This window comes from Mytilus trossulus, chromosome 11, assembly GCF_036588685.1.
Source record: "Mytilus trossulus isolate FHL-02 chromosome 11, PNRI_Mtr1.1.1.hap1, whole genome shotgun sequence".
Classification (NCBI taxonomy): domain Eukaryota; kingdom Metazoa; phylum Mollusca; class Bivalvia; order Mytilida; family Mytilidae; genus Mytilus; species Mytilus trossulus.
This window is the reverse complement of record NC_086383.1, coordinates 65,228,536-65,372,714: the sequence shown is the minus strand read 5'-3', so window position 1 is coordinate 65,372,714 and position 144,179 is coordinate 65,228,536. Positions and strand designations below refer to the sequence as shown.

General features: G+C 32.6%; 6 protein-coding genes and 1 pseudogene across 8 annotated transcripts; 4 read left to right on the top strand and 3 right to left on the bottom strand.

Moving 5' to 3' along the window:
- Positions 1–55,685: 55,685 nt before the first annotated feature.
- Positions 55,686–60,070, top strand: LOC134690553 (biogenesis of lysosome-related organelles complex 1 subunit 5-like). The gene is made up of 5 exons (XM_063550511.1): positions 55,686–55,755; positions 56,788–56,870; positions 57,747–57,876; positions 59,063–59,115; positions 59,855–60,070. The coding sequence occupies exons 1-5, from the start codon at positions 55,731–55,733 to the stop codon at positions 60,032–60,034; spliced, it is 471 nt and encodes a 156-aa protein (XP_063406581.1). The 5' UTR covers positions 55,686–55,730; the 3' UTR covers positions 60,035–60,070.
- Positions 60,071–64,481: 4,411 nt separating this feature from the next.
- Positions 64,482–77,508, bottom strand: LOC134690552 (uncharacterized). 2 transcript variants are annotated; one of them, XM_063550509.1, is made up of 5 exons: positions 77,319–77,508; positions 68,284–68,344; positions 66,714–66,857; positions 65,548–65,778; positions 64,482–64,846 (listed from the first exon to the last, which is right to left on the bottom strand). In XM_063550509.1, the coding sequence occupies exons 2-5, from the start codon at positions 68,309–68,311 to the stop codon at positions 64,812–64,814; spliced, it is 438 nt and encodes a 145-aa protein (XP_063406579.1). In that variant the 5' UTR covers positions 68,312–68,344; positions 77,319–77,508; the 3' UTR covers positions 64,482–64,811. The 2 variants fall into 2 exon arrangements, with proteins under 2 accessions (XP_063406579.1, XP_063406580.1); XM_063550510.1 differs by lacking the exon at positions 77,319–77,508 and adding an exon at positions 74,506–74,526.
- Positions 77,509–80,157: 2,649 nt separating this feature from the next.
- LOC134690550 (uncharacterized) lies at positions 80,158–83,694 on the bottom strand. The gene is made up of 5 exons (XM_063550508.1): positions 83,524–83,694; positions 83,068–83,114; positions 82,388–82,531; positions 80,904–81,134; positions 80,158–80,453 (listed from the first exon to the last, which is right to left on the bottom strand). The coding sequence occupies exons 2-5, from the start codon at positions 83,096–83,098 to the stop codon at positions 80,419–80,421; spliced, it is 441 nt and encodes a 146-aa protein (XP_063406578.1). The 5' UTR covers positions 83,099–83,114; positions 83,524–83,694; the 3' UTR covers positions 80,158–80,418.
- A 3,785-nt stretch (positions 83,695–87,479) lies between these two features.
- LOC134690549 (growth hormone secretagogue receptor type 1-like) lies at positions 87,480–89,330 on the top strand. Its single transcript, XM_063550507.1, has 2 exons — positions 87,480–87,600; positions 88,182–89,330. The coding sequence occupies exon 2, from the start codon at positions 88,200–88,202 to the stop codon at positions 89,223–89,225; it is 1,026 nt and encodes a 341-aa protein (XP_063406577.1). The 5' UTR covers positions 87,480–87,600; positions 88,182–88,199; the 3' UTR covers positions 89,226–89,330.
- A 4,458-nt stretch (positions 89,331–93,788) lies between these two features.
- On the top strand, positions 93,789–105,040 carry LOC134690548 (uncharacterized). Of its 2 annotated transcripts, none has more exons than XM_063550505.1 (2): positions 93,789–93,843; positions 103,830–105,040. In XM_063550505.1, the coding sequence occupies exons 1-2, from the start codon at positions 93,814–93,816 to the stop codon at positions 104,670–104,672; spliced, it is 873 nt and encodes a 290-aa protein (XP_063406575.1). In that variant the 5' UTR covers positions 93,789–93,813; the 3' UTR covers positions 104,673–105,040. The 2 variants fall into 2 exon arrangements, with proteins under 2 accessions (XP_063406575.1, XP_063406576.1); XM_063550506.1 differs by lacking the exon at positions 93,789–93,843 and adding an exon at positions 95,850–95,969.
- Positions 105,041–122,514: 17,474 nt separating this feature from the next.
- LOC134691525 (solute carrier organic anion transporter family member 1B1-like) lies at positions 122,515–125,508 on the bottom strand. The gene is made up of 4 exons (XM_063552087.1): positions 124,869–125,508; positions 123,981–124,067; positions 123,476–123,679; positions 122,515–122,702 (listed from the first exon to the last, which is right to left on the bottom strand). Exons 1-4 carry the CDS (start codon positions 125,506–125,508, stop codon positions 122,515–122,517), a joined length of 1,119 nt encoding a protein of 372 aa, XP_063408157.1.
- A 7,469-nt stretch (positions 125,509–132,977) lies between these two features.
- LOC134690547 (uncharacterized) lies at positions 132,978–137,630 on the top strand (annotated as a pseudogene).
- The last annotated feature ends 6,549 nt before the right edge of the window (positions 137,631–144,179 follow it).

Genomic DNA, 144,179 nt, shown 5'->3' with positions numbered 1-144,179 from the left:
ATACGATTGAATTTTCGAAATGGTGTCAGCTTTCTGACCATCAAATACTTCGATAAACGATTGAATTGTCAAAACGACTTTGTGTTAATGTGCTGTCAGCTTTTCTGATTTCAATATATCTATGTCACCTATCAACTATTACCACAAGCATATATTTGTTGAATTGTAAGCTAAACAATATGCCATTGACACTTATCCCTTAAAATAAAAAAATCACAACAACTGACAAGTGTCTGACAGACAGTTGTATGTCTTATATTTCTACAGTTACTCTTGAAAACTTGGACGCCCAATTAAAGTCAGTAAAGGAAAACACACTACTACAAGTTACCAAAAAGATATAAGAATAATACATACGAAGTAAATCCAGCCAGAAGCCTTTAGTTCAAGGGGTTGTCGTTGGTTCTTGTCTGTAATATTTGTTTATTTGCAGATGTTTTGTTTTTTATAGATTAGGCCGTTCGTTTTCTCAATTTAAGTATATCATATTTTTCATGTCTCGGCGTTTCATAGATAACTGTACGGTATGAGTTTTTTCATTATATAAAGCCGTATTTTATACATTTGTGCTAGTTCCCAATTCACATATAATCCTGCTGGCCACGTTATTACCGGTGACCTTAACATTGTTAATAACACTTCTCTACGAAATGTGTTATCGAAAGGTCCGAAATTTCATGAGCCTAAATCCATCAATTGGAAATACAACTTTATAAAATTTTGATGGATTCAGTCCAGGATTATGCCAGTCAATGGGCTAAGCGCGAGAAGGAAGACAGAGACACTCTTTCCGAATGGATTAAGGCAGTGAGGTCGTTGATACAAATCAGAATTAAGAAACTGAATGGGTCCATTAATGCCCATGCTACTTCAATCTTTAAAGACCATAATGTTGCAAAAGACCTATCCGACCTCCATGACAAATATGTTGTTGTCCCCGCTGATAACGCCCCAAATAACATCGTTTTGTGTGTAAAATTCATTACATCAACTGCTTGATAAACGACTTAGGTATTGACAATTCACTTGGAAACTCAACATATACCCTCACGACACTTACCAAAGAGGAAATCCTGGATAATCATAGGTCTGTTCTATGTTCCTTTGGAATTTCAACCAAAGATGAAGAACTGAATCTTCCATCACTGTATTGGATACCTAAACTTCATAAGTGTCCTTACAGACAACGGTATATTGCTGGGTCTTCCAAGTGCTCCATGAAACCTCTTTCTAAATTATTAACATCTATTTCATCAGCAATCAAAGACGGGCTTCAAAGTTATTGTGAAACTGCCTATTCTGGAGGTGGCGTGAATCAGATGTGGATACTTAAAAATTCCAAAAATCTTTTAGAGTACATACAATTTAACTCTCTTTCATCTTGTAACAGTATTAAAACATTTGACTTTTCCACTCTTTACACAAGTATTCCACATTCCAAACTAAAAGACAAATTGAAAGAGTTGGTATTACTTTGCTTCATAATAAAGAATGACCAACGTAGATACAAGTATCTTGTCTTAGGGAGGGATAAATCCTACTTTGTAAAGAATCACTCTTATTCAAACAAAAAATTCTCTGAAACTGATATCATTAACATGCTTGATTTCTTGTTTGTTACGTTCGGAGAACGTGTTTTTCAACAGACTGTCGGCATTCCAATGGGAACAAACTGAGCCCCTCTACTTGCCGACTTGTTTCTTTACTATTATGAGACTGACTTCATGCAGGAACTTCTTTCTAAGAGAATGATAGGAAGTTAGCAAAATCTTTTAACTCTACTTTCCGCTATATAGATGATGTTCTTTCACTGAACAATTCAAAATTTGGTGACTATGTGGAATGCATCTATCCCATCGAACTAGAGATAAAGGATACTACAGATACAGTTATGTCGGCTTCCTATCTTGACTTACATCTAGAAATGGACAATGAGGGTCGGTTGAAAACAAAACTTTACGACAAAAGAGATGATTTCAGCTTTCCAATTGTGAACTTTCCATTTCTAAGTAGCAACATTCCAGCAGCACCTGCATACGGGGTATATATCTCCCAATTGATACGATATTCCCGTGCTTTCATTTCCTATTATTATTTTCTTGATAGAGGGTTGCTGCTTACAAAGAAGCTATTAAACCAAGAGTTCAAAATGGTGAAGTTGAAATCATCCCTTCGTAAATTTTACGGACGCCATCACGAGTTGGTTGACCGTTTTGGAATAACCGTTTCACAAATGATATCGGATAGTTTCCTTACGTCGTAACTACAATCCCCTTTCCTTTCATGAATGTGACCTACCGAATTAGACTATTTACCGGATTTGTAATCTCATAAGCAACTAGACGGGTGCCACATGTCGAGCAGGATCTGCTTATCCTTCCGGAGCACCTGAGATCACCCCTAGTTTTTGGAGGGGTTCGTGTTGTTTATTCTTTAGTTTTCTATGTTGTGTCATGTGTACTATTGTTTTTCTGTTTGTCTTTTTCATTTTTAGCCATGGCGTTGTCAGTTTGTTTTAGATGTATGAGTTTGACTGTCCCTTTGGTATCTTTCATCCCTCTTGTATTGTAGGTTACTGGACGCAGTCTACGAACGTAACTTGTTGAAGGTTACATGAGGCTGTCTACAAACATAATTTGTTGTAGGTTACTGGAGGCAGTCTACACACATAATTTGTTGTAGGTTACTGGAGACAGTCCACAAACTTAATTTGTTGTCGGTTACTGGAGGCAGTCTATAAACTTAATTTGTTGAAGGTTACTGGAGGCAGTCTATAAACTTAATTTGTTGTAGGTTTCTGGAGTCAGTCTACACACGTAATTCGTTGAAGGTTATTGGAGGCATTCCACAAACTTAATTTGTTGAAGGTTATTGAAGGCATGTTACAAACATAATTTGTTGTTGGTTACTGGAGGTAGTCTACACACATAATTTGTTGTAGGTTACTAGAGGCAGTCTTCAAACTTAATTTGTTGGAGGTTACTAGAGGCAGTCTACAAACATAATTTTGTCTATTGCTTGCATTCAAATGTTCACACAACTTTTAAGCAGACACTCGTCAGTTACTGTTGTATTTTAATTATTTCATTGGTCATGACAACATAAGTTGAACCATGGTTAATAATTTAAGCGAAGAATGATAACTGCATAATAACTGAAGGAAACAAACTATTTGGCAAAACATTTAGGAATTTTGGAAACTCAATGCTCTTCAACTTATCTGCCCTTTTTAATATTTTTTTATTCGAGCATCACTGATGAATCTTTTTTAGACGAAACGTGCGTCTGGCGTAAATATAAAATTTTAATCCTGGTATCTATGATGAGTTTATTTACACAATGTTTTACCTTCAAGGTCATAACGCATTCCTATGTTTGATTGCATAGCTCAAAATTATAATTTAAAGTTGTATATGAGTGTAGCTATGATGATGCTCTTAGGAGGCATGCACGTTTTTGAAATTATAAGATAACACAAAATATGGTTGTGGTAATTGTTGATCATGTTTATGGGTGACATAGATTGATGTGAACAGAAAAGCTGACACCATTTTTGAACAAAGTCGTTTTCAAATTCAATCGTTCATCGAAAACAAATATGATGGATGCAATAAAATGAAATATTTGATAATTAGAAAAAATGACACAATTTTTTTTTACAAAATCGTTTAATAAAAGCAGATTTGATGGATGTATTCGATGACTGATGTTATAAAACATCTGACGGTCAGAAAATCTGGACCAAAACTAAAATATAATTAATAAAACATCAAAAACAAAATATGATAAACTATGGTAATTAAAACTATTTCGACGTAACGTATTCGTTGCATGTGTTAATGTGTAAGTATAAATAAGAGTAATGGAACAAAACAAAACATTTACAGATCCTATTTTATCATATATCGCCTTCATAGTATCTAAAAGATATCGACAATATGTTTGGATGCCAGTTTATTTTCTCTTGTTTGTTTTTGATTGCCTTTCATGTCAGCGTGTCTTTTGGGGACGAGTTGTCACAAAAACAAAAAGATCAAATTGTTTCTATGCACAATAAGATACGTAGCGACGCAAACCAAGATATGCCAAAATTGGTAAGTAGTTTTACATTTTATTTTGTTATCTACGAAAAGACAAAATAATGTTTAACAAAGATAGTTGGCCTCTAGCTGATTTTTGCTTTTTGGTCGGGTTGTTGTCTCTTTGACACACTTCCAATTGTCATTTTAAATTTTATGATATTTTTATTTGTATTTCCATAGACATTGTCCTGTTTCATCTGCAAGAGAATGCTCGAATAAACTAAGTTGATAAGACCAAATAAATCATTTCCGTTTCCTAATGCAATCCTCATTGATCATGTTGATACATTTGACTTTTAAAAAAATAAGCAGTTTTAAAACTTATGGCATACGACGGGACTTTCGTTATTTACTTTCATTAGAAAAAAACAAATCCTTACCAGACATTACAAAATATCTGTTATTTTAAAGAACGTACGATATGATAACATCGCAAAGTATATTAACGAGAAGTATAAAAAATATCCTCACATATTTAAGATGTTCATATTATGATATCTTATCAAACCTGGTATACTTTTATGGATTTTGTGTGAATCAGAATAGACGTTTAATTATTACGATTATTGCCACGAATGTGACCTACCGAATTAGACAATTTACCGGGTTATTAATAACATGAGCAGCACATGACAGGTGGAGCAGGATATGCTGACCCTTCCGGAGCACCTGAGATTATCCCCACTCAAATATCGAAAATAAACGCCATGACTTAAAAAGAAAAGGACAAGCAGACAAATAATAGTCCCCAAGACACATCATAAAAACTAAATAATAAGCAACACCAAAAACCGGTGATGATTTCATGTGCTCCGGAAGGGTATGCTGTTCGTGCTCAACCTGTGCCGTCCATCGTGTTCCTCGTGTGTTATTATGAATGTACTTATATGTGTGACAATTATCGAAAGATTATGAGGAGGGAAAATAAAAGCTTGAAAAACTAAATTGGAAATAAAAAAACCAATTGACTAATTTATTGACCTTCTTTCAAATGTTTTGCCAAATTCTTTTAATAATAATTATATTCTATTGACATGCTAAAAGAACCGAATGACTTTAACTCTAAATATTCATACCATATGACTAGTAACTATTAACTAATAACGTGTAAGAATGTAAAAGTGAGGGTCCAAAAAGACAAAAGGATTTGAGAAGGGAATATGTAGGATTGAATAACTAGTTAGAAAATGTATTGACCTAATTTCTTTTTTTACCAAATCCTTTGACAAGAGAAATTTTATACGTTCTTACATATAAAGGAATACATTTATATATCAATATAAAGAGGATGACAAGGCGATAATAAAACTTATCAGTCGAAACAAACTAACAAAATCATTAAAAAACGAATAACCGCCCACAATAGTTATCAAAGGTACCATGATTATAATTTAGTACGCCAGACGCGCGTTTCGTTTACAAAAAACTCCTCAGTGACGCTCATATCAAAATAGTTATAAAGCCAAACAAGCAAAAAGTTGAAGAGGATTGAGGATCCAAAATTCCAAAACGTTGCGTCAAATACGGCTAAGGTAATCTCTGCCTGGGATAAGAAAATCCTTAGTTTTTGAAAAGTTTTGTAAACAGGAAATTTATAAAAATGACTACATAATTGAAATTCATGTCAACACCGAAGTGCTGACAACTAGGCTGGTGATACCTTGAGGGACGAAACGTCCATCAACAGTGACATCTACCCAGTGGTGTAAATAGTTATCAAAGGTACCCGGAATATAATTTAGTACGCCAGACGCACTTTTCGTCTACATAAGACATACAATAGCCTTTAAAACTCTATATAGATCAACGAGGACTGCACTAAATTTACAATTTTTTTTTATGAAGGAATGGAATGACGAATTAGCCAGTAAGGCGGAGCAGTGGGCACAAAATTGTGACTGGTCTCACAATCCTGACAGATCAAGCACTTTCGGTACACTTGGTGAAAACAGTGCAATAAATAAAGGTAAATATGTATATCTCAAAGATAGTATTTAGTATAATTAGGCACAGCTTTTTGGACTTTTGGGTCCACAGTACTTTTCAACTTTCTGACTATTTTGGTCTGAGCGTCTCTAATCTCGAGCTATGAAGCATAATTCCATCATACAGCATCAATACAGCTTTAAAAGACATGTTCAAGTTTATTATGTTGTTATTCAAGTACAAAAATTATACTAACAATACAGGTAAACACATGATACTTACAATACAAGTACACACATGATACTAACAATAGACGTACACACATGATACTAACAATACAAGTATACACATTATACTTACAATACACGTACAAACATTATACTAACAATACAAGTACAAACATTATACTAACAATACAAGTACAAACATTATACTACAATACAAGTACAAACATTATACTAACAATACAAGAACAAACATTATACTAACATTACAAGTACAAACATTATACTAACAATACAAGAACAAACATTAAACTAACAATACAAGTACAAACATTATACTACAATACAAGTACAAACATTATACTAACAATACAAGTACAAACATTATACTAACAATACAAGTACAAACATTATACTTACAATACAAGTACAAACATTATACTAACAATACAAGTACAAACATTATACTAACAATACAAGTACAAACATTAAACTAACAATACAAGTACAAACATTATACTACAATACAAGTACAAACATTATACTAACAATACAAGTACAAACATTATACTAACAATACAAGTACAAACATTATACTTACAATACAAGTACAAACATTATACTAACAATACAAGTACAAACATTATACTAACAATACAGGTACAAACATTATACTAACAATACAAGTACAAACATTATACTACAATACAAGTACAAACATTATACTAACAATACAAGTACAAACATTATACTAACAATACAAGTACAAACATTATACTAACACTACAAGTACAAACATTATACTAACACTACAAGTACAAACATTATACTAACAATACAGGTACAAACATTATACTAACAATACAAGTACAAACATTATACTGACAATACAAGTACAAACATTATACTAACAATACAAGTACAAACATTATACTAACACTACAAGTACAAACATTATACTAACAATACAAGTACAAACATTATACTAACAATACAGGTACAAACATTATACTAACAATACAAGTACAAACATTATACTGACAATACAAGTACAAACATTATACTAACAATACAAGTACAAACATTATACTAACAATACAAGTACAAACATTATACTGACAATACAAGTACAAACATTATACTGACAAAACAAGTACAATCATTATACTAACAATACAAGTACAAACATTATACTAACAATACAAGTACAAACATTATACTAACAATACAGGTACAAACATTATACTAACAATACAAGTACAAACATTATACTGACAATACAAGTACAAACATTATACTAACAATACAGGTACAAACATTATACTAACAATACAAGTACAAACATTATACTGACAATACAAGTACAAACATTATACTAACAATACACGTACACACATGATACTAACAATACAAGTGCAAACATTATACTAACATGACCTGCCAAAAGACACTGAACATAAATCTTGTTCCATTTAAAATGCAATTTTTACATGTTTTATAAATACGTCAATACTGCACATTTATTACTTTCGTTATTTTGATGACAGGAAAGTATAGCATGTGTTTATGTCGAAAGTGTCTAATAGTCTGTGAAACACATATTATATTTCATTTGTACAGACCCAATAGTCGCGAGCATTAACGATTGGGAAAAAGAGGGAAGTGACTGGACATATGGCAATTCTGATAAAGGATGTACGGCAGGGAAATCATGTGGCCATTATACACAGGTATTTTATGTAACTGTGGATAAAATTGAGAATGGAAATGGAGAATGTGTCAAAGAGACAACAAACCGACCAAAGAAAAAACAACAGCAGCATGTCACCAACAGGTCTTCAATGTAGCGAGAAAATCATGCATTATTATTCGTGGGATACCAATTGTCGTTGATTTTGTGGTAACAGGTAAATCACGAGTTCTAATGTCCAACGAAGTACAAATTGGATATAGGCTTATATGCAGACCCTAGAAAAACCACGAACTCAAATGTCCACCAGAATACAAAGTTTCCTCAATCTACGAAAATCAATTAATCCACAGTATATGATACTGACTAATTTATCTAATTCTCATTCATTTTTTGTATGTTGAGAATAACAACATTAAAAGCAGTAATAAACAAAAAGTCAATAAAATGTTTTTCAGTAGAGATTCAAACTTTTATAGCAATATTTCATTACATGTTTCCTCATTTACTGTTAATAATCTGTTCAAAAGCACCTAATATCAATTCTCGTCCGATTTAGTTTATGATCATATTACCAATAAATCATTTTATTGATGACTATATAAATGGATGTCTTTGAAATGTCTGTGGAAGACAGAATTTTTCAGTATTGTCTTATAATGGCCGACAGTGGATTCTAAAAATCGTTTTATATATTGTATATCTACAAAGATGGTAACTGCAGCTACAACTAAAATAGGATGCGGCGTTGCTACATGTAGCACATTTACATCGAGCGAAGGCGATGACATGACAGGGTTTGATTGGTACAGTCACTTCGTCTGTGATTATTATAAAGCGTAAGTTTCTTTTATTTAATTTATATATCTTCAATTATGACGACGGATATGTTTCAATTGCTGTTACCATAATCCAGTTCTATTTTCCTGGGATATGATCTACAAAATTGGTTTGTACTTACATGAACAACCCAACGGGTGCAATTTGTGAAGCAGGATATCCGGTATACTCCGGATATTTGGTATAGTTATGTCGAACGGTCTTTAGTTTTATATGATGTCTTTTGTGAACTGCGGTGTTTGGTTTTGCAATGACATTATTAGTTTGTTTTCGACTTAAGCGTTTGATTATCCATTTGGAATATTTTACTTCTCTTATACATTTGTTCATCAAGGATTGTTCCTGGTTCAAATTGTCATAGGAGACTGGCATCGTGGGTTCGGCAACAAGTTGGTACTAAGGGGGTCCAGTTCGGTTTATTAGCAATTCTTTGTTTCAAAGAAGTTTTGAATTTTTGTATTGTACCTCAGAAGGATAAAACAAGTCAAGGTTTGATGGGTACAATCACTTCGTTTGTAATTATAATTCAGCGTAAGTTTCTTGATTTATACATTTTTAATTGTGCATTTTAATATGACGATGGATACATTGTAATTGCCGTAACCGCATTGTCGTCCTCTTTTCATGGAATGTCATCAACATATATTTTCTAATGACCGGTTTTGTACTAACATAAACAACACGAAGTGTGCCCTTTGTGAAGCAAGATCCGCTTGCTATTTCAAAGTAATATGTGTTATACACCCCGGATTTTATATTTGTATCTTGTAGTCTTTAGTTTTATAAGAGTTTTTTCGCGCACTTTTGTTTGTCTTAAGTCCTTTTTGAATTTGATTTTCTTTTTGTTTTCGCCATGACATTATCACCGACTCCTGCAGTTCTTTTCGTATTTTGTGCCTCTCTAGTATATTAAGGAAATTCAATGTTATTGTTTCTAAACATTTCTGCTTCAAATATTCATATGTATTTATTGTCGAAATAGTTCACAAAACGTTAAGTTCTGCTAATGTTATTATCGGTTAACCAGTTCGAGTTTGTGACCGTTATACATAGCTTTTAAGTAGTGCGTATAGTTGATTATATGCATTTAATATTGTTAAATATAAAAGTATATCTGATCAAACGTTGTGCTGATATTTAGAATATTTATTGTATCACCTTCACTGGTGATCCAATGGTTGGATCCGTCGTAGTCTAGAGTTGTTACTTGTTTAGTCGTATACATGTATTAGACAATATCAAACATGTTATAACATACTACTAAACAACGGCTACAAAAATATATATGTCAGGAAATTACAGGACTTTGTTATCAAAATTATTTGTAGAATATCTAATGTTCGTCCTGAACATGCACGAAATATTTGCCACTGGACGTTGCGCAACCAACAATCATCTAATCAATCTAATGTTGATTCTGAAATATAATCCTACAAAACAGTAATAAAAAATTTATCACAAAAATATCAAACCCAAAGGAAAATTCAAAGCGAAAAGTGCCTCATAAAAAAAGCTCAAACATATCACACGAATGGAAAACAAATGTAATATTCCTGACTAGGTACATGTATTATCTTATGCAGAAAATTGTGATTAAATATTGTTTTAAAGCTAGCTTAACCTCATATATGGATGTCGGTCGTATAAAACAAAAGTCCATTATATTGACAACAATGTGTGCAAAAATCAACAAAGCCAACCAATCATACTTTGCTCAGGTGTCTGATATTAAATCAAGAGCTAAATTTTATATCTAAATCGAACGTTAGTACACACTCTGCATAACTGCTCAACATTTTGTGTAACTCATACCTTTTTTCTCGTTATAAAATAACCATCAAATACCACATGTCCTGCTAATTTATAAAATTCTAATATTTATTTTATTGAAAGTCGCTAATAATAAATCAATACATCTTGCACTCTAGCCAAGTATATTATCGTGACACTGTCGAACCGATTTCATTACAGTTTATAAACTAGGTATTTACGTGTTTTTTCTATGCTTTTCTAGCGGTAACATGCCTGGTGAACCACCTTATTAAATCAGTAGGATTAACTGAATTGGTATGTTTGAATAGATGTAATTTATGTATTTTTATTTGGATTTTAGTGGTCAATATGAATGAGTATATCGTGTTCAGTTATCACTAACCTATTGACACCAAGGTGTATGATATAACATTAAGTGAACATCAGCCAACTGTATATCAAGCAATAAACACAAACGTAATTTTATGACTGCAGTCACTGTATAACTAATAATTTCTTATCGTAAAACACAGTACGCAGTTGTGAACAAATCATTTAGCTTTAATAAGTCTAGCACAAAAATATTATGAGTCCTTTGGAAAAATATGAATTTGTAATCAAATTACAAGACTAAAATGTGTGTTGAATTACAATACCGGAAATATGGTGTAAGAAAACAGATCTGCATGTATACAACCTCAATGGATTTTTACCTATCATTGTAGGTAGTTGGCAAAGAAAACAAATTGAATTATAATTTTGGTACCCATTTCAAGTTTCCTTCTCTTCCATTGATTTATTGCATATGTATGTAGGCTTCAATTGTTTTGTACCTTATGTAACAATACACAATAATTTTAATTTTACTCTATTTCAGGAAAGTTTCTACTGAATAAATTGTTAAAATTTACTTTGATAATCATGCAGAATAAATCTACAAATTATTGTTGCATACTACTGCTGTTGTTACGTTATCCTTAAACCTTGTACCCCAAACATGTAAACCTAGTTTCATAAGGCATCGGTTTTAGCCGTCTTTCGAAGAAGAAAAATGCTGATGTATATATAGACAAGAAAAGGAATTATTCCTTCCTTGCCTGAATCAGACCTTTGTTAATGATATAAGAAGATGAGGTATGGGTGCCAATGAGACAACTCCCCTTTCAAGTCACAATTTGTAAAAATAAACAATAAAAGACAACAGTACGGGAGTTTAGATTGGCGATATTTGTTAGGTCTATTAATAAAGGCAACAGTAGTATACCGCTGTTCGAAATTCGATTTAGAGAAAAAACATATTATGGTTACAAACTAAAACTGAGGGAAGCGCATCAAATATAAGAGGAGAACTACGTCACAATATATAAATTGTTATTTGGATGGAGAGTTGTCTCATTGGCACTCACACCACATCTGCCTACATCTATATTATATAACAATGGCCATTTATTGACTTGGTATAGGATATTTTAAGACTAAAATGGTGAGTTGAATCTAGTTTTGTGACATGCCAAACCTTCCGCTTAAATGGCAATAATATTTAAAAAAAAACGTTTGAACTAAAGTCTTTCATTAAACAATCTGGTACAAAATACAAATCCTGTGTGTAAAAATGGATAAATTTTCTGTTACAAAACTTTAAAAAAAATAATAAGTATTATCACATGAATAGATTACCTTAGCCGTATTTGGCACAATTGTTTGGAATTTTGGGCTCCAACTGCTCTTCAACTTTGTACTTGATGATAAAAAACTAAGGACACTCTTATTCCAGGATAAGATTACCTTGGCCGTAATTGGCACAACTTTTGGAATGTTGGTATTTTATTTGACCTTTTTAATTGTTTAGGATTCGAGCGTCACCGATGAGTCTTTTGTAGACGAAACGCGCGTCTGGCGTATATACTAAGTTGAGTCTTGGTATCTATGATGAGTTTATTTACAACCACTGGGTCGATGCCACTGCTGGTGGAGATTTATTTCTCCGAGGGTATCACAAGCCCAGTAGTCAGCACTTGTTGTGCTGACATGAATTGTCATTGATACGGTTATATTTATAAATTTACTGTCTACAAATTTTGGAAATTTTGGAAAAAGTAAGGCTTTTCTACCTCAGGCATAGATTACCTTAGCTGTATTTGGCAAAACTTTAAGGAATTTTGATCCTCAATGCTCTTCAACTTCGTACTTTATTTGGCCTTTTTAACTTTTTTTGGATTCGAGCGTCACTGTGAGTCTTTGTAGACGAAACGCGCGTCTGGCGTATATACTAAATTGAGTCCTGGTATTTATGATGAGTTTATTTACAACCACTCGGTCGATGCCACTGCTGGTGGAGATTTCTTTCCCCGAGGGTATCACAAGCCCAGTAGTCAGCACTTGTTGTGCTGACATGAATTGTCATTGATATGGTTATATTAATAAATTTAGTGTTTACAAATTTTGGAAATTTTGGGAAAACTAAGGCTTTTCTACCTCAGGCATAGATTACCTTAGCTTTATTTGGCAAAACTTTTAGGAATTTTGATCCTCAATGCTCTTCAACTTCGTACTTTATTTGATCTTTTTAACTGGGACAACATCTCTAACGCGCCTTGAAATGAGGAACTCAAAAGTCACGTGTAAAGAAAAAATCTCTGTGTAGTGATATTGGACATGTTTCTATTTTTAGCAAATGACTGAACTTAATTATTTGTGGTGATTAGGAAAGTAGAGGAACATAGAATAAATGTGTAAAAACTATGGAGCTATTGAATGTGTTCAAAGTATTAAATTTTCAAAGAACTTATTGTGTTAAAAAGGGGATATTTTACCACAAGGAGCCGCATCACAACAGGATGTTCGGGGTTTGCTTATTTACGGGAAAAGTAATCTCACTTCGTACCCCGAAAATTTAACCACATATGTGAAAATGTCACAGCTTCGAAACAAGCTATCATACATATCCAAGTTAACGATATGGACTGAGCTACCGGAAAAAACGTTACCATTACCGCCTATGTAAAAACAATTAAAGATTTTGACCCAACTATTTTGGATTCGAACGTCACCGATGAGTAGACGAAACTTTGAACTTGTGTGACTTACATTGTCGTTTTGGTTTTTGTTGCATTTCAGTGTTTCGTTTGTTTCGTTGTTTCGATGTTTCGCTGTTTTCCTCTTATACTTGATGTGTTGACCTCAGTTTAAGTTCGTAACGGATTTGTTTTCTCTCAATCAATTTATGACTTTCGAACAGCGGTGTATTACTGTTGCCTTTATATAGGTATCCATTGTTTAAGAGACACATAGAAAAAGAACAGATTACCCATCTCTCAACATATGTTGGTGTACATGTATAAACTATCGTAACTCTTTACGTAATTGATAAGTTAAATCATTTTTTAATTTAAAAAAGGCTAGGTCCATATCTTAAGTCTTTCTATATCTCATGTTCTAAAAATTATACCACTTTTACCCGTATAGACAACTTAAATTAAAACTTATGTTTGTCGACTAGCTTACTGCTTGTATATTCTCGTAGCTGCCGGGGTTTATCCACTACAAATATACAATGATGTTACATCAAGTACACCAAAATACATTAAACTGTTACAATCATAATGACCATTAATATCTTCTTCATTTATATCTAACTGTTTCGTGACCGACCAGAAAAAATGTTTTGTCTCTTTTTTGTCAAAAGACAACCACAGTGTTGGACCTCAATTGATATAAGATAGTTAAAAAATGCATTGAAGAAAACAATTACGCAAAAGATGTCGCTATGAGTGGCTATATAAAAATAATTTGAAGACAGGAATGAATTTGAATTAAAAAAAAAACAAAAAAAACAAAAATCAGATTACGTTTCAAAGCGTACAACCTAATTTTAAGAACACACTTATCATGCTTACATAAAAAAGTAGAACATTCATAGATGTACTCGTTAAACATTAAAAAACAATTAGTGTAAGTTCAAATAAAGCAGTGCTTGGAATAACTATCTATAAACTTATCAACGAACACAATATTCTTTCCCGCTCAAAAAATGCATATGCATTCGAAATATATTTTAGAAGGCAGTTTATTCCCGTTACACTATGTTATGAAGTGGTCTCTAATCCCAATGTTCTTAACATAACACCACTTTTATCACAAGGACAACTAAAACACAAACGAGTGTTTTGTTCACTCGCTTGCTGTTTGCATATTTACAAAACAGCAAAAATAACGAGTGCATGAAATTATACTGAATACCCCAAAAAATGTATCTATAAAGATAACTTACACCAAACTTGCATTTATTCAATAAATCATAAACCTAATTGCTCAAACACTTATAATTGGTTTTCATTATAATCTACCACATAGAAATCTTTGATAGAATCGCGTTTTCATCTACCATGATGCTTCCAATATTTTGTAAGAATCAGTCGCTGTTGTGACAGTACCACACCTTGACATGCTCAAACTGGACAAACCAAGATTCAACCCTGGTGCAACTAATTTCAATAGTTGATGCATGCATTCTCTAGCTGTAATATAACTGCTCGATTTGTCAATCTGAACATAAACATAACTATTTTTAAATTTGCACAATACATACTTATCTGGAAAAAAAGATCTGAATACGCCATACTAATATCTGTTAATAACATGTCAAATGGTCAAACCATTGCTTGTTGGATGTGATCTCAGACCAGTCTTAGATGCGGGAGTTTTTTAGTAACTGTAATTACCACATCTTCTTTGTGTTCCATAATAACGATTCACTTGAAGTCAATATATTACCTTACAAGTGCAATTTAATTGAAAATGTCTGCGTGTCCTGTCACAACAGGTCTCAAAATATTATGCTAAAGAAAATTTTATACTTGTTGGAGTATTACTTAAAGTTCTAATATCGACGAATGGTTCATGATAACCGTAATGTATAAATTTCTTATATCAACTAAGGGTTTATCTTTATTCAATGATGTAAAGTTTGACTTGTGATTATTTTTTAACAAATAGAGTAATCAGACTCCTTTCAAATTAGTTATTTGGGATCTTTGATGAGTTTTGCATTGGTGATACGTATCACTCTAAAAAGTAAGTTTCTATAATATAGTGACAAATAGATAAACTTTATTTCCGTAAGAGGTATCATCAAGGGTAAAAGTGCATTTACATATATGATAAATGTAAACTTCCAATTCAAAGAGAACAGCAAACTGGAAATACTAAAATATTAAAGTCTTAGACATGATAGATATTGCATACAGTGGCACATTGTTGCATAGTAAATGTTTTCTTTAGGAAGGTGTTTTATATAGAAAAATTGTCAAGTTGTTAAAAATATATATATACTCACAGTTTTATAACCAAATGAATTTTTAAATCATATTTCAGGAGTGAACATTATGCATTCTTTTAATATTAGATTAAATAACAGTTTTCTATCGATAGATTATGCAGGACATTGTTATACGAAAATGAATTTCTTCTTCGACCAGATTAAAATTGCATTTACTACAACAGTACAACTACCTCTCTCAAACAGGTTAATTAAAGATAAAAAGCACTCGTTGCTATAAGCAATGGAAATCTTGCATATATGTATTTTTGTTGTTAATAGTTTCTGTTTATATAATACATGTATCCTTCATATTAATAGGCAATACTACATGAGTTATTCAATGATTCGTGTAATATACTAATAGTGTTTATATGCATACCCTAGTAATTAGAATTGGACATTTTGAAATTTTCTCACTGTCATATGTGTCTACTTAGTCATAAATATGATTAAACCACCTGTATTTTACCCCTATCTTATTTTATCTTTAAGGACCATGTCCATCAAGCACTTTTAAGGGTTGTCACTCTTCTGATTTAACTACCTGCATTCCACCCAAATTTTATTGTTATCTTTAAGGATCATATCTTTTAATCAATTAAACGTTTTGGATAATTAAGGGTCTGTCAGTATTCTCATTATACACTCGTGTGAATTATCTAATTCATTAGTAGTTTTTGGCGGAGATTTATCCGACTTTTTTTTACGACAATAAACAACAAAATATAATTGAGAATGTTTTCTGGGAATGTGTCAAATAGACATCAAAAGCCGAAGTCCACCAATTGGTCTTCGATTCAGGGAGAAACCCCCAAGCAGAAGTCGCGCTTTAGCTGGCCACTTAACAACAATATGTACACGTTCAGCTAAATGAACGAATGAACTTCATATTTAACTCCAAAACATATAAATGAAGTAAAATTTAAATTTATACATACGCAATTTTTTTCTCATTCAGTTAAGTTGCATTTACTCATAAAACATCTCCCTACTCTCAATATTATAGCTTCCGTATTAGGACAATTGCACACTGTGTAACGAATTTATCCTGATTTTGTTATATTACAAATTTATATATTCAAATTCAATAATTAGGACAATATCAACCATTCAACCAAATATAAGTATACAAAAACTTTCTAAAACTGTGAAAAATGAAAAATATTAAGACTATCAACCTATTTTTTTTTTATTACACCACCGTTATAACGGAGATAATTCCAATTGAAATTACTCTAAATCAGGATAAGGCTGATTATTTATCAAGGTGTAGGTAGTATTAAGATAACTGTTTTACTATATCATTTTTCAATATATATTAAATGCATAGGTATTGTAAAAACTTCTCCCAAATGAAAGAGAAAGTATAATAAGGTCACAGTCTTTACCACTAAATTTCGAAAATTCAAAATACATCCTAAGCCTGTCAAGTAGCATCTTAAAGATGGTCATAGTACAGATGTTTTTTGAGCATCAGTAATGATATATCTAAATATAGCTTTGAAATCAGTATTTTGGATTTGAAGATCTAACATTACGTGTAAACAAAACAACCTACTCTGCTCACTCTTCATGAGAACCTGAGATCACCCCTAGTTTTTGGTGGGGTTCATATTGCTTATTCTCTATTTTTCGATGTTGTTTGGACTATTATTATTATTTTTTTGTATGCCCCACCGACGATAGTAGAGGGTCATGATGTTTTCTGCTCTGTGCCTCAGTTTGTCCGTCCGTGCATCCGTTTACCCCACTTCAGGTTAAAGTTTTAGATGAAGTTATTAAACCAAGAGTTCCAAATGGTGAAGTTGAAATCATCCCTTCGTTAATTTTACGGACACCATCACGAGTTGGTTGACCGTTATGGAATAACCGTTTCACAAATGATATCGGATATGTTCCTTACGTCGTAACTACAATCCCCTTCCCTTTCATGAATGTGACCTACCGAATTAGACTATTTACCGGATTTGTAATCACATAAGCAACACGGCGGGTGCCACATGTGGAGCAGGATCTGCTTACCCTGAGAGCACCATAGTTTTTGGCGGGGTTCGTGTTGTTTATTCTTGAGTTTTCTATGTTGTGTCATATGTACTATTGTTTTTCTGTTTGTGTTTTTCATTTTTAGCCATGGCGTTGTCAGTTTGTTTTAGATTTATGAGTTTGACTGTCCCTTTGGTATCTTTCGTCCCTCTTTTAAAGTCCTTGAACTTGAAACTTAGTACACTTGTTGCTTATAATATGATCTTTCTAATTTTAAAGCCAAATTAGACTTTTGACCCCAATTTCACGGTCCACCGAACATAAAAGACCAAACAACTTGAAACTTAGTACACATGTTCCCTATATGGTATGATCTTTCTAATTTAATGCCAAATAAGTTTTTTTACCCAATTTCACGGTCCATTGAACATGGAAAATGATAGTGGGAGTGGGGCATCCGTGTACTAAGGACACATTCTTGTTTTTTTTTAGCCATGATGTTGTCAGTTTATTTTCAATTATGAGTTTGACTGTCCCTCTGGTAATTTTCGTCCCTTTTCAACAGATGAATTTAAACATCAATCCTTAAATTTATTAATAAATAACGCGTTTATCTGTGATTTTTGTGTATTTCTACCATATCAATTGGAAATTGAAACTTAACAAGAAATAAAGGATAGCGAGTTAAAATATACCTATGAATGTTCACGTTGTTAGGATTTATTCAAAGCAAACTATCTGTTGATGCATACTGTTTTAACTCCAGAATTGATTTTAACTCAGGCCATCAATTGTCATGAAAAGTTAAAAAAAAAAAGAAGGAAAATGACGATTAAACACCATAACTAAACTTTCATTTGCATAATTTTCTGTGTAACAATGAAGTATATATTAAACGTTAAAAATGAGACTTGATTTCTGAAAAAAAACATTAACTAGTGTGAATAAAGAAAAAAAAACTAAGTTTTCAGTCCTTAGTAAATCCGCTATTAAACTGTTTGTACAAATTAGTTTCATCAGTTTAATTTTACTTTCAATGTTTTGATCCAAAATAACAGTTGCAGCATGAAAACATGAACAAGAAATAAGATTCAGATCATATGTGAAATTTTAATCTCTAATAGAAGATGGACTAAAAAAGAAAAAGACAAACAGACAAATACTAGTATAGAGAACTCAACATAGAAAACTAAAAACTAAGCAACAAGAACTCCACCAAAAACTGAGGTGATCGCAGGTGATCCGGAAAGTATAGTAGATCCTGTTCTACATGAGGTACCCGTTGTAAACATATTTAACATGATAGTGAAATGATAATGAATACCTATTTATATTAAGCATTTTTTATTCAATGCATGTTAATTAATTATCCGAAAAACATACTTAATAAACATCAGAGTGTTCAATCCTACATTTACTTTTTATATTACATTTTTGTAAATACAAAAATAAGGATGCAAGTTACCTAAACACTCTATTTTACCACGCCAGTCTATTTCTATGTTGTTTCTTGTATTCCAAATTTTTCTTGATGTATCGGAAGAAGAGGAATATTGCATGTCCTTTTATCATATGGTTCTGTAGATTGGAAGTTGTACGAAATTCCAATTGGTTCAAATTGAACCTCAGCTGTACAATACCGTCGACCATTATTGTACCGCATATATGTGTGTTGATTAACTTGCAAAGGTGCTTTGAATTGGTTTACCGAGATATATTCCATGCAATGGAGGTCCCTGTAAGGTAATCCAGAAGGTACTAATTCACTGCCTGGTAAATAAGTAGTCTCTTGTGCAAATAACTTATTGTTTTCTGGAAAACAAAATTTGTTTTAGGTACAAAATACCGTATACAAAATTTTTAAATCGTTATCAATAGTATTTTATAGCAATGCACTTATAAGTACATGTACAACACCCTTCACCAAGTGACAATTCCGCGAAAGAGATATGTCTATAAATTACATTTAGTTCTTTTTACTCATATTGGTAATATTAGTCTATTGAAATTGAAGACTGAAACCAGTGCTCCACGCTAATACACTTTTGAATGTGTTTTTAATCATGCATTAATCATAGTAACACTAGTACGCACTGCTCATGGAATGATTAAACAGAGTTAAACAAACAAGGCTGAACAATTATAATTATTAGATACTTGATCTATCAGGAATACTTCTTATCGCTATTCCTGGCTGACTCGGCTGCTTGAACTTTTGACGTCATACCACAATCACTTTTTCCATTGTGGCGTCAGATAAATTGTTTTATGACGTCAACACTTTACGGGAACCTGAGTGATATCCAGTAATGGCGGACAAATAGCGATAAGTTGTGTACCTAACTATTCTTGTGTTACATTGTGAGTTAGCGAAATAAATATGACTCTGTGAAATGTCTAACATTAAGCGAGGTTTGTAGCCGTTTTTTTATAAATAATCATAACTGAATTGTTGAGAGTGGAGAAATATCGTTATACACGATTTGTACTTGTCAGATATTTTCCACTTATAATTTTTATGCTTTTAAAGAGTTGCAGACAGTTCCTTTTTTACATATGAGTTCATCATTACGTCACAATAGGAACTATAGAAGAAACAAAGCTTTAAACATCTAAATTATTTTTCCAACAATCATTTGCAGTGAACAGATATATCACTAATAAGGATAACTATTTCTCTCATATCGATCAAGAAATTTGAAAAAAGCACAAATAATTGTACCTATTTTGACTTACGTTTATTTCTTATACAGAAAAAAAGTTTCCGTTGTGTGTTTAAATTGAAGATTTATCATAACGTATTATATTGTTCCTCTATTTTAATTGATTCAATATTGAATCATCGATAAATGGTTTTGAACTGACACCTGATTTGGTAATGTAGGATCACTACATTTTCACCTATGCTTAAATTCACATTCATGATATTAGTCCCTGCTTACTTCTTATTTTTATGAAATGAACGCCTGTAACATATTTGATTAATATTGTTTAGTGGATACAATTAAGTCTTATGGTGACGTTTCCGTAGATTGTACTCTTTGAAGTATACACTATACCTACTGAAATATAATGTGGACTTTGGGTATATTTCAAATAATAAGCTTATGTTGAAAGAGGTGCATAATGTCAAATCACGAAAATACAAATTGGTCAATAAAAAAGAAAGCTTGTAAGATTTCCGCTACAATTTCTACTATATTGGTGTAATTTAGAAACTATGAAGTTATACCTCTATGAGCCTGAGAATGTCATGGCGAGTCTAATAAAAACGTGATAAAGTGATAGCCATTTTTTGTAATTGTGTTAGCTATAAACACATGCTATTTATACGTATAACGCACTCTTGTGATAACATATATTCTGGTAGATATCTTTGGCAATTGAAATAATTTGAAATCTTTGAATTACGCAATTATTATTTTGTTCTGTATTCTATTTAAAAAAAAACTACATTTATCGTGAGAGAAGAAATGACAAATACAAATGAAAAATCGAATAACCCTTTACAAAGTAAAAAATGTACATGTTGCACACTTCATGACGGGTGCCAAATGTGGAACCGGATCAGCTTACCATTCCGGAGCACCTGCGATCATTATAGTTTCTGGTGGGGTTCGTGTTACTTATTCTTTAGTTTTCTATGTTGTATCATGTGTACTATTGTTTGTCTGTTTGTCTTTTTCATTTTAAGTCATGACGTTGTCGGTTTGTTTTCGATTTATGAGTTTGACTGTCCCTCTTATATCTTTTGTCCCTCTTTTATGAATTTCAAATTTGTCTCAATATTAGAACAGATACTATAATCCTGGTTCCATTGTAAAGTTATTAGGAGAAGTTCGACGCGAGTCGTGTTTGAAGGATATAAACATTTAAATTGCAATGTTGTGTCTTAATCAAAACGACTGTTTCCCGGCAGACTATGATACTTGGTGTGTAAAATTATGCCAATGCTTTTCCTAAATTATAAAAACGATTTCAACAAGCTAGTGAAATATCATCATGTTGTTTTTTTTTATTGTTAATGTTTTTGTCTTTTAAATTTTCTTTTCCTTAATGTACTATTAAATGGAAGAAAGATGTCACATTTTAAGAAATGAAAGGTTTCTAACTGATAAACATGTTGGGCATTTCAAAGTAGAGTACAAGCTACATGCACGGATCCATGATTAAAAACAACTATATCATCAAACATGTGTGCCACCTTGTGTGTGTTGCAAACCATAATAAATGCACTAAAAAATATCCAATATAAGCAAGCATGTTGAAAGTAATTTTTGATTTCTTCAAATTTTGTTCCTCAAAATATTGAATAATGATTTGTTACAACTTTCGGTATTTCAAAAATAAAGCTTACAACCACTTTTCTCCTTGCGACACGAAAACCGTTTTGATTTTCGTGTCGCAAATTGAAAGTAAGCTGAACTAATTTGTAACAAGATTCTATTTTGTCTTCTGATAATGTCAACGTGATTTCATCTACATGGGTATTCATTGATTACAATACATTTATCTTAAAAAAAATAATCTCGCGACTTGAAGAGTGACCAGTATTATCTGATGTTCAAAGCGCAAGCAGTCTGTGTCAAATAAAGTTTAAGTAAAAAAAACCTTTATTTAATAAATTAAGATTGTCTATATCATATATCATTTTTTTCTGTGAATAAACTCATCATAGATACCAGGATCACATATTCAAAGTTGTTCTTGATTATATTGATGCAATAAAGCATGTGAGGCCTTGTCTTTGGACAAATACCTGTTTCCCAACCTTGACCAAATAGACTGTAATAAGTCAATGACTATTTAATTTCGTAATTTTTATTCTTCTTATTTTTTATAATTCTTATATCTTTCCTCTTATTTTTCTGCAAAAATATCCATCACCATTACTAATGGATTTTTTTTACATCTTTCTTTCAGGGAGGGTGCGGGAGGGTAGTCTTTTGACAGGGAACTAATATCTCGAAAAGGATGTTTTTCGATTCTTATAAAACATATAATACACAATTATATTAATGCTACATTGACATAACTTATTAATAGTATCGAGCAAGATTCATTAGCGAAAAAAAAATCGAAAAATAATGCACTAAATATTAAAAAGAAGATGTGGTATGATTGCCAATGAGACAACTATCCACAAAAGACCAAAATGAAGTAACGCAATTATCGGACAATAATACATTTCAAAAATCTCCATCGAACAATTCAAACTTTATCTGTTTTTATTTATTGATTACGAAGGTTAACTGAGGTGTTCATGAAGTTTCCCCACATACGATAATAACTACTTCACGGCTGATAACAAGAATCGACTTGTGATAGATAAAATGCGTCGTCCACTGGAATAATGACAAATGCATTGCTAGGTTATTTAAAAGGTTTTCCGTGCAAACTGTAACCATCTTGATCCTTTTTTCTTATCGTCAGACTGAAACAAATAACACGAATAAGTTTATTCGAAAATGTTCATATAAGTAAATTGCTTTGGATCTGCAATTACATATACAGGTCCCTCAAAATACATAGGTAGTCGACGTGACCAAGTCAGATGGAAAAGTGTTGTGTATAATTTATTCAACCCGTACTCATCAACATCATTGATTGACGTGTAACTGTATAATCAACTCATAGTTATAAAGATGTATCTTCAACAAAAGTAAGAATGTTGTGTGATATATTGATAGCAAAAATAGAAAAAGGTATAACGTGGTTACATTTTTTAACCAGGAAAAAGAAGAACAAAAATATTCTAAAACTACCTACAAGGATCCCCGAGATGTCCATAAGCCATCAGTATGTTTTTTAAATTTTGTAAATATTGACATTAGAGCTTCCATAGAGTGATAAAAACAAAAGCTGTTAAATTACCTTAAATGTGACAGATGGATGACCACGCACAACATGGCCTTTCCATGATTTTATTTCCAATACAATATCGTGTGGTGTGTTATTTGTTCCTATTAGATGCAAAGGATCTCTTATTGAATGGCGAATTTCATTTTCTGCAACAGAAAAAAATCTTATATTCTCGTTCAGTCATCCACAGTTTTTATGTTGTGCTATGTTAAAAATCTTACTGAAGGAATAGTAGAGAGACATGAAGACTTGAAAGGTTTATTGTGTTCATAATTTTTAAAACACTGATGTTTTGGATTTCAGAAGAAACGGAATCATATCAATGGAGACCGAATAACATTATACCATGTTTTATGGCATGTCTACAAAGGCTTCTGCACTGTGTAAATAGTTATCAAAGGTACCAGGATTATAACTTAGTACGCCAGATGCGTGTTTCGTCTACATTAGACTCATCAGTGACTGTCATATCAAAATATTTATTAATCCAAACAAGTAAAAAGTTAAAGAGCAACGAGGATCCCAAATTCCAAAAGAGTGTGCCAAATACGACTAAGTAGTCTATGCCTGGGATAAGAAAATCCTTAGTTTTTCGAAAAATTCAAAGTTTTGTGAAGAGGAAATTTGTAAAAATGAACACATTATTGTTATTCATTTCAACACCGAAGTTTTGACTACTGCGCTGTTGATACCATCTTGGACGCCACGTCCACAAGTAGTTGCGTAAGATACTCAATCTTGTCAAATTATTTTATTCCAGACAATAACTTGTTTTATCTACGATTCAATGTCATAAACAACAAAAAATTGACTTCTGTATTTAAATATCCATTGAAGCAAGGAATAAATTGTTTTGCATTTTCTGATTCTCTCCAAGATTATCAGTCTTTCAGAATCAATGAATTCTTTAACGGATACTCCAAACAACAAGTGATGCCAACATTGTTTCATTTTCCTATGGAAAATATCAAAAGCCTACTACATCATTTTTTACATCATTCTAAAACTGGTTTTTCGAGAGATTTATTTGCTTTATATTTACCAGCAGCTAGTTGTTTTGGTCAACAAAATTCCAAATATTCCTTTAGCTCAGAAAACAAAATCAAATACGTAAGGTACAAATAACTATACAGCCTTTCATCCATTAACATTTGAATCTTTTTTGTAGAATTTCGCGTTCCGTCTACCATATCTTTATACATGTTATATCCATAGTGTTTTCTTATTAATAGAATAAATGTTCGTAACTTATACATGTATATTTAGATAAAAAGATATGCTTCTTTATTCGGAAATTAAAAGGAAAGCATAGTTTTATAAAACAAAGATATTTTAAATATGCTATATGTATCATAAGTTTTTGATTGTGGAAAAAAATCATTGAAAATTTAATCATTTCAATTTTGTATTATTTTATCTAGATAAAGTCTACTTAATATACAATGTACATCGGCCAAATATTATTCAACTTAAGCTTTTAAATTACAACTGACTATCCCAATGTCAATGTAGTTGTTTTAATGCTAACTTTTTATTCAAGTGACATCATTATCTGTTATTACACTTTATATATGTTTAAATGCTAATTCATGACATCATTATGCTTTTGTAATTATGAAGAAATAAATATAATTTGTAATGCACTTTTTTTACTAACATATCTTCTAAATAATAACTAAAATTGAAAATGGAAAGGGGGAATGTGTCAAAGAGACAACAAACCGACTATAGATCAGACAGCAGATGAAGGCCACCAATGGGTCTTCAATGCAGCGAGAAATCCCGCACCCGAATGCGTCCTTCAGCTGGACCATAAACAAATATGTATAAGAGAACAGTGAGCATGGACGTCATACTAAACTCCTAATTATACACAAGAAACTAAAATTAAAAATGATAAAAGACTTACAAAGGCCAGAGGCACCTGCCTAAGCATTGTCGTACACAGAATACCCCCAAAGTATCGGAAAACGAGAAGCAGGTGATCGATAGATTCAAATTTCTCTTACATGTTATTACAAATGTAACACATCATTGACAAGCTGCTGTATTGATATTTAAATCGTTCTGTTCAAAGGTACAGGTTACTAATACAGACTGATATACCCCCATTGTTTGACATTTTTACCTATAGTATCTGTTTGTTTGGTACACATACCGTGGACAATATCATGAAAGTTTATGCGAATGTCATAAAAATGAGAGATTTTGCTAGCTATGAAAATAGGTTGAATCCACCATTTTCCACATAAGAAATTGCCTGTACCATTTCAGGACTATGACAGATGTTTGATGTGTTTGAACTCGATTTTGCCATTTGATGAGAGACTTTGTTTTTCGGTTTTATTAAATTTTATTTCGTCAGTTGATTTGTTACAAATGGACTTTTCGAAAGCATGATGTTCTTAACATTCTTGATAAACATTCTTACTGGTACCTTTGATAACTACTCACAATGGATTATGATCGATAAACGTACCACAAATTATTCGTCGAAACAATATATCTTTGGGATCTAAAACCAAAATCAAACATAAAAAAGTATTCTTCAATTTCGGCTGAGTACATTTTTTGTCCAAATGTATAGTTTGTTCGGCGTTTTAATATCCATATAAATACAAAATACTTGATTATAATGTAAGCAATATTATTAGGATTTACATAAAATAAAAATAATAGGCAAACGATACCAAACATGACATTCAAACTCAAAAATCGAAAATAAGCACCATGTCAGAAAACCATATTATACGGAAAAACAATAACAGTACACAAGTAACGACATAGAAAACTAAATGCTGAGCAAAATAAACCCTAACGAATTCTTTTATTATGAATAACCATTACACACCAGTAAAAGTCTATAATGACCAAAACATAAACCATAAACTCACCTGTACTGATTAGTACTTGACCCTATTTCTTTGCCATTGCAAAGTCTGAACAATTAGTTGACCAGTCTGAAACAGACTACACCAATACACGATCATCATTGACCAATGTTTTTTCCCAGTCAAAATCATGTTTTAAGGCATAAGTTATATAAATGTGTTGCCTGATTTTTTTGAAATGATACCAAATTTTTTTTTTGAAATGTTTGTTATTATATGTGTCCTAGAATTGTTAACACAGAGAAACTTTTGTCATGTTTGGGCTAATAAAATATTGCATTACGTAACATTTTCTGATGAGTGGTGTTTAATTAGTTATCAAAGGTACCAGGATTATAATTTAATACGCCAGACGCGCGTTTCGTCTACACAAGACTCATCAGTGACGCTCAGATCAAAACAGTTAAAATGCCAAACAAATACAAAGTTGAAGAGCATTGAGGACCCAAAAGTTCCTATAAGTTGTGCCAAATACGGCTAAGGTAATCTACTCCTGGGCGTAAGAAAATCCTTAGTTTTTCGAAAAATTTTAAATTTTGTAAACAGAAAATTTATAGAAATGACCATATAATTGATATTCATGTCAACCACGAAGTGCTGACTACTGGGCTGGTGATACCCTCGGGGACGAAACGTCCACCAGCTTTACTGATAGTTCTATGTACTTTTCTGATGTATATTCCCGTCACTGTTTCTATTAGGTTGATGATTTTCAAATATATTGGTCTCTAGGATCGTTTATAGTAAATAATGCACCTTATAATGTTTTTATAGTGTTTTGTGTCATCTTTTATCATCCTCACGTCATGGAAAGTTATTTAACAAACAGGAGTTGTTCCTTTTTATTTCAACACAAGCTTAGTGGCAAAACTGTTTCCGTCAGATATTATTGTGCACATGCCATACCCCCCCTCATTAAAAGCAAATGAGCATCACTTTTATATGTGTTCGTCATCTCAAAACAACAGTAAATAAAGGCAACAGTACTATACCGCTCATAAATTGATTAAGAAAAATTCCGGATTACACACTAAAACTGAGGGAAACACATCATATGTAAGTGGAGAACTACGACACAACAGAAACACTACATTAAAATGTAACTCTTTACTCCCAATTGACGATGGCCCCTATCATAGGTTTCAACAGAATGCGTTTTGAAACTTAAGCTTCATTAAGTTTTGTTTTATTCAAACTAATAAACTGTGCACTATACATGTTATTTTTACAGACGTCAAACAATTTTCGAAATGGTCATCGTTAACAAGTTCAAAAAAATATATTTTAAGGTAATACAAACTAATTGAGGTTACACCAAATGTCCTCAATACACTTCCCTTTCCAAAGTAATAAAATTCTGCTTCATACGTGTTATATTTTACAGACGTCAAACAAGTTTACGAAATGGTCATGGTTAAAAAGTAAAAAAAAATGTATTTTAAGGTAATTAAAACTAATGGAGGTTACACTAAATGTCCTAATTTCACTTGTCTTTCTAACCCGATATTTACTTATATCTAAACGCATTTTATAATGACCGTAAATAATCATCATTATAAACTAGATACACATAATAATGACCAAAATGAATAACAAGACCTTATATATGACTATTCGGCACCATCTTTGTTTGCTGGAATCTTTTTGTAATAAGTAATTAAATATATTTAATATTGTGTTGAATGCGACTTTTCGATTAAGACACAATAACCAAAGTTGTATCGCCCATTCCATAATGTTATTTTAATGAAATCAGGGTCGATAACTTGAAAACAACAAAAAGTATAAAAAAAGATTTCGAACTAGATACCAAATTAATAAATGTAAACTGTACAAAGCAAATAAAAATACACTATGCGTCATAATTCATTTATTTTGCAGGGGTAGAAGCTGTCAAATTCATATTCACCGATTTTCATTAATTCTCGTACCTTTGATAACTTTTTCAAAATTTTCTACGTCTGTCTGAGGTAAAAAATAATGTTTATGGTTGTTTTACCTGTGTTAAATGATTTTTTGTGGATTTTCAACGATGAAATGTATTCCTTTCGCTTTATATATTCGTTATCCATATTCAGATTCAGGCTAAATTAAATGAATACGGTTTAAACGAGGTTTAGTTATTCACTTGCAAGTGCATAATTCATTAGCGACGTTAGGTAACTTATTTAGACGAATTAGTATTTATTACTATATATACTTTTTGCAATATTTTGTATCAAATAAATGTAAATTTATCGGACTCGGTCTTCTCTTGAACTGAAATTTAATGGGCGTATTGTTATGTGTTTACTTTTCTACATAGGCTATGGGTATCGGGGGAGGGTTGAGATCTCATAAACATGTTTAACCCCGCCGCAATTTTGCGCCTGTCTCAAATCAGTACATTGGAGGTACTCTGTGTACAACATTGCTTAGACAGGAGCATCTGGCCTTTGTTAGTCTTGTATGATTTTTAATTTTAGTTTCTTGTGTATAGTTCGGAGTTAAGAATGACGTCCATAATCACTGAAATGGTCGGGTTGTTGTCGCTTTGGCACATTCCCCATTGCCTTTCTCAATTTTAAATTGTTATCATGGTTACACCAACAAGAGATTATATTTCACGATTAAAACTTATGAAGATTAAACATATGGAAGATGCTCCTTCCATAAATTTACACATATGTAACGGAGGGGGTCGGTGACGACACCTGCCTGGACGTGTAGCGGCCAGTACTTCGCCCCTATTCGACCATTGGGATACCTGATATCAGATTATGGCTGAACAACAGACAATGAATCAAATGAAACTATAATTTTATTCATAAATGTACAGTAATATTGCATGAATATTGAACAAAGTCGGAAATAAACAGGAGTCAGAAAACTTTCCAAAATGGAGTTCAAAAATAAAGTAATTTCAAATGTAAAATGAAAAATAGAGTGTTCCCAGAGATAGTCTTAAAAATAAAATAAGGTAAATTTGCTTCGCGTTGTGTTTTAAAGTGGTAAAGTTGCACCTAACAGGGGTGACTAACTCTGGCGAACAGCACCGAAGTGGTGGCTAACTCTAGACTCGATTAGTACTATTATTAGTTCCGGCGAGTATTTTGAGGCCTGTGCAAGGCCGACTCCGACTGAATATCAAATGATATCCTAAACTTGTCATTAATCAGGAGAACTTTAACATAAAAGGTACTGAAGAAAAGTTAAATAAATGAATATTCTTAAAACATTATAAAAACATCAAAAGTTAAATACTAAAACAGTTAAATTAACATTCATTACTTTTATCCTACTATATTTAAATCAAATTTAACTTAAAATAAACATTTAAATACTAAATAATTAATCTGTCCAAATTAAGGGGAATTAATCAGGCACATCAAAGCACATCTATTACACATACATAGCACAAATATCTGTTACAATACTGTTAGCATTAAGAAACTATCTACTAGTACTTCCATTGATCCTACAAAAACATATACCAACAATAACAACTTGTCAATGTGTTTTATAAATATATTTCCATCGTAATCATCAATTTCTTCGTCTGTTGAAACCTTTAAGATTTTTTCTCACTACCGTTTTGTTTTTAAAAAGGGAAGTAACCCTGCTACTTACCGTGTATGAAATAAGCCCCGCCTCCCAATTATCTAATATGGAATATAAAAGGACGCAACACCACTACTAACCGTGTATGATATAAGCCACCCTCTCTACTAACCTGATATCAAATATACACTGTATCCACAAGGACGCTTTTAACCAATCATATTCCTAGAAATGTATAGGAGGAAAGATAATAAGCCTTATGTGTTAGTTAGGAAAGGAAATAGGGTGGTTAAAAATTATGAGTAAAATTGAGAAAAGGAAATAGTGAATTTGTCAAAGCGAAAACAACCCGACCATAGAGCAGACAACAGCCGAAGGCCACCAATGGGTCTTTAATGGAGCGAAAATTCCCGCAACCGTAGGTGTCCTTCAGCTGGCCCCTAAAAATTATGTATATAAGTACAGTGATCATGGACGTCATACTAAACTCCGAATTATACACAAGAAACTAAATTTAAAAATCGTACAAGACTAACAACGATCAGAGACTCCTGGCCTGGTACAGGCACAAAATTGCGGCGGGGTTAAACATGTTTATGAGATCTCAACCCTCCCCTATACCTCTAGCTAATGTAGAAAAGAAATGTATAGGAGGAAAGATAATAAGCCTTATTTGTTAGTTAGGAAAGGAAATAGGGTGGTTAAAAGTTATGAGTAAAATTGAGAAAAGGAAATGGTGAATGTGTCAAAGCGAAAACAACCCGACCATAAAGCAGACAACAGCCGAAGGCCACCAATGGGTCTTTAATGGAGCGAAAATTCCCGCAACCGTAGGTGTCCTTCAGCTGGCCCCTAAAAAATATGTATATAAGTACAGTGATCATGGACGTCATACTAAAATCCAAATTAGACACAAAAAACTTAATTTAAAAATCGTACAAGACTAACAACGGTCAGAGGCTCCTGGCCTGGGACAGGCACAAAATTGCAGCGAGGTTAAACATGTTTATGAGATTCTTTCTTCATCATATGAATTTTAAGTTTTTTTTAATAACTGTGTTTGTCATGATACAAATAAGACATTTGGCAATGAAGTCCCCCAATATGGCAAAATGGTACACAATAAAAATGCGAACATCAATGATCTGATGTTTTTGTTGTCTGGCTGCTTTCTACATGCGCTTTTTGCTTTGTTTCCAGTTCGGTTATTACAAAGTGTATAGATATAAAACCGAGGACAACTACCATATCTCTTTTCCAGTTCGGTTATTACAAAGTGTATAGGTGTGTCTAGTTCATACTCTTTGTGATATTTTGTTATAGAAACTCCTATTTCACCCGGTCTAAACTGGTAACCTACGCTTCTGTTGATACGGTAACTGATTCAACGTCTTTGTTTTTTTTCATTACATACAACTCAAAAGCGGCATGTGCGGTTTCAGTTAAGTCATCAAACCTATTGAGATGACTCGGTATTAATTTTATGATTGTTGGATTGCGCGTTTGTACACTTACAATAAAAATATTGATCGCATTTACTATTTTCTTCAAATGTATATCTGCCTGATTAGAGCTGAATACTGTTCTAATGTTATCAATACTTTCCAATAAAGTGCCTTGAAGCTCATTTTCAAACAAGGAAAACGTAGTCATACTTAACAAGCGAGTCAAGTAACCTCCGATATATCTGTCCAGTATCTCTTGCGAGGCTAACAACCGAAGTTGCGACCTTGCATCTCTCATCATGCTTCCACTGTCGGATGAAATATCAAGATCACTTCTTGCATGTGAAATAATTTCGGTATCTCGATCAAAGTTTTTGTTGTAAAATGAAATGTTGTCTTCGGAAAATTTGTGAGAAGGAAATATATTACAACCGTTTACAAAAAATTGCCGAACGCTCTGTTTTAGAATACAACTTTTCATTTCAGAAAACACTGTTCTGACAAAATTTATTGGTGAAATATGGTCCCAGTCATTAATACTAAGCTCTTCAACAATCCAAAGGAAAATAGTTTTTATATGATATATGAGCTAAGTAAGTCATAACTTTCTGAACAGAACAGTTGTTTGAAAGCATATTTTGCAATACCATAATTCGTTCTCATTTTAGCCGTCAGTTGATCAAAACATTTAATTTCGACCATTGAAAAAGAAAGTCTAAATTGTTTATCCCTAGACAATGGGTTGCCAGTTGGAACAAGAAATAAAGGCACGACATTCACAAGTGATTCTTTCCGTTTAGAATTGAAAGTGTATATTTCGCTATAAGGGCCTCTCGATTTTCATGAGTCTGCAAGTTTTGGCCATTTTGATAACCTAAGACATGGAACTGTGTCATATTCATTGACAGCCCCCTTTCCAGATATTGATGGACTTGCTATAGACACGCTTTTGTCTCTTAAAAACTCAAAATGACTTGCATTAACAACATTTTCCTTGAATTTGCTGGGTAATAATAAAAAGGCATTTTCATCTTGCTTCCATTCAAAAGTATCGGCAGTAAATATATCACTGTGGTTTTGTTCCAGTTGTTTGCGGTACTCTTTGTCGACGTAAATTGTTCCAAATGCTGGAGAATCGCTGCTATGTTTCCAGTAGATGTCTTTGCATTCATCATCACAATTCACTAGTATAGCATCAAGTTCAAACATATAATCAACATCGGTATCCTTTCCCGGTGAGAGGATACGCGTCTGTGATTCCACCCGGCTTCCGGCTCGTTGCTTAATTCTGCGACTGACGCGGCTGTACTTCCATATATTATGATGTGCTATTCGAATGTTATAAACTTCTTGCTGCCAGGTATCTAAAACGTTCAAGTATTCCTTCAATAATTCATCTAGATCTGTGTGTTTTAAACTTGTTGATTGTTGACCTTGTGAATGCTGGCATTGGTCACTCAAGTCTTGTCGATAACGCTCATCTGAAATCTAATAAATGTTTGGATAACATTTTAAATATTGTTTATTTATTTCACAAATCTTAGCAAGAAAAATAATGCTACAAAACAATTTTTTCCTATATTTGTGCTACTATACCACTTATTTCAGCATAACAATAACTATAAACTATGCTTATGAAACAATGTCCTTGTATATAAAAAGTTTATTTACAAAAATACTAAACGACAACTTTGTGGCTCTCCAATTATGCAAATTTCACAAGAAAAAGAAAAGATCAAAATTTTACTTACACAAAAAGCAAAGGCAAAGCGATTTTATTGATGTTCTTAAACCCAAGGACACAATGAAGCCTTCAAGGCGGAGCACAAGAAACCTCTCACCTCACGGCAAAAAGACCTTGGCACCGGCTAGGGCACATTTTTTTTCAAAAATAATTTAGAATACTGTGTTAGATGTAACACCAACTAATCGGCCCCGGTCAAAAAAGAAAACACTGAAAAGTAGTAAAACAAAATAGTTCCTACGCATAATGGTTAATGTTTAACTATCAAATGAAAGTTGAAGTACTTATGATCCTTAATGAACACACAACTGACTGATAATTTGAATAATATAAAATGTATGAATTAATTCTAAAATTGAGGGCATAAGTAGCCAGTTTCTCATATATAAAGTGTCTGATTTGGTGTATACAAAATTCCGGTGACCACTGCAGTACAGTCTGCATGATGTATATATTCAAGTATATAAATCCAGCTTTCATGAAAAGATTTGAACTGAAAACATTATCGTGGATATAAATGAGGACCAAAAATAGGTGGTGTAAAGAAAAGCATGCACCCAAAGCAAAAGAACAGCGCTTGTATTGCTCTTCGTCATCTCAATGTGACGATGAGGCCCTCAACATGAAGCCAATGCTCCAAGCACCTAGTATGTTAATTTAAAAACGAAGATCATGAAAATATCAAACTACTAGACAGAGTAAACCATTTGTAGCCCATAGTGTACGCCTAATTGAAGAGATATGTTAATATTCAATCTTTAAATATGTAATGTTTGAATAAAACATTTTATACAATCTATATAAAATTAAATTGAAAAGAGGAATTTGTCAAAGAGACAACAACCCGACAAAGGGCTGACTGGTTTTCTGAAAAACAGTGGGTTTTATCTTTTTTTTAAATAAGAGGGGTGTCGCATTTTTCTAGTTATACAGACCTTCCCTAATTCAAGGTTAAGATTTTCTGGTCTTCCATTGTCTACTTCAACGTCGTCTTCCCCAGTATATGTATCTGTTTCTAGATCGGAGGAAGCTTCACTAGGGTTGGCATCGCTTTCAGGTGAACTTTGGATGTTATGTTCACCATCAGGTGCAAGGTTATCTAGCCTATCCCCTGATGTTAAATTCAAATTGTTGAAGTATTGACTATTTCTACTTTGAGTTTCTAATACTCCACGAAAATTCGCGATAGGACAGGTATAGTATTTCCAAATATTGTAGTTGTTCGGCACTGTTGATATTGTTTAAGTAAATATTATGGTCATGAGTAGTACTGTCTCTTGCATATGAATACCTAAATAAGGGTGCATGTCTAAAATCTGTAAAAAAAAATAAACTGATATACACGCATATAAGTTAATAATCAAATAAAGAATTGAAAGTATTCTGTCGTCTGCATTAAAAGAAATTCCATCTAATAAGTTACATTTCATGCATCCGGTTGACTTTTTTGGATTAACAGTTATAAGAACGTGTAAAGCCGAATATTTGAAAGCAAAGGAAGATAAATGTCCGTTTCTTAAACTATCATCTGGTCAAGTATTATATCAATAAGGTGGTGTGGTATAATTGACAAGGAGATACTCATCCACAAGAATTCAAATGCAGTGGGTGTAAGGAATTATAGACAATCTTTAGGCCTTCAAACATAAGAAATTCCATACCGTATAGTCGACATTAAAAATCCCTTGCCTGAAAAATGTGAAACAATTCAAACGAAAACGTCACAAGAAAATTGAGAAAAAATAAATTCGACCACTTAACTGTCGGTTCCTGATTTGGGACAGGCACATAAAGATTGTGGCGAGGAGTTAAAAATGTGTGTACGCATTAAACCTTCCCCTTTATCTGCGACAGTGGTGTAAAACACCAACATACAATGTAAGAACAAACTGTAAAAACTAGTAGCCTTAGGCTAACCTCAAACTTTATATATTAAATAGATATAAGAAGTTGTGTTTATAAATATTTTGATATGAGCGTCACTGATGAGTCTTATGTAGACGAAACACGCGTCTGGCGTACTAAATCATAATCCTGGTACCTTTGATTACTATTTGCCAATGAGACAACTCCCCAAACATGTTACGATTTATAAAGGTATATAAAAGTAAATCATAATAGGTCAAATAACCACTAATACAGAATATGTTTAATAACAGAAGCCTCCACAATGTACAGAGTCTATAAGAGTAAATGTTCAATTGATGGTATATTAATTATACAGTAAATTTTGTGCAGTACATGTGATAATCAAAAGAGAAAATAATACTACTTTTGAAACGATATCGTCTTGAGTTATTGATAAACATATTATGGAGCGACTTACCCGAATTACACGCCATTTAATACTTTGACAATACGGAAAAATCCAGTGCATATCTAATTAAAGATCGTTAATATAACTTAGTACTATAACTTAATTATAAATCTATTAGGTTATGGTAATTGTAGTACGTTTAAAAGTATCGGTTCAATATGTTTAATCGTTTACACATATACTAGGGGACAACTGTTTTATTTTTAATAAATAGTATCATTATAGTATATTTATACAAGAAACTTCTATTGTTTTTCATCAACTGGCGCTTAATTGTTATCTATGAAAAGTCAAATAACTATAATATCGAACTCAGAGGAAAATTCAAATCGGAAAGACCCTCATCAAATGACAAAATTCAAATCGGAGAGACCCATATCAAATGACAAAATTCAAATCGGAAAGACCCTCATCAAATGACACAATTCAAACATATAAAACGAATGGAAAACAACTGACATATTTCTGATTTGGTACAGGCATTTCCATATGTTGAAAATCGTAGATAAAACCTGGTTTCATAGTTAGCTAAGCCTCTCTCTTGTATGATAGTCGCATGAAACTACATTGACAACAAATGGCATATAGAAAAAGCACATCAGCAAGAATAAAAGACAAGAAAAAAGTACCTATCGCCGCCGAAAGGATATTACAAACAATAGACCCAACTCATTGTTCATATTTGTCATATTTGTATTAATTGAATTATGTCATTAATTTCTTAATTGAATAGTTTTCTATAATGCATGTCATGACATTGTATAGCTGAACATACGGTATTGTTTTTCTTATTGTTAAAGGCCGTATGGTTACTTATAATTGTTTACATATACTCACTGGAAATTACACCACGTGTCCTTATTTTAAACAAACCGGTAATAATTGCCAAAGACAACTAAAAGAACTCTATAACATGTTATTACGATGATAAACAACGTAATAACCTAGAATCTGTATGTTGAGATCATCGTATATTAATTGTGAAGTCGGTATGGAATATTCATCAACTAGCTATTAATATTTTCCGATGATCCTTCTTTTTTAAAGGTCGACGTTCTTTTGGATAACCCTGGTTCATCGTTTTACTGCTCAGACAATGTTGACGTTTTATACAGTCTGAGTAGCATCGTCATGCTATTGACGCGACTACCCTGCAAGTAGGAGGTTTAGCTAGCAATAAACCTAGTATTAATTCACCATTTTCTACATAAGAAAATGTTTATACCAAGTCAGGAATATAACAGTTGTTATCCATATATTTGATGTGTTTTAGCTTTTGATTTTGCCATTTGATTAGGGACTTTCTGTTTTTGTTTTTCCTGGAAGTTGTGATTTTGAATACCGAAAGACTTGAGAAATGTATATCCCATATGCAGGTGAAGTATGTGTATTGCTATTATGATGGGGGAAATTGAAAATTTCAAAATTAAAATTATTTCGTTTATCATAGATTTTAGTACTGAGATGACCGCTTATGTCAAATTCGAGGTACATGTATAAAAAAAAAGTAGGTGAAGGAAGACGTGTCTGTTGTTTCTTTTTTTTTTAGTTCTATAATATCTTGCTTGACCGGCGAATTTCAATTCACACTTTAACAAAAAGGAGAACATCTTAAGCAAAGTACTAATATACATACAATCCAACATATACCTAGCAACGTTATTTCAGAGAAAATCATACATTGTGCATTTAAATGTTTGGTCAATAATAGTTGTAGTTCATCCTTTTTTATTCGTTGAACATGAGTTATTCAATCTTAAGGTTTCTGTATATTTTCAATTTCACACGAAAAATACACAAAAATATATAAGTAATCTGCGTATACATTTTGGAATGTATGAACTAATACAAGGACAGTACAGAAATAGAAAAACAACTTCACATCTCTGCACACTTATTTGTTTCATTGTTGTCAATACAGAACACAGTACTACCACTGCCACTCATGAACCACTCATTTTTTAAATGATTTTGCATCTCTGGGTAAAGTGCAAGTGTAGGCTCACACAAATCGTTTGCTTCTTTAAACGGTAACGACAGTAAGATGTCTGAACTCTTGATGTCTGCTAGCTCTGTGTAAAACGACGTCACATCCGGATTATAACAAAACTGACGGAAGTGCGCATAAACATTGGCAGTGTTGCAATTGATTTAAGGTGTGCATATGTAAAGTTTTGGGACATCATCATTAAATTCTTCCACAACTTCTCCTATGCCTTTTACATTGGCACTTTCGATATCATAAATGAAAAAGGAAACATCCGCCCCAATAAAACAACCGATGCTTGCTAGTTCGTCTTTAGAAAGGCCAAGACGACAAATGTCATTTGAAAAGTTGCAGCGTTTGAGGGACCTCCTCCAAGGCCACCACACTCAGGGATGTGCTTATCAACTACTATTTTGTAATTCTTGAAAAATGTTAAAACTTTTTGTGGTTCGGAAATTCTCTTTAAAAGAGCAACGTACGCTCTGTAAATACTGTTGTTTTTTCGTGTACACGAGAAGTTGCCCTCAATTGTAAATTCTTGACATATTTCAGATTCAAAACATATCTGATCGTACAAATTTGGTAACCGAATAAATCTTGATAATATTTCGTGGTAGGATCCTCTTGTGCCAGTCACTTTAAGGAATATATTGATTTTTGCAGGTGACTTCATACTAAATTTAGCCATAAGGAAACGAATTCAACTACCTGGAAAACCAAACATATTTTTAGACCATTGTGTATGGAACGCCAACACTGTCTTATTATGCCCATTTTTCAATATATGTTGTGCACTTACCTTTTTTTGATGTGCATTTACCTTTATATGATGTGAACTTGTCATCATATGATGTGCAAACACCTTTATATGATGTGCAAATATCCTTATATGATGTACAAATATCCTTATATGATGTACAAACATCATTATATGATGAGCAAACATCATTATATGATGTGCAAACATCATTATATGATGTGCAAACTTCATTATATGATGTGCAAACTTCATTATATGATGTGCAAACATACTTATGTGATGTGCAAATATACTTATTTGATGTGCAAATGTTCTTATATGATGTGCAAACATTCTTATATGAGGTGAAAATATACTTATATTATGTTGAAAGATCCTTATATGATGTGCAAATATACTTATATGCTGTGCAAATATACTTATATAATGTGTACATATCATTATATGGTGTGCAGTTTCCTTTATATTATGTGCAAACATCTTTATATGATGTGTTTGTGTCATTATATTATGTGCTTGTAATCTTATATTATGTGGTTTTATTGACTTCATTATATGATGTCGAAACGTCATTATATTATGTGCTTTAATCGTCGTTATGGTCAATGAACATGATTAAGATTAGAATGATTACTTCTACGTCATAACTGATTCCGATCTGCTTCTGTGGAAAAACCGTTACTACTACTAGTAATAAGAATCAAATCTGGAGCTACCGTTTGGAAAATGGTTGAGACTTGAGATAAACCTTGGCATGTTTGTACCTCGTTTTAAGATGCAAAAAATAACATCTGATATAGTTGTAAAATTGTAAAAATATATATGAATTGCAAAGTTTTGTTTAAATCGACGGGTCTTTAATAATAAACATACGAAGTCTACAATACGGTTTAGGTTATTAAATTTAATAAATAATACTTTTATGTCATGCTCTATGATCGTTTTAACGAGGGAAGGCATTATATTTGTCAATTTCGGTATACCTAACTTTAGCATTTTTTCTATTAGAAACACACGAAGTTTAGTATTGTCATTTATGTTAACATTGCCTTTCTGATCATTTTTATAGCTGTTCGAGTTTCTCTTTATATATTCTCAAGATAGACAAACAATTCGGAAAAAATCCGACTCTGATAGAGTAATGGCTCATATAAGGAACCGGTCATTTGTAACCAAAAAAAAAAGAGGGGGATAGGAAGAAATAAAGGGGGCCTTTCATTTTATCATTTTTGGAATGGAAAAGTGGCATTCAATTTTATATAGTTATAAATTTGCCGCGGTATAATGTTATGGCGAATTCTTCGTCAACCGTAGGCATCAATCTTTACGCCTCGTTTCGCTCATCTGAATTGTTATAACCTGAAAAATTAGTCTCAACAATTTCTTCTAGCAGAGAATTTTTCATCTGATGCAATTATTGAATGAAGGTGTGGTAATTATTAATGAAACCACAAACGGCAAATCCAAATTAAGTTCCCTGAAGTCGCAAACAGCTTTCATACTTCAGTATTTTGATTATAAATGTTCTTGTCTGTACCTTGCAAGAAAAGGTTTCTCTATTATTAGTTATCAAGATATTAGCAAATAAAACAACATATATCTGAAAAGCCAAAAGTGTCCAAAAGGAACCTTTACTATAGAGTATAATTCAGACACATTGCACTATTTTTTTTTTTAATCTATTATGTTTCCAGGATAATCGCAAAATATTAAAGGCCGCTGTCGTAAATCTTCACTTTGAAAAATTCAAAACATCACTCTCTTTCTGTAAGAGAACAATAGGTCTCAGTAAAAATTAAATAAATGCAGTGTTTTAAGTTCATTTAGACACCAGATTAAAAACGCTAAATTCTCTGCTTTTGTTGGATTGATACACACCTTCAAAAATTTGAAGGCTGAAATTTCATTGGTTGATATAATATACACAAGGAAGGAAAATAAAATGACGTGTTGTAAGAACCTTGTATCCAAAGCTTAAACAGATGATCTGTACATTATATATTAATAAATAAATGTGTTAGACACCGACTCTAGTTTGAGGGAAGGAGCACGTGTATTTTCTTGTTCGAAATTAATAATAATATTTTTTTTATTTTTTTTAACTTTCATCATTGTTTTATTTTCCCTCATTTTAAATGGAAACAAACTATTTCGCTTCCCCTCTGAAAAACATAAAATCTCTTTCAAGAAATGTAGATTCAAACATTTACAAAACAACTTGCCCACACCCCCACTCACATGATAAAAATATCAATGGTCGTACCCTGTTTAATTGAGTCTAGAGCCTGAGGTGTATACTAGTATATGAGCGGCTTCCCACGAAACCTTTTATATTGCGGGTTACTGCATGTCTAGTGGTGGTACTTTCGTCGTAGCATGTTCGCCTTGAGTAAGGGAGGTCGGGTCAAAACCAAAGACTTTAAAATTCATATTTACATGCTGCTTCCCGGCTAATTATATAAGCACGCGGGATTAAGGATTAAGAGCAAAAGCTGGTTGGCTCGGATTCAGAAAAATGTGTCTGAGTAAGGTGATATAAATGTCTTCCTTCGGAATGCTACCTTTTCAACTAGCATGTTAAAAAATCCGGCTCAGGGTGTCGGTCTAGTACAAAACAGTGTTAATATTCATATCACATTAACATGTTCTTGTACGAATATGCATATATCAATTTGCCGCTGGATGTCAAGAATCCACCCATAATCAGTGGCGTAGCTAGACTATTTGTAAGTGTACGCCCTAACCTTGGAGAGTTGGTTGAAGGCCTCAATCGGATCCAGATTATAAAACCTACCAGTAGTAGGTTCGAGATGGGGGGGGGGGGGGCTCGTTTTAGTCATTACAAATTAGTCAATAGCAAGTTGAACATAGACTATTGGTCCGGGAAAACAGTTATCGTCCTTTGAAAATAGACAATAGTGTGAACAATGTGTTACCTGGTTACTTGACAATCTTTTTATACTACTTTCAAATTTATTTCTTCATGTTTAATGACTAAATAACAAGAAGGGGGGGGGGTGAAATTACACTGTAAAACAAACTGTTTCATGTATTTCAAAGTAAAGTAGTGATTTGGTCCAGCTAAGAAAGGTTAACCATTAACATTTCGGAAGCTGTCAAAAGATTTCAACCATATTTTTAGTTAGAGCCGACGAAGGTTATTATGATTTTGGATATAATTTGTCCAAAAATAGTACTACACACTGTAAACAAAATATTGAGAAAGTGCACAAAGGCCAGGTTGGATTTTTTTTATTTTCGTGTATTATCTAAAAGAAATACACTACGACATACATGTAACTGTGTTCTCGGAACAGATAATAAGGTGCATTATGAAAATTCGTAAAGTGTTCCGATTAACCGTGGTTCTCCAGGCTGGTATTACCGCTTCATTTTAGTCCGTTTATGAGTCCATTACAGGATTTTAAATAAACAAATATTTTCTTCAGATTTTTTTGTTCTTGATCTTGAGTATTAACCTCTGTCTTAGTTTCACGTCAATATCTGAAGGTTTTCGAATTAATCATGTTCAAAATATTAATAACAGGGCGTACGGCCACCTTTAAATTGCCAAAAGACAAGTCTGTATGCCAAATTAAAAAAAAATGTAATTTCAATATTTTGCTATTAAGACATTTATCACAAAAAACGCTTCTGCCAGATTTCATTAAAATCGATAAAGTTTTGACAAAATAATTGAAGTGTAACAAACTTTAACCACATAATGTATCTACTTGTTAACTGCAAAAAGAAATATAGAATAATAGGTAGTTTCGTTTTTGATACTGACTATATCATGTGGAATATCTGGACGAGCCCGTTAGGGCGAGTTGAGATATTCCATATGATATAGTCAGTATCAAAAACGAAACTACCTATTATTCTGTTTATCGGTAGTTATGACGTCTCACAATGTATTGCCTAATATTTTCAGTGAAACAGCCAGTACGTTGATACTCGAAAATATAGGGCAGTAAAATCAAAGGGAAAATATACGAATTACCGATAAATTCTTTTTATCATTGAAATAGGGGAAAAATTGAAAATAGGAATTCATCATTATGTTCTGGATACACTTCATGATGTTAAAAAAAAAGTTGACCACATACTGAACCTTAATAATGACGTTATCTACAAAATCTAGGATCGCTATTTCTTGATTTCGCGACATAGAATAGATGTCACAGGCTTGGATAAAATTCAAAGCATTCATCGAATCTCAACTGATTATTAATTGCTTTAAACAAAAGAGAGTCAGAAGAATTCCAAGTAGATTAAGACTTTGACTGACAGAAAGTAAAAACATAATATAATACGGTACCATCTGATTGAAAAGTAAATTTTGTCACCTTTTGTTCGCAGTTACAAGATTTTGAAGAAAGATTTACAAGACTGATGTGCTTTAAGCCAGATCTTTTTGAATTATTGAGATTTAAATATTTTTTTAACCAAAAATCAAGTGTACGCCCGGGCGTTTTGACGTAAACGTAGCTACGCGCATGATAATCATCTATAGTTGAAACTGTGAAATATATGCACAAAACTATGATAAAAAGCTGCACGTAAATTTAATGCACTGAGTTCAGGTTCATTCCATATCTCCTTTAATCCAATTCGGATGAAAGTGATGGGCGCTAGGTGGTCGAGTGGTTACATTGTCATTTCGGGGCCTTTTATAGCTGAATATGCGGTAAAGGCTTTGATCATTGTTGAAGGCCGTACGGTGACCTATAATTGTCAATTTCTGTGTCATTTTGACCTGTTGTGGAGAGTTGTCTCTTTAGCAGTCATACCACATTTTCTTTTTTATAAGTAGTCGAACTGCTGTATCACTAGTATGTCAACACTTAGGTGTGCGATTTCAAATCCCGCACGTGGCAGATAAGCTCGATTCCAATCTTAATTGACCAAAATTGTCTGTTTTCCAAATGAAGGTCAGGGGGTTTCTCCGGGCACTTCTGCTTTCTCCACCAATATAAACTCACCGCCACGAAATAGCACGAAAGTGTTGAAAGTGGCGCTAAATAACAGTCGATCAATCATCAATACCGGTATACTTATGGCCTCTTAATCTATATATTGAGTCTCACAAAGTAAATGTTTGACATCAGTATACAGAGATAAAAATGATAACTACTTACAGTATATACAAAACAAGAGAGAGATGTTTCAAAATTACTAAGCCAGCTGGAGGACAAACGCACGTGAATATATTTTTTTTATATAAACGAACAAGCTGAAGTTAACATTTTAGAGAAATCTTTGGAATTAAATTTGGGATTAAATTTGGGATTAAACATTTTTGGGATTAAACAGAAAAAAACATCCTTCCTGTTTTCAAGTTTTCGTACATGGCTTAAAGCCTTATCGGATAAATGTTTTTCTCATATTAATATTTCCCGTTTTAGTAACAACAATTTCCAAATAGTTATATTGTTTTATTATCTCAATGTTAGTATCATTGTAAGAAAATTTTAGATTTTTTGGCTTCCGTCCATAAAAAATACCCCACTAAGACTTTAATTTTGTCAACTTTCCTTTCAATAGATATAGGAAGATTAAGATATATTTCTAATTCTCTTTCAAGATCTTCTGTTATAGTTCTGTTAAGTCCTGTAATATTTCTAGTCACAAAGAAATTATTTTAGTCAATCAAAGTAAATAAAATAGGAAAGGAGATAAGTTTTTCTCCTTGTCGAACACCATTGTCACAAGTGAGCAAAGTATTCCGAATTATAATTACTACCGTGTATCAACAGTACAGCGGATATAGCTTTATAGGTACTTCGAAGCGTGAAAACCAATATACCGTACATTCATTTAACTATGCACCGTACATAAGGATTCATGTGGTCAGCTATACACAACACTTCTTGTCGAAATAAAATATCGAAAAATAACATATGTACAAAATATTTCAATGCCAATTTTTGAAACAGCTATACTTATTAAACACAAACAGTGGCCTTCTATCAGAAAAAAGAGTTGCAATGAATATAGAATCATATCGGATGAGACGAACGCCAGCTTTTTTGGCAAGTATTTGCACATGTTTTTAGTAAGGGTTCTTGTTTTGGACAAATAGTGAGACTTCTCTAATCACCAACCCACGACCAAATCATTTCTTAAAACAACAAATATGTTTAGATTGAAGTAAACATTGATATAATGTAAACAAAACAAAGATTTTCGTACCGTGTCAGAAGAAAAATCGATCACGACCCCTTGGTTAGTACCTATATCCGCTATACTGATGATTCACGGAGATGCCAACGAATGGACAAGAGTTGGAACAAAGAGAGATGACAAAGTAATGACAAAGTTAATTCTTTATTCTATTTTTTTAAAGAGACGAAAAAGAGGAACAAAATGCAAAAGACGGGCATCACCCCATTCATCTCGGTTGGAAAATAAAAATATTAAATACCCTAAATTGGAAAAAGTGTGGCAAAGTGTGATTTCAGTGGTTCTTTCCCCCCTTTTCACTGAATAACTGTATCGTCTACTTAAATTCCGATGCCATTACCGATAAGGATCAAAATAAGTACCACAAAGGGAAAATCCGATCTAATCGGACGAAAATAAGTCTAAAACACTTCATCAGGAATCAACCCCTTGTATCTCAGAAGTCGTTGACGCTTCTCCAAATCTGTTGACATACTAGTACTCATGTTTCAGAATTTTATTAGCAATTAAAAAAATCTCCATTAAAATAAGTTGAAAATAAACAATCTGTATATGTCAATATGTGCTCATTGTTGAAGACCGTATGGTGACATATAGGTATTCATTTCTGTGTCATTTGGTCTGTTGTGGAGAGTTGTCTCATTAGGAAAGATACCACTTTTTCTTTTTCTATAATTACCCACATAGCCATTTCATATTTCGCGGGCACTACGTCGACTAAGCTTGCAGTCTTCGAAATTGGGTACTTACTCACATAATTGGCGTTTTCTGTGGAAAAAGATTGGTTCAAAGACAAATTAAAAGTAAAAAAAAAACTACATGTAAACGACATATCACAAATATTTCCGACTTGGTATGGTTTTGAGGAGTTGCGGCTCAATGAAATCGGTCTACTCCTTTAGTAGCATAGATTATATGATATTCTAGATTTAATATCATTGTACATATTCAATACTTCATTATACATCTTACCATTTACAGATTAATATTATTCAATAACATTTTATAAAACAAATCATCTCGCCATATTATGCATCAGTAGATAATTTTATAGCTATTGTTATGAAATATTTTTGAAACAGACTGGGATTTCAATGGTGTCTTTTGCAATGAATAGAAATAAGCAGATGTGGTATGACAGCCACTAAGACAACTCTCCATCCAAGTCATAATTTGCAAGAGGAAACAATTAAAGGTCATTGTACGACCTTCAACACGGAGCCTAAAAAGCAAGCTATAAAAGGCTCTTAAATTTTGTTATAATATTCCATACCTGTCAACCTGTGACGATGAAATGCAGGTCATGACCTACATTGAAGAATCAAATATCAGGTCATACATGTAACGCGTACGAACTTTTTTTAGCTGAATTTCAGTATTTATGGTACATTTTCTTATAATGTATATCAAAGATACCAAAACATCATTCAATGCATGTTCACTTGGTTAAGTCATTTTAAATCCTATTAATTATTATTTCATTGCACTTTTAAGGATTCTTATAAATTTGTGTAACACAGTCTTATGTTCTTTACTTTTTGTTAATGAATTTATTTTCGAAATGTAATATATTTAGATGTTTACTTTTCGTCAATACAACTATTTATTTTTAATTGTTTGAGATACTGGCAGCTTTCAAACGTACCAACATAATGTTCACCAGGAAATTAGAGTATGATAAAATATAGTAATACAGTTAAAGGAAGTATAAATGTAAAGAATAATTTTCAATTTTTTTTAAAATATTGTATAAAGGTATAAAAATAATGAAAAGTTATGTTTCAATATGTATTTGAATTTTATATTTCTATGATTTTACCTTTTTCACCCATAAAACGTAAATATAAGGAATAATTTTGAATGGTGACAAATAAGGGGAAGTAACTGTCTAGTTGAAATATGTTTATACGGGTCAGTTGACAGGTATAATATTCTCCACAGCCGGGAATTTCTTCAATTAGGTCCTACACTGTCAACATATAAACTGATCTTAATCTTCAACCGAAATTTTTGAAACGTTGATTTTGTTAAATTGCTTTGTCTCATTTCCCTATAAATTGCACTTTCGCTAGCGATAGACACATATTTAAGCCGGGGTAATAGTTTACAGAAGCAGATCGGAATCAGTTATGACGTAGACAGTAATCATTCTAATCGTAATCATGTTCATTGACCATAACGACGATGAAAGCACATCATATAATGACGTTTCGACATCATATAATGAAGTAAACCTAACCACATAATGTAAGATTACAAGCACATAATATAATGACACAACCACATAATATAAAGATGTTTGCACGTAATATAAGGATATGTACACACCATATAAGTATATTTGCACAGCATATAAGTATATTTGCACAGCATATAAGTATATGTGCACAGCATATAAGGATCTTTCAACATAATATGAGTACACTTGCACATCATATAAGAATGTTTGCACATCATATAAGTATATTTGCATATCATATAAGTATATATGCACATCATATAAGTATGTTTGCACATAACATAAGTATGTTTGCACATCATATAAGTATATTTGCACATCATATAAGGATATTTGCACATCATATAAAGGATATTTGCACATCATATACAGGTGTTTGCACATCATATAATGACAAGTGCACATCATATTAAGATAAAAGCACAGCATATAAAGGTAAATGCACATCATATAAAGGTAAATGCACATCATATAAAGGTAAATGCACATCATATAATGAAAATGGTCATAACAAGACAGTGTTGGCGTTCCATAATTGTGCATGTATAATTGTTATATTAAAATTATTTTTATCAAATGTGCAATGAACGTATAGCATTTCAAAACACTTTTTAAAGATCGATCATATCACACAACACACATATCATGTTTAATGTTTGATTTAGTGAAAGACTAACCATTATAACTAACATTCAACTATGTTCATTTTGGTTATCTTATCATGCTTATTATGTTTGAGTGTTGCCTTAATAATTTGCGTTTTGCAAACTAGATATTTTTTCTATCAAAGTGGCTCAGCTATTGTAAAATAAATTATTCGTCAATACAAATTATGTTGACGGGAAAAGACCTCAAGATATTACGGGAGACAACCGCTAAGGAAGTTAATCACTTGGGACAGGTGTATTGTTCCTAATTTATTCAGTCATGAACCCTTCTATTCGTGTCATCTTTTATCAACAATAAAAAAACGTACAATACAATTAAGTTTATAAAATATGCGGCATATTTCATAATTAGACACAAGAACGACAACTCCTTCATTTACATTTGACTGAACACAAACTCAATCCTCTTAATATGTTGGCATGGAGGTTTTTTTCTCTTACACTGTTAACATTGACCTCTTTGCAAGATGCCATACATTCAATCCACAGGAAGTAATAAATTTTGCCATAAAATGTGCCAAAACAAGAGTTGAACTTAGTTCAATTTCAAAGGTATACTGTACATTGTTGTGTAACTTTTCAAGAATTTGTATATACGTGGATAATCTGTTGGTAGGAGAGATTTATTTGTTCATTTCTTAACGCCGCATCAGCGGGATAGAATAGAAGGAACATATCCAAGGGCCATAACTCATCCGCGGGGAATTGGATCAAAATTTTGTGGGAGGTGGTTTATATCAAAGAGTATGGATGGGGATTACGAATGATAAATGATAATGGATATAGACAAATTAACCCAACAATTAGACCACAAAGCACGATTGGGTACATTTTTTACCTTTAGTTTTTAAAAATTTCGACTACCTAATTTCACTTGAAACCAATCCACCCGGCCGGAGCGAAGTAAAGTTATTTTTAATGATCTCGGTACTATCTTTGAGAAGATCTAATATTAAAGTTAAAGTTAAATTATCAATACTTACACTTTTTATAATGTATTACTCCGCAATTTAATGAAAAAGTGAGATTTCTATTATAAAAACAAGCTTCATTCACCTACTTCAAAGATTGTAAATCTTAATTGTTAGCAATGGTTAGTGAACTTTAAAAAGGACTTATGTCATGCTTAAATTTAGATTTATTTAATGCTTTGGATATTCCAAACAAAGCATTTTTTTATCTGTACGTTTTTATAATTGATTTCTAATAAAAACACATATGAAAACTTAGAAGTTTAATTCGTACTAAAGCAATCTAAATATATTTAGATACAGAATAATAATCAAAGTCTTTAGTATTTGGGGAGGGTTATTTAAATTTAGTTTGCCTTGTATTGCTGACCTCCCGTCCCCCTCTTTAACTAAAATGTCTTTTAATCTATCGTAACATATAAATATATACAGAGACCAATCTCGTCAAAATTATGCTAGCAATTTAATACAGCGACAACAGTGGCAAACATTCGATTAATTTATATAATATCATACTTTGAACCACACCATTATTTTATTTATTATTATTACTTTTACTGTTAACTCTGTTTTTGTTATATCAACTTTACGTAAGTCTTCATTTATGTATGCCGTCATACGACAAAATTATTTTTATGTCTACCTGTGCGATTTTCAAACGCGCATTTTTAAACCAGTAATGAAACCTTCTATCATTATGGGTAGACTTTACATAGATAAATTCAGCCGTATAAGAAAAGCAAAATGAGAATGTTAAATTAATGTATGCCTTTTTGTGCTTCTTTGTTACATTTGTTGTTTATGTAGAGATATTAAGATGATAACACAATATTGACTGTTGTACCCCTATTTTTGACATTTTTACTCTTTGAGTATGTTTGTTTTGTTCATGCATCGTTGACAATTTAATGGAATTTGATGCGACTGTCATATAAGTGAGAGGTTTAGCTAGCTATAAAACCAGGTTCAATCCACCATTTTCTACATTAGAAAATGCCTGTACCAAGTCAGGAATATGACAGTTGTTACCCATTCGTTTGATGTGTTTGGACTTTTGATTTTGCCTTTTGATTTTTGATTTTCCTTTTTGAATTTTCCTCGGAGTTCGGTATTTTTGTGTTTTTACTTTGTACCAAAGATCGAAGGATTAGGAGAAGACAATGCATGTTCTCATACCAATGGCGGATCCAGAGGGGGATGTTCCTGGGGTTGGGACCCCCTATTATTGGAAGATCAATGCATTTGAATGGAGACATGTAGTTGGACCCCACGCCCTTTTTGTTCTGGGTTAGGAACCCTCCCCCTCTTTTTAAAATGGCTGGATCCGCCCCTGCATACGGCCTACACATATAAACATAATAACAAAATGTGACAAAATTTAAAAGAATAAACTAAAATGTAAATGAATTCATGGAACGTAGCTGAGTGACTCTTTTGATGTTTCTTTCAATGACTGATTGTGTGAGGAACTCAGCCGACCGTGGTTGTCATAGATACGGGACCTAAACATGATACAGACGAGAAATCCGTTGAACTTCGTCTTGTGAGTCTGTATAAATAAATCTTAAAAAGTCCCAAACCCATGGAAACGTTGTCTTTGTTTATGCTTCCATAGGAATTGAACGTGTCTTTTAGTTTAAAGTTCACGGTTGAATTCACAATATATATATATGTAGAAATAAGAAGATGTGGTATGATTGCCAATGATACAATCTCCACAAACATGCGCGTAGCTACGTTTACGTCAAAACGCCCGGGCGTACACTTGATTTTTGGTTAAAAAAATATTTAAATCTCAATAATTCAAAAAGATCTGGCTTAAAGCACATCAGTCTTGTAAATCTTTCTTCAAAATCTTGTAACTGCGAACAAAAGGTGACAAAATTTACTTTTCAATCAGATGGTACCGTATTATATTATGTTTTTACTTTCTGTCAGTCAAAGTCTTAATCTACTTGGAATTCTTCTGACTCTCTTTTGTTTAAAGCAATTAATAATCAGTTGAGATTCGATGAATGCTTTGAATTTTATCCAAGCCTGTGACATCTATTCTATGTCGCGAAATCAAGAAATAGCGATCCTAGATTTTGTAGATAACGTCATTATTAAGGTTCAGTATGTGGTCAACTTTTTTTTTAACATCATGAAGTGTATCCAGAACATAATGATGAATTCCTATTTTCAATTTTTCCCCTATTTCAATGATAAAAAGAATTTATCGGTAATTCGTATATTTTCCCTTTGATTTTACTGCCCTATATTTTCGAGTATCAACGTACTGGCTGTTTCACTGAAAATATTAGGCAATACATTGTGAGACGTCATAACTACCGATAAACAGAATAATAGGTAGTTTCGTTTTTGATACTGACTATATCATATGGAATATCTCAACTCGCCCTAACGGGCTCGTCCAGATATTCCACATGATATAGTCAGTATCAAAAACGAAACTACCTATTATTCTATATTTCTTTTTGCAGTTAACAAGTAGATACATTATGTGGTTAAAGTTTGTTACACTTCAATTATTTTGTCAAAACTTTATCGATTTTAATGAAATCTGGCAGAAGCGTTTTTTGTGATAAATGTCTTAATAGCAAAATATTGAAATTACATTTTTTTTTAATTTGGCATACAGACTTGTCTTTTGGCAATTTAAAGGTGGCCGTACGCCCTGTTATTAATATTTTGAACATGATTAATTCGAAAACCTTCAGATATTGACGTGAAACTAAGACAGAGGTTAATACTCAAGATCAAGAACAAAAAAATCTGAAGAAAATATTTGTTTATTTAAAATCCTGTAATGGACTCATAAACGGACTAAAATGAAGCGGTAATACCAGCCTGGAGAACCACGGTTAATCGGAACACTTTACGAATTTTCATAATGCACCTTATTATCTGTTCCGAGAACACAGTTACATGTATGTCGTAGTGTATTTCTTTTAGATAATACACGAAAATAAAAAAAATCCAACCTGGCCTTTGTGCACTTTCTCAATATTTTGTTTACAGTGTGTAGTACTATTTTTGGACAAATTATATCCAAAATCATAATAACCTTCGTCGGCTCTAACTAAAAATATGGTTGAAATCTTTTGACAGCTTCCGAAATGTTAATGGTTAACCTTTCTTAGCTGGACCAAATCACTACTTTACTTTGAAATACATGAAACAGTTTGTTTTACAGTGTAATTTCACCCCCCCCCCCTTCTTGTTATTTAGTCATTAAACATGAAGAAATAAATTTGAAAGTAGTATAAAAAGATTGTCAAGTAACCAGGTAACACATTGTTCACACTATTGTCTATTTTCAAAGGACGATAACTGTTTTCCCGGACCAATAGTCTATGTTCAACTTGCTATTGACTAATTTGTAATGACTAAAACGAGCCCCCCCCCCCCCCCCCCCCCCATCTCGAACCTACTACTGGTAGGTTTTATAATCTGGATCCGATTGAGGCCTTCAACCAACTCTCCAAGGTTAGGGCGTACACTTACAAATAGTCTAGCTACGCCACTGACAAAAGTGTATAGTTATAGGTCTACGACTATAACCCATGCCGCATAGTTAGCTAATATATATATAAGCCCCGGAATGACAAATTTAAAATAATTCAAACGAGAGAACTAACCAGCAAATGACACAGAAATTAACAACTATAGGTCAGTTCTCATTATGCATTTTTCAAACTGTCCTCGTTACATTGTTCGCTTACAGTAGCCCCAGTTGAACGTACATAAACGTTCATTGAATTGGATTGAATCAAGCGTGCTTGTAGAACTCTTTTGTGTTTTGAGGACATTTCAAGATGTGTTACGCTTTATTGCTTTCTCTTTCAGTGTCCGTAAGTGTATTTCTCTATATATTTATAAAGAACTATTTTGATATATGCATGCTAAATGTTTTCTTAAATGATTTTAATTTCTCCAGTCTTGAACATCAATTGACCTCGACCACCCACTCTGATATTTTCAAACTTTCTATATAAGTAGGTGTTTCTTTATGTTAAGGGAGTTTTCATGGCTAGTATTATCGATGAATCACAACTGCTGGTATAAAAGTGCAGTGGTAAATTGTGTTGTCGGTTGTATACTGTTACATTCATTGTTGGGTATTTTGTTCTGAGTTCGTTTCATAATACCTCTCATCTGCTGCTTCAGTCGTACTTGCAAATAAAAAAACACATATGCTCGCTTCACATATTTATGTTTCTGACAGAGACATGGAGACATGGCAGATTTACATGTGTTATACAATTCGATTATTATACAAATATTGATTGATGGTTGGTTGTTTAACGTCCAGTGGCAAATATTTCATGCAAATATGAGATTTATATATAAGTGTTTGCATGCATGGTGTTGACTGCCTCCATATATTAGTAGTGTCAATAGCATTAATTGTTATGACAGTCAAACAATTGTTATTTTAAACTTCGTCCTCTCGCATACTTGTATTTATGTAGTATTTACCTTGGTTCAGTCGAATATTGCACACTGAAATTTATTTTTGAAATATCACTGCTATTGATACGCTTTTAATTTATTTATTTATCTACAATATGCACGATTTTGTTTGCTAAACAATGTCACAAGTTCCTATACAAAATGAACAAAAAGGCAAAATAGCCTCTTAGGTGATATTTTTCCGGCTCCGGCAAAATAGCGATTCATATAGAATTTTGCTACTTTGCCGGTCTTATTTCAGATTTTTAATCAAGACTATATGAAGTATTTTTTTGAAGGAAAATATTTATGCACAAATGATATATGTGGCGAGATGTCAATAACCATTTTGATCGCCTTGCCTTCCTAGTCATTCAATTTTGATGAAGTGCACTTAATTACATGTACATACAGCAGCTGTCGTTTGTTTATGTAATATATATGTGTTTCTCGTTTCTCGGTTTTTTTTTTAAAACATGTATATATAGATTAGACCGTTGTTTTTTCCGTTTGAATGGTTTTACACTAGTAATTTTGGGGCCCTTTATAGCTTGTTGTTCGGTGTGAGCCAATACTCCGTGTTGAAGGCCGTGCATTGACCTATAATGGTTTACTTTTTTTTTAATTGTTATTTGGATGGAGAGTTGTCTCATTAGCACTCACACCGCATCTTCCTATATCTACATATATATCTGTTAATTTCAGTTGAATATTGAACGTTGGGAAATGGAAAACAACAAATTTGTTATCAAACAAACTTGATTTTCGGTTGATATGAAGAGTTACAGCTGGTTTTTGAGAACTTCGAACCGTTAAACGAGGTCTATAAAATTCATGAAAAATTAAATCAAACAAAGCTTTTAAAACTATCTATAGTCTACGACGTAATAAAATATTATAAGAATAATAAAAAATATTGTACATCGATGCATACAAATCTAGGCGCATTGGCAGCATTTATTCTATGACTGTTGAAAACTGAAATGTATATATATCTGCAAATTGGCAAAGATGATACAGACACAAAAGAAACAAGTGTTTTCTGCCAGTTCCTGTCTGCAGTGGCAGCACCTTTCTGGTGCAAAACTTAAAAGAAATTCACTAAAAAGGCACTGGTTTTGTAACGCTTGTAAAGCAGTTTGTGGTTGTTGGGTGTTCAAACTACATGCCTGCCAAGTTTTCAAAATGCCCATGGCGGTTTTGTGTGCAAGAATGCTGCCATACTCCTAAAAACCTTCAAGGGGGACATCAACTACAGTGTAATATTGTTTTCTGGCTTCTCCATACTTTTTTAAGCCACATATCATTGTAAAATTAATTGTTTTGTAAAAACTGTGGACATAATGGGTATTTAAAAATTTAAAAATTTCAATTTGGGAGTCTCCATGGGGGAAATCCCCCGCACATAGTGACAGTTGGCAGGTATGAAACTAATAAGACAGATTTTAATCAGAATGTCAATTTTTCACATGGGTTCGTATGTTTACTTATGTGTATTATTTTTTTTTTAAAAGAAAGATTTTTAGACTTTCTATAAAATAACAAATTAAAGTACTAGTATCAAATTTTGATATAACTTTTTTTTTTTTAAAAGACATGTTTTTAGAGACCTCTTATTAAAGTAAATATTAATTCTAATATTCACGTTTGTTTTATAAATGTTTAAAGAAGACATAGTTGTATACATCTTTCACATAATCAAAGTTAATCAAGAAGAATTTGAATATTAACGTTAATTGAGGGAGCGAAATTATCAAATTACAACAAACATGTATAAACGTGTAATTGGGAAAAATGCGACAGAAACAAGAAACAAAATATTTACAAATTCACTAGAAATATAGGAGACGTCTTCTGGCAGAGAGAACGTTAACATTGCTTAATTTTTAGAAATAGAAGAAACTGATTGTTGAAGGCCGTACAGTGGCAATCATACCACATCTTTTTTTTATATATTTAAATCATTTTACAAGACATCAAATTGTCATTTTGTGTTATTGTTGCAGACGATTCTTCGCAAAAATTAACTTGAAAATTGTTCATGTATATAAAATTTTGTTTTAATTCAATGAAATTGTGCATTTGCATCGGCTTAAAAAAATAAAACCATATAAAGAAGCAACTTCAAACATCTCTTTACTTTAAGCAGCATTTTCACATGATGAGTAGAATATAAGATTAGCGTTTGAAACCTACGAGGAACAACGTCAAAATCGTTGATTTATTAGGAACGTCGTGTAACGCTAAGTGGCACCAATTACGTGCGTAACGTCCCAGAGATTTCTTATTGAAGTCACGATATGTTTCTATATTTTTTTCTATTTTTAATTCCTAAACTTCTATTTTTATCTCAATGAAAACTGCAAAATAGCAAAAGTTTAACCCTATATAACTCGCTATTTTGCCGGAGCCGGTAGAATAGCCACTGCCTAACAAAAATTCATATATATTTGAACCTCTATTTCCTCTATCTAAGGTTGAGTCTATTTGTAAAGGTTTTAATTAAAAAAAAAAAGTATAGTTCTTAAATAGTAAAGTGATTTTTTTTTTTTATTTAAATCTTATTATAAAAATACCACATTTCAACTCTTATTAAAAATCAACAACCACGTGGTGGCGCACACATATATAATATTATCTTAAAGTTGACTAGAGCGCAGCAGTGCATCGCTTTTTAGAAAGCTCAAACTTGTTTAATCAATGTTTATCTATTTCCGGATAAAATCCGATTACGGTTTAAGACTCAAAAAGGATCATACAAGCGTTTGAAAAAGGCTACTTTTATTCTTATTGTAAAGAAATATTTGACGTTGATACAACAAAAAGTGGGCGGGGCTTTCTCTAAAACATGATTGACCAAACAATTTTTAAAGGTAACTTTATCTGTTTTTGTCTTATTGAGATCGTGTTACATGTTTGCCTTTTTGAACATTTGTTTACCAGTGAGTGGGAAACCTTACGTTGAGACTTTATTGAAGAGGGACAGTCAAACTCGTAAATCGAAAATAAACTGAAAACACCATGGTTAGAAATGAAAATTACAAGCAATAGTACACATGCCACTACATCGAAATCTAAAGAATAAGCAACATGAACCCCACCAAAGACTAGGGGTGATCTCATTTGCTCTGGAAGGGTAAGCAGATCCTGAAACACATGTGGCACCCATCCTGTTGCTCATGTTATAACAAATCCGGTAAAATTCTAATTCAGTAGGTCACATTTATGAAAGGAAAGGGGATTTTAGTTACAATGTAAGGAACATATTATCCAGTATCATCTGTGAAAATGGTTAAAATTACTTACAATTACAATAATTGACAATGGCTCATACAACTAGTTTACAAATAGTAATGATCATGATGATGCAGCAATTAAACAATACTACATGTACATAGAATACCAATAGGCATATTTGGAACAATGAAATGTGCAGTTATAAATATATCAATATATATAGGTTAATTTATAAGAATACACTACTGACCATGCTGACATAAGTATATTGTATGTTATCATGTTATAGCTTCAAAATGTTCATATTACTCATTTATAAGGACATTTTTCCTTAATTCAAATGTTTAATTAATAAAAGATGATATTAATCTAAGTGTTTTTCTAGACTTGCTATTAAGTATTCTAATGCAACAATGTTTGTAACGTTCATTTTGATTTGATAACGTCACTTTCTTACATGGCATCAATTGACAATGGATGTTATAAATTTTTTGCCTCAATAATTTCTACAGGCATATCATGCCCACAAACTAAAATTTATGTCAAAAGTTTATTGTGAACATTGGATAACTTGTTTCAAATTATAATTTGATAAATGATTCCTGAATTTGATATAAAAAAATGCAATATTATTGTATTAATGAATGTTTTTCATAATTGAACCATAGATGTGAATGAGATCCATGCAAGGTTATTGGACCACAGACCAGTGTTACAAGGGCATATCAACCACTTTGTACAAGAATTTGAGGTGAGTATGTTTTAGAATCCTGTTCATCACAGATCAGATCTCAAGGGAGTTACTACCATGACTACTGTAAATTCAGAAATGAATGTGAGATTTTTATTAATTATTGAGAATAATGATGGGTGAGTTTAGCAATGATAGGAACTCACATTCAAACAACTGAAAAATATAAACCTAGGCTAGGATGAAATTTAAAAAAAAAGCAGGATAGGAGTTTTGAGTTTAAAAAGAAAAGGAAGGATGAGCTACTTCATAAAAAGTGTCATGATGAAAATTTATGTATAAAAAAAAAGGGTATGTAATTAAAGTAACAAAAAAAGGCAGGACCAAATAGAGTAAATAATAAATATTTAGAAAGAACAGAGACTACATGGCCAACATTTTTTAGTCTAGCCCTGTGAGACTCTCCTTTAAAGGCTTAGAAGACACCAATAACCTAAGGCAGCAACCATTTGATTTTCAGGGGGGGCTATGTTTTTTTTGGGAAAAAAAAGTTTGTTTTCAATTTTTGGTGAACAAAAATAATTTGTTTTGAACCCTGAGAAAAAAAAATTGTTTGTTTCACCCTCAGCTGCCACTATATTTAATGCTAAAATTGAAAAAAAAAGTTTGTTTTCGGTTTGTCGCCAAAAAAATAGATTGTTCTTCACCGAAGGCGAAAAAAAAAGTTTGCACAGAAAAAAAAACCATAGCCCCCCCCCAGAAAAATGGTTGCTGCCTAATTAGTTCTGAACTATTGTCAGGATCTGGACAACATGGACAATATATATATACATTTATTAGGGATCTTTCAATGACTGCCCACATCTTAATCTGTAAAATAGTAAAAGTGTAATATCCGACTCAGATGAGTTATCTATTTTATTTTGCTTTTTTTAGGATAAAAGACAAAACAGGGAACCAGAGAGGTTAGAAAAAGTTTTAGACAATGTTAAAGAAATGAACGAGAAACTGATCCCGGAGAGTCTAAAAGCTATGCAGGTCTTTTTACCTGATGTTTCTGCCAAAGGTATGGCAAACAACAAAATTGTATCTTTTACAAAGGAAAATAATGTTAGAGCAGGAAAAAATCTATAAATTTTTTTTAAAAAAATCAACAGTTGGTGTCATACTTTTTTCAGGCAGGTAGGTATGGTAGGCAAAATGAAACAATTTGAATTAAATATTCTGCCTTACTTCACAAAAATTTTGCAATCTCATTAACTTTTACCATTAATTAGTAATTTTTTATTTACCAATAAAATTGAGAATGGAAATGGGGAATGTGCCAAAGAGACAACAACCCGACCATAGAGCAGACAACAGCAGAAGGTCACCAACAGGTCTTCAATGCAAAGAAAAATGTGTCCTTCAGCTGGCCCCTAAACAAATATATACTAGTTCAGTGATAATGAACGCCATACTAAACTCCAAATTGTGCACAAGAAACTAAAAGTTAAAATAATACAAGACTAACAAAGGCCTAGAGGCTACATTATTTTCTAAATTATCAAGGTGTTCAGTATGTATAGTGGGTAGCATTCAAAATTGTAGAAATCATATGTATTCAAAATAAACATGCTTATATTTTGATAGTTATATTTCTCTTAGCCATTTTTTAATGCATGTACAATGATGTAAGGGATGATAATTAACTTGAAATGGAGAATGAAGTGTCAAAGAGATAACAGCCAAATGCCACCAATAGGTCTTCAATGCAGAAAGAAAATCCCACACCCAGATCTGGGCCTCAGCTGGCCCCTAAATAAAAATGTGTACTATTTAAGATTTGTGGCAGTCATTCCGGAGTTATGGGACTTTGACATATCATACACTAACTTGAAATAAAATAGGGAGATGTGGTGTGATGGCAATAAGACAACTATCTATCCATTAACTGATCCAGAGGGGGGATTTGGTTTGGGGGGTTGGAACGCTGGGGATTTGGTTCCGGGGGTTGGAACCCCCCCTTTTTTTGGACAATCAATGCATTTGAAAGGGAGCATATAGTTGGAACCCCCTTTTTAAAATGGCTGGATCTGCCCCTGCTATTAGAGTTCAAATGAAAAAGGTATAAGCAATTCACATATTATTTAGGTCCCCATACAGCCTTCAAATATGAGGGGAAAAAACATGACATTTACATATAGATAGATTTAAAGTCTGGTTTTTCTAAATGAAATATATAGTTGTAATCTTTCTTTTTTTTATTTCAGTAAAAGTTGCAACAGAAATGTGCAGAAAAATAGAAGATGGTGAAATACTTGAGGTAAACTAGTTTCTAACCTCTATATCATTCTTAAGTTGTCTGGTGGAGAGGTTTCTCATTGGCAAGCATATCTTTCTATTTTAATACCAAATATGGGAGATAACTCTACTTGAACAGATTATTTCCTACCTTGTGGTGTATTAAAAAGTAACTATCAAACTAAGTAAAAACAAAACAATCAATGATCCCTTCAAAGATTCACTTACCATTTGAATAAATGTGAAATTAGTAGATATACTTTATTTACCATAACTCTAAATGTTGGTAATGTTATTAATACATTTACTTATAGCGATTTGATATACAGCAATATACTGTTAGAGTTCTTGGAGTACACACATGACACATGAAACTTTGCACAGTGAAACAAGGAATTTTAACTTAGATAATAAGATGCCCAATCCACACTATTTTTTTCTATGTTCAATGGACTGTGAAAATGGGGTAAAAACAATAATTTGCATTAAAATGTACTAAATTACAAGTTGATTGGACTTCGACTTCATCAAAACCTATTTCAACCAAATATTTTAACCTGAAGTGGTACAGACGGACGGACGGACGGACAGATGAACAGACAGATTAACAAACGAACTGACGCACAGACCAGAAAACATAATGCCCATAAATGGGTCTTAAAATTATAATTAAAAAGCTATCAACCTGCTTAGTAACACACTCAGAATTGTAAATATACCTTTTTTTGCAAAATCCAATGTGATATTTTTATTCATTGTAGAATAAACAGCTGTTACAGAACAGAGCCTCAAGGAAAGAGAGATGGGATGAGTTTCTAAAGAAACAGTATCATAGCTGTGATGAGATTGATACAGACTTTAATCAGCAAGCGGAACGTCTCAAAACACATTATGAAGACTTAGAGGATAAGTTAGGATACTCATCCATGGCAAGCGCATGACACAAACAGATATTTGTTCATTATTATATTGTTAGTTTATTATTAAAATTAAAATGTTGAATATTTTTAAACACTATGTTGTGTGACATTTTACAGATGCTGATATATGAGGGTCTTTCATTTCCATATTCTTTGTTTTTTTATAGATAAAGATAAGAAGATGTGGCATGAGTGCCAATGAGACAACTCTCCACCCAAGTCACAATTTGTAAAGGTAAACCATTGTAGGTCAAAGTATGGTCTTCAACAAGGAGAATACTGTTATATATATCTTTGACACATTCCCCATTTCCATTCTTAATTTTATTGATTACCTCCCTTACACTGCTTGACAATGATGTATTAAGAAATGATGATTGTCCTGAGATGATTAGCTGTAAAAAAAAAATTAAGGTACTATAATTAATTAATATTAATATTAACCATGACTATGGCATTTTATATTTTTATATTTTAGGATGTATTTAAATGAGTAGTTATTGTTGCAAACTCCTTCATAAATTTGAATTGAGATTATTTTTGGAAGAAAGCAGAGGTAAAATAAATTGGAAGGGGGGTACAATTATTTCAATTCAGATTTCCGAAATTAAAAAGAAAATTTCTTCAACAAAATTTTTAAGGAGGGGATTGATATTCAACAGCATAGTGTATTGCAAAAGCAAAAAAAAAAAATTTATGTTCATTAGAACACATTCATTCTGTGTCAAAAACCTATGCTGTGTCAGAAACCTATGCTGTGTCAACTATTTAGTCACAATCCAAATTCAGAGCTAAATCCAGCTTGAATGTTATGTCAATACTTTCCCCAACTGTTCAGGGTTTGACCTCTGCGGTCGTATAAAGCTGCGCCCAATGGAACATCCGGTTCTCTTTTATCATGTTTATATATATATATATTATGTATCTCTATTCTGTAAGCTCTAAGGCAGCAACCATTTGATTTTCGGGGGAGGGGGGGGGGGGCTATGTTTTTTTTTCTGGACAATTTATTTTTTGCGACAAGTTGAAAACATTTTTTTTCTTTCAATTTTAGCATTACATATAGTGGCAGCTGAGGGTGAAACAAACACATTTTTTTTTATCAGAATCAAACAACAAATTATTTTTTTCTCTCCAAAAACTGGAAACAAACTTTTTTCCAAAAAAAACCATAGTATACAATTGTATTATATGTCTCTGTATTATATGTCTCTGATTTGGTGTATGAAATGATTGCATGGTGTTCCTGTCCAACTGACAGGTGTGATCTGACCGTGACCTATTTTTTCATGTTTTTTTGGTCAAAGTTAAGTTTTTGAGGTTTATCTTTTTTTCTAAAAGTATATGCAACATGTCAACTATATTTGGTGTATGGAAATATTTTGTTTACGTTTTTATACGACCGCAAATTTTGAAAAAAATTTCGTCGTATATTGCTATCACGTTATCGTCGTCGTCGTCGTCGTCGTCATCGTCCGAATACTTTTAGTTTTCGCACTCTAACTTTAGTAAAAGTGAATAGAAATCTATGAAATTTTAACACAAGGTTTATGACCATAAAAGGAAGGCTGGTATTGATTTTGGGAGTTTTGGTCCCAACATTTTAGGAATTAGGGGCCAAAAAGGGCCCAAATAAGCATTTTCTTGGTTTTCGCACTATAACTTTAGTTTAAGTTAATAGAAATCTATGAAATTTTGACACAAAGTTTATGACCACAAAAGAAAGGTTGGGATTGATTTTGGGAGTTTTGGTTTCAACAGTTTAGGAATTAGGGGCCAAAAAAGGGCCCAAATAAGCATTATTCTTGGTTTTCCCACAATAACTTTAGTTAAAGTAAATTGAAATCAATGAAATTTAAACACAATGTTTATGACCACAAAAGGAAGGTTGGTATTGATTTTGGGAGTTTCGGTCCTAACAGTTTAGGAATTAGGGGCCAAAAAGGGACCCAAATAAGCATTTTTCTTGGTTTTCGCACCATAGCGTTAGTATAAGTAAAAAGAAATCTATGAAATTTAAACACAAGGTTTTTGACTATGAAAGGAAGGTTGGTATTAATTTTTGGAGTTTTGGTCCCAACAGTTAAGGAAAAAGGGGCCCAAAGGGTCCAAAATTAAACTTTGTTTGATTTCATCAAAATTGAATAATTGGGGTTCTTTAATATGCCGAATCTAACTGTGTAAGTAGATTCTTAATTTTTGGTCTCGTTTTCAAATTGGTCTACATTAAGGTCCAAAGGGTCCAAAATTAAACTTAGTTTGATTTGAACAAAAATTGAAACCTTGGGGTTCTTTGATATGCTGAATCTAAAAATATACTTAGATTTTTGATTATTGGCCCAGTTTTCAAGTTGGCCCAAATCGAGGTCCAAAATTAAACATTGTTTGATTTCATCAAAAATTGAATAATTGGGGTTCTTTGATATGCCAAATCTAACTGTGTATGTAGATTTTTAATTTTTGGTCCAGTTTTAAAATTGGTCTAAATTAAAGTGCAAAGGGTCCAAAATTAAACTAAGTTTGATTTTAACAAAAATTAAATTCTTGGGCCTCTTTGATATGCTGAATCTAAACATGTACTTAGATTTTTGATTATGGGCCCAGTTTTCAAGTTGGTCCTAATCAGGATCTAAAATTATTATATTAAGTATTGTGCAATAGCAAGTCTTTTCAATTGCACAGTATTGTGCAATGGCAAGAAATATCTAATTTCACAATATTGTGAAATAGCAATTTTTTTTTTATTTAAGAGTTATCTTTCTTTGTCCAGTATAGTAAGCAAGAAATATCTGCAAGAATTTTTTTTAATTGGAGTTATCTTTCTTTGTCCAGAATCAACTTAAATCTTTGTTATATACAATATACAATGTATATTCACTTTTTACTACCAACTGATAAATTTAAATAATCTTTACCATTCAGTGATAACAAGCAGTTTTTTTACATCTTAATATTTTATGATGTATTTAAATGAGTAGTAATTGTTGCAAACTCCATTAGAATATTTTAATTGAAATTAGTTTTGGAATAAGGGAAAGGGGGATGTGATTAAAAAATTGGGTTCAATTTTTCTCATTTGAAATTTCATAAATAAAAAGAAAATTTCTTCAAACATTTTTTTGAGAGGATTAATATTCAACAGCATAGTGAATTGCTCTAAGAGAAAACAAAAATTTTAAGTTCATTTGAATACATTCATTCTGTGTCAGAAACCTATGCTGTGTCAACTATTTAATCACAATCCAAATTTAGAGCAGAATCCAGCTTGAATGTTGTGTCCATACTTGCCCCAACCGTTCAGGGTTCAACCTCTGCGGTCGTATAAAGCTACGCCCTGCGGAGCATCTGGTTGTGTTTTGCGGTCTGTTTTTCTTAAACTATAAGCAATAGGTCAACTATATTTGTTGTATGGAGGTATTGTGAGCTGTAAATGTCTGCCTGGTATGGTAATCCGACCTTGACCTCATTTTCAAGGTTCATTGGTCAATGTTTAGATTTCTTGGTTGGTTAAGTCTATTTCTTAGAAAGCCTAAGCAATAGGTCAACTATATTAAGTGTATTGATGAGTGTAAGATGCACATGTATTTCTCGTTTTCTTGGATTATGTTAAGTTTATGTGACAGTTGTAGTAAAGCTTTATATTTAGGACTATCAACATAATATCAATGATTAGTAAAGAATGCGAGACATTTCAGCGTGCGCACTGTTGTTCTTTTTTTTTGTATCTGATTTTCAAGCATTATAAGCAATAGGTCAACTATATAGTGTATGGAATGATTGTTAAGTGTACATGTCTGTTTAGCTAAAAGATACTGCATTCTAGTAGTCTGTTGTTATTTATGTATTATTGTCATTTTATTTATTTCCTTTTGTTACATCTTCTGACATCGGACTCGGACTTCTCTTGAACTGAATTTTAATGTGCGTATTGTTATGCGTTCACTTTCTACATAGGCTAGAGGTATAGGGGGAGGGTTGAGATCTCACATGATAACATGTTTAACCCCGCCGCAATTTTGCGCCTGTCCCAAGTCAGGAGCCTCTGGCCTTTGTTAGTCTTGTATGATTTTTAATTTTAGTTTCTTGTGTATAATTTGGAGTTTAGTATGACGTCCATTATCACTGTACTAGTATACATATTTTTTAAGGGGCAAGCTGAAGGACACCTACGGGTGCGGGAGTTTCTCGCTAAATTGAAGACCCATTGGTGGCCTTCGGCTGTTGTCTGCTCTATGCTCGGCTTGTTGTCGCTTTGACACATTCCCCATTTCATTTCTCAATTTTATTCTGGTAAAAAGTTTCATTATTCAAAATATTGACCCTTTACATTTCTTGCAGTCTTTCTATTTGAATTACACAGTAGTCAGATGGCTTTTTTATGCATGGTCAGTTCAACAGTAAAAAAAAGATATTTTATGGCAATACTATTTATTATTCTAGTCTCCATGACCTAATAGAACAATGAAATAACATAATATTCAGAATACTTTTAAACCTTTGCTATAAAATGATGATACGTGTGTTCAGTTTATACAATCTTGATGCAACTTTGGACTCACCAGTTTTAAAAATGGTGAGTCCATACGTATTTTCTTGAGTCCAGGACTCATGAACTCACCTAATTGAGAATCATGGACCATATATGTAGTTAATGAAGTAAGAAGTTGAGAAATGCTTTTATACAAAATCATACACGTTTACGCTCTCATGCATACAATATATCAAACCCACCCAACATATGACCATGCCGATTAGAAATTGAATACATGCACCACTATCTAGTCGAATTCATACACCACTATCCATCATGTCCTCTGTAAACATTCAAAAATTCTGAAAAGAAAACAAAACATATTGTAATACTGACAGACACGAAAACCAGGCATATGACCATTTTAAGATATGACAACAACTGGAAAAGTTAACAAATGAGTGTCGGCCAAATCTACAGTACCTCAAACAGACTCTGTTTAGTACCAACATGACGGCTGTCAGTCACACGAATATTGCTTTGCAATTCGGTTAGACATTTGTTTTCTTTTTGTCTGCTTAGATGTGTCAAGCAATGAATTAGAATTTTGAGCCACTAAGTCTATTACACAAGTTATAAAGTTATAAACAGGAATTTGATCAAGGTACATTTCTTGAAGAATTAGGAAACAGTCGGATCGGTTCGGGTCATAACAACAAAAATGTAATGCAGTCATTAACAATAATCGAAATAAATCCCAAAGCTAACCAAAGAGGACAATACATTCAACACTAACTGGTTGTTCAAATACTATCGTATGTATCGGGAAGGATGTTAGTGTGTTCAATTAATATATATATATATATATTGGATTCAGATTTCAGATTGATGCTGTTTTGTCATAATGACCAATATACACTTATTGGAATTTCAAGCTAAAAATATATATAGAAACAATTAAAAGCATTGTATTTGGGCCTTCATGAAAATACACTTTTACCTTGTGAGTGTAACAAAAATAACGCAAGGTAGCATACGTGGTAAATAGTATCTGAAAACCTACCTTCAAACGACATTTTCCCATCATTATCAGTGTCAGCTTCTTCCATAAGTTCTTTGGCTTCCGCTTTTGATACTTTTAATGAAGATACTATTTCCGGAACTGTCACTTTGCCGTCACCGTCCACGTCCATAGATTGGAATATTTTTCGTGCTGCGTTAACTTCTTCTGTATCTCCTTGAATAAAGGTTGTAATCATCCTCTCAAATTCAGGATAATTTATATAACCATCACCTAGAATGTATCAGCATACACATTTTATTCATGACTTTGATTTTTGTTTGCTTATTTGAAATCTTGTGAACCTGCAAGTTAGTTACTACATGTCACTGTATTGTCTTCAACAATGAGCAAAACCGATATTATACACCGAACTATACTTGAAAAGACCCCGAGAAAACAAATGTAAAACTTCTAAAATGAAAATATTAACAGCCTGATTTATTTACAACGTTAGTAGATATAAGAAGATGTGGTATATAAGTGCCAATGAGACAACTCTCCATCCAAATAACAATTTATAAATGTAAACCATTATAGGTCAATGTATGGCCTTCAACACGGAGCCTCGGCTTACACCGATCCATAAGCTATAAAGGGTCCCAAAATTACTAGTGTAAAACCATTCAAACGGGAAAACCAATGGTCTAATCTATATAAAAAACGAGAAACACGTATGAATTGTAGAAAAATATATTGTAAACTCTGTATACTATACTTTGACAGATTTGACGACAAAACCGACAACTCTACCCACAAGCATTTGTTTCTATCCATACGAAGGTCGACTATCCATATAAGTTAGTCGACCTTCGTATGGATAGAAACAAGTGCCTGTGACTCGACCCCCTTCCTCCGGCACAAAAAATAAAATGAAATAAAATAAATTGTGGTAGTCTCAGGTGCCACACGGAAGGGAAGGCAAATCTGCTTTACGTGTATTACACTTCATATTGCTCATGGAAAATACGAATTCGTAGATCGATTTTGGAAGTCTAATTCTGTTACGTTACAATTGAGGAATTTTTTTCTCTCTAACATTGAATATTTCAATAATGTACATAACCCTTATATTTCAATTCGGAACTGGTGGTCGCTCGCGAGGACATGTACAGTAACCGGTAGAGGGCGCAAATTTCTCGAGTTATAAAAAGAGTTTTATACTGTACCGTTATCATCCAGCTCCCCCATCATCTGTTTTATCTGATCCATGCTGAACTCTATTCCTATACGTTTAGAAGCTCTCCTGACCTCTGCTACAGAGACACGGCCATCACCATTCTCATCCATAGCACGATATGTCTTTTTTATAGCTTTAAAAATCAAAACGTTGAAATTAATATATGTTAGAAAAGGTAAGGGAATAGTTCTTTGTTTCAGAATATAATGCATATCGTCTTGAGTTTTTTTTAAACGTACATCAAATAGCTTTGATTGGTTAACATCGTTCTCGAAAAGACACAATTATCATTGAAAAAAAGTAATTTGTATTATGATGTCACGTGACACACAATGCCACATGCTATATTACCCCAAGTCGATAGATTCTGAGACGGAAAAGATAGCAGCAGCATTTTATAGATTATCAAATACATGTTTCTCTAATAGGATTCTTTGGTTGGTTTAGGTTTGCCTAACGCCCATGCAGTGGCAAATATTTCATGCATGTTTAGGACTTAATCATCCGGCAAGAAGGCGGAAAATTTGCACTGTAATTAGGGAAAACATATGTAACGATCTCAGAGTTACTTAAGTCTTTTTATTGTGATATTGAAGCATCAAACTTCTTTTTTACAATTTGTTCAAAGTGTTGCTATAGATTATGAAAACTTAAGATAAACTGCAAACTTGGATTTTTAAAACGATGTATAATATAAGATCAAGATTTTAAACATAGCCCAAAAGCTAGAAGATATGTGTAGTTAAATTGTGTCATTTTATCAATTTGAAGGAGTTAATTGTCAATTAGACAGCAACTAAACAACAACAGAAACATAACGATATATAAATATCACGACATTCAACATAATTTCTATTATGTGTAACAATCAGTCTAAATCAGTTGCGAGTGCAATAAAACAAATTTACGATCAACATTCTGACAACATTCTCATTTTAATTTAAACTTAACACAATTGTAAGATTTTTTAAAATTAAGCTACCTTTCGATTTGAAAAGATAAGTGATTATTCATTTATATATGAGTAACTTGAACCAGAATTCAGTCTAATATGTACATGTGTTCTTGCGTTTGCTTCAGTTAAATTACAATCGCCCTTGCAAGTTTTGATGGGGTTCGTGTTCGTCAGTCTTCAGTTTTCTATGTTGAATTGTGTGTAGTATTGTTTGTTTGTCTGTCTGTCTGTATTTTTCTTTTTAGGCATGGCGTTGTCAGTTTATTTCGACTTATGAGTTTGAATGTCCCTTTGATATCATTTGCCTCTCTATTTCAAACATTACGCTATTGGTTGGATTGTTCAAAGTTCCAAGTGAGAGGTTTAGCTAGCTATAAAATTGGGTTCAACCCACTATTTTCTACATAAGAAATTCATGTACCAATGTCAAAATATGACCATTGTTATTCATTCGTTTGATGTGTTTGAGCTTTTGATTTTGCCATTTGATTACGGACTTTCCTTTTCTTTTATGAATTTCCCTCGGAGTTCAGTTTTTTTGTGATTTTACTTTTGAAAAATAAAATGTCATGAGCAAATAAATATCATGGCAACTGCAACCTACCATCACGTGCCTCTTTCGGTAATTCCATCGAACTGATGTTTGGTCCTACAGGAACACAATACTGTAACAAAAATGATAATATACAAGGTCAATTTAAATAAACTCATGAATATGCAGATACATGTACTAATTAGCAAAATAAGCATACAGATTCTCATTATTATATTGCACTGAATTAAATAATAATGAAACTTACATTGAACTTAGTAATAATCTAGATAGCTTATCCCTTTTCGGTTCCTTTTTTGTTATTGTTGTATTTGTTGTACTATAATACCACTGTCCTTGTTAAGGGGTCAACTATTTGGGGTTGGGTTTTTTTTGTTAGGGGGATGCTAGATGATTAAAGAAGTGAATATTTAGGCCAGGCTTGTAAGAAAAGGAGAATGTCCGTCGGCAGAAAAAAATACATAATGTTTATTTTTAAATCCAACAAATTGCAGGAAAAAAATTGTGTTCATTTGGGAAATAATCACATAAATATAAAACTTGGTTAAAATTTAAAATTTAAGATTATAATTTGTCTGGACATCACAAAAATTCACTTCAATATTCACTTTTTTAACATCACCCCGTTTATATAATTATTACAAGAACACATAGGCGAGTGACTTTAACCATAAAATAAAATTTTTAATGCACCTACCTAACACACGGCTAAATTATATATCATTTTAAAGCTACACATCTGTACTATCTGTTTTTCCCGGTCGTAAAAAAATCGTACGGTGCAATTTCCGTCAAATCGAGATCAAAGGCCAATGACGAATAAGTGCATATTTTTGAAGATTTCAGCCTCATTGCATTATATGACTTTTATATACTTAATTCACATATGCAAACAATTTAAACTTTTAACAGAGCGATTAACAGTCATTATTCAAATGCATTTTTTAATATTTAAAGCGTGTTTTTGACAGAGCGCACATGTTTCCTAAAATCGAGTAAAAGTTAACAAAATGTGTGAAAACCCAATTTTTTCTTTCTGTTGCAACTGCTAATCACTTTAAACTAAGTAATACCCTGTAATGACTATCAAAGAAGTTTTTGACATCAAAACATTTCCTAAAAGTATGCTTACTTCTAATCAAACAGCAAATCATAACAACTCATACAGTTGCCCAAAATACCGCCATCTGCGAAAACACTGCTTATAAGAAATTCTTCCTATTTAAACATTGTATGTGGTCAATATAAGATTTAATAAACAAATTCTTAAGAATCTGAAAAATTTAGAGTAAAAAAATATGTGCGCGAATAATCTTATTGCTTGAAATAAAGGGGGTGAAACTAAGAGAATTGCAATCTGCATTGTAACTACCATGTAATAAACATATTTTGACTTTTCTAATTGTTTGATTTGTAGCTTCATTAAAAATATTGATGTAGTGAAAAGACCATTTTATTTATTTTATGTGAATTGAAAATTTCGACCAAAATAAATAAAAATAAATTGATGAAAATTGAAATTTCAAAGAATTTAAAAAAACTAGTAAACACATTATAAAACTGGATTTCTTGATTGCTTGAATTGCGTTGTTCATTGTTTACATGTATTAATTCATAAAATAAGAATTATTTTGAAGAAAAAATATCCATTTATACGCAAAGGTTCTAGTTACAACTAGACTTCCTGAATAGCTTGATACGAGGATGTCTTCATGCAAGAGTTTCTGATGACGACTGAAAAGAAGCTTTCATTATCTTGAAACTTCACTTTCCACTATATAGATGATGTCATCTCACTAAAGAGCGCAAAATTTGTGACAATGTTGGACTTGTACTTTCTTTTGAAATTGGAAATAAAAGACTCCATAGAAATAGTTTACTCCATCACGTATCTTTGAATCGATGATGAGGATTGGTTGAGAAAAAGTGAGAAATGTGCATAAAACAACCCATAAAACCACCCCTTACTACAAAATTATAAACTTCTCATTTCCATCTAACAACATTATAGCAACGCCTGCATATCTATACTACTAAAGGAGGAGACCGCATCTCCTCTGAAATAAAGACAACTTTAGTATACCGCTATTCCAATCTATTAGATTGCCGCTATTCAATAGTGATCAATCGATTTACTAGTAACTGAAATAAATCCGGGTCACAAAACTAGGAAAACGCATCAACTATAAGAGGAACACAACGATATAACAGAAACACTGAACGTCTACGAAAAACCACACGCCATCATACAAAGAAACAGAGTATTCGATAACAACTGTCATATGCCTGATTTGGTACAGGACATTTGAAGAAAAATGGTGGTTTAAACATGGTTCTAAAACAGAGTTCAAATGCAAAGTTGAAATCAGCCCTTTAAAAAATTCATGGACGCCACTACGAGTTGGTTGACAATTATGAGATATCTGTTTCGCCAGATGACGACTGATAAGTTCCATCGACGTAACCAAATCGCCGTCATCTCTGCCGTGAATGACACCAACCGAATAAGGCTTGGCACCGAGTTGGGATATACATGAGCCACAAGATGGATAAAAGAGAGCAGTGGTGTAGTGGGTAGTGCATCGAACTACTAACACAAAGGTTTCTGGTTCGATTCCCGTTCCGTGATGAAAATTTCAGGGACTGAATTTTCGGCTCTACTAGACACCATTTGTGAGTATGGTCTTAAGGAAACAATGAAAGTCCATCGGAAGGGGACGATAAATGGCTGACCCGTGTAAAGAGAGAGCCATATCTCTTGCACGTCAAACACACGTTTGTAGATTTCGAAAAAGAGCAGACTAATGCCGCTACAAGGAAGCATTTGCTCACGCAAAGTGGAAAGAGATTAATTTAAGTTGCAAAATTTGTTTCCAAATCCACTATAAATAAATATGTTTAAACTAAGACGGTTGTCACATGTGGAACATAATCTGCCTACCCTTTGGGAGCCCTTAGTTCACTCAAAATATTTTGGTGAGATTGTGTTACTCAATCTGTAGCTTTATATGTTGTGTTTTGTATACTGTTGCTTGTCTTGTTCGTTTGTTTCCCGGCTTTGTCAGCTCGTTTTTAATTATGGGTTTGTATATTCACGTAGTAAAAGGTTTTAAAATGATAGATCAGTGTAGCTAAATGTATCATGATAACGATTTGGTTCTATATATATATATCACCGTGAGCAAATTAAGTTACTTAGTATTTTCGCGGATATTTGTCTTATTGCGTTTATCTTCTTCACTTTACTGTGAGGTGATTTTTGGCCGATCTTCATTACTGCAACTTAATGTCTTTAAAGTAAAAAAAATACCAAAGGGACAATCAACATCTAAAACCATGATAAGAATCAAATAAAGTTAATTAAAACCATGAACAAAATAAAGTTAAAGTCCAAGAGACGAACAACAGTCCACAAAACACAGCACACCAAGAAACGATCACTCCTAAAACAGCGAATGATCTTATAAGGTAAAGAAGGGTATTTAACTTTCTCATTTTGTTATTATACACTGCTTATAGTGTTTTACATCCACAATGACATGCTTATGTATTTAAAAAGCGCATGTAGAAATTTCTCAAAGCATCTTTTAGTCAAATAATTAAAGCGAATAAACTTCTAAACACATTTAATATGATTTAATTTAACACGATTTTAAACTAAATAAGAAACAGCCGCATTTTATTTAGTTCGTTTACATCACGCTCTAGACAACCAAGTGTTTCTAACCAAGGTTACTTATTTCAATGTTGCCAACGATTTAGTAGCAAAGTCATGTTTGCATTTAAACATAATTACAAAAAGTAAAAAAGTTTGACTCAGTAAAAAACAGTTTAACCTCAATTACCTCGCATATAGTATGTTCTAACTTTAAATATCCCTTCTTTTATTATGAAATCTCATTCTCCTCCCTGATATTCTCAATTAGCGATGTGCTATTTTAACATAAATTAACAAAATGGTCGCTATTTGAAGATGGTAGATTTTTGGGCAACTGCAAACACTTCAATAGAAGGCTGTTACATGAACAAAAATAAATAATAACATCTTAAAATTACAAAACAAATATTCCTTGACCTAAATATATACATTTGTCTATTTTTTAGCATACAAATATCGATTCCCAAAGCTATATTTTACTTTTTGAAAATTATTTCATTTTTTTTAGGATTTGTGATAAATTTCAATTTTCGGGAAATTTTGCGCATCGAATTTCTACTTTTTTTGTTTGATTTGGAAATTATGTATCATGTTCCATAAAGTTCATATGATCTTTTGAAAAATTTTAGGGTACAAGAATAAGAAAATAGAGTTTTATTTGATAATCGTAAAAATTGGATTTTTTTTTTCATGACCTTTGACCTTGATTTAACAGAAAATGCACCGTACGATTTTTTTACGACCGGGCAAAACAGAAAGTACAGATTATCAGCTTTCGAATGATATATAATACAGCCGTGTGTTAGGTGGGTGCATTAAAGTCGTTAACTAAGCGTCTTTTTGAAATAAGTCACTCGCCTAACACCCGAGAAATCGCGGGCATTCAGAGCGTATTTGAAAGGATGTAAAGTGTTGTAGGAAGAATTTTGTAAAAGATTTAATGACTTGAGAATTTCAGGAAAAGTATCAAATAGGTACTTGGTGACAGGAAAATGTTTTTTTAACCCTCCTCCTTTATTTCCAAAATTCCCATTTTTTGTTTTCATTAATTTCATTATGAACATACATTTAGTGTACATGTATTATGAACATTCCAGTCAGGAGCCTGTAATTCAGTGGTTCAGTGATATTTGTTTTTCGTTCATTTTTTGTACATAAATAAGGCTGTTAGTTTTCTCATTTGAATTGTTTTACATTGTCATTTCGGGGCCATTTATATCAGACTATACATTATCGGCTTTTGCTTATTGTTGAAGGCCGTAAGGTGACCTTTGAATGTTAATTTCGGTGTCATTTTGGTCTCTTGTGGAGAGCTGTCTCATTGGTATTCATACCACATCTTCTTTTTTTTGTAAAACATTTAGAGACTTGAGAATTTCAGAAAAGGTCAAAAGTCATAGGTAATTTGGGCCAGGATAATTGTTTTTCTAGCCCGGCTCCTCCTTTTTCCACAAAAAAATCCTTTCTTTTTGTTTGTTCTCTATTAATTTTAATGACACATGAATAATTTTAGCGCTTATCTGTATATTACGAACATTCATTAAAGGGGGGTCGAGGAAGAGGCGGATTTATGGGGCCCGGCCCCCTTTTTCTGGAAAATAATTGGTTGCTTATATAGGGAATCACTGAAGCATGACCGGAGCGGGACCCTCTTAGGCAGTCAACAGACCTCTGCGTATGAACATTTCTGGATCCGCCACTGCGGAGGGGCCCTGATCCCAATATCCCGTGCTTAAAAACATGAAATCCCGAGGTTCTGAATTTATTATACAAAATAAATATCTCGACATCCCGAAATTCGAAAAAAGAAATCCCGGATCCCGAAATGGTCAATCCTGAAATTTCGATCTTAGTTCCAGACGCCCCGAAAGTGTATTTTCTTTTTACAGTCAATTCTCAGTTTAATAATTGATCCACAGCGGTCATCGATATATTATTCAGACCCTCTCTATTAAATAAACCTTGTGACTGTCGTGGAAAGTAAACTTGAACAGAAAATACACTTTATTCGTAGTATATGTATTTGTTTCAAAGTAAAAAGAAAAATGCAAACCGCTTTATTCGTAGTATATGTATTTGTTTCAATGTAACCGGAAGTCTAATCTGACTTAAAATTTCGCCCAATGACGGAAACATATCCGGACGTCTTTTTCTCGTTTTTCACCCAAAATAACTCAATCTGAATAATCATATGAACGGATGACAAATGCGATTATGCTCTGTACCCATAGGACACAGAGGCATGATGATAAATTTATTGTGGAAAGAAGAGAAGCGACACCCAAAATGAGGTTTTCTCGTTTAATAGTATAGATGATGATTAATTTATTGTGGAAAGAAGAGAAGCGACACCCAAAATGAGGTCTTCTCGTTTAATAGTATAGATATATTAGGCATAGTTATATACAGGGTGTTGCAAGATTCTTGAAAAAGGGGAGAGGTAAAATGAAAGAAGTAGACTTGCAATTTAATTAGTCGTGCGATTTATGATAAAAATGGATGTTTTCGAATAAAAGGGGGACAACGCCATTTAGTAACCCGCCCCACCCCTCTGACTCGACCAATCTGCCACTGATATAAATGATACAAACGGTCATAGCAAAAATGTACTATACCTTTTATTTAGATAATCCAAATTGTAAGTGTTAAATTTCTCACTGTTCAGAAGATCAAACAATCAAGAGAGAGCTGTTATAAGATTATTTCAGAAAAGTAATAATCCGTGCAGACAAAACCAATAAGTGTACAATCCGTACTTAACATACAGGTTTTAATTGATTATTTCAAAGTCTGTTTTCAAAAAGGGTCCGACTCAGTTAAAAAATAAAAATAAAACTATTAAGAAACAAATCGCTTCATTCAGGCATTATATTGTTTGGTTAAATGATTGTGACATTAAAATTTTGTTTCGATATGTTTAACCCCGCGACATGCTATAATTTCCTGTCTCAAGTCTAGAGGGTTCATTTATTTATTTTGGTATCAGTGGTTTTCGTTTGTTGCTGTATATCATAATTGCTTATCGTTTAGTAAATTTTACATAAAATTTGCCGTAAGTTCAGCCTGAATTCCAGAAAAAAATAATTATCATAAATCATTATTTTGTTGCGGATCGCGAAAAATTGGTCATCAATGTCCGAGCTCCGATAGTTGTAATCCCGAATACCCACAAAAAATGTCCTTCTGCCTCTCACTTTTATGGAACTTAAATGCATTAGGCAAAGACGGATTGTCAATTAAGTCGTAAATAAGAATATTTGTAATCTGTCATCCAATACGGGACAGCACAGATTAAAATGAATTATTAAACAAAATACAAAAACACACTACTTTCCAGTATGTTCTTTTTAAAAGGACACGATTTGGTGGTGTTACATCTTACAAAGTCAATCCAAATCATTTTAAAATGAATTCTTCTGTGCTAGGGATCGTCTAACACATTCAGTGCAGCGGGAGTTTTTTTTTATATCTATGTTGAAGGCTACACTGTTACTCTAAGATGATACATTAAAAAAATATCATTCACCTGTAATTTTGTCTGTACACAATCGGCGCAAATGGAGAAAAATAATCGGCGATATCGGTGGAAGTGCAGATCGGCGAAAAGCAAAACGCCGAAAAGACGCTTTCTTTAAAAGCAGGGTATTTTTTTTATTAATACGGTCAACTTAACATTGGATTTTACGGTCAGCTTAAACAGAGGGTATCGAGTTTAAATCCTTATTTATTTAACAGTCAGATATAATTCCATCGAAACACACAAATGTAGTACTATATATACGAAGTCTATTTAGTGTAAAAATATTTATATTTCTACATAAAAGAATTATTAACATTGGATTTTACGGTCAGCTTAAACAGAGGGTATCGAGTTTAAATCCTTATTTATTTAACAGTCAGATATAATTCCATCGAAACACACAAATGTAGTACTATATATACGAAGTCTATTTAGTGTAAAAATATTTATATTTCTACATAAAAGAATTAAGAAATAATATTTTACTTTTGTTTTGTCCAGAGGCGGATTTAGAGGGGGGGGAGGGGGCCCTTTTTTGGGAAAAAATTGGTTGCTTATATATAGAATCACTGAAGCGTGACTGGAGCGGGCCCCCTCTTAGGTCAGTCGATCAGTGGGCCCCCACTTATGAAAATCTGGATCCGCCACTGTTGTCTAACATTTTTAGTTGACTTTAAAAAAAAATATGAAATTGAAACAGGAAACGATTTAGAACTAATATCAATACGTCATTGCAGTATTATATTATATTAGTATGACTTGAGTAACACCAAAAGATCCTTTGATGTGCTTTCATGCTTTATTTTTGTTATTTTATTCAAAGATCATATGACGTTAAAATGTATAGCTTGCTCTACAATAAAAAAAAATACTCTCAAAAGTATTTTAGTCAAACTGATAGGTTTTTTTTTCTATATCAAATTATATATATATATAGTAACGATCCTTTATTACAATTAAGAAGTGGCAGTTGGATTTGGTCTAGCTTGTCATAATACAACAACAATCAAAACCAAAGAGTAAACAAAGACTAAAAAAACCAAAGGACATTTACATCATCAGTTATTAATAATAAATAAGAAACAAGACGAACTCCACTACAAACCGGGAGTGAAATCAGGTGCTCCTGAAGGGTAAGCATTTCCTGTACCGTATACGGCACCCGTCGTGTTATTTCTTTGTTCAGTTCGGTAATGATGATTCATACGATTCTTTTGAGAAATCCTGCGTGAGCATATACATTTTGTAATACATAAGAAGATGTGGTATGATCGTCAATAAGACATTATCCACAAGAGTTAAATAAGGTGGTGGTAAGCAATAATAGATCAGCGAAGCCTTCAACAACGTGAAAAACCCATACCGGATATATAAGGCCCGACATGAAAAACTTGAAACAGTTCTAACGAGAAAACAGTTGCAATCTCTTTAAAAAGCTTCCAATCAACATGACAATTGACAATTTTGGAAATACGAGAAGACTGACGATATAAGTTGTTTATACGTAATATATAATTGGCCTTTGTGCCAACTGTTATGGTTACTGTAGTTTATTGGGTCGTTTGAAGTTCAAGCAAATGTGATACCGATACCATAGGTAGATACAGTATTTATAATAAAGAGGAAGTATATATATACCTCTGACAAAAATTCCAGCCGACTGTGAAGCACTTATTCCTAACTTGGTAAAGGCATTTTCCGAGAAAAAAATGCAGGCTTGACTTCGGGAAAGTTCGGAGAGCTGATAACCTTGCTTTGGAACTTGAATGTGTGCATGTGTTTATTTGTTCCGAGTAGTATCGATCTCGTATTGCATGTTATTCTAAACTCTTCTGATCTTTACATACCATTCAAATCTGAAATAAAATTTCATGAATTTAAATTGCAATGCAATCCAGTAGAACTTACCTTCAGACACTATCGTGTTTCACAGTTGTAAATAAAACAATCTTATAATTTATAATTCCTAATTTGATAACTGTTTGTGATCACCTGAACTTGGTATAAATTAAAGATTTGATGAGGTTCAGGAGTGACGTAACAAATTATGAAACCAAATAGACTGTAATAGCAAAACACACCATATACGTTCCGAGATAATAACTATTATGTTCAAGATTGACAACTTGACCCCAGTGTTTTATATATATACAAATGTTCTTTAACAAACATATGCATTCATTTATAATTGACATTATTATAGTTATTTAAATTCATAAAAATATTTTCATAAAGTATTGTTGGTTCTTTAAATGTTCATATACTGAGTGTCAGAGTAATAGCCAATTACGAATTGATAATGTTGAGGGTCTCGATGCTTGTTCCTTCATATCTGTATTTTTCTCAATATTCTTTATAATTTACAGAATGTGGGCTTACATCACTGTCCCGGATAAGTGGGTGGGTTGGCGGCGTCAAACGTTTTCCAAGCCATCTATGATGTGAACATGTCTTAAATCTGATCCTGAAATTAGTTGTTGTCATATCTATTTTGTCATAAATTAGGCCGTTAGCTTTCTCAATTGTATTGTTTCATCTGATTCAGGTAGGGCATTTTAAAGCCGACTATACAGTATTATCCATTCTCCATATTTCTATTTCATAAATTTGTCTATCCTCTTACCGACGTTGAGACAATTTAAAAAAATAAACTCACTACAGGACCAAACCAAAATCTATAAGTTTAAGAAGCACAGATAAAGTGGACAAAGAATATGAATACTTGAAAAGAGAGGCGAAAGATACCAAAGAGATATATATTCAAACCAAAAAAGTAAAAAAAAAAAACTTAACATGCAATGAAAAAAAAATCGAAAAATGACGAAAAGACATGCAACAATCTAAGAAAAAACAATATAGAAAATAAAAACTGAACAACACAAAAACCATAAAGAAACTGACGGGTTATCAAAAGCGCTTAGGTATTAATAATAGATCCTGCGCGTTTTTTGGCGTATTTAAAAAATTTAAACCTGATGCTTTCTGTTATCTATTAATCATGTGTTTCTTTGTCTAATACGTTCTCCTATTTATTTGAATTGTAGTCCTGTAATAGTAGGTTGTCATTTCAATGTAATGTTAAACATAGCCATTAAAGTGCGAGGTTTGGCATGCCACAAAACCAGGTTCAACCCACCATTTTTTCCTTTTAAAAAATGTCCTGTACCAAGTCAGGAATACGGCCATTGTTATATTATTGTTCGTTTCTGTGTGTGTTACATTTTAACGTTGCGTCGTTTGTTTTCTCTTATTTCTGAATGTAAATTCACATTGCGATAAGACGTGTCACGGTACTTGTATATCCCAAATTCATGTTTTTGATTTTGATGTTATATTTGTTATTCTTGTGTGATTTTGTCTGATGCTTGGTCCGTTTCTGTGTGTGTTACATTTTAATGTTGTGTCGTTGTTCTCCTCTTTATATTTAATGCGTTTCCCTCGGTTTTGGTTTGTTACCCCGATTTTGTTTTTTGTCCATGGATTTATGAGTTTGAACAGCGGTATACTACTGTTGCCTTTATTTAATACAGATATCCATTATCAGAGGCAAATTCAAGTGGGGGAGAGAGCCCGGGCCGCCTTAAGTTGAAAAATAAAGTTAATTATATAGGGAATCACTGAAACCTGATTAGAGCGGGCATCCTCTAAGGCAGTCAGTTGGACACCTCTTTTAAAATTTCTGATGGTTGAAGGCCGAACGATACCCCAAAGTTGCCTAAATCTACGTATACGTAGTTTTGACTCTGTTTGAAGGTTGTCTTTATACGAAACCAGTCTTCATTCTTTTTTCCACGATGATATCATAGAATGAAAACCCAAACTGAGCCACACGAATCCTGCTTTTATGCATTGTTTTAAGTTAGACATGAAAATGAAAAAACTGTCACCTGTAATAAATCAGTTGAAGCAAAATAAGACGTTCCGAATAATGAGTTTGAAATGTCCAGTAGGAAAATAATTTCTTTTATTCATTTGTTTGGAATCTCAATGCATTTTTTATTATTATTTCTCCAGCCACATAAACTGCATGATATATATCGATCTTAGTTTTAAAATCATATGATTATGATGGAAGTTTTTTTATGCTCCTGTTGAAAGTGAAATAACAAATTATTGAAGAGTTCCGTATTTGTCTTCTCTTAAAAGGTGCTGTGCGTAGAAACATTAAGAGCTTCTTATAAGAGTCACAAAAAGAAGTTTAAATAGGAATTATAAGGCATGTGATAAAACTGAGTCCACAAACGTAACGAACAAAGCACAGAAAATGCACATTCGGGAAATCTAAAAAAAATATATGCTAAGAGCAGTGTAAGGTAAGTAATAAGCGACTATGCCGTGGACCTTATTCAATAAAATAGCGTCATTTCTTTATACTGTAACATAATAGATGGACATTTAAAAAAATCAGGTGTTTAGTCTAGACTATCGAATCATTCATAATTTGCAGATTTTATTAAACCCCTTGTAATGCACATTTTGAATATCAAGTCATGAAATTGTTGGGAAACTATAAGAACAAAAACTTTGATATCACATGTATTCAAACCCGTTTTGTCCATGTATTCATATTCGCTACTATTTATGATTATTTTCTAGATTTATATTTTAGATTCTTAAATATGAGTCTTGAGTATCCTTGAAAAGACATTATTTGTCGAAAAGAACACGAAGAGCATCAGATGAGTCTTACATGATGTACATGTATGCTTCACTTTGAAAAAAAGCGGCAAAAAATTTTTAATATCATAATTATTATATACTTTATTTCAATAATTGTATTTTTAAATTTTCCATTTTCTGAAGTTACTTTTACTGCAAATGTCATCATGGTCATTTTTAACTGCCACAAAATACATATATCTACACGTAACATTCATAACTCTTTTGAACAAGCTCATTCATAATATTTGTCTTAATAGTTTACAATGTCCATCTCTTTTTGCTGAATATCAGACAAGATCATTCTTCTGTCTGTTAGACAAACAGGAACATGGTAAAAACGAACCATTTATCCGGTCTGTCCTTTCATAACTTTGACAAATTCTGAAAAGAATACAAAAAAGTTAAGGTAACAATGTTTATAAAAAATTTAACGCACTCACACAAATACTATCGAATGCATGTGATGTCAAACATTTTATGTTAACCTGTTTTTGTTGTTTTGTTGCAGATCGGCCGTACTTTTTCAAATATCGTGATATTGTATGCGAAAATTTACAAACAAAGTGTTATGTAAAGCTATATAAGTATGAATAGTTGCCTATTTTTCTGTTATCTTCGTATTTGTTTGCCCTTTCCGGGGCGGATCCAGTTACTTTCAAGGGGAGGGGATGTCCAACCCAGGAGAAAGAGGAGGGTTCCAACCAAATGTACACATTCAAACGCATTGATCGGCAAACAAGGGTGTTCCAACCCCCGGAATCCTCCCCTGGATCCGCCATTGCCTTCATCTAATCTCTATTCTGTAAATTCTAATTGTGAAGTTAAACATACCATCAAATGACATTTTCCCGTCTTTATTAGAATCTGCCTCCGCTAGGAGATCGTTAGCATCTGACTTCGAGACTTTCATAGCCTTCATAATTTCCGAAGTCGTTACTTTCCCATCTTTATCAACATCCATGGCTTGGAATATTTTCCTTGCTGTCTTTATATCATTGGGGTCATGCTTCATATATTCTGTGATCAGCTTTTCAAACTCACTCAAGTCCAGATACCCATCTCCTGAAATAAATGCATGTACGAGATCGAGATTTTTTTTATGAAATTTGATATTCTTTTAAAGAGCTCAATTGTAATAATAAGAATCTGCTTACCCTTCATGAGCACCTACGATCACCCCCGGTTTTTGGTGGGGTTCATGTTGATTGGCGTTTTGTCTCGTGTACTTAGTAATTATTTGTCTGTTTGTCGTTTTCTTTTTAGCCATGGCGTTGTCAGTTTATTTTCAATCTATGAGTTTGAATGTCCCTCGTGTATTTTCGGTCCTTATCAGCTTATGCATTTCGGGATTCATTGAAGCAGAACATTTTACGCAAAACAGTCATATACTGTTGAAAAAAAGTACGATTAATTGGGAATTTCCTGCAGCAAAACTTGACAGATATTGGAAAAGTAATATGACCTTCATAGCTCATTTTATTTGAAAGTTTGCTCGTTAAAGATTCTTGATATAGGTTATTTAGCGAATGCATAAATTATAATGACGTTTGTCTTAAAAGTTTATTTGAATCATCAATGATAATAACATACATACAGAATGCTTTAGTTAATTTGAAATATTCTAATATTGCAGCCAGATTATCCATATTATACGAATTAACTCTGTTAATGTTATATAAATATTAACGCTACTTTGTAATAAGCCGACACGAGTCGGATTTTTAACACGCTACAATGTATAAATAGTGGTAGGCACTTAAAGTTAACCATCGAGAGACGTTAACCACCGAGAGTCGGTTTTTAGACCCGCCCAGAATTCATTGATACACTCTAGCTATTGATGTTCAATGAATATTAACGCTACTTTGTAATAAGCCAACACGAGTCGGATTTTTAACACACTACAAGGTATAAATAGTCCACAGGAATGAATGTCATAGTCATACAAACTGCGTATGGGAATATCATTTTGACTTCGGGGCAACCAGTCCGATCTTACTCAAAATTCCGAGTGCTTAGCGGAGAAGCAAAAAGATACCAACTTTAAAGTCTGAGTTCGAACAACCTCCCGTACGAAGTTTTCGATAGATATTTAAAGCGATTAGTTTTGGCTTTCTTGCTTAATTAAAACAGTTCACTGTGTTTTGATATCAATTGAAATGCAGTGCATTTTGCAATCGTGTACCTCAAATTGTAAACTGTGTAGATTGTAAACTGTGTAGATTGTAAACTGTGTAGATCTGACATACAGATAGCCGGTAAAAAGGGCGGGGTCTAAACTTGTATTGTATTTTTGTTCTCATAAATTGTATTACCATTTTTATCAACATCTCTCATCATCTGCTTTAATTTGTCTGTAGATAGATCTATACCAATTCGTTTTGATGCTCTCTTCACTTCCGCCATAGAAACACGACCGTCGCCATTTTCATCCATGGAATGATATGTTTTAGCGATAGCTGGAAATATACACAGTGATACGTATTACAATGTACTACAAACTCATGAAATAAAAAGGGCCATGGAATGGGTGTTCTTCGTTTTTTTATTCCTAAATATGTTCGGTCATTTTCTCTATTTAGTATAATTTTCTCATTTACTCTGGCCAAATATCTATTATTCGTATGCAAAATGGTCCATGGTCTCCCATTTTTTATTATTTATTTTCAATAAGGTTGTTTTCTTCATTTTTTCCAATTCTCTATTATTTTCTTGGGGTTTTTTTGCCCATTTTCCCTCTATTCTATATAATATATGAGCACATATTCATACTACATACTGTAAACAACATTCAGATCCTCATACATGTTGTTTTCTTACCGAAAACATGTTAAAATCAGAAGAAAAAAGAGACAAAGGCTTTATAAACAAGACACACGGCGTTTATATGCAAGACTCATGCTAATTTTTAAGAAAGAACAGCAGTTTAACCTTTGTACCTGAGACTATCACTATACATATGTCATTGAATTTAATGTTCATATCTTTAAATTACCTGCATGATCGTCTTCATCCAAAGAACTCATTCTGTTTTACAAATCGCTACAAAAGGAGGAAAATAACACAATATTCAATGCATATAGATATAAGAAGATGTGGTATGAGTGCCAATGCGACAACTCTCCATTCAAGTCACAGTTCGTAAAAGTAAACAATTACAGGTCAATGTTTAGCCTTCAACAATGAGCCTTGGCTCACACCGAACAGCAAGCTATAAAGGTCCCCCAAACTGACTAGTATAAACCCATTCAAATGGGAAAAACAAAACTTGATTTAATTTTTTTAGAAATTAGCTTGAGGAAACCCATGACTTGCTGTGGTATAACATTGGGGTATTCTCTCCTCTTATTTCAAATAACAGTCGCTTTTCTTAAGAAAATACATGCACCGAAGAATCAAGTACCAAATTTTATTCCACAATCATTTTCCGAAAATAAATGACTTTACTTACTTTTGCGGAGATGAGTGTTCTAAACTCCTATCTTGTTTTCGCAATAACAATACCAGTTACATTATTTTACACACAATTCACTACGTAGACCACACCATATAATTCCTATGTTCTTGATTACTACAAGTTAACTACATGTATATCAACTTTAGTATTGATAATCCTCTATGAGGATTATATAGAATCAAAGAAGCATAACATTTCATTGTATTTTTACCGTTTAATTAAACACAATTTCAACTTAAGATTTGGATTAAAGTACACAATTAAACAATGTGTAATATTGGCAATTGTGAAAGTCAAATATTTGTGATTTTATATGTAAACCCTTACCTCGACTTCAATAAATAAACATTTACCTTTTTCCAAAATCTCAATGACTTTTTTTTATCTTTAAAATGAGTTCGGAAAAAACTTGCACTTTCTATAAGGATTTTCTACGGGTGCGAAATGAACTGGTCATAGGTTGTTTAAATTGAAATTTTGTATTAACGCCAGTTTCGTCTTCAAAAGAATCACCAGTGACGCTCGAATCAAAAGGTTAAAAAAAAGCCCTCATAAAGTACTACGTTGAATAGCATTGAGAACCAAAATTGCCAAATACAGCTACGGTTATCCATTCCTAAAGTGACAAAGGCTTATTATTTCAAAATGTGTGTGTACAGCCCTAAAACAATATAAATGATTTAAACGTAATTTTCCACCGTGTGACAGACTTTGGCTTTCTACCTATTTTGATCTGAGCGTCTGGTATTTCAAATTATAAGCCTGGTACCTTTGATAACTATTAACACCACTAGGTCGATGCCACTGCTGGTGGACGTTTCGTCCCCGAGGGTATTATCAGCCAAGAAGTGCTGACATGAACACCAATTATATGGTCATTTTTTTAAATTTACTATGTGCAAAAGTATAAATTAATCGAAATACTAAGGATTTTCTTATCCCAGACATAGACAACCTTAGTCGTATTTGGCACAACTTTTGGGAATTTTGGGTCATCAATGCTCTACAACTTTGTACTGGTTTGGCTTTCTACCTATTTGGACTTGATCGTCATTGATGAGTCTTGTGTTGACGAAATGCGTGTCTGGCATATAAAACTTTATACCTTTGATAACTATTAAAACACATCAACAGAAACATCGTACGGAAATATTGGTATTCATATTGAAGTAAGGAATTATGTTATCACAACAAGGGTGCAATTCGTTTTAACGAGTACATATGAAATAATAAAAATTTTCCGTAAAATATAGAGGATGTTCCAAAACAAAATTGTATATAACCAATTTGCATACCCTATTGGTACTGATACTTTGTAATAAACTCTGCTGTTGTTTTTTTATGGTCCGGTTGTTGTCTTTTTAACACATTCCTCATTTCAATTCTCAATTTTATCATCATAGAGACCAGAATTAAATGTGTATTTACACCAGAACCGCGTTTCGTCTACAAAAGACTCATCAGTGACGCTCGATTCCAAAAAAAGGTTAAAAAGGCCAAATTAAGTACGAAATTTGAAGGTCATTGAGGACCAAAATTCCTTACAGTTTTGCCAAATACAGCTACGGTGATCTATTACTGAGGCAGAAAAGCCTAAGTATTTCAAAAATTCAAAAGTTGTATAAACAGTAAAATTTTAAATATGACCATATCAATGATAATTCATGTCAGCACAAAGGGCCCACTACTGGGCTGGTGAATTAAAAAATAAATCTGAATATGTGCATAAGAGATGAAGATGAACTATAAATAAAGGCAACAGTAGTATACCGCAGTTCAAAACTCGTAAATCCATGGACAAAAAAACAAAATCGGGATAACAAACTACAACTGAGTGAAACGCATTAAAAAATAACCAGTTCATAGTGACAACCAATTCATCGTTTAGATAATTGTGAAAAGTAAAAGCCCAAAAATACTGAACTCCGAGATAAATATTTCTTTATATAATTTAAGCTTTTGAGTTGCCATTTGATTAGGGAATTTCCTTTTTTAGTTTTCCTGCGAGTTCAGGATTTTTTTTTGATTTTTCTTTACCGGTTTATAGTATCTTATGATGATATATCTGGTTAACCTTTTATAAATATACTTAAACTAAGAATTTGCAATTGTCATTGGTATTTCAAACACCTCTAACTGTTACATGTTAATAAATCCTTTGATAATTTTTCCAAATAATGGCATGGGGTTCAAAAAATCGCTTCGAACTACTTGTTATGGCCATATCTGTACAAATCTTCACGGAAGTTTAAAAAAAGTCCGCGAGCATTCGATACAAAATTATGTCTACATCCGTTCGAACACTGTGATATATAATTGTTACTGACGAAAATTGGAACGAGTGAATAATAGAGACCCTTCCGTCCGGATTTTCCGGTTTGTGTTGAAACTGATAAACATGTATAACTGTTTGTACAGGCTGAACATAAACAATAGGTTAAAGCACTGAATAACTTGTAGGAAATTAGATATATGAACCAGTCCATGCAAAAAGGTACAAAAACGAAAATTTACGAAATTCTAAAAAGTGTGCATAATTATTGTTAGTAGACTTGTGATTTATAAAACACCTTCACCTTTCCTCATATCATCAAGCTGTGTCAGAGCTACACGCACCTGCAAGTGTTGAGACCCCCCCCCCCCTTTAGTTTTATTAAGATTTTTAGTGAATTATTTCATATATTTCAATCATTTTCAAAGTACTGTTTAAATGGCTTATTTTGCCAATTTATAATGTTAACCTCGGTAGCAGTGGGGATAAGGCTCTCGCTTACGATGCTGATATCAAAGCGGGCAACGGTTCGAATCCCGTGCAACTAAGTTTGATTTATATAATATTAATTAACTTAACTTAACTTCAATTTCAACAACACAAAATGTCATAGTTTTTGTATTTTCCTCATGTTTTAATATTGTCTTACTTTCTTTAAACCTGTAGAACTGACGGAAATTATTGACCTTTGTCTCTGTAGTGTCGTAAATTTTTAAATTTCTAGTCGGTATAGCACTAGTCAGGGGAACAAATGATTTTTATCAACAATACCAACAATTCAGATATTTCTACGTCTTTTTCTGTTTTAATTGATGAATTCGGGATAGAATTGACAATCTAATGAATGTTTACATTAATGTAATTTATTTACGGATAAAATCGTTTTTTAAAAATACTATAACAAACTTTGATAACGTGTCCTGTAAAGTTTATCAAAAGGACTTTTTGTACCTTTTCGCATGGACTGGCTCATATCTTGTCGATTTTTGTTTAATTATATAGAAAACATCAGATAACTTTCAATAATATCACAATTTGACAATATAAGGAATATAAACCTTAACATGTAAGTGGCATTTGTTATTGGAGTAAAAAGGGGGTATTCTATCCATACAATTACAACTTTTCTGTCAGTCATGAGAGCAAAAAATACGTTTATTATTGTAAAAAGTTTTTTCGACGTACCGTACGGGGCTAATTATAAACCAAAAAAAACAAACATTAGTTTATAGGATACTTATATAAAAGAGAAGTTATAAATTATTTAACAAAAACAGCTTGTGTTTATCTTTTAAAACAAAAAAAGTTGTGCATTTCTGTCGGAAGGAAAAAAAACCGTCCACTTATCCGAGATTTGAGCAAATTTCGACCTCATTATATTCAAAAAGTAGCACATGAAGGTATATTTCTTATTACATATTTGATTTAATCAGGTAAAAAATAGCCTATTTGCAAATTTTTATCAAAATTTCAATATGGTATCAAACTGTATCGTATGCCCTTAAACATCCCATGCAACCAAACGGACGCATCATTTAAGCAGAGAATTAGCATATAAACCTCTATTTGTAGCTAATGATTCATTGTTTAGTTACTAAAAAAAATAGGTAATATATATAAAAAGAATACAATTGTTTTCATTCATTAATTGCGGAAAGAGTGAAAACATGAGACACTTCCGTTCGGATTTCCGGCTATTGTAATGCATTTAATACATGTGAAACAATTTGAATGTCATGAAATAATGAAAAATGTTTTAGAGGATTTATTAATTGATGGAAATTAAAACAAATATTTTAGTAAGTGGTATTTTAGTATTAACAATATTGTAAAACAATTACCGATAATTTGTTCTGTCAACGATAATACTGCGAAAGTTCACAGATGAAAGTATTATTACCAAAACATGCATTCGACTTAATAATTTCGATTTTTTTGTTTTCTTTCATATTAGAAAAAAGTAAAAAATCTAAAATTCTGAACTCCGAGGAAAATTCAAATCGGAAAGTCCTTAATTAAATGGCAAAATCAAATGATAAAACACATCAAACGAAAAGACTACAACTGTCATATTCAAGATTTGGTACAGACATTTTCAAATGTAAAAAATGGTGGATTGAACCGGGGTTTATAACGCTAAACCTCTCACTTTTATGACAGTTGCATAAAATTCCATTATATTGAAAACAATGCGTGAACAAAACAGACATAATAGATAAAATTGTGAAAATCGGTGCTCAGCAGACGTGCTCAGCAGTCATCACAGTGTCACAATCTCAATCAGAACAAAAACAAGCAAACATTAAACAAAGAAGCACAAAAAACACATATCAAATTTAAAAAAATGTTCTCACAGGTTTTTTTGTGTTGATTTTATTAGATTTAAGACAGACCAACCATGTCGGCAAACGAAAGTGATATGTGCCACAAGTGGATGATGGACCTTTATAGAAAACAGAATGTAACACTAGCCGAAGTAAACGACAGACTACTTCTTCGTTTTCTAGGAGGAATATGTTTTCTTTCTGTTTTAGTCGTTGCTGGTCTTATTGGAAATGCGCATGTGCTGTACATCTACTACCGGAAGTTCCGTCTGACGAATTACCGAATATACGTTCTATGGTTGGCGATGTTGGACATGTTTAACTGTGGGATTAGTGCTCCTTGTGTTATATTCTATTTGTTGCATCCCGTTACATTCCCGTCAGAAATCTTCTGTAAGATTTTTCGGTTCTTGCTCTACTTTTGTAACGTAGCGTCAACAGCTTCTCTTATTCCCATTGCAATTGACAGAGGAAGAAAAATCCTTTCGCCATTAAAATCCCAGATTACAACGACCCAAGCCAAGATGATGTGTATAATGAGTCTTTTCGTTGGATTGGTACTTTCCTGGCCGGCGCCTATTCTATTTGGAATATATTCTGAGCGGACCGGAATACCTGGACTAAAAGGACAACGTTGTTTAATCGAAGATAGATACGTCAAATCAAAAGAAGTCACAGTTTTCAATATGGTACATTTCATATATTTCTTTGTAGTTACGGCTTTACTGACCATTGTGTATTCATTAATCTCGCGTCAAATGTGCATCCACGGAAGTTTTCGGCAAAGTTTTCAACAGTCATATGCCGATACGGATATTTCAAAAGAGAACGCACCACGACTAACTAGTATACAAAGGTCAACATTAACATTACTGCTTGTGACATTAGTGTATATACTAAGTGCTTTAGCATATCATATTTTAGCATTGGTATTTTTTTCAAGTCCTAACTTCGATTGTAATTTGAGTCTGCCAGGTGCCATAGTATATTACACTTTTATTTGGTCTTATTTTATTAACAGTGCGATCAATCCTTTTATATACGGTTTTCGGGATTATACCTTCCGGAAGGAAATCAAACAGTTATACAATGGATTGTAATAAATAAAAAAAAACATGTCCATTTTATTATAGCATGTTTTATTATTTTGTTTCTTTAAATTTATATAAACAGTAAGTAAATGAAATTGAAACTACTCGTTGTTTTGTTAAGGATTGTCATTGACTAAAAAATCGACTCGGAATAGTTTTATTTCCTTAATATTTCAGTTTGAAATTCATTTGTGTAGTTTGTCATTATTCAGATAATGATTCTTAGATTTCTTCTTTTGTTTTAAAGATATGTCTCTCCAGACATTTTGAGTATAATTGATATTAAATGTTTATATGTGGAGCAGTGTCTATCCTTCGGTCCAGAGCGCATGGCAGTACTCCCAGTTTTTTGTGGGGTTCGTGTTTGTCAGTCTTTAGATTTCAATGTTGTGTTCCGAGTAATGTTGTTTGTCTGGTGGTCTGTTATTGTTAAAGCCATGGTTTTGTCCGTTAATTTTAACTAATGAGTTTGAATGACTCTTTTATAACTTTTGCTTCTCTTTTATATGTTACTGTCATGTTTACATTACCATGCTGAATAACTATCATACACTTTAATTTTGATGTAAACGTTAATAAATTTAATTATATGAGATTTTTGTTGTAGCATTCTTGTTCTGCTATTATTTTTGTTGTGGTATCATTTATGTTCTGGTAGCTTTTTTGTTCTGAAATTATTTTTGTTGTGGTATCATTTTTGTTCTGGTTGCATTTAACTTTGTTCTGGTAGTCTTTTTGTTGTGGTACCAATGTTGTTTTGGTAAAAGAAAATGTTCTGGTTGCATTTTTGTTTGTTATTGTAGCAGTTTTGTTCTGGTTGCATTTTTGTTTGCTCTTGTAGCAGTTTTGTTCTGGTGTCATTTTTTTATGGTATGATTCTTGTTCTGGTTGAAATCTTGTTATGATAACATTTGTGTTCTGCTAGCATTTTTGTTCTGGTAGCACTCTTGATCTGGTTGCATTTATGTTTTAGATTGCATTTTTGTTCTGGTATCATTTTTTTTCTGGTTGCATTTTTGTTCTTGTATCATTTTTGGCATCATCGTAGTAAGCTTAAAGTTATGTAATATAGCACTTTATTACCATCGTAATAAACACATACAATTAGCAATTTCTAAAAGTGCAGTTCTCTGAATTTATTAATGCAAAATCATCTATTAACAGGAAAAAATATAAGATGTTGTATGAGTGTCAGATAAACAACTATCCACCTGAGTTTAAATGTCATGTAACCAACTCTAGGCAACCGTACTGCCCTCTTTAATGAGAAAAACCCATACGATATGGTTCGCTATGCAAAGCCTCGACGTGAAAAATATGAAACATTTAATTGAGTTAACTAAATTGAATAAGAAATAATCAAATGATTTATCTAAGTAAGAAAGAAAAGAGGGACGAAATATACCAGAGGGACAGTAAAACTCATAAATCGAAAATAAACTGATAACGCCATGGCTAAAAATGAAAATGATAAACAGAAAAACCATAATACATATGACACAACATAGAAAACTAAAAAATAAGCAGCATGAACCCCACTAAAAACAAGAGTATGATCCGGAAACAGTCAATAAGTTTCAATGCTTATGTATAAGTATATTGATCAGCTCAATATCCGCCTACTTTAGACATCGTAAAAACAAAAGAAGAGAATCGAAGAGATATTTTAAGATAGATTTTGTTTAAAGATTTATAAATAATATTTAATGATTTACGTTTATAAACAAACGACAATTATGACTTCATTTCTTACTCAAAATCAGTAGTAAAATGTACTTAAACATATCTGTCACTACTAATACAAGGGCATTATATTATCCGGTAATGATCATGTTCAGGAGGACAGTACTTTAGATAATTCCGGTTTCTCTTTTAGTTTACGATTTTGATATATAATTAGTTTTCTTTCAAACATTATTTTTACTGAAGGTTTATGACCCCTGTGAATAACGAAATTTTCAAACTGCAAAGGTATCAATACAGCAAAAATAATTAATAATAGAGATGGACCATTTTGTACATATATTATAATACCAATAGGGGGAAACTTCATGCAACGCATTTTTATTTATTGTTTCATTGCATTTAATAGAAAAAGGGGATTTTGTTGAAAATAAATCAAGATTTTTGTAGAGAATCCACAGTCTTCAAAGTTCATGTTGACCCTTTGGATAAAGTGGCTGCGTTTTCACCCCAAAATTAACTCTGAGTACAGACAAACCTGTACATATGGAAAAGTTTTAAGGCATAGCATGCCCTAGATAAATAAATTTCAAATCCATTGTATGTTTTTGAAAAAACAAAACTGAACTAGCATTTTTGCGTCCCTGCAGAAGATGATAAAATTAACAAACAGTTGAGTTTCACTTGATATGATCCACAGTTTGAATCACCATTTTTTTTTGTCAGGTAGCTATTGTACATCTAGTCTCCATTAATACAGCTCACTTCAACAATGAGGGATAAATTTCATGTGATAAAAGCTTTCGTTTTGTTGTAAAAACCACTTCTTGATAAAAAAAAAAAAAAAGAAAAAAAAAGGCCACATCAGTATTTTTCTTTTAAGGAAACTTTCCCTACGAACTATTCTGGTATAATATGATCGAAACATGTCCATTAATTTTGTTAATTTCCAGGACTTATATCTTCTTTATTATTAAAAGTATAGTGGTCCCCTCATTTAGAAAAGTTGTTTAAAATACAAAGAATATTATTCCATTCTTAGTTAAAAATAATCATTTGTTTAAAAGTAAATGTTTAGTGTTTATTCATTAACATGTAGACTCTAAAATAAGTTTGAGAGAATAGACACTATTGTAAAAAATCATCTTATTAAAGGAAATAGAGGGGAGGTAGAAAAAAGGTAAATTTTAAACGAAAAATATAGTTTTGTTACTTGGCGAAAAAAATAATAAAGTGGCGAAAAATATATTGTTTTGGCGAAAGAGGTGGCGAAAAAAATAATTAACCAAGGGGAAACCCTGAGTACAATGCACTTGAAATGGTAAAAATGACAGAATGAACACAGAATATAAACTTGCAAATTTCTTTAAAATGACTCAGCAACGAACAATCCATTCAAAAACATCGGCGTCAGCTGGTAAAATAATAACAGAACTTTAATAGAGCAACATTTAGATCAGTGATTTACTAACTCGATTATAAAATATAATAAATAAAGGCAATAGAAGTTTACCAATATTGACATCTCTTACATTAAACAATTGATATAACTAATATATATTTTTGTATATGGGCCAACTGAAGCACGCCTTCGGTGCAGGATCGCTGTATTGGAGACCCATTGCTGGCCTTCGACTGTGTTTAACTTTTTAATCGGGTTAGTGTCCCTTTTGGCACATTCGCCATTTGTATTCTCAATTTTATAACCAATAAAAGAAAGCTGAGGGAACGTCTGAATTTCAGATGTAGCGATACCTGGTTCGTAGACAAGACTATGTGTTGCGTATGTATAACCTTCCATGCAAATTCACACTCAGTTTACGAACAAGACAAGCTAATTTAAGGTTTTTGCTCTTCAAATAAACCATTCATTCTATCAAATATTATAATTACTACTGTTGTCAAATCGTACAGTTTTGCTTATCACCGGGTACTCGGATAACCGTTCAAAGCATGTGTGAAGGCATATTTATAATATCCTTCCTGACGTAGTTTGACTTTTAATTCAATACCCCTTATCTACTACGACGTTTATAACAAACCGTCATGATCTCGTAGAATTGAAATGTCTGAAAACGTTGATTCTTTCATTTTCTCTTGACGTCTCAGAAAATAATGTTGAGTGTTTCAATCTAAAATAATTAATAAATTGAGAAGGGAAATAGGGGATATATCAAAGAGACAACAATCCGACCAAAGAGCAGATAATAGCCGAAGGCCACCAATTGGTCATCAACAATGCATGGATATCCAGCACACGGAGGTGGGCTTCAGTACATTTTATATGAAATCTATAAAAATTGAAAAAAAGTCCGGATAACCGGTTAGCGTTTTCAGTATTCGAAACTGTCCTATTTCTGACTTAGTACAGACATTTCCTTGTGTAGAACGGTGGATAGATTAAACCTGGCTATATTCCTAGCTAAACCTCTCACTTGTATGACTGTCGCATATAATTCCATAATGTATAAACATGCTAGTGATCAATGTACATAAAGACTAAACAGCCTATATCTTGATGAACACGTTTTTAAAGAAATGATGTGTGGCCAAACCAAACACGTTTGAAGAGCATACACGATCCAAAATTCCGAAAAGTATTACCAAATACAACAACAGTAATATAATGCAGTTGACTTTAGAACTCTTAAACTTAATTTGCCATTGTACATTGTCATTTTTAAAAATGTTCAGTGTATAATATTACATTGCGTCATTCAATGATCGTTGATTGATTGGAGATTACAATTAATTCGATCTGAAGGCAGATAATATAAGAATTCTCTGTGTTGAAATGTGTATCCAAACTTTAAGGTATAAACATTTATGGAAAACAATTAAAGATCTTAACTGGTAAGCTATTTCAAAATATTCATAACAATTAATATTCATTTTTTACGAGCAATGTTCGGAAATGGAGTTTAGAATTATACGGCTCGGCAAGGTAATTATTTTTCTGCAGTCATCAATCATATATTCTCATTTGAGAAAGGAAAGGACCTTTTAATCTTTATTAATCGCCTTTAAATAAAAAGAAAAAGAGTAAAACACAGAGAATTGCGTTCACTTAAGACTTTATTTGTGAAAAAAGATCTTGTCATCGTTCTTAAAGTTAAAGATAAGAATACGGTTGGTACCTTTCAGTATTTGATCTGAAAGCAAAAAAAAGATCTGAAGGCTTTCTTTGCTAGTATGCTTTGTCTATATGCTTCTTTTGTTGTTGACAGGTTCAAAGATATTTAGTCGAACATCCTATAGCTATTTATAAGTGTTAACTTACTTAAGATATACAATATAACAACGGGAAATACTCTAATACCAAGATAGTCTACCTGATGCTGAATTACTGCTAGGTTTTTCTATGACAACACAATTGTGTACATTTAAATACAATGTTGTAGAGTAGCGTCTACAAGAGACTTGTTTTTGGACAGATCTGATAAATATTGGACCCATTGAGTTTAGCGCAAGGCTCCATGCTATGAAAGACATATACTTGACACTAACTCGGCTATCATGTAATAGTGACAAATGTTTCATGCTTGAAAAATCAGATGCAGACAGTTTCACCCATGCACTCATGTGTAAAGTTTATATAAAGGTTATGTACGGAGTATGACTGTTAACTTGATATGTATTACAACTGAAATATCTTTAAAAGATATTTTTCGATTCATCTGAACATTTACTTATCTAATCTATTTATTCAAAGATCTATTTAAATATTCATTAATATAAATATTGATTTATTCTTTTATTTTATTCAATTCGTTATTTTTAAAAATTCTCATTATTTTTAAAAGACTCTGTATTATACCACATTTGTATTTATGTTCATGTATATTCATACTCTCCTTAAACAGTTAAAGATAATAATAAACATATATATAGACATTCGAAATCATTATTCTTGTTAATTAAGGCAATATCTTTAACAGCTTTGTCTTAACGAACAACTACATATTTGTCAGGATTATAGTTTGAAGTATCCACAATTTTAAGACTTCAAAGAGAAATCGTCAGATTTGGATTTTACACCATTGATGGTATAGGTCGTTTGTATCGTCCTCAAATCGCTTTCTTCTATTAAAATGAACTGCTTTTTTTTCTTTTATTTTCGGAAACAGATGTCATGTGTTTAAATAGCTTATAGAATAGATAATGTAAACGGAATATGTGTCAAAAAGTAAAATCTCAAAAATACCGAAAATCAATTCGGGAAGTCCATAATCACATGGCAATATCAAATAAGAAAACGCATCTAAAACGAATGGACAAGAACTGTCATATTCCTGACTTGGTATAGGTATTTTCAACTGTAGAAAATGGTGGATTAAACCTGGTACTATAGCGCTAACCCTCTCACTTTATAATGACAGTCTCATCAAATTCCGTTATATTTACATTGAAAGAGACAACAGCCACCGATGGATCTTCAACATAGCGAAAATCGGTGGTTCTTTCTTGGGACTTTGGCTACCACCACCATTAATAACTAATCGATATAAAACAATACATTTTGTAGTTATAAATGTGTTAACGATCAATTAATCAATCTTCTCCAATCGATATGAAATTAAAAAAAATACATATCACAAATAGTTAACTTATTATGCTTGACAATATCGTATCATCATTGTTTTTGTTTTTGTATTTGAAAATATGAAGATATCGTAAATATTATGTTAAACACATGTTTTATTTCAGAATCCAACTGCTCACGTAAACATGCATGCTCTATACGTGACTTCAGCTGCGTTATATTATTTGCCTTTGAGAATGTTTTGACTCCTTACGTAAAAGATAAAATCACTTACGGCCTTCAGTCTTATTTGAATGATCATTGTTTTGAATTCTTTGGTTTAATTAAAAATATCATATAGTTTTTTAAACGAAGCATTAATAATTTAGTTTTATATTAATGTTTTGAATGAATTCACTTGGAAGTAATACAGTGTCAGTATTTAACCGGCGTACGTTTGTCCTCTACTTATATTTTATGCGGCTTTTGGTTTTAGTTCTTATAAAATACGGAAAAAAAACATTGCATAAATATCCAAGATATGGCAGGTTAGTTATACTTGTTTGAATTTGTTAGAATGGTGTTTAATACATATTTAATTTTCTAAAGATAATGGTATTTTTACTTCCCCTTTTCCTGTTAGTCGGGAAAGTATAAAAATTATTATCAAAAGTTAACTCATGCACTTCTTACGTCTTGGCTCTAAGATGTGGGATTTCCTCATTGTTGAAGGCTGTTTGGTGATTGCTCACATTGATGTCATTTTGATTGATTGGTGATTGCTTTACGCTGCATCAGCACAAATAAAAGGCTATATCGCGGCGAGTAAATTGAACTTAGGCGGATAGTTTTGACATCAGCATTCATATCACATCTCCTTATTTTTGCATTGAGTTCGTGTTACTTAATTCTTTTCTGTGGGATGTTTTTTATTTGCCTTTCTATTATATTTTTTTTATGAAAAGCTGTTGTCGGTTATTCATAAAAAGGTTTTCATTGTCTTTGTTTTAGTCTCTCCCTTTTCATATAAAGCCCGCAGAAAAATACAAGAGGAACAAGGTTAATTATAGTATAGTATCAAGTGCAGATGAACTAAAAGCGCTATAATCCAAGACGTTATACAACCAATGATTAATGAGAAATCAAGATTTAAATCGTTGTGTTTTATCATTACAGGTTGTTTTATTATTACAAATTGGTCTTTAGTTATCAATAATCCATGGAACTACAGAATAAAATACAACCGTTAATTATAGAATAATTGGAAAGTTATTGATGTTCGTCGTTTCCTTTGTAACTTTTTGTTGTATCGTCATTTCAATACCATCAGGACATGTCCTGGTCATTGATCAATAGAGAGTAAAAGTGAAATGCTCTCCCTTGTCAACCCCGGTAATTTTTCTACCTTAGTGAGGCTCAGGGTTTGGATGAACGAGCCATAGCTTTTTCTTTTTTTTCTTTTACACGTATTTATTTTCTTCCATTTCTGTATTCGAACTATTAAGACACCCAATTATTTTCTGTTCTCTATTTTGCGGTATTGTTTGCCCATTTTTTTTTAAATTTTTTGTTCCTAGATCTCTATATTCCCTAATCCACATCAAGACCCTCGCCTATAACGGAATCATTGGAAAGTTATTGAAGGATAGCATTTCCTTGGGGGTCTCATTGGGGGGTTCCGATCCCGGATCCCGCTTACTGTTTTGTCAGATTCCCATATCCCGCTTACACTATGTACGTAAGCAATTCTCATTGTTTTGTCATTTCCCGGGTCACGTAAGACCTCATTTCCCGTTTTCACGACACAATAATTTGACTTTCACGTTTCACGCTTACAAAAAATCGGCAATCCCGCGTCACGCTTAGACCCCAATGAGACCCACTTCCTTATTAAAAATCGTAGAAAAGTCATTTCAGTGCCAGCAGGAAATAGTGATGGTCTTTGATCAATAAAAAGTCATAAATAGATTTAAACAAAAACTATCAACAACTTCAAGGCATTGAAATCAAATGGATAAACACGAACAATTTGGGAATGAATTATAAATAATGAATAACATTGTCTCGTATTAGCCATTCTTTAAATGGATCTTTAATGTGCACGTATACGCTCGTTAAATTTTATACAAATTGAACTCTACCGTCGAAGCATTGCACTTGTGTATTTCATATTTAAAAATTGGACATAAAAATACTCTAAATACAGGGGTAAGTGCATAAAAATAAGTATTAAATAAACTCTTCATAGATAACGACCTTAAATTTGTGTACGCGCCAGGCGCGCAAAACGTCCACACAAATAAAATTGAGAATGGAAATGGGGAATATGTCAAGGAGACAACAACCCTACCATAGAAAAAACAACAGCAGAAGGTCACCAACAGGTCTTCAATGTAGCGAGAAATTCCCGCACCTGGAGGCGTCCTTCACCTGGCCCCTAAAAGCTTGAATCATAAAGGTTCAAAAGGTCAATTGAAATATGAAGTTGAAGGGCATTGAGGACACAAAGTTCTGAAATATTTGGCCAATTACAGCTAAAGCAATTTAATCATGTGGTCGAACACTGTCATTCATAGTACATGTATTTTGAAAATATCTTTTTTTTTGTAAACAGTTGATTTATGATTTATATGACCATATCAATTAATATTTCATAGTAAATTAATTAAGCATTTACAGGGACACCGCCGATACCACTGATTCAATATTTTTTTGTCAATAGAACTTCCAAAAGAATTCGATTGTAAATTAGGAATATATATATATTGGGAGTATATAATTACTTTTCCGCCACAATAGTTTGTTTTTGAACTTACATTCACCTCGACAGCACTATGTCGTCTTTTGTTTTAAGTCCGACTATTTATAGTTATTTATCTTTATTGTTTTGATTCCGTCTATTTATAGTAATTTACTGATCTGATCTTTCGTATCAGTGTCTGCATCTAACCCCTAGTTAATTTAAACCTTTATTTCTAATTATAGAAACACTAAACACCAACAACAAAATTACAAAACAAATACCAGTCTAATCATGGATAGATTTGCATTTTTTCTGGCGCTCTAATATCCGTCCCTGGATGCTGGTCCAAAACAACAGTTCTTGGGAAGGGGGTCCTTCAAATGAGTAACTATCACTCAAATGAGGATATTTTTCCTGTGTAATATTAGTTTTTTTAAATCAATATGATTATTGAAAAAAAAATACATATTATATTTTCTTTTAAATTTTATAGGGAGAGCAAATCTGAAGCAGCGTTTGAAATTCTTTTGAGATAATTGAATTTGTTTGTATGCCCCACCACTAAGTGGTCGGGGACATATAGTTTTACCTTTGTCCGAAATTCCTTTATTCCGTAATTCCGTCATTCTTTTGAAAACCGCTTCAGATATTGGGCTGATCTATGGATGCTAGTTTTACATGACGAGTTACAGATCAAATTTAAGTTTCGTTCCGCTCCGCTTATTTTTGCCAAAATTACAGGTTTTGGACTTTGTTAAATTGTTTGTTAAATTGTTGAAAATCAAAGTTATCTACATACTTTTTGAGCTGATTTTTTTTTATATGTGAGACTACCATCATGTTTGTGTTCACATGGGTTATTGAAATTGCAAATTTTTCAACTTTTGGAGATGAGGCCATTCGTGTCGCTTTGACACATCTAGTTTTATTTGTTAAGCTCCATCCTTAATTATTGTAACATGGTACTGAGTTATTTGTTAGTTTTTATTTAAATGTCAAGTTAATCTGACACAGTTTGTACCGTATGTAATGTATATATTAAACTTATTCCAGTGCATGACCTCAAAATGTACATAACATTTAGTTTCAAAACTGTCACAGCTACTGATTTTATTTCAATAGATGCAATTCAACTACTAAGTCATCAATTTTGAAATTTAAATCCTCGTTTTCACATGCAAATTATAACTTATAACATGTAGTTTTGACATTTCTCTTACAAATTGGTTATGCCATGACTGCATAATAACAATAATGGTATGTTTTGATACATGTATTATATATAATGGATTTCATGGTGGTTCTATCAAAACGCTTGGTATTTTGGTGCTCGCTTCTGTTAAGACCCCGCAAATAGTTTTTTTTTCTCAAAGCGACTTGAATACACTTAATAAAGCATGGTACGAAATGTCGGGAAGAACAAGCAAGAAAGTTTTTCAAAAGGTAAATAATTTAACATATTATGAAGTATTTAGTACGCGTTAAAAGCATTTTTTTGTTATCTCAGCGGTTAGGACATCCTAGCTAAGATAGTCATAACTTTCCTATGACAAATCGATAAACAGGCCACTGTACTATTTAATTTGACGTTTTATTATTTTCCCTAGCAGTGGCGGATCCAGAAATTTTCATAATTGGGGGCCCACTGACTGACCTAAGAGGGGGCCCGCTCCAGGCACGCTTCAATGATTATAAGCAACCAAATTTTTTCCCCAAAAGAGGGGGGCCCGGGCCCCCTGCCCCCCTAAATCCGCCTCTGCCTAGTCCCAACATACGACTTCGAGGACAACATTTCCTATTTCAGTTATCTTCAGTTATTTTTTAATCACTTGTTTTGCTATTATTTATTTTCATTTTCCGTTTTCTGTTTTTGCAATTCAAAAAATCTAAATGTCTCCATAAAAGCTCTGTGACATTAAATTGGGAAGAATTATTTTATCGAATAATTTGCCATGAAATAAAGAAAAATAAGCAAACTTTATATATAAAACATGTAGGGACAATCTATCCTAACCATATTGAAATTTGATATCAAAAGATGACCCTTAACGAACATGAGTTTATTTACGGTAACAGCTAATATAGAATTTTGCTTTTAGGTTAAGTAAGTACTAAAATAATTAAAATGGCCGGGGCCTGACGTGGTATAAATTCTTAGGAAATCGACTCTACCTTTTCTCTATGATGAAATTAAAATTTAAAAAAAGAGGCAGGACAGGAGTTTTGATTTAAAAAAAAAAGGCCAGGAATATGTCTAAAAGACAACAACACGACCAAAGAGCAGATAACAGCCGAAGGCCACCAATGGGTCTCCAACACAACGAGAATATTCCGCATCTGGCTTCAGCTCGCCCCTTAATAAAATGTGTATTAGTTCAGTGAAAATGGACTTCATCCTTAACTCGATCCAAAACATATAAATTAGTTTGATAAAGAAAACCAAGAAATTAATCATTAATAAATTAAGATGTGCAAAATGACAATATATAATCTAATAGAGTATGTGATAGTTTTAAAAGTTCTAATGAAAGGTTTAGGAGAAGCGGATGTGTACTTTGTAGGTGTGATGAAGTCCATTTCAGGCTAAACTTATTCCATAGAATCATGAAGAAATAAATTGAATAAAAGCTGCAAAAATACATATAAGAAAACAGATTCTATATTTGAAATATAAAAAGGTGTTTCGTGTGGTTCAGGTGTATTTCGGATACAAAAGTGCTGCGGACGGACGAACATCTTCAAAACTAACATTATGTCAACTTGACTCTGTCATTGAATTGAATCAAGTGAAATAGATTGAAAACATTTAGGATCGTCAATTTAAAAAAAAATCTTAATATAAAGTTTGCCTATTTGGCTTAAGTTTTATTTTGTTCGTAAAATTTGTTGTAAAATATTAACATAAAATGCATGAATAATTCTAATTGACATATATTGAATAGACACGTTTGTATTTTAATTTCAAATAATAACATTGTTTGTTATACAGATTTAATTAAAATCTATCTGTTCATATAATTTAACCTCCAATGGGTACATTTTACCCTTCAATAGATCATGATAGGGTATCAATAGCTTAACCCATGAAGATTTACGAGTGTACGTAAATTAAAACTTGTTGACATAAAAAGTCTTAATTTGATATATACCATGCATGCAAAATAATTGCAGTGGGTTACAGAGAAGGTAAGACTTATATTTGTCTTCATATTTGTTCATTTGTTATGCCCCACTAAGGGGTATTATATATTGTTCGGTCTGTGCATCCGTTCATCAGTCAGTTTGTTCGTTCGTCCGTCTGTCCTGCTTCAGGTTAAAGTTTTTTGTCAAGGTAGTGTTTGAAACAAAATACACATGTTCCATACGGTATGATCGAATCAATAGTAATGCCAAATTTTCGACGGTCCACTGAACATAGAAATTGTTTCTATTTGAACAAAGTCTATGCACAGACAACACTTTTCCCGACGGTATTATGGGGTTGATAGATGTCTGTTTCAACGTCCAGTTGCAAATTTCAAATTGAATGCATATTCAGGACGAGAGCACCTGTTTTATATTCGATCGACACTCTGAGCAAGATATATAACGTGCTAATTGACAAGGTCTGCTGGAAGATATGTCACCCAATCCAGTATCATTTCGCGTGCTAAGCGGAGATGCAGTAAATACCAATTTTTAAGTATTTTGCGTTGATAGTCAGGGGCTCAAATGCAGATATAAATGGTGCGTGTTTACAAACAAACTGCATTACCTTCGTCTTTTTAATAGTTTATGTTGTCATATCTTTTTATGTCATAACCACATAGTAGTACCCCGTAACCCGTATGACACGTATGTTCCTTAATTTCTATGTACATTCAAGAGGGTCTGGATTAGAGGGTTATTTTTTTTTTAATCTTAATTCTCTATCATTTATTTTGTTTAAACATTATTCTCCTTTCTCTATATTTTAGCACCCCATTTTTCTTTCGCTTTATTCTTTTGGTCTATTTTTCTTCATTATTTATTCTTTTTTGTTTGTTTGTTCTATCATGTATTTTGTTTAAACATTATTCTCCTTTCTTTATATTTTAGCACCCCATTTGTCCTTCACTGTATTCTTTTTGTATATTTTGCTTCATTATCTATATTTTTCATCCATTATTTTCTTTTCTGCAAACCTTTACCAGACCCGTGTTCAAAACTGTTCTACAAACAACATCATCGGTACCAGAAAACAACTTATCTTTTAAGAGAGGTGACCTTTAAAATCAATTTTCTAAATGCATCTATAGGTGAACAGTGAGACAGGAAGATGGTGACCTTATACGACTATTAGTTAAACAGGCAACATTTTTTTCACATGAACTTCACGATTTTGAAATTCACATGAAACATTTCTCGTGAGATTCACCTCAAACGATCTTATACACGAAACTCACGTGCAAATTTTCATGTGAATTTTATGTAAATTGAGATTCACATGAATCTGATGTGAAATTTTTCACATGAATTTCACGTGAAATTTATCCCCCCCCCCCCCCCCCAAAAAAAAAATTGATATATTTATGATTTTAATTAAATTTGAAAATTTAGATGTTATTTGAATTACTCTATTTTAAAAATTCACGAAACTGATTTCATATGAGATATGAGATTCACGTATAAGGTCGTTTGAGGTAAATTCATGAGAATTTCACGTGAGATTCACATTAACTTGAAGAGAGTGAAATTTGCCTGTGTAATAGAGTTGACCTTCATGGCAGGTTCTGGTAATATAGTTGTTTTCAAGATCGTTAAAGATGATCTGAATTTGACTGAGATTGCGTTTGAGGACAAACAAAAGACCTACTCTTTTTTTTCTCCAGACATTCATTATAGAATCGTTACTGTGTTATATAGCCATCCAAAGTTCTCTATTCTTTATATTTTAGTGCTCATTACTTCCATTACTTCCATTATTTACATTATTCGTTCCTTTTTATTTTTGTTTATCTAGTTTTTCTTCTTTTTCTTGTGTGTTAACAGTTCTCTTTTCTATAAATTTTCTCATTTCTTTTTCGGGGGGGAGGGGCTATGGATTTTTTTTGGAAAAAAGAGTTTGTTTCCAGTTTTTGGAGGAAAAACAATAATTAGTGTTTGACCCTGAGAAAAAAAAATGTTTGTTTCACCCTCAGCTGCCACTTTATGTAATGTTAAAATTGAAAGAAAAAAAATGTTTTCGACTAGTCGCCAAAAAAATTAGATTGTCTTTCGCCGAAGGCGAAAAAAAAAGTTTGTCCGGAAAAATCATTTTTTTATTCTGTAATAAAACATGATCTAACCAAAGAATCCCGGATAAAAATATTATACTAGTAATTATTTACGTAAGTATGCGAGTCTATCGCATTTGTCTGGCGATCAAAATTTTAATAAATATATGAAGATGTCACAGTGGTGTGAGTGCCAATGAGACAACTCTCCATCCAAATAACAATTTATAAAAGTCAACCATTATAGGTCCAGGTACGGCCTTCAACACGGAGCATAGCTTGGCTCACACCAAACAACAAACTATAATGGGCCCAAAATTACTAGTGTAAAACCAACGGGAAAAACAACGGTCTAATACTTTTTGCGATTTTATTTGTATTAATTATATCTATCTTTTCTCAAAATGTTAATAATTATGTATTATTTCTAGATAAACATAGTAATGGACAGCAGATATGCCATCAAAAGAAATCAAATGCGTCAAAGAAGGTTGTCAACTGAACTTGAAAATATTCACTCAAGACTAGAAGGAAGTCTATGTTTGCTTGAACACGAAGTAAAAGAAATAAAAAAAGACCAGGACAAACAAGACGAACCGGATCCGGACTTCGATATTTCGTACTTTAAGAAAAAATCTGAAAATAACAATATGGGTGATTCTAGAAGAAGAGCCAGTAGTTTTAGCACCAGTGAATCTAAAACTAACACTGATGGTCCCCGAAAACCCAATTTACATGAAAGACGAGGAAGTATTTCAAAAATACACAAAGTCGAATCTCCTGTTGCGCAATATATTACAAGTCCTTTGGTTCCATCTTATGCTAAAACGAGACGGATGTCTCTCCCAGCCAATGTATTTCACTCGCACGAACCTTTCATAGGTATACATGGTTCTACCTCAAACAATCCAGGGGTGAACAAGGGGAGTGATACCAGCTTAAAAGGCAGCCATAGTGATATGAGAAGGTCACGTGACAGTATAAGATCACGTGATAGTTCACCGGAAATGGAAAAATACGAACGTCAGATGATACGTTTAAAACGCGAGTTAAACCAAAGAATACCCAAAACTATTAAACAGTTGTCAAGAATACCACTAACGTCTACAGAAGAGCGCCACATCATAACGTATATAAAGGAAGAAGAACACAAACAAATGACAGATCGGAAAAACGCCGAAATTCTCGAAGGAATACAAAAGTGCACCTATCTAAGGACGAAAAATCCTACAGAATTGTCGGTTGAGGAAATGTTAGATAGATCACCTGACTAATCACATGGGTCATAGACTATAAGTTCTGATCAAAGACATCATAATCTATTTTAAATTTGACATTAAGATATATTTACATATCAACTAACCCGGATCTTGACGTAACGCTAAAACAACATAGAAAAACTGCATTGCCTTTAATGGCTTATTGGATAAATATTATATTTTGGCATAGATGTGCAGACTCAAGAGAGCAATGCATTTCCCTGTTGCAAAATAGTGTCCCTTGTATACAGCTGAAGTACTTTAAATATTCATGTAAAAAAAGTTCTATCTTCAAAGTACTCTTCATTGCAGTCGTAATTATTCCGTCATCGTTTTTTTGTTTTTAAAAGGACGTTAATTGATAAAAAAAATTGTGAGTTTAATTTGTTGTTTATAAATAAAAAAAAAAAAGAAGATGTGGTATGATTACCAATGAGACAACTATACACCAAAGACCAAAATGACACAAATTATACCTGTTATAAATCATTTAATGAAAAATTATACAAATTAAGGATATTCAACGACTTTTGCTCGATTTCGCGCAAAAATAAAACAAACACTTAGCAAACAACATTTACTGCCCTAGCTCACAAACAACGGTTTATTGATGGGTCTTTCAAGTGCTCCACGATACATCTTTCTAAATCAGTAACATCAATTTTATCAGCAATCAAAGACGCCCTTCAAAGTTATTGTAAAACTGCCTATTCTAGAGATGGCGTGAATCAGATGTGGATAGTAAATACTCCGAAGATCTTTTAGAGTACATACAATCTAAGATTCTTTCATCTTGCAATAGTATCTAAACATTTGACTTTTCTACACTTTACACAAGTATTCCCTATTCCTAACTAAAAGACAAATTGACAGAGTTGGTATGGCTTTCTTTCATAAAAAATAATGTCAAACGTAGATACAAATATCTTGTCTTAGGCAGGAATAAATCCTACTTTGTGAAGATCACTTTGATTCAAACAAAAAAGTCTGTGAAACTGACATTATCCAGATGCTTGATTTCTTGAAAGAAAACATATTTTTTACGTTTGGAGGACGTGTTTTTAACAACAAATCGTTAATCCCATGGGAACCAACTCTGCAACTCTTCTTTCCGACTTGTCCCTTTTTCTTATGAGGCCGATTTCATACAAAAACTTCGTAGTAAGAAAGAAAAGAAGTTAGCAATATCCTTTAACTTTACTTTCCGCTATATTCTAGTATATGATCTTCTCTCACTAAAAAAATCAAAATTTGGTGAAGATGTTGAACTCATCTATCTAATCGAACTGGAGATACATGATACAACCTATACAGTTAAGTATGCTTCATGTCTTGCCTTACTTATAGAAATTGACAATGAGGGTCGGTTGAAGAACAAACTTAACGACAAAAGAGATAATTTCAATTTCCCAATAGTGAACTTTTAGTTTCTGTGTAGCAACATTTCAGCAACACCTGCATACGGAGTATATATCTCTCAATTGATTCGATATTCTCGGGCTCGTATTTCCTATCATGATTTCATTGATAGAAGATTGCTGCTTATAAAGAAGCTATCCAACCAACAGTTTAAAATGGTGGAGTGGAAATTTTCTTTTCGTAAATTTTACGGACTACACTACAATCATGTTTTACGTCACGTAGTATCCGTTTCACAGATGAAAGCGGTTATGTTCCTTATGTCGTAACTACAATCCCGTTTCCATTCCAAGAATGAGACTTACCGAATAAGACTACTGACAAGGTTGGTAATAACAGGACGGGTGCCCAATGTGGATCAAGATCTGCTTACCCTTCCCGACCACCTGAGAACACTCCAGTTTTTGGTTGGGTTCGTGTTGCTATGCTATCTTTCTATGTTGTGTCCTGTATTCTATTGTTTCTTGTCTTTTTCTTTTTTAGCCAAGGAATTATCAGTGTATTTTAATTTGATGTATGAATTTGAATGGCACTCTGGTATCTTTTTCCCCTCCCTTGTCTGTATTGAATGATACTGCAAAACACTTACCAGTTTAGAGGGACAAATGATGGATGTCAAATCATATGAAACGAGATTCCTATGATAGAATATATTTTTTTTCAACAAATGTATAGTTTTACATAAATTGTCTATACATAATTAAACAATAAGTACACACTAATTACGAATCTGAAATGTTTAATCGACAAAATGTTTCATTCGGTTAGTATTTTTTATCCAAACAGTTTCCGGTAATTAAATTAAGGATCGACTTCGATGTCGATTGACTCAGTTTACTCGAATTCAAATTGAATAGTACGAGTTATTCTGAAACGCTTTCATATTGTACTTTTCACCGAAATGAGTTCTACCCATCACTTTGTTAAGTCGAGTCGAATGAAATCGAAATGTAGAAGGAGCAGTTTAAAAGATACAACTGATCGTATTTCCTTCTGTGAGAAAATTTGCGAGTTCAATGACTCAAATCATTACAAATAAATTGTTCTTACCGAAATGAAACTAGTCCTCTCAATTGTAATATTGACAACAGCAGTAATGTTAATTAAAACAAACTCACAACAATTAAAAGCTACTAGCCAAAATATTTTGTCATATATCTATTCATAACCAAAAAATAATCATACTTCCAATGTTATTGAATATTACATTTTGTTATGATTTTCAACTAAATTTGAATATCGAATATCGAATACCAAACCGGCTGCTAACTTCACATCCATTACATAACCTGGCGTGGATATGAGATACTGACCAATCAATTTAAACCGGACCGAGCATATTGTTTATTTTCATCTTGAAAATGTAGACAGGATGTTATTGTCGTCTATAAACTTGAATAAAGTACTCCATTTTGAAGTGTTTATTAGGCGACCGAGTAAACCTTTCAGTTTCGTGTCATCAATGCGTAAATGTGCAGTTTCTTCTTGATAGAGGGCTGTTGCTAAGAAGGAAGCTATTAAACCAAGAGTTCCAAATGGTGAAGTTGAAATCATCACTTCGTAAATTTCACGGACGCCCTTACGAATTGGTTGACCGTTATGGAATAACCGTTTCACAACTGATATCGGATAGTTTCTTACGTCGTAACTACAATCCCCTTCCCTTTCATGAATGTGACCTACCGAATTATACTATTTACCGGATTTGTAATCACATAAGCAACACGACGGGTGCCACATGTGGAGCAGGATCCGCTTACCCTGCCGGAGCACCCGAGATTATCCCTAGTGTTGGATGGGGTTCGTGTTGTTTATTCTTTAGTTGTGTCATGTGTACTATTGTTTGTCTGATCGTCTTTTTCATTTTTAGCCATGGCGTTGTCAGTTTATGTTCGATTCATGAGTTTGACTGTCCCTCTGGTATCTTTCGTCCCCCTTTCTTGAAACGTTTTCGGGAACGTTTTCGTACGTAAATAGTTATCAAAGGTACCAGGATTATAATTTTGTACGCCAGACGCGCGTTTCGTCTACATAAGACTCATCAGTGACGCTCATATCAAAATATTTATAAAGCCAAACAAGTACAAAGTTGAAGAGCATTGAGGATCCAAAATTCCAAAAAGTTGTGCCAAATACGTTTAAGGTAATCTTTGCCTGGGATAAGAAAATCCTTAGTTTTTCAAAAATTCAAAGTTTGGTAAACAGGAAATTTATACAAATGACCACATTATTGATATTCATGTCAACACCGAAGTGTTGACTACTGGGCTGGTGATACCCTCGGGGACGTAACGTCCATCAACAGTGGCATCGACCCAGTGGTGTAACATATCCAGAAATCAACGCCACTTTGCTTATTCGAATATTATACTAAAGAAATCGGATACGGGTCACGGAAATTACTAAAAATTATAGGGAATTTTGAAAAAAATGCCTTTTTTAATTTTAATTTAAGTGATAGACAGGTTGCCGGGGCAGAAAATGAATATACACAACAATATACACCATTTAAACGAAACATTATGACTGTTGTTGCAAAAATACAGGTTCCTGAGCTATTTTAAATATCGAAGCGAGAGGCCTTTAACATTGCAGTGTAAAATACAGGCTAAAATGGCTGAAACGTCAAATTTTCCAACTTCGTGTTGAAAATTGGATTACAAGGTCATTACAAAAACATGTTGCCGGGGTGGATTTTGAAACTTGAATTTCCAAAGAATAAGCAAGTCCAAACCTTGTATGTGTAGTCGTTGAACTCTAGGTTCCCACGTAAAATTAAAATGTCACTATTTCAAGAAGAATGAACTCACGAAAGCACGAAAAAATCACTAAATTCACGTTCATTGTTTTGATTTTGACCGCCTGACAACTTTACGGAAATATCAAAGTGATTGTAAGTAAGGACTCTGTGACGGGCAACTTATAATATCCGTGTTTTAAAGATTTTAATGATATCAAGCCTATCAAGCCAGTCCAGTTCAAACTACTATCACGTGGTACAATTCTCATTTACATATTATGAATATTAATTAGCAAAACCACTACTCATTTCTGGCTATGAATAGTTATCAAAGGTACCAGGATTATAATTTAGTACGCCAGACGCGCGTTTCGTCTACATAAGACTCATCAGTGACGCTCATATCAAAATATTTATAAAGCCAAACAAGTACAAAGTTGAAGAGCATTGAGGATCCAAAATTCCAAAAAGTTGTGCCAAATACGTCTAAGGTAATCTTGTTAAATCAAATATAAGTCGACACAGTATTTGCTTCCGAAATAGACCGACCTTGACCTTAATAAATACAGAATCATAGATGTCGAGGTGTTGAGGTGTTAATGATAAGTGAGAGGCCAAAGCTGTGTTTGTTTGTTCTTTTTTATATGTTCGATTTGAATTGTACTTATTTGTTAATGTAAGTTTATTATGAAATTTTTTGATTTAATTCTCTTGATTTAATTACTTCCCTTGGTTTAACATTGAAAATATTTATTATTTTAAATTTGCGGACAATCAAGTCCTTTTCCTTCATGTATCTAAATCTAATGTGTCTTTGGAAACTTCCTTTGGCGGATACATAAAAAAAAATTGTGCAATTCTAAGGGAAAAAATATAAAATTTGACTTTTCACGAAATTGGAAGGATGAAATCATCAATTCATTAAAAGATTTTGGCCCAAAACTTAAGTAGGTAGGTAGGTTGAAAGTTACAAGGTGTTTCTCTGTGTGCAGCCAAATCATAAAAAGTTATCTTTTTGCATATGTATTTCTGGTTTGAAACTTGCTCTTTTTACGATTTTCCGTCTTTTATATTATATTATATAGCAATTATATACTACAGTTACGCTTCCAATTCTTAAACTAAAAAGGTCGAAAGATTTCAAAGTATAGTATGTTCCTTTGTTCACAGAAAGAAGCCCTGAAAACATCTACAATTCAACTATATGAGGATATATTGTCATACTAGCCCAAAAGCACAATAACGCTATGACTAATCACCAAAAAAAACACTGATAACGAAACAATTGACCTTGAAAAAAACGGATAGATTGTTATGTGTCCCGGTAAACGGAACATTTCATGCTGTAACTGTATTAGACGTTGTGTTGATTCCAGAAGTGATAATGGTTTTTATAAGCTGCGTTCCACAAAGATTAAAGGATGAAGATATGGCTACGACAAAATACACATGTCTGTCCTAATATATAACAGTTATGGCTTCGACAATCTACACATGTCTGTCCTCATTCTATGTTCAGTTGACCGTGAAAATGGAGGAAAATCTCTAATTTGGCATTAAAATTAGAAGGATCATATTATAATGAACATGTGTATTAAGTTTTAAATTGAGTTCATCAAAAACTACCTTGACCAAAAACTTTAAACTGAAGCGGGACAGACGGACGGACGAACATACGGACGGACAGACGGACAAACGGACGCACGGACCAGAAAACATGATGCCCATAAATGGGTCATAAAAACACTTTACTCCAAGTAAATTCAAAAGGTGAAAGTCTATTAAACACGGATATAAAATATATTAAATACTTGACCAAATCAAGTTGCACGGATCGAAATGAAAACAACTGTCATAATTTTGACTTTCCGAAGAAAACAAATGCTGATTTTCACCTTGCCTTATAGTATAGTAAACCTCTCACTTATATGTGAATGCATCTAAATGATGGTGACACGTATAAAACTTAAGAGTGTATAAACGTGACGTTAGACTGTTTCGTACCTTTTCCGTAATGATATTAAATTTTAATAGGAATTAATCTCTGGTTCTCAAATATCGTATCAAGTTATAGATATATGGTACATATGAAGGTGTTGTTATAGGTATGTCATAACAGAAAAAGTTGAAGCTTTCTATTATCTCGTACATGTGCATGTAGTTCAGTGGTTGTCGTTCGTTCATGTCTGTCGTAAATTGTTTTGGCATAAATTAAATCGTCAGTTTTCTCGGTATCAACTGAACTGCGCCATATATCGGGGCCTTTGCAATTCGACTATACGGTATGTTTGTTGAAGGTAGCACGGTTGTCTATAATTGATTACAGTCTTTTTATTTGTACTTTGTTTGATAGTTGTATCATTTGCAATCATACCACATCACCTACGTTTCTCTTATTATCAGTTGTAGATTTTACTTTTCTGATACTTATGTTAGTTGAAGTTTCATCCTCGAGCCTAACACCATCATAAGGCCTAGCAAATTCATATTTGATATGACATTCGAACGTTAGTGTTGAGTCTTATGGGTCTAAGAAAAGATTTTTAGTGTACAGAATTATAAGTCTGATACATATTTTTGATGAGTTTGTACAACCACTAGAATGCCCTACCCATATTTAGCAACATTTTAATGCTCTTCAAATTCGTTTTTTCGCAAATGGTGACAAAACGTGCATTTGAAGTTTCAAAGTACAGTTCTGTTATCTTTAGTGAGCTTTGAATACAAATTAGTTGAAGAATGAGTCCGCACATTGTACAGATTATCTTACCTCGAGTAACGTCATGCATGTTCTATATATATATCTATAATACTAAAATTACGAGGTCCGATTTGTCAGCCGTCATCCCGTGAAAACGACGAATCAAAGAATTCAACTTTATATATAACTAATATAGTACAAAGGTGTAGATTGAAAATTACACTACTCCAGACCCTTTCGTTTTCCACGTTATTAATATTGCCAATAATTAAGAAGTTCCGGGTCGAGTCCGATACCGATACCGATATCAATAGTATATTCACCTGTTACCGATTACCTTATCTGTACGTTCCGCATCTGACACGCGCACCACCAAACGGTGTATTCAGGATTAATCTGCTATATAGTATTACACCGGTCATTATCACAGGGTTGACACAAATTTTTACCTATTGTAGTATTTTAATCAGTAAGACTTTCTAAGATAACAATACGAATACTAAAAATATGGACTAAAAATAAGGCGTATAGGTACAGTTTTCAATTTGTTAACGAACATGACGTAAAACAGAGAATCAAAGAATTTAACTTTATTTATAACTTATATATGACAATGCTGTTGATTAAAAAAATACTCCATTCAAGGACCTTTTGTTTTCCAAATAATTAATATTACCAATAATTGATAAGTTCCAGTTCGACGGGTTCAAACAGTAAGATTTGAAAGCAGAGAAAACTGTGTATCTAATAATCGCCATGACTTTATCAAATGACAATGCTAATACTAAAATAAGGCTTGCGCATAGTTATATACTTTAATTTAGTCACGGACCCGCGATATCACGGGTGTGTTCTAGTAAGCATATATTGATAAATCAAATGAAACAATTTGAAAACTAAAACAAATACTAAATTTCCAAATACAAGTGGAAAAAATGTGCAATTGTCATATTTGATTGTCCAATGACTAAATCAGGTACAGATTATCTTAGCTTTAGTAACTGGAAGTTTTTTCTATAAACAAATACTGATAAAAAAACGTAAAAAATCTACAAACTATCATACAAATACTAAGTATGCAAATATAGGTGAATAAGATGTGGATTTGTAATATTACATTTTCTAATGACTTAATCATATTCAGTGTTTTTAATCATCGGTTTCAATTCATGTCCTGGATTACCATTCATATCTTTGTCTTGCGCATGTACAGAAACTTCCTTTTGTACTGGTTGTGGTATGGTGCTCCACGTGATCATCTTTCTTGTGTAGAAACAACAATAACATAATATGACAATAACCAGTATACGTCCAATTAACGAATACCCATGGAGTTTCAGACGAAATACGTCATTGTCATAGAGTGCGCATGATCCACGAACACCATGTGGTTTTTTCCATACTAAACAAGTAGAATCAATCAGTCCACCGGAAATAAGCGGTCCTGGAAGCCATCCTGGAATTATATGAATTATATCATGTATATAAGTAAAACATTCTTATTGTATGTTAGTGTTGTATGAGAACAATATAATTATGTTGCCATCTCCGTAGAACGGAATGACACGCTTTGGTGAAAAGAAAAATTAGGGGGGTGTCATAAGGCTTAATTGTGGGATGTAAGAAAATTTGGAAGTAGTGGAAATTGTAGTAGGATATGATAATCATAAATTGTTATGCCTTCTCTAAATATTTTGGTAATACACCGTGTAAGTTCATACAAATTTTGGTTTCGCACCATTTTTAAGTCCAAGACATTTACCTAGTACATAACCAAAAAAGACATTTCAAATAGTAAAATTATTTTAACCACTTACCACTGAATTGTCAGCCAAGGAGCAGTCAAGAGACAAACTTAAGTATTTTTTTATAGTGAAATTCAATGTCCGACGGGAAACATTTCTACATACTCACATCAAGGTTACCTGTCGAGTTGAACTTTATATAGCTCTTTTGTCCCATCCAATAAATACAATAGCTATTGTTCGCTGCAGACTTAGTGTTGTGGAAAGGAATCGTTTAAAATGTTTAGTTCTTTTAATAGTAAACAAATAAAGACAACAGTAGTATACCGCTGTTCAAAATTCATAAATCTATAGAGAAAAAAGCAAATCCGGGTTACAAACTAAAACTGAGGGAAACGTATCAAATATAAGAGAACTACGAGACAACACCGAAACGTAACACACACAGAAACTAACTATAATGTAGCAATGGCCATTTTCCTGACTTGGTAAATGGCATTTTATGAAAAAATGGTGGGTTTAACCTGGTTTTGTGGCATGCCAAACCTCCCGCTTTAATGGCAGTGTTAATTATAACATGAAAATGACAACATTACACCACAAAGTCTTTCCACAACGTTTATATACCTATATGGAGTTATTTTCTTTCAGAACGTCAGGTCATTCTTTTTTCAGAATCAACCCGGACGATACCATGTTTCAATGGTATATGCTCCAAGGCATAAAATAGTGACCTGTGTAAGGTCATTATTTTCCTTGATAAACATGCAATCTATGATTTACTTCAAACTTTTATTCGTCTAATAGTTTTTTGTTGCCGATGGAAATTTATTTTCTAAAGTTCAACCAATGATACATGTAAAAGAAACCGTCATTGTAGACCCGCAGTTTAATTTTAGAAACAAATAACGTGAAGTGTTGTTGATTTATCGCTATAATAAAGAAACATTATCATATAGGTCAGATGAATTTTAATGTAGACTTTCATAAAATAAATCCAGATTTAACATATTCGTGTGTAAGATTTTGAAAATCTTATTGAGTCAAACTGAATAGGTTGATTACTTAACGTCCAGTGGAAAATATTTCATGCATGTTCAGAACGATACACACTAAATAGGAAATCATACTGTGACCTACATGTATTTATATTCGCCTTTGTGTCAGTTCGTAACTTTTTAAAATGTATGTATACCTTTTACTCTATCAAATGATCAACTAATAAGATAATCTTATATTCTATTGAATAACATTAACGTAACTCGCGAAAGGGTCGGGTGCGGAGGGTATATAATTTTATCCTGACTTTATCTTTTAATCAAATTTATTGCTATTCGAAAGACAATGTTTCTGAATTTTTCATTCGATTCAAGTAAAATGGTAAGATAAATAACAACTTTTCCGCGATAGAAATAACATAACAAAACGAAAAAAAAACATACCCCCTCCCCCTTTTCCATAAGCTAAGCGATACAATAAATAACTAACTTACATTGTGTCTTGTATTTATCATACACCGTTATCGGATGGTAACAATACATTTGTGTCTTACTTCATGCAGTTACAGTAATATTTTTATTGTGTATGGATAACAATTTTTGAAAGGTTTATATCTAAATTATTCAGTGAGTTTTATTTCACATTTTAAATGAGCCGCAGGGCGTATTAAAACCTGAACGCTTAAAAAGGAATATCCCACTTTAGTGTTGTCGGGGTGTCAGGATTGATCAAAGAAAGACCTCCCTCCGGTCGTTCTTTCATTTGATCAATCCTGACACCCCTTGGTGTGTTCTACGACAAGAAAAACCTTAAAATATGCATTATCTATAACATAATGAGTTATTTACCAAGAAGAGAGGTTACAAACGACGAGAGACCCATAGCCAAAGCTTTGTCTTCATTCGGAACACTCCTGTAAAAGAAAAGTAGCTACATAAATTCCCAATTAAACGTTAACTTTACCTCCAGCCTAAACATTCCTGTTAAGAACGATAAGTACATATTTATACCAGTAAATCATTATCGTTATCTTCAACATGTTCAAGCAAAACACTTCTACCAAAGGAAGGTATATAATCAATTCAGTCAAACATTAACTTGTTAACTTCATTCCAAAACGACGAAGGCAAGAACATTTGTCAGTATATGATTATACCAGTGAAGCATATCAATTATACATGTTAATAAATAATAAACTCATCATAGATAACAGGATTAAAATTTTATATGAACGGACGCATCTCACATAGTGAAAAAGGGTGTACAGTTTGATTCACGCATTATAAATGTTCATTGTATGAATATTAGTTAACGAATTCACAGGCAATTTCTTCATATGTCTCAATAACAAAATAGTAAAATGTGATATGATAGTCTATATTTTTGATTATTTGTAATATCTTCAATTTTTCACTTATTCTTACTACATTTGTTTTATAATTATTTTTTTAAAACCGGTTTTTTTCTAAAGTGAATATTGATTGGTTAAATATTTCTCAGTGATGTCCTGCCATGGCTTTGTTTGAACTTGTTTGTTAGCTTTTTGGTCATGAAGGTTTGTCTCTAATATTTAATTAACTGTGCATTTGTATTCAGATATCGCAGATCAAATTTATTCGTTCATTGTGTAATCATACGTTTTTTGATTGAGTTAAGTCTGCCAATTGATATTTTATCGTGTGTTTTTCTATGTTGTGATGTTATGCTATTGATTCAAAATAAGGGAGAAGGTTTGGATCCATTAAAACGTTTAATCCCGCTGCAAATGTTTGCACCTGTCCTAAGTCAGGAATCTGATGTACAGTAGTTGTCGTTTGTTTATGTAACATATACGTGTTTCTCGTTTCTCGTTTTGTTTATATAGATAAGACCGTTGGTTTTCCCGTTTGGATTGTTTTAGGTAGCAATACACAGTTAGAAGTTTAGTTTCGCATTATGGCCCCTGTGGATTTTTCAAATAGGAAAGTTATTGTGTAATAAAATTCATTTTTAGACAGATGAGTGTTAATTTAGCCTTCAAAGATGGTTTATAAGAGCATCAAGATTATTTTTTACATGTTTTATGGGCTGTTTTCTGTTTGACAGTCCGTATTTTCATAGCTAGACCGGCCATCGGTCCAGAAATTAATGTACTGTTTACAAACACTATTTTTCTACACGAAGTTTTTGTCGCAATTTTACAAAAAAATGAGACGAAAGACATATGATTTTCATTGGATTTACTGAATGATATATGTACACAGTTTCAGAAAAGGTATTACTTCAAGCGATTGAAATTCTACTTTTAGCCAAATTTTGGGGAAATATGTGACATCTTCCCCCCCCCCCCCCTTTTGCAATATTTTATAACAAATAAATGCAGATTGTTGCCATGGATACACCAAAAAGAAATGATATTTTACCATTTTATATACTGGAAATAAAATCTATGGAAGATTCTGATTACATACATATGCCCATATATGACACAAACAGTAAGCTTGATATTGCAAGAAAGCAATGAAAAGGGAATGGTAAAACTCATAAGGGCAAATTTTAGTATTTTTTCCTAACTGTTGATTGCTACCTTACACTAGTAATTTTGGGGCCCTTTATAGCTTGTTGTTCGGTGTGAGCCAAGGCTCCGTGTTGAAGGCCGTACTTTAACCTATAATGGTTTACTTTTTAAATTGTTATTTGGATGGAGAGTTGTCTCATTGGCACTCACACCACATCTTCCTATATCTATATAAAGCAGTTATTGTTGTCAAGTCATTAAAGATTGCATATTTTGGCGTTGATATTGAGTCACTGATAAGGTCTTTGCGTCGGAACTAAACAAATTTATTCTAAAAACAGTTGTTGGCATGACACGGGTTATGTTCTTCTCATATATGTTATGATGGTATGATACTAAACCTCTAACGGGAAGGATTGTGCCTGATGTTCATATGATGAAATCATAATCTTTCAGTCAGTTTAATTGAAGTCTGGAGCTGGCTTGTCAGTTAACTGCTAGTTGTCTGTTGGTATTTATGTATTATTGTCATTTTGTTGATTTTCTTTGGTTACATCTTCTGACATCAGACTCGGACTTCTCCTGAACTTAATATTAATGTGCGTATTGCTATGCGTTTACTTTTCTACATTGGTTAGAGGTATAGGGGAGGGTTGAGATCTCACAAACATGTTTAACCCCGCCGCATTTTTGCGCCTGTACCAAGTCAGGAGCCTCTGGCCTTTGTTATTCTTGTATTATTTTAATTTTAGTTTCTTGTGTACAATTTGGAAATTAGTATGGCGTTCATTATCACTGAACTAGTACATATTTGTTTAGGGGCCAGCTGAAGGACGCCTCCGGGTGCGGAAATTTCTCGCTACATTGAAGACCTGTTGATGACCTTCTGCTGTTGTTTTTTTTTTATTTGGTCGGGTTGTTGTCTCTTTGACACATTCCCCATTTCCATTCTCAGTTTTATTAATTAGAGATGATAACAGCTATAAAGTTATGTATGGCCTTCAGCAATGAGCATAAAAATTGTTGAGGAAAACAACTCTTTATTTGTAACCGTGAATATATAATTCAGAGTCCTGGGGTAAAACGGGACGAAAAATACATAATTGGACATAATTTGTAAAACTATATAGGTTAGCAACCCCTATATAAACAAAATGTGCTACTGATGATAGTGAGTAGGAATATAAAAGTAAGCGATAATTTTATAAACTAAGAATATGTAAACGCTTCACACGATAAATGCTTTCACGAAGCTTTCTGCAAAATCACAGAGTTCTGATTTAAAATTAAAGAGAAAAGTGCGACGTAAACTTAATAAGACATGCAAAATCATTGGCGGGCGAGCTTTTGAAAATGAGTATAATTTAGAAGGTGGACGCAAAGTATAAAAGAAATCACACAAGATAACGTTGCCGTAAAGAAAACCTTAAATATTCTTACCGTAATTTAACAATGTATAACGGCATTATCTTAACAGCTGTTAATAAACTGGTAACCACGTTAACACCAACATACCAATATAAGGCATTGCAGTCCGAAACACAGTTTCCAAAGTGTGTAGTTTGCTTGTCATCATCAATGCCCGTACAATTTGTAAACAACTGTAAAAGAGATAACATTGATATTACTCAATAAAATAAGAGATAAATTCTGTTTTTATTGGAGAAGGAACTTTTATCTTGTTGGGATCAAAATTGTTCACAGTGTTGTTTTTTGTTTCTTTTGTGCTCGAGGTAATTGATCCAACAAAGGATATGTAATTATAGAAAAAGTGTTTCATTATCCGTTAACTTTGCGTCCCATTATAAAAATGATGTCCTCCCGCTAATTAGTTCCCCGTTTTAGGACTTTGTTGGGCGAATCTGTTTGTTTTGACATCTGTCGTGTTGAACATTATCTGTTTTATCTGGCAAAGAGGGGTCGATGCAGTAAGCAATGCATGATATTTAAGTAACACCTGCTGTATCAATTCGTGTAGCAGGCGAACTTTTTCCATATAAGATTTAGTTTTCATGTAGTGTGGATTTATTTATTTTCGTGGGTACCAATTTTCGTTGATTGACCAAAACTTAAACTTTTGTGGACATGTAAGTTCGTGCTTCTACCAATGTCTGCTTACAAGTCTATGGAAAAATTGTAATTCGATGAACATTTAAATTCGTGGGTCACCTGTACCCACGAAATTCACAAAAATTGGCATCAAACGAAAAATAATGAATCCACAGTAGATAAAACATAAAAAACATTTTTCTCCAAAAAAAGACTACACAAAATGGTGTCTACTAGGGTATCAAATTGTAATTAATTGTTCCATTCTATAAAATTTGACATACCCTTTTTCCTACGTCTGTACAGCCTGCAAAGCATGGAGAGAAATATGTTTGACTGTTTGACCCGCACACAGGAAAGTAACTGTTTTCATTACAGTTACAGGCGTTCACATATGTTGCATTTGTCATGATCCCGCTGAATAAAATAGCACTTGAAATTTGATATGACTTGATTTGAAGTGAGAGGTTAAGCTAGCTATAAAACCAGATTAAATCCATCATTTTCTTCATAGAAGAAAATGCTTGTATCAAGTCAGGAATATGGCAGTCGGTATCCGTTCGTTTGATGTGTTTGAGCTTTAAATTTTATCATTTTATTAGGGACTTTCCGTTTTGAATTTTTCTCAGAATTTAGTATTTTTGTGATTTTATTCTTGATTGTAACTCTGTTTCTATTCTATGTTAATTAACCTAATAGGTATGATTACTTTCTTCCATATCGCATACCGGTCCTAGCAAGGTTTATATATAAACTAAGAAATAACAGATATAGTCATTTTTGGATATTGATACATGTAACTACAGGAACAAAAAAAATCCTTAGTCACAATGATATGTTGGAAGAGTAAATACCTCGTGCTCCCTTAGTGACACCCTTCAGACCCTTTTTTTCTCCTAACGTCTATAAAACCTCATCGGAATTGTATTCTTTGTATATTGATTTATTGTTATGAATGGTTCAAAAATAATAAGCGAGCCCTCACGGTCGAGCTTAAATCCAAGCTGATGCAGACAGTATTACAATTAAAATGCCATTATTTTAGAAACTAAAGATAAAATTATTGTTGTTGACCCGATTACTAGTACTTATGTTAAGAAACATTCGATATTCATAGTTAAACAAATTCAATTTAAGATGACAAAAAATTATAATTGTATGACTTTGTTTCTATCAGTGTTGGACATCTGTTACTAACAAGATGGTCATTTGTAAGTGAGAAATAGAAACAATGTCCGTCATTCGATTTACATATATCAATCACTTTAAGGTTGACACTACATTATGCATTTTTATCCTTCCGTTTGTTAATATTGTCTAAGTCAGACAAATGCAATATTTGCTAAAAGGATTTTGTTTAACAAACCTCGCCAGATATACGCTCGGAAAAGATAAGGCTCAAACACATCAAACGAATTGATAACAACTCAAAGACTAGAAAACTGGTTGGATAAGAAAATAACACCATTATGGTAAAACAAAAAGTATTAAAAAAAAGAACTTCGAGGGAAATTCAACAATAGGTAAAAAAAAGTCCAAAATACGGGTACAGCAGTCAATATTGTGTTTTATCGGTCGTCCCACTGTCTATATCACTCTGTTCAGTTCTTAATATTATTCCGTATCATGTCTTTGTGACGTCAAATACGTTGACCCGGCCTTAATAACTTTGACCCGGACTTATCAGCGACGTCATAATGTTTGAACCGACGTTAATAACTTTGACCCGAACTTATCAAGTCATCTTTTGAGTGCTGGTGAAACAAAGAAAACACTTCCGAAACACACAAATATAGCCCGATAAATCGATTATCAGATTATCTGCATATTGATATTGTAAAATATCAGCTGCTTGACATAATATGAAGGCTTTTTGATCTCGTTCGCTACGCTTACTCGACAAAAAGCTTCATTTTATGTCTCGCAGCTGATATTTTACGATATCATCATGCAGATAACCTGATAATCGGTACATAATCTTAATCACTATAAAACAGTACAAACGTGTAACAACGAAACACAAAAGTCATATGGGCAAAGCACATCTGTAAAAACTTATCATAGCACAATTACACGATGATGCGATGTATTAATACAGAACCACGTCAAATGGATTGAACCAATAATAGACTTCACAGTAAAAGTAATTAACTATTTCTACTACTATTCAGGACGTAACGATTATTTTGATTTGATAATTCCGTGTGTGACGGTCGTAGTAATTGGCGAGATATTCGAACGTTTAACTTTAAAACATTTTAGGAGTTTTGCAGAAAAGCAGTCATTGAGATGATAATTTGAAAAAAAAAAAAAAAACTATATACAACATGAATCAATACCCATATTCCGTTGGTCCGACAAATGCTGATTGTTCACAGCCAATAAAAATTCCTGCTGCAAAAACAATAGTACTTGCTGCTTGGCAAACAAGAAGTGACGTCATAGTTTTGAATGGTGACATGGAGTACTTCCTGCTTACGACCCCTCCAATGAACGTTCCGATACCTAATGAAGTTATGGTACAGCCAGCTAACGTAATACAAAAAATATAAGTACGGAATTCAAATTAACAAAAAGCAATATAAAATATAATTTAAAAAAATCGTAGATCGAGCTTATAGGTAGCATGTACAAAAAACATGGCAACAAAACTTTTTCTTAAAATTCGAAAGACAACTTTGAAGGACGAATAATTAACTACTACATCACTTTCACAAACAATAACCTAATTTATTACTGGTGAAACTAAATGCATTAAAACAAATTACAGTCATATACGTTAAAAATGTTCGAATCCAGAAGAACTACTTATGTCTTGTTGGAACAGAAGTATTCCAAAGCCAGTTCCCTTTTTACTTTTTTGTAAGAACACACTGAGTTATCTCCTTTTATATAATTAAAAAATTAATAAATAAATAGCAATGTTTTGTTTGTATTTTGCTGGAGTAGGTGTTACTTGTAATGTTTTATTATATAGATTATTTATGTATTTCTCTGTCCTGACTGTTCTTCCATTTATTTGTACTGTTTTCCTGTCATGTAAACGTTGTTAGTTTAGCTGTATATTTATCATTGCTATCAAAAAAGTAAAATCACAAAAATACTGAACTCAGAGGAAAATCAATTTGGAAAGTCCATAATCACATGGCAAAATCAAAAAACAAAAAAACAAAACGCATCAAAACGAATTGACAAGAACTGTCATATTCCTGACTTGGTACAGGCATTTTCAAATGTAGAAAATGGTGGATTAAAACCTGGTTCTACAGCGCTAACCCTCTCACTTTAATAACTTTAATAATCAAGCGCGAGGTTTGGCCAGCCACTCAACCATGTTAAAATCACCATTTTTTTCTTTTAGATGTTCTATATCCAGTCAGGACTATGACAGTTGTTATCTAATAGTTCATTTCTATGTATGTTTTATAGCCGTTTGATTCTGGGTGCACTTCAGTGTTTCTGTACTTTATATAGATATAGGAAGATGTGGTGTGAGTGCCAATGAGACAACTCTCCATCCAAATAACAATTTAAAACCATTATAGGTTAAAGTACGGCCTTCAACGCGGAGCCTTGGCTCACACCGAACAGCAAGCTATAAAGTTTTTTTTATCCTATTTTTGATATGTATCCCTTTTGGTTTAGTTTGTAACCTGGGTTTTGTTTTCTCTCAATCGATTTATGACTTTTGTAAACTTCTGGTACCTTCATTTGGATAAGAAAAACCTACCCATAACCAAATTGGATTTCCACGTTGGTAAATGGAACTGGTTTTCAAAATATTTTACCAGAAACGTCAAATACGTAGATACTGATAGTAATTGTAAAACAGCGGCAAATAGAGTCAGGCTAAATAGAGGGGAGGAAAATATCCTGCAGATCGCCTTGAAAAGTCCTGTAAAAGAAATTGGATTATAATTATGAACATAATGATTATCTTAAACAATTTATAATTCAGAGATTACAAAGACCGACCCAATGTATTGCCCAATGAAATTATAAAAACGTTCCTAAACTAAAAAAAAAACAACATTAAAAACAACAACAATAAAACCACAAGCACATAAAACAACATCAATTTTTTTATTTGACGAAACCTGTTGCAATATTTAAATGAATTATTCAATTGATAGTTTTTGTTCAAACGTATCTGATTAGTTATGATCATTATCTAAGCGTTGTCAACCTTTGAAACAACATTTCATCAGCATTAGTATTGTAAGGTCTTTGATCCTGTCGGAGCTCTTTTCTGGAATTAATAGCTCAGAAAAAGAAGAAACACAGGGGTCAAATACATCACATGTCGAGGAAATGCAGAAACTGCACAAAATACAGAGGCAGATGGATGAAGAGAAGAGTATAAGTTTGTTCACAAAACTATTTTGCCTTAAATTCATTATATCAAATTTCAAATCTCTACGATCGGGGCAATTAACCATTGTTTTACCCCTTTCTCGAACTTTGAATTCGCCCCTTTAATGACATACAGCAGTAAACAAAACAATTCACAAAACATAATGAGACGAGCTTTGGGAAGGTTGCCGGTATCTGATAAAATAATTCTCGCACGATTTATTATTAACTGGATCTATGTAATTAAACATAACTTAATTAAAATGACAACTCAATCTGTATACTATATTTCTATATGAATCTTAAATACAATACCTTTTATTTCAGTGTGCAGAAAAGATAGTTTTGTTTCATGTGTACGTCTCTTGATTTTCAAGGGGGATGCATTTGTATTTTCTAACAGTTTTCTTGGGAACAGAAAGATGGGCACCGCTGATACTATGGACATAATTCCAAACACTAGAAACCCCAGCCACCAAGCTCCTATCCAGTTTGGATCACGTGGTTTGATAGGAACATCTATAATAATGTATATCAAATATCATTACTTTACTTTTATATTTTTTTCTTCAGACATCTATTATTATGTTTGTCTTGTGAAAAATAAAGAAAACAAACATTCTGTTTTAAATAATACTTTTTGTGAATATATCAAAAAGTTGTGTATTTAATATTTTTCATCATAATTATATAAGCTCTATATATCTGTTAATACAAAGAAGTGGTTTAAAGGTATACATGTATGACATGCTCTGGTGATTAAGGTAAAAATAATAACTATATAGTGAAAACGAAAAACAAAAAAGGTGCAGATACTTACCTTCTAAAGTAACATAGAGGTTACTAAAAACACTTCCAAGGCCAAAAGCTAGGACAGGTCCGAACATTGCTGTAGATGCGATGATGCCTATGATTGAATGTATTTGCAAAAGAACGATAAATGAGTCTTTAAAGATTCTAACCTTACAACTATTAGTCATTGTTGTGATAATGTGATATATACAAATATCTACATGGGGAAAATATGAAAAATTGAGAATATCAGATTGAAAAGGAAGTTAGAAAGTAGGGCAATCAATATGAAGAATAAATAATGATAGCCAAAACAAAAACATAGCCAAAACAAAAACAAAGACAAGACAAAAACAATCTTAAAATTTAAAGAATAAAAAAATGAAAACCCTACCCCCCCCCCCCCCCCCCTTTTTTTCCATACAAATTCTCATTTATAGTTAGAATTTAATTAAGTGTTAGGTTTCATTTTAAAACTTTGGAATTAAACAAATATAAAATAAGGGGTAGTGGTATGATTGCCAATGTATCAGCTAACATCAGTTCATTCACGTACATGTTGCTAGCTATATATGACAAAACTAACTTTAGTATCTTAATAAAATTCAAACCGAAGTTGACAAATCTCATAAAAAATGATGCAGCCAATTGTTTAAGAAATCTATTGAATGAATATTTTGTTATTGTGTTTTGAATATAGCGATAATGTTCTCGGAATATGACATTTTGCATTTTTGAGGGCACTTATGTGAAGTGTCTCTAAATATACAGTTTATGTATGGTGGAGCCTAGAATCTAACAATCAATTTGTAATTAATTGAAATCGTTTTGTCTTTCTCCAAAAAAATACGGCTTCGTTACAACTATCAATCACCGAATGACATAATTTTCATTAATCAAATAATTTTAGACTCACCAACATAGAATCCTGTTTTTCTTCGGTTTCCATTTTCATCAACATATTCTGCAAGCATCGAGTTTCTCGGGGCTTTACCGATACCCTGAAGCATCATTCCCAGGCCAATTAAAAACATACTCCAGCCTTTCAAATTTCCATACACTTCGCCTTGGTCAATGCGCATGCTTGGGTTACCCGAGTTGTCTTCTGATATATTTAAATTTGGCGCGCAAAGATAACTAGAAAACTTTGATAACTTTGGATTTGAAATATTAAAACGTCCATGTGATTTAGAAAAGTTATCTGACCTGTCTTTTAACGTAGTTAGAACATAAGGTATGCAGCAGATGAGTGCCGAAATGCCATAAAATGCAGTGGCAATCGAGAGTACTCTAGGAATATGGACTCGACGAGCAATGTATCCAACTATTATAGATGATGTCAAAAATCCTATTTCATCACAACTCATTAAAAATCCAGACTGTTTACTACTTAATTCAAACTGTTTTTCTATTGATGATACCTGAGAGTTGATGTACATTTGTAATGATGACGTCAGAAGTGCAGTAACGCTGAAAAATGTCGTGAACCATCGAATGGATGCACACGGTTGCAAGATGTTCGGTTTAAATTTCCATATTCCACAGTCGAATTCCATAATTTCGGATTTAGTTTCTTTGTGTACAGTCTTAAATCCTGAAATTAATTTTTGATTAAAATAAATCATAGAAAATAACGCTTTACAAATTCATTTTTACAAATAGAAGTATGGAGTGCGTATTAACATTACATTTAGTTTTTGTATTGTATTATTGTTGTTGGTTTTTTTTAGAGAAAAGCAGAAGTGTTTTTACATTTGTTTAGATGCGCTTTGTTATAAAAAAAATCGGATACTTTTATTTAGATTTCAGTTTTATGATTATTAGTAATGTGATACCAATGCGACATAACAAGAAATACGCTATGTTCTGAAAGTCGACTATAAACAGAAGATGCATAACAGTGAATAGTTAAGCAATCAAATACCATTAGACGAAGGAGGCTAAAGTCAGATTATTTTGTGATACTGACACGTGGTATCGTCGAGTCTGACTAAATATTGATATCCTTTCTAAACAATTAAGTTAATATATCTGTCAGGTACAGGAAAATTTCACACGCACTTGACTTTAAAAGAACCTTATATACCTATAAGATATTATGGGGTTATTGCATGAATATTGGGGATTATTGTCCCGAGTAGAATTTTATATTGCACGAGCTTGCGAGTGCAATATATGTTCTACGAGGGACAATATTCCCCAATATTCATGCATTAATCCTTTTATTGTATAGCAATATAATATTTGACAGTAAAAATTGGTTTAAACTAAGATTTTGCCGTTTATGACGTCATGAATTTTGAAATTTATTGTACAAGTGCAATATTAGAATTTATTGCACGCTAACTTTTGGTTACTTTCTTTGGTAAATTATATTGCTAAATATTGATATATTACTAACTCTTACTCAACCGTAGGACGTTAAGCAACCATTAATCGATCAATCTAACTCAATCTTGATTTCTGACTGAAGAAATCAGATCTAATTCGGGTAAAACATGTGTGACAACAACCATTTGTAACAAATAAACATGTCATAATCGAAAATATTGATACGGGTATTTATATTCTATATTCACTGGGAAGTCAAATTGTTGGTTATTGCGACGCAATTAATGTCTGCAAGAAAATTTTATTTAGTAATGCAATTCAGACGTGAATATTTTTCTTTGATGTGGGTAAATACACACCGTACCCGGCTATCATGGGAGACTTTGTGTAGGTTCCAATTAACCATACACAGCAGGGAGTTGTTGCAAGACGCAGGTATAGATTTATAAATATTGAACCGGATTGTATTAACTGGAAAATATTCGAACGGACAGATACGGTCAGTTTGACATTTAAAAGTGTTCAAAATTAGAATTCAATGGTTTTGAAACAGTTTACTGCATTAGGAACATGAGCTGGTTAAATTTTACCAACACTATAATTATTTGTATGAATTTAGTGATACGTATATGAAACAAATATTGAATAGTATAAGTCCATATAAATAACAAAATCGCTAGAAGAAAAAAATAGTTTCTTTAAAGAGAACAAATTGAAAAGAAGGTTTAAGAGCTCATATCAAAAAGTAAGAATGCCTTTTATGGCTGGAAGCAATAAGGAAGACCTTACGAGTAGGACAACAGAGTATTCACGGATATGAAAAACTGCAAAAAAGAAGAAAGAAAACAAGTCCGCAAATTAAAACATATGGATATCATCTAACAGAATTACAACCGGGTTTCTGCCTGTTTTTTTTATTGTATACATGAGGTGAAAAATGAAATATTAAATTGTATTGAATCGTATAACTTTTTAGAAATAAAAAAATAAATTCGTACGGTACCTTTTATCTGCATGTAAGTGGTCCGTTGCCGTACTGGATTTCAGATACTAATGCTCACAGTCACTTTTTTCCCGGGGTAATTTATATAAAGTGTGCATGCACTTATATCTAATTCAATAAGGATTTTTATGTATATCAGATAAGTAACGGACTATATTTGTAATGGAAAATTTATCTTTAGAGTTTGAGAAATGTTTAATAGTGCGTTAAATTAAAACTTGAGTACACAGGCAGTCTTTTACATTTATCTTTTCACAAGATTTCTGCGTGATTTGATCTATGCAAAAGATCAGTTTTAGTCTATATACTTTTAAATGTTAAAACAAGTGTGTCTACAGAAACTATTTTTTGTAAAACTATTTTATTTTGATTTTCAATCTAAACAACTTTTGATTTTTAAATTGTTATATTCACACTACGACATTTTTTTAAGGGTAGCTTAGACATGGGGTCAAATACTAAAGATATAATTCAATAATATATTGTTATGTATATATAGTTTTTAAACATATTTATTTATAGTGGATTGGGAAACAAGTTTTGCAACTTATATTAATCCCTTTCCAGTTTGCGGGTGCGAGTGCTGCCTTATAGCGGCATTAGCCTACTCTTTCCCGAAATCTACAAGCCATTAGGGTGTCTTAAACGTGCAAGAGAAATGGCTCTCTCTTAACACGGGTCAGCCATTTATCGTCCCCTTCCGACGGACTATCATCGTTTCCTCAAGACCATACTCGCAAATGGTGTCAAGGAAGAGCCGAAAATTAAGTTCCTGAAATTTTCATCCCGAACGGGAATCGAACCAGGAACCTTTGTGTTAGTAGTCCGATGCACTAACCACTACACCACGGCTCTCATATATATATAACAGATAGGATAATTGATTTTTGATTTTCGACCAGCGGTATACTACTGTTGCCTTTATTTAACTCGTACGACTATATGTCTTTTATCGTTTGGGTATTGGTTTGTCGTGTGTTGAATTTAGAATCGGGTACGCAGACAGTCGTGTATATTATCTTTTCAAATGATCCCTTAGTGACTTTATTCATTTACAAACGAAATAAGTTTCGTCTATATTTTGATATATTAAAAAAAAAAGATAAGCTTTTAATTATTATATGCTTTTATTTGCTTCTTTGTAAAATATTTGTTTGTTTTGAGATTGTGACACTGTTGTACCCATTTTTGATAATTTTACTCTGTACCATACATTTTCACTGCAAATTACATTCGTCATTTGAGCACAAGAGGAAAATATTTATTTGGTTTAGGTCATGCCTTATTAGACATATACGCTTCTTATTTATGTTATTGTGGATGTTCGTTTTTAATTTTCTGTGTCAGATATAGGTACTTATTTGATTTTATTCATTTAAGGCATATAAAGAATTGTCCGCTTCAACTATCGTTTCATAAGCCAATTACATATACATGTAGCTGTAATTTTGTAAAATTAACTTAAAAGCAAAGACATAAATTTATTTTGCTTTTTTTATTCTTCGTTTTTTAACAGTTTCGTTATTTATACATTATCATTTCATAAATAAAGGCAACAGTAGTATACCGCTGTTCAAAAGTCATAAATCCATGGACAAAAAACAAAATCGGGGTAACAAACTTAAACCGAGGGAAACGCATTAAATATAAGAGTAGAACAACAACAGTCTTTAAAAAATCTAAACTTTAAAAAATCTTATTATTTTGATACACAGCAACCAACGTCCTTAATTTGCGCATTTCATATGAAAAAAAAATCCTAATTCGCACATTTATATTTATTTTTTAAAAACACAAGTCTTTGTTGTTTTTTATATCTTATATATATGTACTTACGTTATTGAGTAAGGATCATACCTGTTTTACAATAAAGCAAGTTTACAAATATTGTACCCTATTATAGCTTAGGTGTTTCCCACGTAACAGTGTATAATTGAAAACTGATCATTCAACTTTATAATAATTACTTTTAAGAATACCTTGTAAAATCATTAATCATTTATTATGTAAACCCTTTACTTTATATGTGCTACTTATATATTACAAGTAAGCCCTGTGGTTTCAAAGTTAATCATTTACCTATTTTAATAAAAGATGTTCCATAAAATAATGTTTAGTTACATATAACTCGCAAACCTCACATTATTGTATAGAATTGATATACGATTTGTCCCTGTCCATACTTTTTTTCAAACATGAGGTATATATATTGATATTTTCAAAACAGTTGTACTTTTGATGAAATTTTAATATCAGACTTTACATTTGTAATCATATTCGGAGGATTATAAAGCGAAATACTTATATTGACACGCATCTTATTATAAGACACGTGAAAGACTAGCAATTAAAATATCTCTTTAAAAATATTTGATGGCACTATTTCAAGTGATGCGAACTGCGTTAGGAATCTAGGAGTGTTCTTTGATAAGACCTTGAGTATGGAACAGCAGGTAACAGCCGTCTCAAAATCATGTTACCACCAGATTCGAACCATCGGAAACATTAGATCGTATATCACCGAAAATGCGTGTAAGACACTAGTCTGCTCTCTTGTCACCTCCAGATTAGACTATGGGAACGCTTTACTATATAATGTTAACTCTTCCACTATAGCAAGACTACAACGCGTTCAAAACACAGCAGCTAGACTTATCACAAGAAAAAGGAAGTTTGACTCTATAACACCTGTTCTGATGCAGCTACATTGGCTCCCCGTGAAATACCGATCACATTTTAAACTTTTACTTTACGTTTTTAAGGCATTACACGATAAAGCACCTAAATATTTGAAAGAACTGATTGTACCATACGCTCCTATTAGAACACTTCGGTCAGAAAATGAAGGACTCATAACGAATCCAAGAGATGTCCGCACTAAAACATACGGTGAAAGACGATTCGACCGAGCTGGAGCTACATTGTGGAATGACCTACCAATTCATTTACGGAGAGAACAATCGCTTCCTCGTTTTAAAAAAGGTTTGAAGACACATATTTTTAGACTGGCGTACTGTGATGTGTAAGAAATGTGATAATTTATTATTATTCTAAAAAGTTTAAGTGATAGGATCTTTTTTTTTATTTTTAACCTATTTAAATTTTTAGTTTTGACGATTTTATTGAATAGACAGTTTTATTTATCTTTTCATTGTGTTTTACTGGAATGTAAATACTTATAATTTTCATCATTATTCTTTTATTGACTGTTATATTTAATATGTTTTATGGTATTCATTGTGATATATATTTCCCCTGCCAATGCTCTTAATTTCCATCATTATTCTATTTAATTTCTGTTTTATTCTTATGTTCATATATATATAATTGCTATTATTGTATGCATTGTGATATATATTTTCCTTCAATTTTATATGTTAAGCGCTTAGAGTATTATGTTTATTAGATAGGCGCTATATAAAAGCTATGTAATAATAATAATAATTATTTGAAAAGTAGTCCAAGTAAGAATCAGTCAAAATTGATTTTTTTCGTGAAAGAAACAATTCACAAACAGCGTAGGTTACTAGCCTCTCAACACTGAGATGGTGATTTTCTTCATAGGTCTTAATTGACTAGGACATTGCCAGTTTCCCTGTCGATGGTTTGTGGTTCCCTCCAGAGACACCAACGTCCTCATCCGATTTAAACTGGCATTATCGAAATATATGAATGTGCTGAAACTGGCGTTAAAGCACCAAATAAAGGCAACAGTAGTATACTGCTGTTCGAAAGTCAAAAATCGATTGAGAGTAAACTAATTCGGATTACAAACTAAAAACCGAGGGAAACACATCAACTATAATAGGGAAACAACGGAAATAACAATAAGTACAACAACAAAAATCAACCAATCAACACAATGCTGCAAAAGGCTGCATCTAGTTATGTAACGCTGGTGTCAAAATATAGCAGATTTTATTGATATTATGTTATTTTATTATAATTTTTAAAGTGCCTTATATACTCTTTATGTTATAACTGGTCTTTGGATTCAAATAAAAAATTATATATCAACCTCACAGTACTTATATACCATAAATCAGATCATCTATTAAATCTGTCGACTAAATGGACTGGTACGTACTCTTGTACTTTATATTTCAATCAGTAATTTGCCTATGATCAATTAGGGAGTTAATTTATGTTATTTTTGAAGGAACGCTTCTATGGTTGATCATACCTGGTCTAAAGCTAGTTAAACCTCTCACTTGTATGACATTCGCATAAAATTCTTATTTAAATATATGTCAATGATGGATTGCTAATTTCTTCCACTTAAATTAAGTATATCCCCTTGAATTTAGCATGTTTTATATGTTTGTCTGTAGATCTCACATAGTTAAGTACCAAACAATTAATCGATGTTTTCCAAGTTCATTGGAGAGAAATGACCTTCACAGTGTGTTTAAACATATTTTCCCTTCTTAACATAACATTAACTCCTATTAAACGTTTATGATCTTTTCTGGCTTTGAAAACATGTCTAAGGGGACGCCTCTGGGTTTTGGAGTTTATTCTTCGAAGATATTGCAGCTACCCCTCTACAAATAAATTATAAATAAGGCATCAACAATAAACAAGTCTGAAAACCTCAATGTAATATCGCACGACAATGATTCAGTTACAATTACCGTTGGAATTCGATGCAACTGTCATACATGCGAGAGGTTTAGCTAGCTATAAAACCAGGTATAATCCATCGTTTTCTACATCAGAAAATGTCTGTACCAAGCCAAGAATATGACAGTTGTATTCCATTCGTTTAATGTGTTTGTGCTTTGTATTGTGCCATTTGATTAGGGATTTTCCTTTTTGAATTTTCCTCGGAGTTCAGTATTTTTGTGATTTCTCTTTTTACAGGTATCTGAAAATATAAATTGTGTTGAAAACATATTATTTTTGTTCCTCTCCTGAAAATACCAGACGTTTTGTTTATTACATAGTAAGCGTACAACTATTTGATTGGCATAAGTATTTGATTATTGTTTTATATAATCATTGGTCTAATGATTTCAAATGAGACAAATTAGAAATGTCTGGACAAGATAGTCCCCTTTTCGCTGAATGTGAGCTATCAAATTAAACTTTTCACCGGATTCAACTTATATAGGTAACACGTCTGGTGCCACATGTGAAACAGGACCTGCTCTCCCTTCCAGAGAATCTGACGTCATCCAAGTTTTTAGTTGGGTTTGTGCCTCAATTCAACTACCTATGGTTTGAATTTGGGTTTGTTGCAGTTTAGCCTTTGATAATTTCGAATCTCCTCTGTCGGTATATGGTTACCACATGCGAAAAATAAAATGCCGATATTAGCATATGGTGCATCAACTTATTTTGTTCTGGTAACTGCGTAAAACTATAATTGCATAACAACACACAAGGGATCAGAACATGATGTTCCTGCAAAACCGTCACGTGATTATTTTTTTATTTTAACAGTTGTGTCACTGATAAATGTGAGTTGTAAAAAAACATGGAGAAACATCCTGGCGAAACGGAAGTGCTTTTGTTTATTTTTTTTTTTTTTTTAATTTTACTTAAATTCTGAATTGTGATTAGTTGTTCTATCTTTGGGTTTCACTAAAACAATCATCATTTATGTTTATATCAGTTTTTTATGTTATTCTGTTGAAAAATAAGTGAATATTGACTTTGTCACCTTTCAATTAATTAGAACTACTTTATCATGTATATAGTCAAATGTGACGAAAATCTATTTCAGACGGTCTTTCTTGATTCACGAACAGTAAGTATATAGTAGACTAAGTGTTACTAAAGGTGTACACTTTCGTTAAATGAAGAAAAAATAATAATATAAGAATGATTACTACAAATGCAGTATGTGCTTATTCACTATCGTTTGACGAATGTGTAAAGAGGGGAATATGACCTTTATCAGGACTCCGGGATCGCGTGTTTTTAAGCTCGGGATTCGGAATTGACCCTTTCGGGATCAGGAAATTTCTTTTTCGAATTTTGGGATGTCGGGATTTATATTTATTCAAATTCGGGAACTCGGGATTTCGTGTTTTTTAGCCCTGGTTGTCGGGATCAGGACGCCTCCTACCACCCCTTTATAAAATATAAGAAACTCCAATCATCTATTTGGTAAAAGAAAGTAAATGAAGAGCTGTCTCTTACCTCATTTATCAACATAAATGTGTTTCATTTTTTATAATTATTATTTCATCGCATCTTAAAACATAAAGGAACATTTTTTTTAATTTCAAAGAGAAATAAACAAACTCGCATTCTAAATCCTAGACGCCAATGCTTTTATACGTGTATGACTGAAAGAATAAATCAGTTATGAATAATATAAAGGTTACCAAACTTTTAAAGGTCACAACTAATTCAGACTTAGTTTCTTTTGCGATAAAATATAAAGATTTTCCAGTCAAATACGACCGAAATTTTCAGTTAGATATAATTGTGTAATATAAATGTACTGGAATCATACAACAAGATACTTTGATGATAATTTCAATGACATGTGTATCAAGACGAAGTGAGAATGCATAAAATGGGATAGCTTCTTTCATTTTCTACTTTAATCACAACAAAATTCCGTGTATTAAGATTAAAAGAACAACTAAAAAATTCAATATTCGAATAATATTCAACTCGTGCAGGATGGACACACAAATGAAGTTTTCTCATCCGCTACACGCATACGAGATTTAATGCGTTGTTCGGTCCCTGTTTTTTTGCTATACTAATTTTTGGACTAAATCTTTTATATTATATATTATTATATCCTTTTAAATGATTTTGTATTTATATTCCAACTTTTCCCAAGTCGTATCTGTTATAGATAATGCATATTTTACGGTTTTTCTTGTCGTAGAACACCCCGAGGGGTGTCAGGATTGATCAAATGAAAGACCGACCGGAGGGAGGTCTTTCTTTGAACAATCCTGACACCCCTAGGTGTGTTTTACGACAAGAAAAACCTTAAAATATGCATTATCTGACTTATATACCGTCAAAAAAATATTAATTTCACAAAGGTTTGTAAAATTTAGTATCCTATTTTACCGACAACACTTAGGTGGGATATTCCTTTCTAATGCGTTCAGGTTATAATACGCCCTGCGGCTCATTTAGAATGTGAAATAAAACGCACTTAATAATTTAGATATAAACCTTTTAAAAATTATTATCAATACACAATAAAAATATTACTGTAACTGCATGAAGTAAGACACAAATGTATTGTTACCATCCGATAACGGTGTATGACAAATACAAGACATATTGTAAGTAATTTATTGTACCACTTAGCTTATGAAAAAGGGGGAGGGGGTATTTTTTTTCTATTTGTTATGTTATCTCTATCGCGGAAGAGATATTTTTTTAACAATTTTACTTGAATCGAATGAAAAATTCAGAAAGATTGTCTTTTGAATAGCAATAATTTCATTAAAAGATAATCAGGATATCATTATATACCCTCCGCAACCAACCCTTTCGTGAGTTACGTTAATGTTATTCAATAGAATATACGATTATCGTTTTAGTTGAGTAAAAGGTATACATAATTTTTTTAAGAACTGACACGAAGACGAATATAAATACATGTAGGATACAGTATGATTTCTTATTTAGTGTGTATCGTTCTGAACATGCATGAAATATTTGCCCCTGGACGTTAAGCAAGCAACCAAAATTCAATCAACCTATTCAGTTTGACTCAATAAGATTTTCAAATTCTACACACGAATATGTTAAATCTTATTTTATAAATTATTTATAAATATTTTTATTTTATGAAAGTCTACATTAAAATTTATCTGACATATATGACAATATTTCTTTATTGTAGCGATGAATTAACAAAACTTCACGTTATTTGTTTCTAAAATTAAAATGCGGGGACTACAATGCGGTTATATCGATTTAACCTTGAAAAATAAATTTCCAAATCGGCAAAAAAAATAATATTAAATGAATAAGATTGCATGTTTATTAAGGAAAATAATGACCTCACACATGTCATTATTTTATGCCTTGGAGCATATATCATTGAAACATGGCATCGTCCGGGTTGATTCTGAAAAAGAATGACCTGTCGTTCTGAAAGAAAATAACTCCATATAGGTATATAATATTCAATTTATATCATAACAGATTGATATATCACTGTTAAAAGTCTCTTTGGTCTTTATACTTTATTACTTCTCAAATGACATCCCACTTTTGTTTTGTAGATGTCTTTATCTGAAATAAAACTGCTAAGGTCGACGCTTCTGTTGATGATTTTCATAGCTGTCATTGACATGACAGACGGAGCTTGCTGTGGCAAACCTTTCAAATATTGTTGCGGGGATTGCACCGCCTCTCTGTTTTGTTGTGGATATGACAAATGTAATATATTCTGTTGTGGATGTAACTGTCGATATCCACCGGCTGGAGAGGTTTGTCATAACCTGGACCTTTAGGAAAGGGATGTTACTGTGAGAAGGTCAAACGGAAAAGTAACGTGCAATTCGCTTCCACCGACATGTCTGCTCATATGAAGTTTATGAATCTAGATATCAACAAGTTAGTAGAGATTTTTAAAGTTTCACAAAAATACAAAAAAAACAAGCAATACAAAAAAAAATGCAAAATAATAATAAACAAACAAATTAAACATTGTTATGATAAACGATACACATCTAAAGTTATGGTTTGTAAATCATGATTTGAATTATTTTAAGAGACTTACTTTTTGAAGATACAAAAGGGATATTCATACTCATATGACGATCATAAAGTGAACACCATGTAAAACAACCTGTTAGTTATCAAAAGACAAACAATAGTTTACACAACACAACGTAGAAAAATAATGAACTTCAGGTAAGTGAAAAGATATACCTTTACGAATACTAGATAAATGATACACTTTTTGCTCGGTCCGTTTCTGTGTATGTTACATTTTAATGTCGTGTCGTTGTTCTCCTTTTATATTTAATGCGTTTCCCTCTGTTTTAGTTTGCTACCCCGATTTTGATTTTTGTCCATGGATCTATGAGTTTTGAACAGCGGTATACTTCTGTTGCCTTTATTTATATATCTTATCATCTTTACAGGATATTTTTTTATCAACTTTTAAAAAATCTTTAAATTGAATTACTTTAAAAACAGGTTGTTCTGGTGTTCTTCCTATTATTTTTATGATACTAGTATGCATAAAAAATTGTTTGTGGTGAGCCAAATGGTTCAGAAATTGCCTCCACAATGTCCAAAAGTATGGAGGGATGGGTTAATATTGATACACGGAATACAAAAACAACGGGTTACCCATCTGTGACTAAATTATATATTTAAGATTGCTTTTATGTGGGGGGTTTCCTCTAGAAAAAAAAACGCCCCTTTTTGTATAGCTTCCATTGCAACAATCACATCCGTAAAAGATTTCTAAAAGTGATTTCTGAAATTAAAAGACTTCAGTTGATCATTTGATATGTTTGAGTGCTTGGATAAACATCAAAAATAGGCCTTCGCTGCACAAGTAAAATCTAAACAACTTTTTAAAAAAAATTGGTACAGTTCTGAAGTGATGTACATATATAATATATCACTTTAGAACTGTAACAATTTTTTTTTAAAGTTATTTAGATTTTAATTGTGCAGCGAAGGCCTATTTTTGAGTTTGGGTAAAACCTACGTTTAGAATGAAAATATAGTTTTCCGATCTAAAACTGGTTTTCATTATATTTGCTTAATTATGTTTTTCTGTATTTAGAATGCAATGTTGACTTAATGTTGGTTGCCGTTGGATTAAGAACGTAAAAATTTAGCTAGATACAATAAAATGTAATTGGTCATGTTCCTTAAAGAATCTCTTTTTTAACTGATTCAAACAAAATTGAATATTGTTTGTAGATAAAACGCATGCCTGGTCTACAAAAAGTTAAGCCTGGTATATCTATGATGAGTTTATTTACGGCAATTAAGCAAATAAAATGAAAACCAGTTTTATTTCGAAAAACTATATTTTCATTCTATACATAGGTTTTACCCAAACTCAAGTAGCAATAGTTATCAAAGGTACCAGGACTATAGCAACTTTCACTTTTTGCTCTTCAAAATACCTATTGTATCTTTTTATTGCTTTTTACTAAAGAAATGGGATGATGGAACAGTTTGAGTTCAGTAAAGCCTTGGAACAGATGCAGATAACTGACAACATGACCGTGTTCCATCATTGGTCAATCATGGATGAAGATAAAGACGGATTGATTTCTCTGGAAGAATTTGACCATCAAAAGTTATAGTTGACCTTGATCACATTTCTGTTTATTATAAAAAGAGCAAATTGTAAACAGGAAGATATCAAATTAAAAATCAAATAAATAAAATATTGCATTACTGGTGTTTCCTTTTTAACATAAAAATGTATTTTTTCTATCCTCAGAACTCACAAATTCTGCTATGAAATACCGGTAGTTTTGTATCGACATTTAGACCGTGATGGATTTGATGACATGTGTTTCATTATGATAAAGGTTGTCATTCGAAGAATGCTGAGGCATCCTTTAGCAAACATTTATCAATCAATACAACATTAAAATTTAAAGTCTTTGACATTTTCAAAGATAATTTCAGAACAGTAAACAAGAAATGAAATATACACCACATGTATAAATCCTAGTGTTGGAATAGGTAAAACATTATATAATATATCATCCAGAAATTATAATCGGAACTCTTTTGGTTTACATCTTTCAATGTAATAGCTCTGCAACTGAAAATGTTATTATTATAGTTATCAAAGGTACCAGGATGACAATATAATGGAATTTTATGCGACTGTCATACAAGTGAGAGGTTTAACTAGCTATAAAACCAGGTTCAATCCACCATTTTCTACATTAGAAAATGTCTGTACCAAGTCAGGAATATGACAGTTGTTATTCATTCGTTTGATGTGTTTGGACTTTTGATTTTGCCTTTTGATTTTATATTTTCCTTTTTGAATTTTCCTCGGAGTTCAGTATTTTTGTGCTTTTACTTTTTAGTACGCCAGACGCGCCTTTCGTCTACATAAGACTTTTCAGTGACGCTTAAATCAAAATATTTATAAAGCCAAAGAAGTACAAAGTTGAAGAGCATTGAGAAAAAGTTATGTCAAATTCGACTAAAGTTATCTATGCCTGGGATAAGAAAATCCTTAGGTTTTCGAAAAATTCAAACTTTTGTAAACAGGAAATTAAAAAAAAATGACCACATTATTGATATTCATATGCATGTCAACACCGAAGTGTAAATTTCAATATAAACATGATAACAAGATTTCAATCGCTGAAATCTATCGTCTCCTTATCTGATCAGTCATTGAATTTCAAAGTTTTTTTAATAAATAGGGAAAAGTATCCCATGAACCACTTCGTGCTATTATAGTTTTAAGATCCACTACAATGATGTAACGGTCAGATAACTCCTGTCAGATAGACATGTACACTTTCGTGTTGTGTATTCTTTAGTTTTCTATTTTAGGTCATGTGTACTATTGTTTGTCTGTTTGCCATTGCGTTGTCAATTTATTTTCGATTTATGAGTTTGACTGTCCCTTTGGTATCTTTCGTCCCTCTTTTTACTATCCATCCATTAGAATTCATATTATCATTCGAATGTCTTTCAGAGTCATGTCTCAGTCATTACAGCTGAACGGACGAGCTGGATCAGCTCTCATTGATCCGCTATCTATGATGAGGGTTAACTGATAGATGAGTCAACGACTTCATACGTTCGATGACATAAACCAATCCAACGCTTTACATACTAAGTTAGGCTTTATCCGCGTAAATACCCGCGTCAACATACACTCCAAAACCCATTATGTATGGGAGTGTAATGTCGACTGACGTCCGAATGCTGTATCCTATGTGTAAGATAGTGGACCGCAAAATCACTGTCTCAAGACATTGATTCTCATAATGATCCCTGTCATCGTATAACTACGTCCGAGACTCATCGACCATTACTCCGTCATCGTGGTTAGACTGATGTAACGTTGACAATCTTGTCCTGAAAGCAGCCATTGTGAAGGCAGTAAACAACCAAAACAAAGCCAACTTACTAAAAGATCTTACCAAAACCAAAATGGCGGCCGTCTCGTTCCAACTTTCAATCGTCACGCATCAAAATATTTAATAGCTCACCAAACTCATTTGGGCACCTTACAGGGCTGTTTAGAAAGTCAATGTCGTTGAACGCTTCCATCATCATCTTATAATTATTTCATACGCCAAATATTGCTAAAACAGACCAAAAATGATTGACTAATATGAACCAAGAAAATGAAGTCGACATGTACCACCGCAATCTTATGCACTTCATACTCTTTGAAAAAAGATTTTTAAGAATTGAAATGTCTGTATCCTTTAATAATAAGAAAGTCCACATTTAACCCAACACAGGGTGTTCGAGCAGTTTTTTTTAACATCTGTATTGATTACTAAAATGTTTTCTTCCAGATATTACTAACAAGAAGGAAATAACCACAAAACTTGACATTGACCAAACAACCATAAGATAAAGGTCATGGTCAATTGAAACTATCCAGTTTGACATGTACACCTACCAATCATTTCATACACAAATAAGTTGATATGTTGCTTCTATTATCTGAGATAAAGATTTGACAAAAAAAACTTAAACTTGATAACTTATTCATGAAATGAAGTCATACCCAGTTGAACCCTGTCGGACAGACATGTAGTCCTATCTATGATCCAATTTACTAAATATAGTTATCAGATTACTCATGATAAGTGATTTTTTCACATGACAAAACAAATTATACATTTTTTTTTTCAAACAGTTGCTAAACCTTTAAAATGAGATGGGGACAAAAGAGGGACGAAAGATACCAGAGGGACAGTCAAACTATAAATCGAAAATAAAATTGATAACGCCATGACAAATTGACGAATGACAGACAAAAACTTCATAACAAGGCTACTGCATACCTGCGTACTGCATGCCTGTACCAAGTCAGGAATATGACAGTTGTCCATTCGTTTGATGTGTTTTATCATTTGATTTTGCCATTTGATTAGGGAAATTCCGTTTTGAATTTTCCTCGGAGTTCAGTATTTTTGTGAATTTACTTTAAACATAGCAAGTCACTGCCAAATAGTATAAGCACTTTATCTCGCATTCTGCTACTCTCTTGGTGGGCGATACAAAAGAGGGCAAATAGTTTATGGAACCCGGTCTCTCACCTTATATTGATGCTTTTAACTTAGCGTTAAGCGTAATGTTGACTGTTTCTACTGAATGTTTATTGAAATAAAAAATCTATGTCCATCTATCATTTTTTAAATATAGAACTAGATAGAGGCTCTGGAGAGCCTGTGTCACTAACTTGGGTCTATATGCATTTTAAACAAAGGACACTCACCAAAAGTGTAGACGAGAATATAATTCGTGATAAAATTGCTTATCATTTAATCTGTTGAGTTTCTCTCTATCTTCTTTAGTTTTGCTTCAAAACACGAATGTGGGTAAAAACAAATCCTCATTTAAGGCCAATCACTCCTATAAAAAGTGACAGTCTATATCTTTGACCTATAATGGATTACTTCTTCAATTTGTGACTTGGATGGAGAGCTGTCCCATTGGCACTCATACCACATCTTCTTATATCTATATATCGTCAAAATGTTACTTGTAAGTTGTCTTGTTGGTAATTTTTGCTTATTTAAGTTTTTATCTATATGTCAGTTCATCTTAACTGTAAAAAAAAATGCATGAAAGTGCAATAACTCCAACAGCAATTTCCCTTACAATGTCTTATTTGTACTTCTATCTTGCCGATCATTTTTAATTTGTTAAGTTTATATATTGTATAAACTATTATAATTTTCTTATGATCTTCATGATGCAAGGCAAAAATGCAAAATAAATGAATCAAGAGTACATACGCTGAAATGTCTCACCTTCTTTACTAATCATTGATATTATGTTGACAGTCCCAAATATAAAGCTTTATTACAACTGTCACATAATAGTTATCAAAAGTACCAGGATTATAATTTCATACGCCAGACGCGCGTTTCGTCTACATAAGATTCATCAGTGACGCTCAGATCAAAATAGTGAAAAAGCCAAAACATATACAAAGTTGAAGAGCATTGAGGACCAAAAATTCCAAAAAGTTGTGCCAAATACGGCTAAGGTAATCTACTCCTGGGGTAAGAAAATCATTAGTTTTTCGAAAAGTTCAAAGTTTTGTAAACAGAAAATTTATAAAAATGACCATATAATTGATATTCATGTCAACACCGAAGTGCTGACTACTGGGCTGGTGATACCCTCGGGGACGAAACGTCCACCAGCAATGGCATCGACCCAGTGGTGTAAATAGTTATCAAAAGTACCAGGATTATAATTTCATACGCCAGACGCGCGTTTCGTCTACATAAGTCTCATCAGTGACGCTCAGATCAAAATAGTGAAAAATCCAAAACATATACAAAGTTGAAGAGCATTGAGGACCAAAAATTCCAAAAAGTTGTGCCAAATACGGCTAAGGTAATCTACTCCTGGGGTAAGAAAATCCTTAGTTTTTCGAAAAGTTCAAAGTTTTGTAAACAGAAAATTTATAAAAATGACCATATAATTGATATTCATGTCAACACCGAAGTGCTGACTACTGGGCTGGTGATACCCTCGGGGACGAAACGTCCACCAGCAATGGCATCGACCCAGTGGTGTAAATAGTTATCAAAAGTACCAGGATTATAATTTCATACGCCAGACACGCGTTTCGTCTACATAAGACTCATCAGTGACGCTCAGATCAAAATGGTGAAAAAGCCAAAACATATACAAAGTTGAAGAGCATTGAGGACCAAAAATTCCAAAAAGTTGTGCCAAATACGGCTAAGGTAATCTACTCCTGGGGTAAGAAAATCCTTAGTTTTTCTAAAAGTTCAAAGTTTTGTAAACAGAAAATTTATAAAAATGACCATATAATTGATATTCATGTCAACACGATATAACCTTAACATTAACCAAGAAAACTAAACAAATAGAGTTGACCTATTACTTACAGTTTAAGAAACACAGACCAAAACGCAAATAAATTAACACTGAGCAATGAACGGTGAAAATAAGGTCAAGGTCAAATAAAACCTGTCTGACTGACATAGATCATGTTGCATATAGTATTAGAAAAAAGACCAAACCTCAAAAACTTAACTTTGACCACTGAACCATGAAAATGAGATCAAGGTCAGAGGACACCTGCCAGCTAGACATGTACACATTACAATCATTCCATACACCAAATATACTAGACCTATAATATTGCACACAGTATAAGAAAAACAGACCAAAACTGTCCGATGGGCATGAGGACTTTCAAGGTATGCACATACCAAATATAGTTATACTATTATTTATAATAAGAGAGAATTTAACATAACAAAAAACCTTTTTTTTCAAGTAGTCACTAAACCATGAAAATAAGGTCAAGTAGATTGGAAATATGACTAACAGAAACTTCGTAACATGAGGCATCCATATACAAAGTATGAAGCATCCAGGTCTTCCACCTTCTAAAATATAAAGAAATAAGCTAACGCCGACGCCGCCATATCACAATCCCTATGTCGAGCTTTCTGCTACAAAAGTCTCAGGCTTGACAAAAATTGTTATCAAGGGGCAATAACTCTAATTTGAAGTCGTGTAACGATTTTGACAGAGATTTATTTGAATTATTTGAGTTGCTGATCTTTTTAGCAATATGAAGTGTCTCGCTATCTACTATAGTTTTCAAGATAAAAGGCAAAAAAGATATGCAATGGTAACAAATGTCATTTTAGGGCAAAAACTCATACATAACGTCATCCAACAGTTTTGACATCAATGGAAAATAAGTAACAATCTGAACATGTTTTCGCCTTTGTCAAATTTTCAGGTTACAATTGTTTTCAAATTGATAAGACAAAACTTGCATTTGACCGATACATTCTATTTTTAGTAATGTTAGCCATCTTGGTTGGCAGACAGAGGTCTGGGACAAGCCTATAGAAAATTTGCTCTTCTTCGAGAATTTTCATTTGTGGTTAAACTTTACCCACAAAATACTAGAAAATTGATATACTACAAATAATAATGAATCCACTGTTAGCCTGAATTGAAGATTTGCTATACCTGCTTAATGTCAAGGACTGATTGAAGGATTGTAAGAAAATCACAGTTCAACAAAGTACATATCCAGAGGCGGATTTAGAGGGGGGCCCAGGGTCCCCCTTTTCTGTGAAAAATTTGGTTGATTATAAAGGGAATTACTGAAGCAGGACCGGAGAGGTCCCTCACTTAGGCAGTCAGTGGGCCCCCACTTGTGAAAAATTCTCGAACCACAACTGATGTCTTCTATTGGCTATTATGTCTACTTTGGCAAAATCAGGTAATCAAATATACATGAAAATACAATTGATCCTTAATCCACTAAACTAAATTATCCACAGTAAACAAAGTACATGTATAGTTTCATTAATAAGAAAGAATCAATGGTATTTCAGAAAGACAATTGGGGAACATGGTTGAGTTAATAGGCATTTGTTTTCAATTTACCTTCTATACATTTGTACAAACTAAATCAACTAAGAATGTGTCCATAGTACACGGATGACCAATCAGCACTATCAATTTCTATGATCAGTGGACCATGAAAATGTCTAAACACTCTTATTTGGCATTTAAATTACAAAGATCATATTTCTAATGCATAACATAACAAGTGAAACAACAAATGTGTATTTTAATTTGATAGATAATTTTTGTGCTTTTTTGTAAATGTTTGTTTGTTTCGAGATTGTAACACAGTAATAACTGCTGTACCCATATTTTGACTATCTTTCCGATTAGCGCTATAAAATCATT

Bases quoted from the DNA above. Each gene is read 5' to 3' on its own strand.
- LOC134690553 (XM_063550511.1), top strand. From the start codon at position 55,731: ATGATTGACCAAACAATTTTTAAAG. The intron at 55,756-56,787 runs GTAACTTTATCT...ATTGAACCATAG, and splicing joins TGACCAAACAATTTTTAAAG to ATGTGAATGAGATCCATGCA. The intron at 59,116-59,854 runs GTAAACTAGTTT...TATTCATTGTAG, and splicing joins AAGATGGTGAAATACTTGAG to AATAAACAGCTGTTACAGAA.
- LOC134691525 (XM_063552087.1), bottom strand. From the start codon at position 125,508: ATGGAATTCGACTGTGGAATATGGAAATTTAAACCGAACATCTTGCAA. The intron at 124,068-124,868 runs GTGAGTCTAAAA...ATTCAATCATAG, and splicing joins AAAAACAGGATTCTATGTTG to GCATCATCGCATCTACAGCA. The intron at 123,680-123,980 runs GTAAGTATCTGC...ACATTATTATAG, and splicing joins CCTCTATGTTACTTTAGAAG to ATGTTCCTATCAAACCACGT.
- LOC134690552 (XM_063550509.1), bottom strand. From the start codon at position 68,311: ATGGAATTACCGAAAGAGGCACGTGATG. The intron at 66,858-68,283 runs GTAGGTTGCAGT...TGATTTTTAAAG, and splicing joins ACCGAAAGAGGCACGTGATG to CTATAAAAAAGACATATCGT. The intron at 65,779-66,713 runs GTACAGTATAAA...GATACATTCTAG, and splicing joins GGGGGAGCTGGATGATAACG to GTGATGGTTATATAAATTAT.
- LOC134690549 (XM_063550507.1), top strand. From the start codon at position 88,200: ATGTCGGCAAACGAAAGTGATATGTGCCACAAGTGGATGATGGACCTT.
- LOC134690550 (XM_063550508.1), bottom strand. From the start codon at position 83,098: ATGAGTTCTTTGGATGAAGACGATCATGCAG. The intron at 82,532-83,067 runs GTAATTTAAAGA...GTATATTTCCAG, and splicing joins GGATGAAGACGATCATGCAG to CTATCGCTAAAACATATCAT. The intron at 80,454-80,903 runs GTATGTTTAACT...TATTCTTTTCAG, and splicing joins CGGGAAAATGTCATTTGATG to AATTTGTCAAAGTTATGAAA.
- LOC134690548 (XM_063550505.1), top strand. From the start codon at position 93,814: ATGGAGTTTAGAATTATACGGCTCGGCAAG. The intron at 93,844-103,829 runs GTAATTATTTTT...TATTATTTCTAG, and splicing joins GAATTATACGGCTCGGCAAG to ATAAACATAGTAATGGACAG.